This window comes from Phalangium opilio, unplaced genomic scaffold, assembly GCF_054372755.1.
Source record: "Phalangium opilio isolate 3A_F unplaced genomic scaffold, DU_Popi_V2 ptg000204l_1, whole genome shotgun sequence".
In the NCBI taxonomy this organism is placed as follows: Eukaryota; Metazoa; Arthropoda; class Arachnida; order Opiliones; family Phalangiidae; genus Phalangium; species Phalangium opilio.
The window spans coordinates 425,645-545,325 of NW_028324215.1; the positions used below are offsets into that span (position 1 = coordinate 425,645).

The window sequence follows — 119,681 nt, forward strand, 5'->3', positions numbered from 1 at the left end:
CGCTGTCATCGACTACACAACAGGAGTAACTCTTCTGAATAATAGATTCATTGAAAATTGGAATGCGGGTTTCATTTGACTGAACAATTAGAATATGGGAATGCAGCTGCAATTGCATTAAATAAATTTTTACCTGCAAAAACTAGAGAAAGTCTCACTTACTCGTAAGTGTGGTTATATTTTATCTTATCAATTTAAAGGTTTGCGACTTATAACTAGGATGCTCCAAAAATAGTCGTAGGTTCAAAGTACAATTTAAAAGTTTTGATTAGTGTTATACGTATTACCCCTTAAATTTAAATAAAAAACTGAAAGACAACGCTACATTTTCTTTGGGAAAATGGGGGTCATTGGTTAAACTCCCCAATCATAACTTTTAAACACGTGTTAACTTTGTACAAAATGTCATACTATTTAAGTCGAGAAGGTTCTATGACAGTCATTAAACAAAAAGTATGTTTGAGAAAGTGATTTGCATTTTCTTCATGCACAGACACAATTAGTTACCGGATTGAACCAAATTGCATGGTTTATATCTGTAACACTAGAGGAAGTTTTGATTTGGTCAAAACTCTATAGCCATTAACCAATTAATATTGCCCTGTTATCCACCCGTAACATCCTAGTTCTAAAATTAAGCGCTAATTAAGCATCGCCTTAATGAATTTGAATATTTTGAAAAACCTTATTTTATAAGAATAACAAATCATGCAGTTATTTGATACTAGTAGGACAAAGCAATGTAGGTCCTAGTGACTGTCTTCATAGAAAAGAAACAGTACCAGTCCGTCAAACCCAGTGGAATATCATATTACTATTACCTCTTTAAATAAATTTCACTCTTCGTGGTTCCCCCCCCCCCCGACACAAGTGAAGAGGGTAAATTTTGATAGAAAATTTCTGGTCTGTGGGTTCATAGCGCACCCGATCACGCGCTACACAAGGCCAAAAATCCAGTTTTTAACGGGTTGCTCTTTGGGAAACCGATGGAAACTTATATTTTTATTTGAAAATGTGCGACTATTGCATTCGGGAATGCAACAGGTACTTTCTCTAACACGGTTGCACGACTTAAATCCAGGGCCGGAAATAAGACAATGTCCAATAAAATTTTAAAATGTTCCATAATAGTTTTAAAATCTAACGCGGTCACTGACATTTTGACTAAAAAATTTATCCGAAGTTTAGATAGCTTGACTGTGAAGATGCGACATTATTTATGCACACTCCAGTGGACGATGTCCTATAAATTTTCCAGTCAAAGGAGGAGTCACCGGACACATGTCCTATAAGAATGTTTTCTTATCTCCGGCCCTGCTTAAGAACTCTTGTGCTGGAAATATACGTATTTCAAGTTTTTCGTCAATATCTCACTCCAGACTAAGTAGCAGACGACGCGTTTTTCAAAAGTACACCTTGTCTATTTTGTCGCGAAGCTGCATCTTTTGCCCTCGAGTAAGAGCCTTACTCCTACTTATAACTTTGATAGAAAATTTATTGAAGCATCTACGGCCATAAGAAAATAATATATAGCTCCCTATTAGTAGAAAACTCTCCATTTAGGCCATGTAAACAGCATATTCTTCCATTGAAATTTGTAAAAAGCTTTTAGTGCCACCTTTAAGATTTTTTGCCGTTAAAAAAGATAACATATTTGTTTTGAAAATTTTAAAATGTAATATTGTAATTAAATCGTTAAAGATCCAGAAGTTATTATTATGATAATTATAACTGATTATATGCATGTCAAAATTATCATAATAAATTAATAGATGGCACGAGATTTTGGCAACCGAGGCTAGCGCCTACACTGGTACGAGGTAAGGAGTGTCTTGTGTCTCTACGGGCACGGCCATATTTCCTTGGCCCATATTGCTTTTCGCGCACACCTTAGGTGGCGGCGTTGGTATCGCCCTCCTTTTACTTGAAGTTCTCCCACGTAGCGCAAAAGTGTAAATGCGCCAAATTTGGAAGCAAATGCTGTAGTATGAAAATGTACTACGCTTCATACTTATGGGGAACTATACGGTATATTATTTTATTATGCTAGGGCGTAATGAATCTCATCTTTCGATGCTCGTAATTTATTAAGGTAATTTTGTACCAAACCTTCTAATTTGTTACCTGACGCTCTATTTGCACCCTTATAAAACACAATGAATTAGTGTCAAGGATTTAAAAAATACACTTCAAAAACTTTATCACTGACGTTACTCAGGAAGTTTATATATTTTCCATCAGATCTCTTCACCTGGTTGAAAATGGACTTATACAACAAGATATCCACAAAAGTTCCGAGCATTATATTAACTGCCTTCAAAGAATCGAGAAAAATGATATTTCCCAAATTAAAGCCTCGGACGTTACTGGCATTTTCATTATATATTTATGTGGAATATCCGTCGCAATTATTTTACGATTTATGGGGAGATTTTCTTTGCAAACCTTGGATGTTTCGAAAATCTTACCTTTAAATTGAAAAAAGTATAGTCGAAAAATTTCCAAAGCTGTACTAGGATTTTGCTTTTTTTGTTTATGATGTTACTGCTATGGAAATTATGTCGATAGCTTCGGAAATCGATAGGAGTCCGGAAATGGTGAATTGGTTTTCTCGTATTTACAGCTTGCGAACAGGATTTTCCTACACCTATTGTCCCTCTTTCTGTTATTAGTACTTGCTTTTATGTTCATTGCATGTCGAGTGAAATTGGGAAAGCGTCTTATTAAACAATCAGTGAAAAATGTTGCCACATGTTGCGTATTTCATTAAGGTAAAATCTCTCTTTTGGAAAAAAACCTTTTTTGATCAGAGATACTATTAAATTAAAAATAGCAGTGATGGAAATATTGTGTGCGATTTAGAAATTAAAAATCTGAGATCCTTTCTCCCCAGTTTCCGTTAAACTATTTATACCATTACCAAATTTCAATATTCCTTAGCTAATGTAAAACAATACTAAAATAAATGAGTTTTTCATCGGTAATATGCACGGTAAAAACAAAATAACAAATGTGTATGGACAGTTTACGGCTCCAATTCGAGATAAAAGTAATAATTTTTTACTGCGGAGAAATACAGTATAGTATTACGAGGTATAGGAAGTATAATAGTTAATGGATTATATCTTATAAACTTATGGTATACTGTATGTACTGTAAATTATGTATTTCAGTGGTAAACACTTTACGCACTTGTCATTCACAATCGACAGTGTAGTTTAAAGATTTCTATGCTTTATAAAGTTTATATTCTAAACAAGATTTAATCGAAATATCAACTCTTGAAGAATTCTGTATTTGATCCAAAACGGTTAGAGAACTTAAATTGTCGCGTGTAAAAAAGAACCTAAATTTTTTGATATTTATTCTGCCGTAAGATCCCACACATTCATGTTAATTAAAACACATGAATTAGAAAGACAAATTGTTAAACTAAAATTTTACTCCTAGAAATGTTTATATAATACGAAAATATACCTTACATTCATGTATTATATATATATCATAAAAACGAGCAGCTAGAGTGTATTTTGTAAGCACGATGGTAAAAAATTTAGTTTTCTCGATACGCCAATTTTTAAATGTTTAATTTAAAAAATATTTCTGAAATTATATTGGTTTAACTCAATAGAGAAATTACCTTCTTACCGAAACGATCCCGTGTTTTATTCACGGAAATAAAAAAAGCATTATATAGGGCTCACATATTCGTTTGTCATTAACGAGTATATAATTCCTTTTCGCGAAGGCACCAAAAAAAGTGATATCACGGAGATTGTAAGGGCGATAAAATATTACATAATGCGTCAAATTTTATTTCATAGTGGTTTAAAATGAATAAAAAGTAAATTGATATTTGACGGCTTATTTTATGGCAAAAATATTCCCTTGGTTGCGCTTGTTGCAGCCTGAAATTTAAGTGCTGCTTTCTATTGTCGAAAATTAATAGGCTAACGTTACCATTAATACTGGAGCCTAATTTTCGATAATTGAAACACTTTCAAAGTTTAATGTTGATGATTTTACATCAAATTTCTTTCGCAATTTTTTGAGCGTATAGTAGAAAAGGAAATTGCTATACTTATTCCGTTTACAACTACAAACTAAATAGCTATGTACCTATTTATGATCCATCGTGCAAAGTTTCACTACGTACAGTACCACTTCGACGATGAAAACCAACGCAGCCAAAAACAAAGGCCCGAAACACGGAGCAGAGAAAGAACAAGTCCATGGGCTCGTCCAATATCAAACTATCAGACTCGAGCAGGTAATTTTGAGCTTTATATTTAGCATTAAAGAAATGTGTGGAAAGTAGACTGGTTTCAAATATTCTTTCGATACTGTGGACAAAACAAACATCAAATTTGAAAATATCGACTCTTGAATAAGGGAATGGGATAAGCCAAATCACTATACGTAGAATACTGGCTAAGCTCCCTTACAAAAACCATCTTAAGAGTTCTTAAGGAATTTCTTTGAAAGCCTAGGGAGCCATTGAGGACATTTTCTAGGGAAACGATTTCGAAAGACTTCCTTGGAATTTCCTAAAGAATTCTTGAGATAAATTTCCAAAGAATGTCTTGGGATTATTTTCTAAAGAAATTCTTTAAGAATTCTAGAGATCAATTTCCAAAGAAGGTCTAGGGTTTGTTTTCCAAAGAAATTCTTGGGATAAATTTCCAAAGAAAGAATAGGGTTAATTTCCCAAAGAAAATTCGTTAGGAATTAATGAGATGAATTTCAAAAGGCTAGATATATTTGCAATTATGCTTTTCATATAATTATCTCAAAGTATTTTAGAGAAATTGTTTAGCTTAAGTTTTCCTACATAGACATTGATGGTTAAAAAATTTAAAACGTTTCACGAATGCTTATCCTGTAGCTAAGGCTCGGCTAGTGCTGAAATGGTTTATTATAGATGCCTATTTTTTTCCCTTTAATAGTCTGTGAAGCGTTTATGCAAAGAATAAATTAGATTAAAAGTAAAATACGCATAATTAAAATCGTGATGTTTAGATTTACAGGGAGTACAAGCTGGCAGTCGGAACGTTTGCTTATACGAACTTTCACTTTTGAAAAGTAAATTTAAGGTAAAACTAATTCTTTTGTGACATTTTTTATCTTTATTTCTAGCGTTATTCAAAATTATTATTTTTTTTAAATATTGTAGATAAAATTAGGTTAAACGCGTTTCCGGTGCTCGAAAAAATCTCATTAAATGTGACAACAACGTCTGTATCTACTGCTTGGCCATTGAAGCCTCCAAAACCAACTTAGTACCCCATACATTTGCACAAGGTTAAAACTTTCTGCCGTTTTCGGATGATTTTAAGTCGATTAAATGTCTGACTTTATAAGCAGTTTCACACTGCATGCGAGAACTGCGTTCGCTATAAGGGGTACTTCAACGTATAAGAACTGCACTCCCTGTATTGGGATATGGTTCTGCATGTCAGGACTACCTTCGTTTTACAGGGCTAAATTAATTTACCCCATAATTTCCCTATCTATTTCCCATGAAAACTTTAAAGGTATTTCCCAACCCAAGAAAATTACCAAAGATATTTCCCAAGAAAATTCCAAAGATAGTTCCTTAGAAAATTCTAAAGAAAAAGAAGCTAATATTTCCCAGAGAACGCCCTAAGGATTTCCAAAGAAATTTCTCAAGAAATTTTCTAAAGAGTTCTAAAATGATTTTTGTTTAGGGCTTACCGTTGCTCCTTTAATGTGTAACGTTTAATTTTAGGATACTCCAAAATTTAAAAGTATTCACCTCAAACTATTGACTTCTAATAACTAAAATATAAATTTATCGTGCTACTTAGGCTCAACATTGAGTCGTAAAAGTAACATCATAGAGATCCATGATTTAGTAACTATTGTATGGAAAGCTCAAGTTAATAACGAGCAATTAATATTGCAAACTAAGATGATATCCTTTTGTATTTTAACGCGATAATATTACTGTTGCGAATACATTAAACACCGAGCCTCAGTAAGTTAAAACATTGAGACGTTGACTAAGACATGATCGGAGGTTAAGTAATTTTTGGAAGTAGGTTTCATAATGTAAAGCGCTAAAAGGAACTAACTATATGAACTTAAATGCACTACTGTGAAGTATAGTCTCATCGAAATCTCATTATTTCTATAAGGATAGAGATACTAGGGCTGCGCGAGCCTTCATTTTTGGTTTCGAGCCGAGCCTCGAGCCTTGCATTTTTCGGTTATCGACCTTCGGGCCGAGCCCGAATAAGTTTCTTATCGAGCTTCGAGCCTTAAGCTCGTAACCGTGACATACACAAATCCTCTTTGCGTCGTCTGCTTCGAATTAAAAGAATTTATTTTTTTGTTATATCTTTTTCCACAAGTGGCGCCTTAAGCGCCACTGGCTACAATTTCGAAAAAAACTATTTCGGCGGGTTTATAACCCCCGCCTATGTCAGAGAGTAGTCAGTCAGTTTAGTACACGCTAACAAGTACAGACGCGTTTTTGTTTTTCTAAATAAACCAATATTATTGTTCTATCATTTGCTGCGTACTTCTTTCAACAATGGACCATTTGGTAAATATTGCTAGTCATGGACAATAAGTCCTTTAAACGGGAACCTGGGAACTTCTTAATTTGCTAGTTTTAATTAAGTTTCTTTGTGAGCCGTAAAATTAGGCCCCCTTTCCTACATTTAAATTTTACGGTTACATAAAGTGGCGAGCTTGCCAGGAATCGTTAAGACTGACATTACCATTTGTACTTAAACGCGTACTTGTGACATTACTTGTGCCTTTGCTTGAAGAACTGTCGCGTTATGAATCCTGCCGATCCGCATGCTTTGTTCGCGGCGCTCAACGCGCAGTTACCGGGATCCTATACTCCCCCGAGGAGGAACACTCCTCCTCCAAGCCTTGGTACTAGTCCTACGCATGGTCAAGGACAAGCGGCAGGAGGAATCCCACCTCCGCCGCCGCTACCGCAACTATTCAAACTCTAGCTACTACATTAGCGAATGTAGGAACTAGACCAGCCGCAAAAAATAGGCCAAAACCACCCCCTCACTTAATGTTTAGCGGTGTTGAAGGTGAAAGCGCCCCGGAATTCCTTCGGACTTTGACAGAATTCGCTGAATATCACCGCATGACTGGCTATGACATTATCGCGCGTATACCCCAAATATTAAGGGGTCGTGCATTAATCTTGGCCTAATCAAGTACTAACGTGGCGTACCGTGAAAGGCGCGTTTAGAGACTATTTCTTTTCGGTAAGAGCGGAGGAATCCCTTTGCCTAGAAATAGCGCAGTTTGAACAGCCTGCTAGTGTCTCTTTTGACGCGTATATCGCCAGTATTACCGCGATGAATCATAACCTGCGCGTTCCGTACACTGACTCTGAACTTGTTGGTATTTGCAAGAAAAATATCCTCCCCGAGATACGCATCCATGTCTTTAAGAACAACATAAGGACAATGCGCAGTTTTATAGAAAAGGGCCGCTTAAGAGAAGAAATTTTACGAGCGACCCCTTCTAGCTCATTGTATCCTAGAGACAGTGCAAAGTCTGCCTCGCGTGAATCCAGTGGGAGAAGAAATTCTCCCACCGCCGCAGTTTTAAATAAACCACCGGGGGGAAGTGCGAAATCAAAGGTTGCGACATCAAATGCAAGAAAATACCAATAGACCAAAGACTCCTACACTAGTTAAGCCAGAGCAAAACGATTTAAGTCAAATCGAATGCTATAAGTGCGGACTCTTAGGGCATTACGCCACAACCTGTCCGGACAAACAAGAAGTCGCGCAAACACAAGCTTCAGAAAACGTGAAAGCGGGAAGACAAAATTGGGATCGTCTTCCCGCCGCGCGAAGAAAGTAAAGCCCCTTATGGAATTTGGCTCTTTGGATGTGCGTCGCTGTGAGGTTGATCCTCCCGTGGCCATAGAAGCCGTGTATTCGCATGGGACTTTCGCGACTAGACTAGATTCAGGCGCTGATGCATGTTTTATCAGCTTATATCAGTGGCGCAATTTAGTCAGAACTTTAAAACCAGTCTTAGTACTTCCGGAAGAAGAAGAGACTCAATGCATAGTGTTAGGCGATGGACGTTATACCTTCACGAAGGGACGCGCGCGAATAAACTTCCGCTTAGGACAGTTGAAACTAAAGCAAGAATTTCACGTAGTTCCCTCTCTACCAAACGATTTTATTCTGGAAAAAAATTTCCTGTATAAACATCGGGCGATTTTGGATTTTGGTACAAAAACGTGTCAGATTGACGGAATAACGTTTCCATTCGTGTTGAATCTCCCTGGGTTGAAGACTCCAACACCTCAGATTATAGAGGATGTTGAACAAGCTGTAGCGTCTCCTACACTGAGTCCTAAACAGAAGGAAGACTTAAAAACTTTATTATTACGATTTGCAAAACTAATTTCGGAAAAAGCGGGACGTACGAGCTTAGCTTACCACGAGATACACAGAAAATTTGCAAGCCTTAGAATATGTCTTTCACCGATTGTCTGAAGCGGGACTTCAGACGAAGAAATGTCGCTTTGCGCAAAGCGAAACGACCGTGTTAGGGCATATAGTAAATGAACGAGGGATTCATATTGATCCCTCCAAGACTAAGGCTATAGTAGACTTTCCCGTCCCCAAGAACGTGAAAGAAATCCAAAGATTTCTGGGCATGGTGGGATGGCACTCACGATTCATCCCGCAGTATTCCAAAATCGTTGTCCCGTCAAACCACCTCAAGAAAAAGGACGTTCCGTTCCAGTGGAAGAAAGAACAGCAGGAAGCGTTCCAGGCCATCAAGGATGCGATCTGCATGGCGCCTCCTTTAGCGACTTACAACCCTAAGTTGCCGTGTATCCTGACAACGGATGCTAGCGACGCCGGACTTGGAGTTTTCTTGTCGCAAATTCAAGATGACGTCGAGGTACCTATTGCCTATGCCAGTAAACAACTGACCGACGTCCAGAGAAGATATACCACTACGGAAAAGGAATGTCTTGCCATCTATTGGGGAGTTGGAAAGTTCCGGCCATACTTGGAGAACATACCGTTCACTGTGATCACCGATCACAAAGCACTCCAGTGGTTGTTCACTTTGAAAGAACCCAATTCTCGACTTGTTCGTTGGGCAATGTACTTGCAGACGTATGACGTAAAGATCATACACAAGAAGGGAGTTGAGAACAAGGTTGCGGACGCATTATCAAGAGCACTTGTCTCTCTATTAGCCATGTTTTTGGAAGACACGACTTCACCGTCCTCGTCAGAAGATTCCAGTCCAGCGGAATCCTCTTCAATGACGTCGACCTCGTCCTCAACCAGTAGCGGAGTAGCTCCTCACGCCAATCACGCATTGTACCACACTTTCACGCTGGAAGAAGTACGAACTGCCCAACAAGATGAACAAGCCACCATTGACATCATAGTCCAGTTATCAGGAGATAATCCTCAAAGACATCGGTACTACGAACTAAAGAACGATGTCTTGTATCGAAAGGCCTATGGTAGACAACCAGCGAAAATCTATTTGCCACACCGGTCCCGGTGGGACGGCATCCGCGTATTTCACGACCACCCTCTATCTGGACATCGAGGTCGAGATCGTACCTTCGATATGGTTCGGGCCAGATACTGGTGGCCATCATTTCGGCAGGTACCCAGTACGTCCGCGGATGTCCTTTGATTCAGATGCACAAGGCCCGCAATAGAAAATGTCCAGGTCTTATGCAGCCTACGGCCATTACTGAGCCTTTTGATTTGCTGGGAGTGGACATAATGGGACCTTTACCACGAAGCCGACACCATCACAAATACCTCCTGGTTTTCACGGACTATACCACTAAATTTGTCGAACTGTACCCGATGAAGAACATCACAGCAAGAACGTGTGCAAAGAAACTCGTCTCCATGATAGTTCGCTGAGGTTGCCCGAAAGCCATCGTAAGCGACAACGGGACACAATTCGTTTCTCAACTTTGGAAGGACATTCTCAAGATGTTCAAAGTCAAACCACGTAGGGGCCTGCGAATATTCGCAATTCGGTAAATTTACGAATAATATTTCGAATATATATGTTCGATTCGAGGATGATAAGAGATTTACGAATCATTTACCATTCGATTATCGTTTCGAATCTCGGATCAAATCCCCTTGGCAATGAGGTGTCGAATCTATGTTTCAGGGTTTGGAATTTGTAGCATTTCTACGAATCTTCGATTCGATTTGAAATTGCAATGAAAAGGGACCAACACAATCGAATATAATATTAAATTGGCATTTTGGTTTTTACGTGGTACCCCTCAGATACTTTCGATTAAGTAATGGAGGCTTCGGATCTTAAAATAAATTTCATCCGCTTTCCATCAAGTTTACAGTGGGTTTCATAGGACTGGTAATTCTTAAGGAATTCTAGAGATAAATTTCCTAAGAATGTCTTGGGATTATTTTCCAAAGAAATTGTTTTGGAATTCTAGAGATAAATTTCTTAAGAATGTCTTGGGATTATTTTCTAAAGAAATTCTTTAGGAATTCTATAGATAAATTTTCAAAGAATGTCTTGGGATTATTTTCTAAAGAAATTCTTAAGGAATTCTAGAGATAAATGTCCTAAGAAGGTCCAGGGATTATTTTATAAAGAAATTCTTTAGGAATTCTAGAGATAAATTTCTTAAGAATGTCTTGGGATTATTTTCTAAAGAAATTCTTTAGGAATTCTAGAGATAAATTTCCAAAGAAGGTCTAGGGATTATTTTCTAAAGAAATTCTTTAGGAATTCTAGAGCTAAATTTCCAAAGAATGGCTTGGGGTTGTTTTCTAAAGACATTCTTTAGGAATTCTAGAGCTAAATTTCCAAAGAATGGCTTGGGGTTGTTTTCCAAAGAAATTCGTTAGGAATTATTGAGATAAATGTCCAAAGAAGATCTAGGGTTTATTTTCCAAAGAAATTCGTTTGGAATTCAAGAGATATATTTCCAAAGAAGGTCTAGGGTTTGTTTTCCAAAGAAATTCGTTTGGAATTCAAGAGATATATTTCCAAGAAGGTCTAGGGTTTATATTACAACGAAATTAGTTAAGAATTTTAGAGATGAATTTAAAAGGGCCAGATATATTGCAATTATGCTTTACATATAATTATCTCAAAACATTTTTACCCAAATTGTTTAGCTTAAGTTTTCCTACACTGTTAGAAAAGTGAGTCCAATGACTGTCCAAATTTGCACAAAGTAATCCAAATTTGGATGGCAAGTGATGTAAGGGTCCAAAAATGGTAGCTTTAATCCAAAAATGGATGCTTTCGATTCTTGGTGCTAAAACTATCCAAATTTGCACAAATAGTCCAAATTTGGATGGGAAGTGATGTAAGGGTCCAAAAATGGTAGCTTTAATCCAAAAATGCATGCCTCCGATTCTTGGTGCGAAATCCATCCATATCTCAACATAAACACCCTAGACTCGAACAAAGAGGGGTTAAGGTATATAAAACGGGTTAGGTAAAAAGGGGCGAGCGAAATGATATTTGAGGATCACCTTTATAAATATTTACCTATTTCTCATCAATCATTTCTCTTTATTGATAAGCAATTGCAGAAGTTAAAACAAAACACAGACACGTAGATACAAAGGATCTCCCCAGAGATGCAAAAATTCACTCTACCTACAATATTTCAGAGAGTCACGCTTGAAACATCTTTTGATTATTTACCTCAAAACGACTTCTTAATTCCGTTTTTATTAACCAACGATATCAATACTCGTCATACATTAACTTTGGAAAGAGCTTCATGTCTTAATTACTCGCTTTATATAAACTATGAAATGTATCCAGTGACCCAATCTTTCTTATTCGTCCTATATAAACTTTGACTACAGATTTTTTGGTTAAGATAGGTTTTTCTCAAATATTTTATTAAAATTATTTGATATTATTTATTTTTATCGAGAGTTACTTATTATACTTTTAGTTGTATCGTTTTAAGAGAGGTTTTCCCTATTATCATTTGAACCTAGCTATTATTGGCGTTTGACTCCTAGAATATGCCTCTTTGGCGAGTGTCTAAAAGGACCAGAAAATGGTGTAGTTTGATTGGAGATGACAGAAAAGAGAATAGTTGTCAGTGAACCTGCGATTGTACAGTTCTCCAATATTCCAATATTCCACAATTCCGTTAACTGTGAATACAGTCCGGAAATTGAGAACACTTTTGTTCAAATTAGGAAACTGCGAAAGCAATCCCTTGGGGTGTAACAACGGACAGACAGGCACAAACACACACACCCTGACAGATAGATGGGTCGAGAACTGAAACTCTCCATAGCATACATCACTCGGTGAAGTAGAGAATCTAGCATACATATTGGTTACAAATGAGCCCAATATTATTCGACATTTGTCCAATGTAGGTTAGGTGTTACACCAATATGGGATCGATATTAGTCCAATATGGGCTCGATATAAGTCCAATATGAGCTTGATATTAGTCCAATATCGTTAAGAAATGTGTCCAATATTGGCTTGATATTAGTCCAATATTGGCTTGATATTAGTCCAATATTGGCTTGATATTAGTCCAATATTGGCTTGATATTAGTCCAATATTGGCTTGATATTAGTCCAATATCGTTAAGAAATTTGTCCAATATTGGCTTGATATTAGTCCAATATTGGCTTGATATTAGTCCAATATTCGCTTGATATTAGTCCAATATTCGCTTGATATTAGTCCAATATTGGGAGGATACTAGTACATTTTTGCCCACTTGCGTAAAAATTGGATAACATCCTGACCATTTCTGGGTAATAATTGATCCCTTAAGAGATGATTCTGGATCCAATTTTGGATGAGACTCCAAATCTGGCTTATCGTTTGATCGTCCCTTTTTGGACACAAATTACGTTATCCAAAAATATACGAAAAACTGTGCTGTCTCAGAGTCAGCCGTTTGGATCCATTTACATCCAATTTTGGACAAAATTTTTTAACAGTGTAGATAGACATTAACTTGATGGTTAAAAATTTTAAAAACGTTTCACGAAGGCTTGTCCCGTAGCTAAGGCTCAGCAAGCGCTGAAATGGAATGTATATTTACCTATTTTTTTATTTTTTTGCCTTTAATAATCCGTGAGGTGTTTATGTAAAGGATAAAATAGATTAAAAGTAAAATAAGATTAATTAAAATCGTTATGTTTAGATTTACAGGGAATCAAAGCTGTCAGTCGGAATTTTTGCTTAATTCTCTTATGGCATGTTTTATCTTTATTTCGAGCGTAATTAGAGTCCAAAATAAATATTTTTTTTAAAATATTGTAGAGAAAATTGGTTTAAACGCGTCTCTGATACTCGAAAAACTCTCAGTGAATATACATTATTAAATTTAACAACAACGTCTGTATCTACTGCTTGGCCATTAAAGCCTCCAAAACCCACTTAGTACCCCATACAATTGCACAAGGTTAAAACTTTCTGCCGTTTACGGATGTTTTAAAGTCGATTAAATGTCTGACTTTATAAGCAATTTCACACTGCATGCGAGAACTTCCCTCGCTATAAGGGGTGTTGTTCAGCATATAAGAACTGCACTCCCAGTATTGGGATATGGTTCTGCATGTGAGAACTATCCTCGTTTCAAGTGGCCAAATTAATTTACCCAATAACCTTCTCTATATGTTCCCCAAGAAAATTCCATAGATATTTTCCAAGGAAATTGCAAAGATTTTTCCCAAGAAAACTCCAAAGACATTTCCCAAGTAAATTGCAAAGACATTTCCCAAGTAAATTCCAAAGACATTTCCCAAGTAAATTCCAAAGACATTTCCCAAGAAAATTCGAAAGACATTTCCCAAGAAAATTCCAAAGATATATCCCAAGAAAATTCCAAAGATATATCCCAAGAAAATTCCAAAGATATTTCCCAAGAAAATTCCAAAGATATTTCCCACGAAAATTCCAAAGGTTATTCCAGAGAAGATTCCAAAGATATTTCCCAAGAAAATTCCAAAGATATTTCCCAAGAAAATTCCAAAGATATTTCCCAAGAAAATTCCAAAGATATTTCCCAAGAAAATTCCAAAGATATTTCCAAAGTAATTTCCAAAGAAAAAGAGGCCAATATTCCCCAATTTCCTAAAGAACGCCTTAAGGATTTCCAAAGAAATTTCCCAAGGAATTTTCTTAAGAGTTCTTAAGAAGATTTTTGTAAGGGTAGATAGATAAACCCAGATCCAACCATTTCTGTTTCAAATACATTGTACAATAAGACGGCAGATATGATTTCTCAAGCTTACCGGCTCCCAGTGTTACCTCGGTTTCGTTCAGCTTTTGAGGAACTAACAGTATGCGCGCGTACCCCCAGAAAAACTTGGCATCTGTGGTTCTTTCCGTCCCAAGGAATTACCGCCTCCCTATACTTGCCGCGTAACTTCCTGTACATCATTAGGACCTGCCTATTCGATTTACTTGAAATAATTTATCGAATCCCATAGTATTCGACTCACTATCCGATGGAATCGCTTGCGATATGCCGTTTAGAACCAAAATAAAATTTGATTCGACATTTCTTATTGTTTCCATTTATTATTATTCGAATTCGAGATTCGACACACTGTTCACCTTATTATTCGATTTGGTTTTGTTCTCGGAAAATAACCGCTATTCGATTTGAGGTTCGAAGACGTCGAATTTGGTAGCTTCGCAGGGCCCTAAAACCACGATACATCACTCCGTACAATCCACAGAGTAACATCGTGGAACGCACAAACAGAGTTCTGTGCGAAATTATTTCTATGTTCGTTGGTCGAGATCACCGAAGATGGGACGAGAACTTACCATTTTTCCTGTTCGCCATCAACTCGACTACACATACAACAACAGGAAGAACTCCTTTCTACCTGAACATGGGTAGGGAACCGAGATTTCCCTGGGACTTGGACGTGGGTATACAGTAGCAGACTTTGTTGAAAGGTCCGCATCGCTCTCAACTTTAGCGAAACAACTTGCTTTGTCTAAAGAATTCGCCAAGAAAGCGCAAGCACACCAGAAACGCTACTACGATGAAAGGCGGGAAGGGATTGAATTTCCCGTTGGTGTATACTTGTCTGGAAGGAGACGCATCCCTTGTCTCAAGCGGCACGTAATGTCGCCGCTAAATTATGTCCTAAATGGGATGGTCCCTACAAAATCGCAAAGAAACTAGACCGATTGCGATATCAACTAGAAGACCCAGAGACTGGAGAACAGAAAGGAATCGAGAATATCGCTCATTTAAAGATGTATTGGTCCAACAATGATGTCTGCCAACCGGACGGAAGCCAGTCATCCTCAACTTCAAGTAGTTCATCTTCAAGTTCTACCTCGTCACAGTCCATGCCTGTACTTTGGGACGCTGGAGTCAGTACTGGTGACGAACGTCGTGAGACTCGACGAGAACGAAGACAGCGACTGTTGAAAGACCAAGAAGCGCAAACCGAGTCGTCTGGAGAAGAAACGAGGAGCAATCAAACCTCATCTTCATCCTCTAATGGATCCTCTTATTACCCGTCGGAAGAAGTTCCAGAGTCCTTCCCAGAAGTCTCGGATCTACCTGAGGAATCTGAGCCAGACGCATTCGCCTTATTCTCAGATCCTCCAGCGGTTTTCCGAGTGAATCGGATGCCGCCAGACCTTTCTCCTCCTTCCTCTCTTGATAGGAGCTCGAGGGAGAAGTCTCTCCCTCTACCCTCTCCTCTATCTCACCCTGACAATACCAGTTCCTCAACCCTAGTCCCATAAATCCTATGAGATTTGTCAATCCTTTTCGTAAAGGATGGAAACGTGAGATAGTACTGAGCTAAGACCATTAACAACCCCCGGGACTCGCAACGCAAGCTTTCTACTTTTCGTGGTTTTCTGTTACGCGCGATCCTAGCGACCCTCGCGGTATATTGAGGAAACTTTTAGGGGGTACCGAATTTCCGGTTTACAGGTTCCTCTCTTTGCTATTTAAAAATGGCGGATCACGACGATGAAGATGAGAATTAAAATGTTAACGTTTACATATTTTTTTAACTACCATATTGCAGATATTAAGCTAATTTAGCGATATATTATTTTGCTATTTTATCATAATTGTACATTAAACAGTTGCGACCTCGGCCTCCAAATTTAGAAGAAGACGATCTTATTTCTTTTTTTAGGCGATATCCGGAACCGGAAGTTCTGTAGACCCTATAAGTTTCTGTCCGTTGCCGCTTGGTGGCACCCTTGTCGCGAAAACAGCCGTAACTCCTAGAGGCGGAAATTTCAATACGAGGATCTTATTGCGTTGCGAGTCCCGAGGGTTGTTAATGGTCTTAGTACTGAGGAAGAATCCAAAGCCTGGAGTTCCTGAACTGGACATAAATTATCACCTCCAGCGAACTTTCCTCATAAGACTCTTCGGTCTCACGCAGACGTAGAACAATATTTGCACGCGCATGCAATCACAGATGTGACTTCTCGTGATTTTAACTTTTCGCGTCAAGCAATCTCGCGAGAACCATGGGAGACTGTACGGAACGCTCATTGACAAGTATCTATGCAAGGGGATTCAGCATCGGCAACGCCGTTTCACGTGGAACCCTCGGTGAGGCAAGATAATACTCCACCGCACATGGTCCCTGATGAAAGGTACACTGCGAGGCGTACAAGGCCCGCCGAAGACACAGGCCAAATCAAGATGACGCCGAATCGGCGCCGCCTGACACACACGGGTCCAACTCGCCTTGCAGCAGACGACTTTTCTTTGGGGGGGGGAGGATGTAACCGTCTACACCAAGCACTTCCTTCCCGGGGAAAAAACCGCGTGGTCTGCTTTGTTCAATTTTCATTTTTTACATTTATTCTTGTATAATGTAAAATTGTCCCGAAGTGGCGCTTTAAGCGCCACTACTGTCAAACTCACTAAAAAACGTTTTCACGGGAATAAAAACCCCCGCCTCCGTCTGTAAAGTGGGTCAGTTGAAGTTACTTTGTATTCGCGCTCCTGTCTGGACGCGTTTATTTCTGTAAATAAAGACTAGTATTATTTCAATTACAACTGCGTTTTATTCTACGATGGATTACCTGGTAAATATTTTTAGTCATGGTCAATAAGTCCTTTAAACGGGAACCTGGGAACTTCTTAGTTTTCTAGTTTTGTATTTAAATATCTTTGTGAGCCTTGAAATTAGGCCCCCTTCGTACATTTAAATTTTACGGTTACACCAAAATAAAATTATGGATCTGTCTGAAAAGGGATTAAGACTTTGAAGCACCGAATTTTAAAAATATTAGCGCCTATTAACTCGTATCATGTGGACGTATAGTTTATCATTCAGTAATAAAAACAGCCCAGAACAACGTTTGTAACCCCTAATTGAATAAACTTGTTAACCCCACTAAAAAGATGTAAAAAATTATAGACTTTGTGAGAATAACTGAAACAAACATGTACAAAAGGCTTTGAGCATGATTTTTCTACAAAAGTATTCTTAATCTCATCAAAGTTCTGTATGGACTGAAAGAGCTGACAAGAAATAATAGGAAAGTTTTACACCCACCAACTTGTTCGTAATGTTGACCCCCAACTATTTAAGATCGACTTAACAATTAAGAGACGTCATCGAGCGGGAAAATCGCAATATTTTGTATGGTTTGCGATTCATTGAAAGGTTGAAAAATGTGCTAGTTTTTAGCAAATTTATTTTAATCGTAGATTAATACCAGGTTTATTCATTATAACTCATTACATGTTTTACTGTGGGAAAAATTAAAATAATTATTCGGGAACAAATGAAAGTATGCTTTTCATAAAATCATTTTGATAATTTTAGAAAAATTGACCAAACAGAATGTTTAAACTTAACCATTTCGTAATATACTATAGAAAAGTATACATTCTGTAAGAAAACTAGCATTATGACGATAAGACTGAAGCTAGTTTTGAGGTACAGAAAATTAAATTCATTAAGTCTGAAGCACCACCATCGCGTTATATATTGAAATGAATGATTCTGAAACAAATGAAAATATGCTTTTCATCGAATCATTTTGATAAATGTTGCAAAAATTTTACGTAACATTTTTAGTCTTTTGAAATGTTTTTCAAATGCCCCATGTCGTGTCAGTGAAATGTCACGTAAACGACTGATTATGCGCCGATGGTTTATTCAATTTCCCATGTATTCTTATGGGATTTTAGAAATTGTAATTATCGATTCGTTTCGATGAATTGAAACGCAAATGATCAAAAACGTTTTGATGGATTTTTACTTCTAACACGAAATGCGGTGGGAACATTGTTATAGATCATGACATTTTAAGGCATCTAAAGAAAAAGTGAGTTGGATTAACTCAATGCAAGTCAGTACTTTTTCAAATTTGGTATGCATTTCTTTGTGGAATTTAGGAAACCCAACTAACATCTTTACAGAGAAATATGTTACGTATAATGCACCCTTTTATTGGTAGAAATCTATGATTTACGCACCGACATTAGCTAAAAGACACTTTATGGTGCAATTTGAACTTTTCGTTGTTACTATATTCTAATTTACTATATATAATAATGTCTATGTTTTTCTAAAGGTGTGAGTTAAAATATGTGTTGTACCCTAAATAAGTGTAAATAGCAGTGAAATTCTAGTGTGGAATTATGTAAATGACTCGGCATTGTAAACATATACATGGATATTTTAATTTTATTGTTTGCTAATCACATCGAGTATTTTTGATAAATGTTGTGCAAATAGGCCTATATCGCAAAATGGCTCGTTTCGTGTCGGTAAAATGTAATGTAAATGGGTGATTTCGTTTCAATTGATTATACAATTTTCTATGTATTCCTATGGGATTTTAGGATTTGTAAATGATCGATGTCGTTTTTATGGAATGTAACGTAAATGATCAAAAACGTTTTGATTTATTTTTACTTCTAACACAAAATGCGTTGTGAATGATTCTTCATACATTTACGTTTAGCCACAAATTTTTGATTACTAGGCTGATAATTTTGATAAAAATAGCAAGTATTAATGATGGTTAATATTTCTATCTAATGATATATTAACTTATTGATTTCTGCTAACCTTGTGGGTGGTCCAATTAAAGAAAGGACAAAATAAATTCCATTGATAAGAATGCCAGGAATCAAATGACACTGCCCACCCCAACTCATAAAACTTTAGACACGTCTGAACGTGTCTACGTATAGATAAAAACACATTGGGATAAATCCTTTTGTTTTGGACCAAGGTCGACCTCCTCCCCCCTAATGTCATATAACCTACACTTGGTGGGTGGCCAAAAAGGGATCTTGTAAACGATAGAGAGTCATTTCACTTGAACTCTGGAGAGAAAGGTTGTTGACAAGGTTAGTAAGAAATCATGTTTTTCCTCCGATGCACGTTACGGTATATATAATTCTTTTGCGGGTTAAAATGTCCCGTAAAATGAGTGCTAATTAGAAAATATATGAAACAGTCTAGCTATATTCGTGTATCAGGCCTAGATCTAGCCAGTGCGGGGCCTACGGCAGATTGCTAACGCGAGGCCCCTATTTTTTTAGTATAGGTTAAAAATTCCATATAATATCGAAATCATTGACAAATTCCTCGAGGATCGAGGACTTTATATCAGAATGTCGTCAGCTTATATTTTGGTTCCACCCACAATTGTGGCATGGCCTAATAGATCACGCATTCCCGCTTCACAAAACTGCTACCGCATGGTCTGCATGGGTTATGACCATTCATGAACCCTTGTAATTCTCGTTCTTGGGAAAGTTTTATGTGGCCTTTACACCCTCAATTTTTTGCGCAAATTAAATGGGGAACATCTATAAATTAATCATCTTAAAAATTATTCCCAAGACTTTTCACTAATTGTGCAATTCAAAATCCATCAAGATGTTTAAAGCTCATTATTTAAAAAAACCTTATAATTTTATTGGACAAATATATTGGTGGAATTCAACATGATATATTCAATTGCATTGAATATATTTTGATCACAATAAAATTGTTGATGCTGAGTCCGGGTACAATTTTATTGTCCAAACGTTGCATATAAAGCGTCAAATACACAAACTTTAATGTTATTCGAAAACGAAATATTGTTCAATTGTTTGAATAACATTTTGCGCGATAAAAACTCATTAAGATTTTTTTACGCAAATATTGTCCAAAGTTTACCGCAAATGTTCAATTTCCAAAAAAAATATTGTGGCATTATATTTGAACTTTGCACAAATGTTAGTCTGGATAACATTTTATTTATACTTCGTAACTTAAACAACGAGCCCTACGTTTTTTGTGCCAATTATTGAGCGTGTAGGGCCCCCAGTTTTGTTGCAACATGGGCTTTCTATTATGTTCCCAGTGGTATGTTAATGTAAAGCCAACCCGACACGCTCAATAATTTGCGCCAAAAACGTGGGGCCCGTTGTTTTAGTTACAAAGTATAAATAAACGCTATCCAGACTAACTTTTCTGCAAAGTTCAAAGCCACAATATTTTTTAGGAAATGGAACATCATTTGCAATAAATGTTGCACAATGTTTCCATAAAAAACTGAAAATACATATTGTACGAGTTTTTTATTGCTCAATGTTATTTAAACAATTGAACGATATTTCGCATTTGAATAACATTGAATTCTATGTTTTTGACACCTTATATGTAATGTTTGGACAATATATTGTACCCGGTCTATGGACTCAACATTAACGGTTTTTTGAGACAAAAATAAATTCAATATATTTGAAAATATCATGTGGAATTTAATCAATATACTCTTCCAGTAATGTTTTAAGGGTCTTTTCTAAATATTGGCCATTCAACAAAAGGTTGGATTTTAATTTGCACAACAAAGGAAAAAATTTGGAGTAATCTATAAGATGATGAGTTTTATAGATGCCCCCCCCTTTAATTTGTGTAAAATATTGAGCGTGTAAAGGCCGCATAATCTGAATTCTCGAACAGTTCGATTTTATTAAAATAAATTGAAAGGAAATATTTTGCAATTCTGAAACGGCCCGGGGAGGCCTACGATATTTAGCGGGGCCCCTCCCAACAGCGGGGCTCTGGGCAGCCGCCCGGTCTGCCTTATGGGAGATCCGGGCCTGTCGTGTATACTTTACTTGGAAATGTTAGGATCAGAATTTTATTTATGACGTTTTATAGTACTATTTGTTCATTTTGACAAATTACCAGCTAACAAGTTGTGCAAAAACTTCCATAATTTCCCTTTATGATACTAAAATGTACTATTGTTCTAAGCCTGAAACTCTTTTACTAACCAATACAAAACATGAGTACACCCTACTGTAGAACATTTTCGTAGCTTAATTGGTACTTTTTTCAATAAAATACGTAAACCTTATCTCTATTAAATGACCACATTGTCTTCAGTATAAGAATAGCATCAACATACATAGAGACCTCAAATTCATATACAGTATAGCATTACTGGAAGGGTGGGTGTAGAAAGGGCCCACAGAACCTATAGAATTACCCGTAAATTATATCCTCAATGTCCACAATATGCTAAAGATAAACCAAAATAATAACACTTGAGTTAAAGGATACTGAATGCCTTCAACACCAATAAGCTACGTGACGTCATACCTATGCACGAAAATATAAATTCAAATTTCGCGCCAGCACCTTAACAGTCAATAAAATCTTACACCACCACTAGTGGGCTTGATAATAGTTATGCATCCCCTCGCTATGTTTCCCCACCCTCCGGCACGGTTAGAGGGAAGAACGAAAAGGGGGAAGCAATGAAAACCCCCTGCCACACAGACTTCCTTATACGGAAGTATATACTCTCTTTTGTCTTTTCCAAAATTTTTATGCTTTCTTCATTTACAACTCAAATGAAATGAGACTTTTTCTGAAATTTTTCTCAACTAAAATCCACCTTTTTCAAAATTTAGATGCTTACTTCATTTTCAACTCAAATAAAATGAGACCTTTTCCTAATTTTTTCTCAATTAAAATCCACCTTTTCAAATATAATTAGCATAAATGTCATAATATTTGTAAATTTTGCCTTTCTTAGTAAGATCTAGAATAGGCTATAACACTATTTTCGTCGCGAGTCCATTTGGTAAGATCGAACTCGCCTGCAGACGACGGAGGTAGGTTTCTCTCTAATAGTGTGTTACCACGAACTTTGTAGTGACGTCACATGCTCTTATCTCTTACCTTATTTTCAGGCGACCATACTGGCAGTCGCGAGACGTCGTCAGCTTGGGCAATACAAATTCGGGACCCAATATTGACGTCACAGTTTCCTCCCCCCATCTTCGCGGTAGCACACTATTCTCGGGGATTACGGAAAATACATGCAATTTTAAAATATTCCAGATTTTTTTTAAAATACTTACGGCGGGCCAATAATTTTTTAACTATTTTTTTTTTCGAACTCTCCGTGGTCTAATTAGTCAGAAACCGCTGTTAGTTGAGTTACTTTGGAAAAGTGCAATCCTACCACAATGGTAACAATATAATTATCTTGTTATGCTCACACGTGGTTTTGATTATAATCTCACTTATGTGGCGTTTTTTGCGTTCTATACTGGCTAGTCTCGTGGATTTGTAAAATAATCGTGAACATTTACAAGAAAGCATTCAATAGTAATTCTATTTAAAGCAATAGTTCCAAACGTTTCAAAGCAATCTTTAGAAATGGAAATATTTTAAATCAAGGGTCAAGGTTTTTTTCTTTGTTTATAAATTATTTTTTAAACGCTTATGAAGTATTAAAATGACTTCCTTTTAGACATCTTTGCCGTGCCAGGTGGTTTACAATAGGGCATGGCTCATTGAAAGTTAACAGATATTCATTTAAAAAAACATTTTTGGTCACAGCTAACTCGTATTAGAGAAAGATCTGTGTTTTTAAAAGACAAAAATTCACTTTTTAAATTCAATTTAGGGAGGAACCATTCACCAAGATCCTATTAATTCAAAACCAGGTGCACCCAGACAATATATTCTGTCCAAACGACATTAATCGGTTGGACAGATTTGAACTTACTACAGAACATGAAGTATTTACCCTTCTTAGGAAACTTACACAAAATAAGGCTGCTGGAATGGATGATCTATCCCCTACCATATTTCGGTCACTAGCTACAGTAATAGCAAAACAGTTGCATTAATTATAAACCAATCCTTGATTCATAGACTTTTTCCAAATCAGTGGAAAGTTGCAAAGGTCACGCCAGGATATAAAGCAAGTGCCAAATTATTATAGACCAATATCGGTTACACCCACCCTAGCAACCATCTGTGAAAAAGTTGTTTATAAATTCTTAAATGAAAGTAACTCTTTATATGTATTACAATCTGGCTTCCGCAAAGGTTACTCAACCCACACCTTTATTTTTAAAATGTACGAAGGTATCTTAATTTGTCATTGTGACGTTTATAGACCTCTCGAAAGCATTCGATACGGTCCAACACGAGACTCTAATACGCGATCTCGAAATAGCTGGAATAAGCTCTAAAGCACTCGATTGGTTCCGTTCGTATCTAACAAATCGACAACAAAAGGTTTACTGTAAGGGTCAATACTCCTCAACCAAGAATGTTAAAACAGGTGTACCCCAGGGCAGTGTCCTGGGAACTTTTCTTTTTAATGCCTATACGGCTAAAATACATAAATCCCTGAAACACACCACTTCTAACGAATATGCCAATGACTCTGCACTACTAGTATCAAATGGCAATCTATTGGAGGCTATTGACCATATGGAATCTGATATTAAAAACATCAAAACAAACTACTCTCTAAGGGTCTTTTATTAAATGAATCTAAAACCAAGTTTATGATTTTTAGTCCAAACAAAAATGTAAACAACCAAGCCTCGACTATCCAAACTATATGTGAAGGAACAATAGAAAGAGTATCTACATTTAAATATCTAGGGATTTGCTTGGATGAAATGCTAACGTGGAATTACCACATAGATTATGTAATTAAGAAAATTCAAACGCGTATCTGGCTTTTAAAACCACTTCAGACAAACCTTAATTACGATACATTAACATTATTATACAGCGCAATTATTAGACCAATTTTTGAGTATGGCGACACTTTTTATAATACTGCTTCTAATTCTAATTTAAAAAGACTGCAGATAATGCAAAATAATTGTGCTAGATTAATCATGAAACAGCCAAAGGAATCGTGCGCCTCATTAGCGAGGAAAAGTGCTAACATCATTGAGTTGAATTTAATTTATATAAAAAACCTATTAAAACTGATGTTTAAAATTAAAATAAAAATGGTGCCCCAATGTATTGTCGAACGATTCCCTCCACATGAACATTATAAAGATACTAGAGCTAGTGACACCGACTTTGTGGTTGAAAATTTCCCATCAAAATTCAGGAATAAGAGTCTAATGCACAATGGAATTAAACTATGAAACGTATTACCTAGGGCTATCAAAAAATTGGATAATATTACAAGTTTTAAAAATGAACTTAAAATTTATCTCTCCTTATAACGAATAACGCACTACGTTTGTAAAATTTTTAACTTAATTATAGGACACTTTCGTAAATAAGAAATTATCTTAAAAGGATATCCTGAATAAAGCATTTATTTATTTATTTATTCGAAATGAACGGGAATTATTTTCTTTCCCCTACTGCATCGTAATTACGTAAGATTTCACATCTGTCGCAACTGAGATACGGAATGCGTTCAATATTTAACTGAGTTTGTCTTAAAAAACTTATATTATACCAAGCTTCACGCTTTCTTGAAAATATGCACGATTATTTCCCAATATTGTAGATTATATAATCTGGGCTAGGAGTGTGAGAAACATCCAAGAATGGTTTTATGCTTTGCCATCTTGTCCCACCCAAGTACCAAGCTCCATGTGTTACAGTTTACGAAAGGTTTTTTCTATAGTTACTGCATCAAAATATAAATATGGATTTGTCTTCAAATATTATATTCAAAATACGAGAGGAGACTTTATCTTTTCCGAAAGTAGAAAAAATTCTCAGGAAGGAGGAATCAGGACGAAAATTGTCATATGTTTCTAGCGTACCTCCGATCAAACCGAAGGCTGGCGAAATATTTCTATATAAGTGCAAATCGTCGAAAGATAGCACGTTTCTGAATGATAATTATATTGGATTTCATTACACCGGAATAAACATTAAACCGAACAAAAATCCAAATGTGATAAAAAAGTGCTATAGGATGAAAAATTCAACGAAGATACCTAAATACAGTGGCTTTCGAAAAGAAATATTTTTTTCCTTCTGATCCAAAAGAACCTGAAAAATCTGTTGTTTTCATTCATTATCTGGGTGATGAGAATCTAGCATTAAATTTAAAAATTCCAGCGAAAGAGCAGTTTACAACTGAAATTGGGAATCCTAGAAAGGTTAAGGAAATTTCAGATAATTCGATGGCTCAAGATATGATCAAAGACGATATATCAGAAGTAGATCCCTGTTACCGTTCTCAAAATGTAGGAATTTTTGGATTTATTTAAATGGAAAAAGCGAAAGCTTTCGGAGGTTCTATTCTGCATTTTCAAGTTTGTCCAATTGATGTTGCCATAATGAGTGACTCTTCCGCATTTTTACTAGCGAATGATATTTTTAATCATGATTCAAATACCGTGGTTACCAAAGAAGAAGTAAAGTCTAAAAACATATTTGTAAATGTCATAAAACTCAGAAATATATTTTTAAAAAGTGAAGAATTTCTACCTTTGGGGTTCATGATTAGTAGTGATAGTAATGAAAACGTTCAATCTTGATTTTTGGAAACAATGAAAATGAATTTAAAGAAAAAACATCACTTTAGTGATTTAGAACAAATGCCAATTGACACGCTAGTGGTACTCTTGTACAGTATGCAAATAAATTACTTGAAAAACTTCTCGTTTGGAATGATAAATCAAGGACAGCTATCTTTAGAGGAACCTGTGCCTAAACGCTTTTCGAAATATCATCATCTTAGAGAACAATTCTCATGCACAGAAGATGGTCTACTTGAAGTTGTAAAAGGAAAGCCCTTGTCCTCGAAAACATTTGCTAGAAAAGAAATTGCATCAACCAATTCTGAACTCGCTGACTTGGCAATAGAAAGAAATCTTCTTTCTATTGACAGCAATTTTGGTATATTCCTCATAAGACACCCAATGAGAAAAGATGTAAATTCCGTTCAGAAAATGTGTAACATCAGTAAAAGCAACGACTGTTTTCACCGTTTGGCCATTAAAAGGTTTCTTCAAGAAGACCCGGCAGTAGTGAAAAAGCAATACAAATTGAACACACTGAAACATCCAAAAACAAGATCTTCTGGTACAAAACTTTGTCAATCTTTGAATTTCAAGAAAAGCGAGGTTTTAATTTCATCCACTCCTACGATCAATAACATTTGCTAGAAAAGAAATTGCATCAACCAATTCTGAACTCGCTGACTTGGCAATAGAAAGAAATCTTCTTGGGGTAACAAAATTTCGCGAGTGTCTTCTGGGCCGCAAATTTGAACTAATCACGGTCCACCAACCTCTAGTCTCAATCTTCTCTGAGCATAAGACCATTCCACAAATGACTGCTGCGAGACTACAACGATGGGCTCTAACCTTGGCATCCTATTCATGCACCATTCAATTCAAGAAAAGATCGGAAAATGCTAATGCAGATGCTCTTAGTAGGTAACCATTACCGATTCCTGAAGGTACGCCAACACCTCTTCGTTCTGAATATGTGTTTGTGTTAAAGCACATTAACGAAAGTCCTATCCAGACGAATGATATGGAACAAGCTACAAAGGATGATCATACGCAGATCCAAGTTAAACGCTATATGGTCCAGGGTTGGCCAAAGAGAGTCCCTCCTGAGCTAGCGCCCTACCGCAGACATCGTCACGGGCTGTCCAATGTACATGGTATTTTATTGAAGAGCAGTCGTGTCATTGTTCCCGCCGTCTTTCAAGCGAGATTACTGGATGAGCTGCATCAGGAAATTGTCAAAATTAAAGCAACAGCCTAATTTGGATTCCCACATTCAAGAAAAAGTAAGATTATGCAAGGCATGCCAGGAACATGCACAAATGCCTGCTAAACAATTTAGCCCATGGCCGATGGTAGAAAAACCGTGGTATCGTGTACATCCGGACTTTGCGGGTCCCATTGAGAATAAGTACATTTTTCTCCTGGTAGATTTCTATACCAAATGGATTGAACTCGAAATAACAACTTCAACCTTTTCAGACACTGTCATAAAAGTCATGAGGGAGATTATCGCACGTTATGGCATTATGAGAATTTTTATTACTGATAATGGCCCGTGTTTTACAAGTTCACAATTTCAAGAATTTACCAAGTTCAACTTCATCAATCATGTATGCACAGCGCCATATCATCCGGCCAGCAATGGTCAAGCTGAGCGCTTCATTAAGTCAATGAAGAAATTATCTGGAGATTCATCTGAAGCCATCTACGCGATGAAGTACATGTTGAACACCTTTCGCAATGGAACTTAAGTACGTCGTTTCGCGCAAATTTTAATGAATTATCGCCGTACCCCTACTCTTAATGGCAATCACAATCTGATATGATGTGATGACAAGATTAGATCTCTTTTACCCTTCACAAGCATTATTGGCTCCACCACCAATGACCATCGACAATCCACCGCAGTTCCATATCAATGATGATGTCTACGCCAAGAATTTCGGACGAGGATCTCAATGGTTTGAAGGACGCGTCCTTCAGTCCATTGGTAAGATGATGTATTCCATCGAGACACCATAAGGCACTATCAGGCGTCATGTTATTCAGTTTCGAAAACGATATGTTCAGGCACATCGACAAGATGTTGACGAACAGCGATGCAGCAGCCCTCCGGCCGGGGACTCTCCAGTTTTTAATTGGTTCCTGCCAGCCCCAATGATTTCCGCCGTACCACCAGTTCTCCCGCCATCCTGTACTACCACACCAGCACCTGTGCGCAACACACCGCTCATCCTGTTGATGGTCAACCGACGATGGTACTTCGCCGCTCTTCGCGACCGCATCAAACCCCTAATCGTTTCATCACTGAGATCTAAAGAATCCATTTCCTCAACATGAACTGTTTTGTTTTGTATTTTGTATTTTGTATTCATGTTTCATTTTACGTTCGTAAAATGTTTTTGAGGGAAGGTATATTCTTATATCTAATCTATCGCCTATTTGAATATCTAATAGTTCCATACAAAATGTACAAAATAGAAATAATACACAAGCGTTGCATTCTCTCACTCACTAAATATATACTTGTAAAGCCACTATATTAATACTTGTAAATTCTAGAAACCCCCGATAGAAATAGTCTGGGGCGTAGCCCCTCAGTTCGCGCCAAAACAAGCCACAAAGGAGAACGAGTGTAAAATCTTCCCGTCCCATTAAACTATATTTTTACAAGGATAATTTCAATAATTATTATTTCATCGACAAGACATAACATACTGAAATTTCTTTAAATAGTTTTCTAGTTCTCACTTTAAATCTACCTATAACAAGATAACCCAGTCATATTACACTTTTTACCGCCTTCTAGTGGAAATAATCTGGGAGCACGGCAGTGCTCCCAGCCAAGTAGAGCACTGACATCCTTTTCTCGAGGCAACTCGTGGCACTTTTAAGCCCACTGTAACTTCGTGATGGGTAGAGGTTAAAATCTGAAATTTTGCTTGCCGCGAGGACTGTCAATCCTAGCTATAGTTTCCAAATTTCAAGTTCATACCCTATATACTTTTCGAAATATCGCAGGTGAAATTTACCTTATTTTGTCACTCAATCACTCACTCACCGACCATAAAAATTCTAAGGTACTTCTAGGGGAGATTGAAACTTAAAATTCATGATTTAGTTTTCATTTATTTTATAAAGCACAGAAAAATTAAAACATCCCGAAATTTTTTAAAATTGTTCTTTAGTTCTTTATTTTAAAACTAGATGGCGCTGCCATCTTTTCAACAGAAATAGTGTGTGTTCTTGATAAAGGACGTAATGGTCCAAAGTTAACCGATAGTTAAATATATATTAAAGCTAATAGGAGTAGTAGTTTAAAAGAAATGTGTCGTAACTGATGCTACATTCTTATGTTAGGATATCGCGTATAACAATGTCTAATTCTTTACCTTTGTGAAAATCTTTCTTTGTTGGCATTTTTTCTTGATTCATAACTACGAGAAGGTTGTTCTTGATACCTTGATTTTGGTCCCAGTCTTCCCCGATTTCTTCTTGCAAATCTTCAATTGTGAACATTGATGGGTTAAAAATGTCAACATGAACCTCACTGTATTTAGAGTTTGGAAAGGATATTTTGCAATTGGTTTAGGTTAAGGTTGTGTTTAAGTTATTCATATGTTTAAATTATTCACTTGCAACATATAAAAGTAATTATTTTTGTAACCTTTGTGTAGGTTTTCCTCTGCCTTAACTTCTATTATTCATTTTAGAGCCAACACTTTTCTCATCAGTTTTATGAAGTTTGAGTTGCCCATGAGCAAATAATAGGCTAACTTGAAGCTTTTCCAAGATTTCATATCCTAAAACCAGAGGATATTTTGGTGCTAGGGTCACGAACACTTCCTCTCTGACTTCATTACTATGCATATCCAAACTTTTATAAACAGTAGCAGTTCCCAAAACATCATTTACATGATTATTTGTTGATCGCATTACGGGTTTCAAATTGAGATTTTTCCAAAAATCCGTCGACACAAATGAAAATTGGTTTTCTGCTGATTTTACAGCAACAGTTCCTTTGCCAGAATCGCAAGACAATGGACCAAACCAGAATGTTAACCAGAGAGCAGGAGCAGACTTTCCATTTCGGTATTGTACTTTAAGTTCACATTGTACGCCAGTCTTGATCCTTTCATAACAGAGTACCACTTTTTCAGTATATAGATCATGGTAAATGCTGAATAAACTTTTGAAATTTTTTGTCAGTGGCCTAAAATCTTATCGTAGGGTATTTTAAAACTTACAAAGAAAGGGCTTTCAACAATGAATTCAAATTACTCCAGTTTTCAAAATGATTTTCAGTGAAAATCCTGTATTTTAAGGAAAGGGAATGTGGTATATCTGCTGCCGGATACAACAATGTTGCTAGATTGAGTGTTTCCGCCAAAACTAGATAGGATCTCAATCAAAAGAAAGTAGTTAGCGAGCCTAGCATACATAGTTTCAACGGGTAGGACTCGGCGGAGCCTTCTCTTGCTTGCACTTGCTGGGCTTTCGAACTTAAGTTACAAACCGCGTTTTAGTTGGGCTAATAGATACTGTCACTTTTACGTCATATCACATTTCTGGACTACTTATACGTAATAAAACTTTAAACCCACTAATTACAATTTAACCGGGACCTTAATGTAGATATCAAACTTGTCTTCGCACAATGAAACTTAGGAAATCATAAATGGCGTCGTTTCCTACTCGTTCGAACTTCGAGAATTTTCTGGGCGTCGTAAATCTGATCATGGCCAACTTAGATTACCAGTGGCATAACATCAAAGACTTGAGGTCAGCTGTCAAAGCTTTTTATGTTAAAAAAATGGAATTTACACACTGAACTATGACAGGTAGATACTTTTATATATCATATTTAGTTGATAATAATTGAAATCTGTTTGTACTGTATCAGTGTTCAACGCAGTGAATGCTCGGGAAATTACACTCCGATGTATTCCCCTTATAATTCACCGTAAGTTTTTAATAATTTAAACCTATTAAATAAACTACTTGGTACATTATAGTCAAAACTTTTCAAGTCCATGTTTTCAAAGCCCAATTATAAAACCAAAGAAACGCCCCCAGGAGGCCCCAGATGTTGTAAACCTTGAGGATGTAATCGATTCACAGTTGTCACAACTATCAGGCGATTTCAGCTCACAGAAGAATGTGAAAATGGCCAAGTGCGGTGAAAAAGCAGAAACCATAGGAGGAAAAAATCCAAGTACAACTGAGCAGCTGAATTTTTGTGAAAATAGTGAAGCCGAAATGAAAGAAGAAAAAGATGAAACCAAAAATGAGGGTCAAACGAACTAAAAAAAAGACTAGTAAAACGAAAAAATCTTAAAACGCAAAAAAGTGATATAATTGAAGACATAAGTGCAAAAAAAGCTTGACTTTTCTTTTTAATTTTTTATATTTTGAAAAAAAATCTGTATGCTTTGAAAGACCAAAAATTAAAGAAACTTTAACAAGTCTTCCTTCTCAAGAATGTTGAAACAATTTTAGTATCATAGAAGGGTAGATTGAAACAACTCTCATTAGAATTTAGGACAATTCGAACCTGTAAATCCAAAGAATATTTTTGAGTCTTTGCTCTACAATCTCTAAGGCAATTAGTTTTTATTTAAAAAACTATGAATTATATATTTTTACAGTATGAAAGATACCTAACAATACACCTCGGATTAAAATTTCAAGCCATAGGCTTGTTGCAGGGATAGAATAAAAAACTATTTTTAATTAGTTTATAAAAGTATTAACTTCGGCGCCGCTCCGATCACTGCCCCCCTACAGTCGTTTAGCAAAAACACGAGCGAAACACCTACATTACCCCCGCTACCCTCATCTCACACGGAAATATAGTAGATTTACACCTAAAAGTAGTTTTCATACTATTCTTTATTTTCGCCAAATTAATATTTTTCATTTCGATACGGATGCTTTGAAAGTTAAAAAGGAAGGTAAATAGTTTCACTGTCATTTAGTGTTCAAAGTAATAGTTTTTTATTGCAAATAAAAATATGATAAAGCTTAGATTAGGGCCATTAGGCTAAAATAAAGCCATTCCATAATTATACATGGAAGCTAAGCCATTGCCAAAATAGCGTAAAAATGTGATGTTTTGGTCATTACCTGTAACAATTTTGACAAATCGCTATCATCCTTACTCTACAACGTAACCATGACTAAAGGGAACAAAGGATAATAAACATTGACAAATCAGAATTAAGTTTACAAAGGTCTCCTCAAGTATGCGCAGCTTCCCCGGTGAAGGAGAAAAGCTACTATACAGTGGTCTATTCTCCTATTTACAAACAACCAATGAATTAGTGCCATTAGTAACGTCACTATGCGAAAAACAAGTCGGGTGGTATTTCGCGGCTAGTTTGAATTTCAAAATATCTAACGTACTATTCTTAATTTTAAACATTTTAATTCGATTTACTTTTTGGCACACATAATTTTAAGCACATTATTTTACCTAAAACTGCCCTCATCTTGTACTAGTCGGAAAACATTGCAATTGAGTATCACGGGGCGGCTCACCAGAGGGAGCACTGTCTTTTTTTCCTTCTCTTGCTAGAAACATGGCTGCTCAGTTCATTCAAGCATGGCCAACATTGATAACAAATTAATACAAGGCAATGAACAGAAGTTGGCCGTGGCGAATTTCACACACATGGCTGCTAACCGAAAGAGACATTAGTATTCGGCATTTGGCCGCAGAAAGTTCTCAAAACATTTGGAGTTATTATATAAATGTAATTTTTCGGATTCAGAACCTTACCAAACTCTCGCCTGTTTTTGTTAATTAGCCGATTTCATTCAAAGGCCAGGGACCCTATTGTCTAAAAATCTAAATCATTTGGACGATGATCCAAATCTAAATGTTTGGATCGGCTCCATTTGGATAGGGCGCTTAAAACCGTATTCTCTAACCCAAATCCAAATCGACATTTGAATCTCCCGCCAAACCTTTATCCAAACCAAATGTACGTCACTTCCTCTTTCATTACGTAATTTTACTTAATGTTTATTGGTCAATTCTTTTGCGGCGTTTAATATAAAAGTAAATGTTTTTAAGCCTTGAATTTTGCATATTAGATTGTAATAATTTTGTACAATTAAGAAACCTCTTAATTTGATAGTTTAAGCTTATTAGGCCTAATTATTATTAATTGGGAAATTAATTTGATAGTTTAAGCTTATTAGGCCTAATTAATATTAATTGGGAAATTAATTTGAATGAAAAATAGGTGGATATCTTTTATTAATTGGGAAATAATGCACACATTTTACATTTAAATTTTGGATGTAAACATTTATTTTGTGTATATAAAATTCATAATTAATTTCAATAAGGCAATAAATTAATTACCTACGAGGAATTAACTAGTACATATGTTAATATTAGAATTTAACTCGTTTCAAAACTAATTAAGTTTTGAACCGGTTTTTTTAATTTAGTTAGTAAAATTTGTGATTGTCGATTGGTCAATATTGTAAATTAACCAATGGTGGAACCAATTTTTTTAAACTCAATGAAACTGAAATATCAATCAATCTTTCAATCATCTACTGAAAGAGGTATAAACCTATTTTTTTCAAAAGAAGGTAAATAGGGATTAGATGGCTTGCTGCTTCAAACAAGATTTTTAATCATGAAGAGAATATTTTGTTAATTTTAGTCAAATTTAGATATTCGGTAATCGAGTTGATATGAATAAAGCCCTTTTTGCTCATGTCTATTTTAAACTTTAATCACAGATTTCGCTTACCATTTTACAAGCATAATAAACACTACTGAAGGACGCAAATCTATCTGTGATCGGTAACAGTGACCAATATAGTAATTTTCCCAATTAATCGGTTTGAACTTCATTTGCACATTTGTATTCGTTAATTTGAAATGTTGCGAGAAATTTGAATGGAATATAAGTAGATATCTCTTTCAGTAGATAATTTTTGATGTTGATATTAAAGATTCATTGAGTTAAAAAAAATTGGTATTGATATTTAAATTAAGCTTTGATATCAACAGCGGTTAATTTACGATATGGGCTTGTGATGGTGGTATGTTTATAAGATTAAATCGTTACTTTAAGTGTCACTAGACAGTATCTACCTCCAAAATCGAGGGTTAGTAACATTATAACCATTTCCAAGTCACAGGATATCCGAGGGTCAATTTCTTATATCATAGCTATAGCTATAGCTCAGTCACCTTTGGCAAGGCCTAATACCATTTTGCATAACTGGCGCTGTCAAATTCCTTTTAAAGCATAGATCATATAGTATCCATCCTTCATTTTCATTCTGCAACACACATTGGATTCGTAAACCTCGACACGCACCACGATTAGAAGCATTAAAAGGCAAAAACAACACACTGACCGCATACATTTTTAGTAAATAACATGTCTCAAGGTTACTATAGAAAAATGCACTATGTCTCACTAGTCACTACAGCTGTTTTCGGCGCTGAAACGACCAAGGCTTTGCGCAATTTCACGGGTTTCACCGCCTTAAAAAAAGTGGCAAGTTTAGGAATAGATTGTGGGACAATAAAAAGGTGGAAAATTAAGAAATTAGGCTTATATTAAAGCTTGAAACCTACTTTATATTATATTTAAAATCCATCCATCAGCAAATCCTCAAAAAATATGAAAATGACAACGATAAAGGACCCACTCTCAAATTTTTTCCCCTTAAAAAAATGGCGGCCGCCACAAACAGGGTAATTTGTCACGGCGGCAATATTAAAGCAGTTTTATCTCACTACCGATAGGCCATTTCAACCAAAAGGCATTAAGAAAAATCAATCGGATTAATATGACGCAACTAAACCCCAAAAAAGGCCAATTTTCGTCGCGCTGATATTTTCTAGTAAATCAGTCTATCCATGCTTAAATAACGCAGATTGGGGTAATTTTGAAAATTTAAAATTAAACATACTTAAACTTAAAATTAATCAATGAAAGCTGGAAAGCACAAATACTAGATATGAGGCTTTCGTTTAAAACCGTTTTCAAATCAAACAAACGTATAGTTATATCATGACGGCTACAACAAGATGGTTATCTGTAAAATATTTTCCCATGTTATTTCTATGGGAAAATTTCGAGGTTTTCGTCAAAATCTATGATTATTTTTATGGAAATGAAAACCACCCTTAGCAACTTCATTTTTTATAAAATAAACTATTAAATGGATCTCTTTGAAATTTTAACCACATATTTAGGGCCCGAATTGTAGTTCTGTGGAATTTTTTCAAAGCAGTTAATACGATACAAAAAAAGTTATAACCAATCAAAAAACCATCCTTATACATTATAGTCGGTATGAAGTCTTATCTAAGAGAGCTATCGCTCTCCTAGAATATCGTTTTCCGAGTGGATTTATAATCACGAGGAAATTGTAAATAAAAATTTTGGAGACAAATAAAAATGAAATTCAAATTGTAACTTTTAATTAATTTACTTTTATTTTTTCCTACTTGAAAACCTCTAACCCTTCCACGGATTTTCACCAAATCACAATAGAACTTCAAACAGTTAATATGAATTGTAGGATTAAAAACCATACACCTATGAATCACTGGTTTCAATCGGGATTCCCCAAAAAAACCCAAAAAGCGCGAAGAAATCAAGCCCGATTACTGGGTGGTCATCCACTTGTTCAAAATATACTGATAACTTAAGGGACATGGTACATAGAATAAGTACGTATCCGACCCCTCGTTTCGAACCATCTAGAAGACGAAAACACGTGCGTCTTAACCTAACATGTCAACTTGACGTCTCGACCGAGGCGATATCCAGTCTCTTTTCTGGGTGGTCAAACGCTATAACATATATATACATTCGGAAATTGGGTGACAAACCCCTCGTGTACGATTGTACCTGCTACTACAGTTTAAGATACAGTTTGGGTTTTTTATCAGAGGAGTAAAATTCTTAGACTCGAGGGAGTCTTCACATCAAAGTGTCATGTTGACTTTACACTACCTACAATATAAGCCGAATTCGGATGTACAATGAAGTGTCGGTCATCTCGGACCATCTAGAATATTCTTTCCGATTCCAGAACATTCCATTGTTTCCAGAACATTCCATTGTTTCTAGAAGGTTCTTTTTGGGTCTTCCATATTACACCATCTTAAACCAGGTGCAATTGGATTTCGGTACGTTGATGGGGAAACCCCGGAAAAACCAAGTAAAAAGACACTGTTTAAGGCTGACAATATTTTTATCCAATGGGAATCACGGCACTTTAGACTACTTTACCTTACTTTAGTCAGGTCAAAAGCTTTATATGGTTGTCTTGCTTGGAGCGGGTGTAGTACATACCTTAAGAAAAGGATTGAAGGAATACAGAGGAAATTCATTTCTTATGCTCATATGTTTTTCTTACGCCACATTGACTATAAATATGAATTATTGATTGACCACTTAGGTATCAAACCTATACAGCAATTGATGGAAATTATTGACATGAAGTTTTTATATAAAGTACTCCACGGTGGTATTTCCCTTTCCGATTTGTTGAGTAAACTAAACTTTTTAGTTTCTTCTGCTATAAGACGAATGACAACTTTCTATGTACCCATAAAACGTTTTAATCCAAGAAAATTATAACCGGCATTGTACAGAATTTGATATTTTTTGTGTAAATATAAAACAAATTTGTTGAAACTACCAAATACCTAGATCTAAGTAGTAATTTGACAACCTTAATAACAATATAATTTATAACATTTGCTAATTTATTTACCTCAACACTTCCTGTAAAAAAACGCCATTTCCACTGTGTACAATCTAGTGAACCATGTAATTAGTTTTTATTGTGCACATTAAACAAACTTTTCATTCATTCATTCATATATATATATATATATATATATATATATATATATATATATATATATATATATATATGAATGAATGAATGAAAAGTTTGTTTAATGTGCACAATAAAAACAGCGTTATTCATTAATTTAAACAAATCCTTTTCGAAATCATCGGTAGCCATTTTCCTTTTTTCTGTATTGAAATCTATATACTTCTTTAACCAAGGTCCTTGCTCAAACTTTAAAATTCGGTGGAGTTTTGTGATTCGTAGTCCCTTCGCTACGTAATACTTAAGATTACGATAGTGGACGATATACCGTTCCTTCTTCAACAGATTTGGAACTAGTTTCGGCAAAGATTCCTTAATTTTTATGTTTAGCGAGGCCATCTGGTTCTTGGAATATTCCGAGAGCGTCTGTGGTTTAATTGACATCGATTCGGGAGCTAGTGGATAACAGTTATGACTTTCATGGAGGTGACTGGGGTATTCAAGATCCACTTCGACAATAAAACCCTCTGGTGATGCATCTTGACAATGTAAAATAGCGCGTTCGGAATCCTAGGTGGGTTCAACCCATTGAAAGTTTCTCATGGATAGAGCGTCACACATGACGGTTCCATATAGGTTGTTACAATCTGTTGTATCGATGTCAGTTAGTTTCTTCAAGATTAGTTTAATTAAGCAAAACAGAATACCTAAATAACATATGTATCCCTCTGGTTTTGATCGGTCATATCCATCTAAGTATCTATTATTGGCCTCCGCGAAGCGATGGCTTATCATTGAAACCCCACCCCGAATTCCTTTTTCAATGAAGAGGTGCATATTTTCATCCAAAAGTAGATCCAATCGCACCTTTGTCATGCACAGAGCTGCCTGCCATGCGAAACCTGGACCGGTGTATGAATGGGCAGGGTCAAGGCGGTAGTAAGTCATGCACATTTTGCGGAAGTTTTGGAAGACGTCCGCTAAGAGGAGGGTGTCCGATAGGACGGACAAATTGTGATGGGGATGATGGAAGTGTTGATTCCCTCGTCACATTTCCAATTCTCCATCCGGGAGATATGTAAGTGAATTTTTATATTATTGTTGTTTAGTATCAATAATTAAGTCAGCTTCTATATAATTAGCGCCGATCTCGGCGATTTTGAGGGGTTTAATGAAGAAGTTGTACTAAACATAAACTGCGATTTCTACCGGTAAATACATCCATATTTATACACCCCACCATAAGTAGTGTTAATTAATTTCGTTTAGCATCATGGATACGGTCCGAATTTTACTATTACCGAGTATGGCCACCCCCTCTATCCAGGCCTTATTAACAAGCCTGGAAGACCTAATTGCGGGGTACATACGCCCAAGGTGCGTGTTGAAAATATAGCTAGGTTTTAGATTATTTATTTATATATTTTTCTACCCCTCCGCTTAGCCCGACTACGGATATCAATGGGCAGTACCCCACCCCAGATGCTGGGCTCCCAGCACCTAACTGCGATGGATATGGGTATGATATATTAAAATTACTTAATCTTATTTACATTAATTACAATACACATATATCCACTAAAACATTTTTACATCTTATTTATTGTTAACAGTGTCCAAAACGCCATATTTACGCAGATTGTGAGAATGCGGGACAACCGCAACCGATTGGGAGAGCTAACCCCGGAAGAGATAGAAAACTCTAACCAGCTCGACAGGGCTTTAGTTCAACACATCGGTGTTGCGGTTAACCGCAGTGTGTGCGAACACTTTGATTTAGCACATCAAATTTAAAAAAAAAACTATGAAAAAATAAAAGTTACAATTTGAATTTCATTTTTATTCGTCTCCTAAATTTTTATTTACAATTTCTTTGTGGTTATAAATCCACTCGGAAAATAATATACATTTAGATAGTGCACATAAATACTTCTTATTATTACGGACAGTTTTATGATTAAGCATACATGTAATCATCGGACCATCATCGTCGATTTCGTTGGCTTTGGGGCACCCCACTCAATTCAAGTCTATAACTTCCCGATTAATAAGGTTCAACAAAAAGAAACACTTTTCATCTCCTTTGCAGAATACCCGTTCGTAGCTTTGCACGGCGGCTCTCAGGCACTCAGCGAGTTTATTGTAGGGCGTTACGCCGTCGTTCCAGTCAAGACCGTGTAGATTATTCAACATCCACCTGTTTTGGCGTACAGCGTCGTAGCTCAATTCTTTTTCGGCGTATGGGGGCGTGAAAGACCATGATCCGACTCTCGGGGTTTTCTCGACGCTTGTTACGGCTACCTCCTTGGCAATTTTTTCCCGTCCATCACTTGTAGCGCGCCCGTCAAGGAAATCGAAATCGACCACGATAGATTTCTTAAGCCTTGGTGAGGGTAAAAAAAATCACCCATTTAACACTGATATTTACGGTTCAAACTTCAACTTTAAATAAGTACACAAAAACTATACTTACATTGTACTTGGTGGCTTTTCCTTCCTTCCTCGTCGGACTTTAGAGAGATTGTGATGGTGGTTTAACTCAGGGTCCTGGCTATTTATACTATTAATAAAATCATCATCCTAGCTTTGACTGTACATTAATGGTGGGCTTTTTCGGGAAGATTATTCTCGAACAATCTACAACTTTGACTGTACATTTTACGTCATGGCCTTAAACAACGTTAACTTGGGTTTTACGGGGAATTTTAATTTTTCTAGAATGATCTAGAAGAATCGGTAGAGCTGGGTTTTTACGGGTATTCTTTATTTTCCCCCAACGTCATCTGGAGTTTCATACCCCCTTAACCATTTGATTAATACGGGCGAAATTAATGGTGCAAATTTTAATCTAATTAACATATTAAAATACAGTTTATTTCTTAAATCGTAATTCACCTTATCTTCATACTCCAATGTATGTACTTCTACATCCGAGAATCGAACACGCTTCATTGACCTGTCAATCAAAAACACCCCTTGCAGGTGCGATAGAGGGGTGAGTCAATCAAAAAGACTTAACCGCCCACTTTAAAGTTTCTTATACGATTCTCTCCATCTTAACCATTTTCTCATCCACCATCTTGTTTCTCACTCCTCCACCTCAGCGCCTCCTCCTCCTCCTCCTCCTCCTCCTCCTCAACGCCTCCTCCTCCTCCTCAACGCCTCCTCCTCCCCTGCCTTCCACTGTACCTGTGCCAGTATCGGCACGAAGACCCTACTTCTGAGGCCATTGCCCAACGTTCACTGAGCCGCTTCGTCACATTATCTTTTACATTATCACATATAATGATAAGTTTAACCACGGATATCCTGTTGAGATTGTTTTAAAGTTCCTAACTCTCGATTTTGAAGTTTTATACTGGCTAGTGACACTTGAAGTTCCGATTTAATGCTATAAACAGACTAGGATCGTAAGCCGATATCGTAAATTAACAGATGTCAATATCAAAGCTTAACTGATACACGGATACCAATTTTTTTAACTCATTAATCTAAAATAAAAATATAATCTTTCATATTTAAAAATATACAGGTAGTATTTATAAAATATTAATTAAAAGACGTAGTAATTGTCTAGATTAGTAAAATCCATTATCGGTAAGTGTACTCATACAAATGGCCATTTGATTAAAGTTCCTTTATAGAAACTAGTTCAAAAGAAACGAAAATTATATTTATATTTCTCCTTTAATATCACAAAACGTTAATATATCTAATTTGGAATAGAAAAACTTCGGGAATTATGCAAAGAAGCTGTCAATTTTGGTGTTAGAAAATAATAAAATTCATCTTCTTTTGAAACTTCACCTAAGAAATTTAAATTACAGAATAGCTTGATATCTTTTCCAATGGATAATTGTTTGATATTGATATTTTCGTTTCATTGATTTTAAATAAATTGGTATTGACATCGGTTAATTTACGATATTGGCCAATTGATCATCACTAATAGTTTAAATAATTTCAATTAAACGGTTCAAAACCTTCAGGAAAAGCTTAGTTTTATAATGAATAAAATTCTAATTTTAAAGTAATAAATTAATTTATCGTAGGTAATTAATTTACTGCCTTAGTGTAATTTATGCTGAAATAAAAACATGCAATGAAAGAGGAAGTGACGTACATTTGGGTAAGTGTTTCGCGGGAGATTCAAATGTTGATTTGAGTTAAAGAAATAAGAGAATAATTTGAGATGGTGAAATGTTTGGCGGGAGATTCAAATGTTGATTTAGGTTAAAGAAATAAGAGAATAATTTGAGATGGTGAAATATTTGGCAGGAGATTCAAATGTCGATTTAGGTTAAAGAAATAAGAGAATAATTTGAGATGGTGAAATGTTTGGCGGGAGATTCAAATGTCGATTTGGGTTAAAGAAATAAGAGAATAATTTGAGATGGTGAAATGTTTGGCGGGAGATTCAAAGGTCGATTTGGATTTGGGTTAGAGAATAGGGTTTTAAGCTCTCTCTCCTTATGGAACCAACCCTAATGTTTACATTTGGATTTAGTGTCCCTGGATACATTTCAAGTGTTCTGCCAATTTCCGCTCTCGCGAATTTCCATGAGGCTCAAAGTATTTGACTTATTTCTGCCCCCTTTTCAACCTTGTCTTGCTGTGAGCTATCAGGGTTCATACAAACCTGGAAAAATCAGGGAAATAAATAGTTGACGAAAACCTCAGGGAAAACTCAGGGAAATTTAGAATTTTTAGTAAAATTCTGGGAAATCAGGGAACTTTGCGTCAAACAGAGGCCGAGTAATTAAGCAAAATGTTCATGACATGAACATACCCTCCGTAGGATTAACATTACACTAATCTTTGGAGGCTCATAACTCTGGTTCTACTAGAGATACAGGGATGTCCTTCGAGTATGTTATAGTCTTATTTGCCTAACAATAACATCCAACGATACTAAAAACTTGGGATTTTGTCAAACAGGGGTCGAATAATTAAGCAAAATGTCCGTGAACATTCCCTCCATAGGATTATCATAACACTATACTTTGGAGGCTGATTATATTAGAGATATGGGGAATCGGGGATGCCCTTTGATTATGTAATTGTCCTATTTACCCTTCCTTGTTCGTTAACATTTGCTCCATAGGATACTCCATATACTGGAAAAATCTAGGAAACTCAGGGAAGTATATGGGGAAAAACCTGGAAATCTCAGGAAAATTTGTTTTCCAAAGTTGTATGAACCCTGCCTATTGTGCCGGTTTTCTATTTAGCCGGGACGGAAATAAGATAACTTTGAGACACTTATAGGGGTCACTGCCTCACTGGACCAATGTCCTATAAATTGATTGGGTGTGCAAAAATGTTCTGGTTGCTGGACCAGCTTGTTTACTTTTGCACGCCATCAATAGATGGCGTTCAAAAGTTATATTTTTATAATCGGAAGACTTAAAGCCCGTCGAGCACGCTCGGGTGTCAATAGAAATATGCGGGCCCACGAGAGGGAAACGATGAAAAATTCCCCAGTGGAATAACGGCGGTGTTGCGCTGAAGTTTTGGTGTGACCAAGAATCTGATACGCATGCGCGAGCTTTATAAAAAAATATATCTTGAAATTGTATTGAACAACTAGGTTCGTGGTATGGTGGTTAGAGCCGTTGCCTTTCGCGCGGCAGAACCATGGGTCGCAGTTCGAATCCACACGAGGAAATATTTTTTTTTAAGTTTTATTTTAATTAAGGATGTTTTGAGACGAAATTCATCTTAAAATATCGAGGAAAAAGTTTTAAAGTTTCAACAAAAGTAAATTTATTATTAATACAGGCCTAAGCGCGCTATCTCAGGGAAGGGAGTCAAGGTGAATTTGGGAACCACGCATAGATGTCGCTTTTCAAAACCTCAAATCTCAAAAATCCCCGCGGCGTAACGTTTATTGGATATATTAAATATTTTAAGAGGTACTCGAAGAATATATTGAAATTACAAAAACGCGTTATGCGCCGAGAGAAACAAAGAATTATCCAGGTACTTTCACATAGGCTAATTTCTAACGCTTTAATTTTGTTTTGAAATTTATTAAATACTTGGTAGAAATTTTCATTGTTTCGAGTGGTTTTATATTTTATACTATTTGGAAGATATTTTTTATTTAAAGATACTTAGGTCCTGATAAAAGAAAGTTTTTATCGGTAAGATTCGTACCCTTTTTGTAAGGCAATATTTGATTGGCGTCGACCCTGGAGGTGCAATAGAATCGAATATTTGACTCTGAACAGGATATTTAAATCACCTGCCCAGAATGATATATTCGATGTACGACGCGTTTCTTTTATAGCCCTAATTCTCTGTTGTGAAAAAATTATATTTTTTAAACGATCATTCTATTTTCGATTTTTAAGTTATCGCAAAGAGAACTTATATGTTCATTCCATTGTTCATGTCCGCGATCGGTAAACAAACCATACTTTTCCGCGAAACGCAAACGTTGACTGAGCTCTGTGTACGCGACGAAGGGTTCAATAAAGTGGTTTTGATCGACAAAAAGGTTATTATGACATTCTTATCCCTTCAAAATATAGTGTTCATCACAATACCAGAATGTGGTAATTTTTTGACAATGAAAATTACCATAAATTTTTACGGCGCATTTTTTAGCGAATCGTGGAGAAATTTGGCGTAAATACGATTTAATTTTAAAATGAAAATTAACGATATAATCTATTGAAAGATTGCTTTGAAGTTGATTTACAAGCAAAGCACCTCAAGAATATCCTAAAAAAAGAAGCTTATTCATGGTTCATATCCATCAATTTTTGATTCTTTAACTACATCAGAAGTGAATATTGTGAATGAATGTCAAGATCAAGGTGAAAATTTTGAAGAGCCTCAAACAAGCAATGGATCCCTAGTTTTGGCAGCCACCATTGGTACACAGACTGATGTTTTTTTTTGAAACTAAAACTACTAAAGAATTGCATCTAAAGTCATATGTGGACTGTGGTACAGATGCGTTTTCTGACAAAGAAGTTCAAGAAATGGTTAGACCAAGAAATTGAAAAAGTGTCTAAAACAGTACTGGATGACGATACCCATAAAACCTTGCTTTCGAAAGTACCAAAAACTCTGCCATTCCCAGTTTCAACCCCTTAGTGCAAACGTCTCTCTACCCTTTCATTTGCCGATGAATTGTCACCAATATCAGCATTTAATATTTCAAACGCAAGTGAACAAATTTCACCATTCCTTAAAAACGTTTCATATTACGAACCAGGTTTGGAGGAGATGACGAGTCTATCAATGAAAGCTCAGTAATTTGCAAAGATATTTCAGCCAAAAGCCTCGTTAAAGAACGAAAATATATCGTATTTGAAAGTGAACTGGATAATCTCTAACAAAGGCTAATATGTCAAAACGATACTTGTTTGAAAGTTGTCGATTCAAGCATTATACGATAGTCTGAGAACGATGGTAGTCAACTAACGGTCTGGTTTAATTGCCTCGATGGGCATGATAATGTGTGGAAATCCCAACCGATGCTGGAGAAAATGCCCTGTGGTAATCTACTCATTGCATCTTCAATTCTACTTAGCGGAGCCACATACCATCGAGTTAATACAGTTTTTGAGTATATGGGCTTAAAAAATATAAGCAAAACAGCTTATTATTCCATGCAACGCCAACTGGTTGTACCGGAAATTAATTTGGCATGGCAAGAAGAACAGTATTCCATATGTGATGAACTTTTAGAGAGGGAGGTGATTAAAGTTTCTGGTGACGGACGATGTGATTCGCCTGGCCATTCAGCAAAGTATGGAACCTTTACACTCATGGACCAAGAAACAAACCAAGTTATTCATTTTGAGATAGTTGAGTTTAAATCCACTAATATGGAACTCGAAGGTTTAAAAAGATGTTTGGATATTGTAAAGAAATCTGATCTTGCAATAGATCAGCTTACGACGGATCGACATATTCAGATAAGAAAGTATCTCAGAGAAAAGCATCCAAACATTAATCACCAATTTGATGTATGGCATCTTAATAAGAAAATTAGGACAAAATTAAATGTTATCTCCAAAAAAAAGGAGAACTCTGATCTCAAACCTTGGATAAAAACAATTAACCGATGAAATGTCTTTCTTAGCAAGAAACTACATCCACGAATCCGGGTACGAAAAGTGATACTTTATTACAATTTGAACAAATTTATATACAATGGTTGCATCGATAAAAAGATAATAAAAAACATAGTTAGTCTATTATGATAAAAAACCTAATACATTCACATACATCACCTCCCCATTTAACAATATTAGGGAACACTAACAATTTTGTTAAATAATTTTAAACAATCAAAACTTTTAATAAATTAACTTGTGGCTAAGTAGCGAATCTGTCCGGAGGTCTGCGTACACGAGTTGACCTACGAATGGTTTGTTCAATTCCCACCGGACACGGCACAGTGGGCTCTTCGTCAGAAATCGCTGATTGTTCATCGTCTGCATTGGCGATGGGTATGGCGCTGGCTTCGCTAGAAGCCCGTACTGACGTATCGACAGCTGAACTGACATCGAAACAGTAATCCGAATTACCAATCGGCGATGAATGGCGTAGCTGGTTCGCATGTCTCCTCCATACCAATTTTTCGGTCGTTTGGACGTCATAGGTGCGCGTGCCATAAACTTTTATGACCGTGGCTTCGCTCCACCCGTGCTTTCGACGGAAATCTTTGGCCCAAACAAGGTCCCCGACCTGGAAACTCTTCTCCTTCCCCCGATAGTGTTCTTGCTGCCTTTGTTGGTTGAGACGAACAACATCATTCACGCTCGGCGGTTTCAACAAATCGAGTCTTGTACGCAAGTCTCGTTTCAGCATCAGTTTTGCTTGTGTCATGGCCGTAGTTAAGTGAGGTGTAACCCGATACCGGAAGATAAACCGACGTATGGCCTCATTTAAATCCAGCCCCGTGTCCAACGATGCTCCAACGCATTTCTTGAAAGTCCCAACGAAATTTTCCGCCGCACCGTTGGTTGCTGGGTAACCAGGTGGGGAGAACTTCTGGCGGACCCCGTTTCTTGTCATGGCATCACGAAACTCTTGCGAAGTGAGCTGACTGCCATTATCAGTGACCAACACTTCCGGCAAACCATGCTGAGCGAAAACGTCTTTGAAAGCCGAGATGGTTTCCGCCGCCGAGATGTTCTTCATGACTTTGACCTCCGGCCACTTAAAGAAAGCGTCAATGATCAGCAGGAAGGTATGACCACGAAATGGCCCGGCAAAATCCGCATGGATTCGGCTCCATGGCGTGTTTGGATGTTCCCATTCATGCAGCGGAGTCTTCACGTCTGACTTTCGACCCTCCTGACACGCTTGACATCGGCGGGTTAAATCTTCAATGCCACGATCCATTTGTGGCCACCAGCAATACGATCTCGCAAGACTTTTGGTTTTGACAACTCCCATATGTCCACCATGGAGCTCAGCCAAAATCTGCTCACGAAGCTTGCTCGGAACTATGACACGAGATCCCCACATCAAACATCCAAATTCTGCCGAGATCTCGTTGCGCCTGATGAAGAACGGCCGAATATCATCGTTGGGTGACGTCTTCTCCGGCCAACCGTCTTTAACCGAACGTAAAACTTGCGAGAGCAGGACATCTCTTCTTGTTTCCGTTGCAATCTTCTTAGAGTCGACGGGCAAGACGTCCAATTGCTGACGAAAGATACTTCTGATTTCGTCACTCTCGCCCGGTTCTTTGTCCATCTTGGGTAGCGGCAAACGGGACAAAAAATCGGCTATGACGTTATCGGTTGTGCGGACGTATTTAATTTTGAAATCGTAACCCATCAAGATGATGGCCCATCGCTGCATACGAGGATTAACGGTGTCTGGAATTCCCTTCGTCGGATCAAACAACGTTACAAGTGGTTGATGATCAGTCCACAGGGTGAAATGTTTTCCATACAGGTATTGGTGAAAACGTTGAACAGCGTAAACCACTGCAAATGCTTCTTTATGAATTTGCGAGTAGTTCTTCTGGGCTTGATTCAAAGACTTCGAGGCATGAGCTATGGGCTTTCTACTTCCGTCGGGACATCTATGCATCAATACAGCTCCTACGCCGTATCCTGACGCGTAGCAGAATAGCTCAACTGGTAACGTAGCGTCGAAGTGAGTCAGAATCGTTTATCGTGCAAGGCGATCCTTAACATCTTCAAATGCTCGCTGACACGAGCCATTCCAGGTCCACTGTGACTCTCCTCTAAGCAACTTGTGAAGCGGTTCCAGACAAGTCGCCAAATGGGGTATAAACTTGCCATAATAGTTCAGCATTCCCAAAAACGATCTTAGTTGCGTGATGTCCCTGGGTGCGTTTGCTGCCAGAATCTATTGAACCTTTTCGGGTACAGGAGGAATTCCATTCCTGTCAATGACGTGGCCCAGATATTGAACTGATTCCTGCATAAACTTGCACTTGTCTTTCGAGATGCGCAAACCGGACTCTGCCAACCGACCAAGTACCGCATCCAAATTCTGAATATGCTCATGGTCATCCGCTCCGGTAATGATAATGTCGTCAAGGAAGGCTCCGGTTTTCGTCAGTCCTTTGATCACGCCATCAATCGCTCTTTGAAAAATTGATGACGCGGGCGTTATTCCAAATGGTACGCGCGTTACTTCATATAATCCGTTAATGGTGTTGATAGTGGTGTATCGGATGGAATCTTCTTCCAATTCGATTTGCAAGTAGGCCGCAGTCAGATCTATCTTCGTGAACTTGTCACCTCCCGCCAGCCTTGTAAACAAGTCGTCGTTCGTGGGAAGCGGGTACTTGTCCTTGCGCAAATGCGGATTGATTGTGAGTTTGTAATCGTCAGAAACTCGTATGGATCCGTTGCCTTTCACCACAGGAACTATCGGTGTTGCCCATTGAGAGTGCAAAACGGGCCTTTTAATGCCCGCTGTCTCCAACCGTCGTAACTCTGTCTTCACTGCCTCTTGAATTCCAAACGGGACAGGTCGCGGTCGAAAAAACCTTGGTTCCACCGTCTCGTCAATGTACAGCTTGGCCTTATACCCTTTTCGTTTTACATATCCTGGGTCAAAAACGGCTCGATGTTTCAGCAACAATTCCGGTATCGTAGTTCCCGTGGCAGCAGATAAAAAGTTAAACTTGATTTCTCGCCAATTTTCTCGGAAAACAGTCATCCAGTCCCGTCCGACCAGCGCTGGACCATCGCCTGGAACAACGTACACTTCTACACTGCCTCTTGAATTCCAAACGGGACAGGTCGCGGTCGAAAAAACCTTGGTTCCACCGTCTCGTCAATGTACAGCTTGGCCTTATACCCTTTTTGTTTTACATATCCTGGGTCAAAAACGGCTCGATGTTTCAGCAACAATTCCGGTATCGTAGTTCCCGTGGCAGCAGATAAAAAGTTAATCTTGATTTCTCGCCAATTTACTCGGAAAACAGTCATCCAGTCCCGTCCGACCAGCGCTGGACCATCGCCTGGAACAACGTACACTTCGAAATCGTGCGTTTGATCTTCGTACCGCATTGAAGCTCGGAATACCCCCTACGGTTTCATAATAGGACTCATGTACGGCTTTAGTTTGACCGACGTCTCCTTCAGTTGACACTGACTGAAACCTTCAGTGTACATTCGATGGGAAATGACCGTGACTGCAGACCCAGTATCCAATTCCATTACCACCTTCCGGTCCTGTATGTACACGTCTACTAGAATCGGTGGAATATTCTTCCCGGCGAGTGTATAAAACGGTGACGCGTCAGTCTCGTCTTCCTCGACGTAATTTGTAGCCTTGGTGTATTTCTATTTGCGTGCCTACGTCGTCGATGTGATCCATGTTTCTTCCTGCCCGGAAGACTGGCACCGGTATTCCTGTTGCCACAGACATTCGCATAATGGCCCTTCTTCTTACAGCTATTACATGTCTGGTTCATGGCAAAGCAGTCGCTTGGGCTGTGTCCTGACGTTCCGCATCGGTGGCATGGCTGCGAACCGGAAGACTCGCCCTGAGACTTTCCCGATACACGGTTTACGTCAGCGACAGGATCCTTATCTTGTCTCAGCATGACGGCCATCTGATTCCATGGACACCGCAGAACTGAGAGCTGTTGCCAACGTAAGGCTTGACTCACTCAATAAACGCTTCAGGATTCCCGCATTCTTCATTCCTTGTGCGAACTTGTCGCGTAAGTTGTTTTCCAACTGTGCTCCAAAATCACAGTGCATCGCCAAGCGCTTCAGCTCCGTCAAGTATTCGCTGACAGTCTCCGATCCTGTCTGGTTACGTAGACTGAAACGGTAACGCTCCACCGTGGGGTTCGGAGCAGGGTTGAGATGTTCCTTTACCAATTTAACAATGACGGCATACGTCTTCGTGGTGGGCTTGTCCGGTGCTGTTAAGTTTCTTACCAGCCCGTAAGTATCTCTTCCGATCAACGCAAGCAACGTGCGACCCTTCTTCGCTTCCGGAATGTCGTTGATCTCGAAGAACAGCTCCAACCGTTTTACGTATGAGTCCCAAGTCTCCAATTTACCATGAAACGGTCCAACATTTCCAATGGTCGCCGCCATTCCAACTGCCGAACTAGCGTTTATGGCAGAAAAATTCCTTTCCTCTGTCATCACACGGAACTACACCCCGAAACTAACGCGAATACGCGGCAAAAATCTCCGTCGCCACTGTAATGTCTTTATTAGAGAGAAACTACATCCACGAATCCGGGTACGAAAGTGATATTTATTACAATTTGAACACATTTATATGCAATGGTTACATCGATAAAAAGATAATAACAAGTTGGGAAAACCAAAATATTACCTCTCCGTGTCAAGAAGATTATATAAACTTAAGTATCCAATAAAAACGTTATTATGTTTCTGAGTTGGGGTTTCCCATTTTTGTTGTTGTTTTGAAAAATATATCGCAATGCACGGGCCTTGATAGATATAGGAGGCAATGAATGAAATATATCACAATGGACGGACCTTGATAGATATAGGAGGCAATGAATGAAATATATCACAATGCACGGGCCTTGATAGATATAGGAGGCAATGAAGGAAATATATCGCATGCACGGGCCTTGGTAGATATAGGAGGCAATGATAATCTCACTCTTTGCACGAGAGGTTTATCTTTAATATTTATATAAATATAATTATTTTTAAATATTTTAATCTTCAATAATTAACATTAATAATAGTTAAATCGTTTAAAATAAAGTAATACCTATTATCTTCTCAAACTTTGCTAATATTGACGTTTAAAGTGAAGGGTACCCCTCTTGCCCGCTTTTTTCAAATTTGGGGTATATATACGATTCGTTTCCATTATAATAGTAAGGAAAAAGCGCAATTGCGAAAACCTTTGGTGGCGATCCCACCTTAGGGAGGCTAGACGTTTCTCGTAACCCTAGCTGATCGCCGCGTATATCCTAAAACCAAACGATGATAATAGAGTAGAAGCCAATGATACAGATTGGTGTCTATGTGGAATAGACGGAAGACCAGTGGATGGTGGTGTTAGAAGCCAGTGTAAGTGCAGACTGGTGTCAATGTTGGGATTGACAAAGAACAGAAGATGGTGGTGATTAGAAGCCAGTAAGAACAGACTGGTGTCCGTGTGGGATGGACAAAGACCAGAAGATGGTGGTGTGAGAACTCGAGTAGAGGAGCCATTTCCGTGACTGTGAAAGCAGTTCGGAAATGGCGAACACGTTTGCTCCGATACGCACACTGCGAACGCGGTCACGTGGGTGTAACAACAGACAGACAGACAGACACACACACACAGACACACAGACAGACACACACACAGACACGGCCGTTACAGAACCTCTCCTGGACTACGTCACACGGAGAGGTAAAAACATAGTTAGTCTATTATAATAAAAAACCTAAAACATTACAGTATTTTTCACATCATTATAGGTTAGGGTTATTAATTTATTCTGGTCATGTGGCTAAATGGAACCTTAACGACATGAAAGTTCGTGATAAAATAAGCCAAGGTCAAGAAGAGGCCAATTACTTGGGATTCGACGATCTTAAATTTATCTTCTGGAGTGTATTATGCGGATGGGTGCTTGGTATCATTGTGGTCTTGCTGGAAAACCTCTTTCATATATTGGAATTGCGTTATAAGAAGTTTAGGCGTATTTCAAATAGTTAGGGATGAACTGAATTATAAGGATCTTTGGGATCCGCAAAAGTTGACACCTAACTTTTCTTATCTTCACTTTAAGCACGAGTTCGACCAAATATTTGTGGATTCTCAATTAGGCATAATAACACTAATCTTTGAGGCAATTATAAAAGATTGAAAATTACGTCATTTCTGACAACTTTCTCACAGACCTTTTACATAAAACACCTAGTTGCATGTAATAGTGTTACAGTGGTTTTTAGCAGAAGGGAATAAGAGAGAAGGGACACACTTTATATCTCCATAATGCTTTACACTCGTAACAACAGTCTTACTAACCTCAAATCAACTACCCTTCACTGATTGGCTATCCAACTTCTGTCTTAGCTGTGACATCACATAAGAAGGTGACGTCTCGGTTGACGAATAAAAAGTAGTTTTGTTTACAATTTTACATTGAAGGAAATAAAAATGGCCGAATTTCATGTTGATAAACGAAATCAAGCTGTGTAATTAATTTAGATACACGGGAATTGAGAACATACCAAAATCAGAAAATTTGAAGGTAATAAATAGATGAAAACTAATTATTCTGAATTAATATTAAAAAAATTATTTTCAATGAAATACATACTTGAGATTATAATTACACAAGAACGAAACATCGACAGCCCTAAGCCTTTGGAGAATAAAAATCTAGCAGACAAATAGGCCGGAGAACTTAATGAACTATATTTGCAGTAAATTGGTTAAAAGCTGTGTACTTGCGCAAAGTTTTCGCGGTTTTCTTGAGGTTGGTCGGACTCTCGTTACCAAAGCAGGCTCTAATGTCTCCCTTCTCTCTTATTCCCTTCTGTTTTTAGATCATAATATGCAAATAGTATTTTTAGACCCCAATGCATTTTATGAAGTTCAGTCGAACTCCCTCTGCCCCCAAGTCATGTGATAAGAGATAAGGGGATGTTAACGTTTTACGCAAGGGAAAAGATTATCGGACAGTCGAGTCGTTGTATTCACGGGAATAAAGTGTGCATTTGTTCTGTAAAGAGCTGACGATCAATAAATGTGATATTAAAACTAGGAATTATTATTTAAGTCCGCGATTTATGCCCACAACATACTGCAACATTTTGGTGTCAGAAGTTGGATTCTTCACAGATGCTTTTTTACGTCTGTTAAAGCACATAAAGCGCCGAGAAATATTTAACGTGGACCATACCTAACTATTACTTGGAAATTCAAAAGAGCCATACAATAGAAATGGCATGTTAGTCGAAACCTAGTTTGCAGATTGGATATTTCTCAGGAAATTACGGTGAATGGGACGAAGAATGGCTAGTTCAATTCGAGAGGATGGCAGTACAATTGAAATAGTGCCGCACCTGGCTACTTGTTCCCTAATAGCACAGCCTACAATTGGCATAGAGTTATCGGTGAGAGCGCCGCAGATTTGAAGAGGAAAAGGACTTTTCTGCCAGCATTTCTAGATCGTTTTTCGAAGGAACAATGGAAACTTCAAATGAGAACTCGTACTCAACAGCCAAATGAGAGCTTCGAGACATTTTTTCAACAAACTCGATTTGTGCAAAAAAAGTGAGCTTTCGCCAACAGACGCCAGAACACGGACCCATCTACTAACGGGCATGGCCAATAGAAATCATGCGGCCGTAAATAGCTCCATGACTTTATCAACCACGGACGACATACTAACACTAGCGAAAGCCTTGCAAAAATCTGACCATTTCCACCAGGTCGGCTTTCTAGCTCCTCCAACCCCAATCGCGTCCGTGCCGGTTCAGTTCGCGTCGCTACCCGCTCAGGCATCGATCACGTATACGTCCCACGCTTCTACCGCACACGGGTTTCACGCTTATACCGCACACGGGTTTCACGCTTCTACCGCACACGGGTTTCACGCTTCTACCGCATTCGGGTTTCACGCTTCTACCGCATTCGGGTTTCACGCTTCTACCGCATTCGGGTTTCACGCTTCTACCGCATTCGGGTTTCACGCTTCTACCGCATTCGGGTTTCACGCTTCTACCGCATTCGGGTTTCACGCTTCTACCGCACACGGGTTTCACGCTTCTACCGCACACGGGTTTTACGCTTCTACCGCACACGGGTTTTACGCTTCTACCGCACACGGGTTTTACGCTTCTACCGCACACGGGTTTTACGCTTCTACCGCACACGGGTTTTACGCTTCTACCGCACACGGGTTTCACGCTTCTACCGCATTCGGGTTTCACGCTTCTACCGCACACGGGTTTCACGCTTCTACCGCACACGGGTTTCACGCTTCTACCGCACACGGGTTTCACGCTTCTACCGCACACGGGTTTCACGCTTCTACCGCATTCGGGTTTCACGCTTCTACCGCATTCGGGTTTCACGCTTCTACCGCATTCGGGTTTCACGCTTCTACCGCACACGGGTTTCACGCTTCTACCGCACACGGGTTTTACGCTTCTACCGCACACGGGTTTTACGCTTCTACCGCACACGGGTTTTACGCTTCTACCGCACACGGGTTTTACGCTTCTACCGCACACGGGTTTCACGCTTCTACCGCATACGGGTTTCACGCTTCTACCGCATACGGGTTTCACGCTTCTACCGCACACGGGTTTCACGCTTCTACCGCACACGGGTTTCACGCTTCTACCGCATTCGGGTTTCACGCTTCTACCGCATTCGGGTTTCACGCTTCTACCGCATTCGGGTTTCACGCTTCTACCGCATTCGGGTTTCACGCTTCTACCGCATTCGGGTTTCACGCTTCTACCGCATTCGGGTTTCACGCTTCTACCGCATTCGGGTTTCACGCTTCTACCGCATTCGGGTTTCACGCTTCTACCGCATTCGGGTTTCACGCTTCTACCGCACACGGGTTTCACGCTTCTACCGCATTCGGGTTTCACGCTTCTACCGCATTCGGGTTTCACGCTTCTACCGCATTCGGGTTTCACGCTTCTACCGCATTCAGGTTTCACGCTTCTACCGCATTCGGGTTTCACGCTTCTACCGCATTCGGGTTTCACGCTTCTACCGCATTCGGGTTTCACGCTTCTACCGCACACGGGTTTCACGCTTCTACCGCATTCGGGTTTCACGCTTCTACCGCATTCGGGTTTCACGCTTCTACCGCATTCGGGTTTCACGCTTCTACCGCATTCAGGTTTCACGCTTCTACCGCATACGGGATTCACGCTTCTACCGCACACGGGATTCACGCTTCTACCGCACACGGGTTTTGCGCTTCTACCGCATACGGGTTTCGCGCTTCTACCGCATTCGGGTTTCACGCTTCTACCGCATTCGGGTTTCACGCTTCTACCGCATTCGGGTTTCACGCTTCTACCGCATTCAGGTTTCACGCTTCTACCGCATACGGGATTCACGCTTCTACCGCACACGGGATTCACGCTTCTACCGCACACGGGTTTTGCGCTTCTACCGCATACGGGTTTCGCGCTTCTACCGCATTCGGGTTTCACGCTTCTACCGCATTCGGGTTTCACGCTTCTACCGCATTCGGGTTTCACGCTTCTACCGCATTCGGGTTTCACGCTTCTACCGCATTCAGGTTTCACGCTTCTACGGCATACGGGATTCACGCTTCTACCGCACACGGGATTCACGCTTCTACCGCACACGGGATTCACGCTTCTACCGCACACGGGTTTTGCGCTTCTACCGCATACGGGTTTCGCGCTTCTACCGCATTCGGGTTTCACGCTTCTACCGCATTCGGGTTTCACGCTTCTACCGCATTCGGGTTTCACGCTTCTACCGCATTCGGGTTTCACGCTTCTACCGCATTCGGGTTTCACGCTTCTACCGCATTCGGGTTTCACGCTTCTACCGCATTCGGGTTTCACGCTTCTACCGCATTCGGGTTTCACGCTTCTACCGCACACGGGTTTCACGCTTCTACCGCACACGGGTTTCACGCTTCTACCGCATTCGGGTTTCACGCTTCTACCGCATTCGGGTTTCACGCTTCTACCGCATTCGGGTTTCACGCTTCTACCGCACACGGGTTTCACGCTTCTACCGCACACGGGTTTTACGCTTCTACCGCACACGGGTTTTACGCTTCTACCGCACACGGGTTTTACGCTTCTACCACACACGTGTTTTACGCTTCTACCGCACACGGGTTTCACGCTTCTACCGCATACGGGTTTCACGCTTCTACCGCATACGGGTTTCACGCTTCTACCGCACACGGGTTTCACGCTTCTACCGCACACGGGTTTCACGCTTCTACCGCATTCGGGTTTCACGCTTCTACCGCATTCGGGTTTCACGCTTCTACCGCATTCGGGTTTCACGCTTCTACCGCATTCAGGTTTCACGCTTCTACCGCATACGGGATTCACGCTTCTACCGCATTCGGGTTTCACGCTTCTACCGCATTCGGGTTTCACGCTTCTACCGCATTCAGGTTTCACGCTTCTACCGCATACGGGATTCACGCTTCTACCGCACACGGGATTCACGCTTCTACCGCACACGGGTTTTGCGCTTCTACCGCATACGGGTTTCGCGCTTCTACCGCATTCGGGTTTCACGCTTCTACCGCATTCGGGTTTCACGCTTCTACCGCATTCGGGTTTCACGCTTCTACCGCACACGGGTTTTGCGCTTCTACCGCATACGGGTTTCGCGCTTCTACCGCATTCGGGTTTCACGCTTCTACCGCACACGGGTTTCACGCTTCTACCGCACACGGGTTTCACGCTTCTACCGCATTCGGGTTTCACGCTTCTACCGCATTCGGGTTTCACGCTTCTACCGCATTCGGGTTTCACGCTTCTACCGCATTCGGGTTTCACGCTTCTACCGCATACGGGTTTCACGCTTCTACCGCATACGGGTTTCACGCTTCTACCGTATACGGGTTTCACGCTTCAACCGTATACGGGTTTCACGCTTCTACCGCATACGGGTTTCACGCTTCTACCGCATACGAGTTTCACGCTTCTACCGCATACGAGTTTCACGCTTCTACCGCATACGGGTTTCATGCTTCTACCGCATACGGGTTTCACGCTTCTATAACTGTCAGACTATGGTGCAATCTAAATGCCGGACTCGATATTTAATAGATGGCCTTACGGTCTCTAGTTAAGAATATATTTTTTTGTTTTTTTCTCTCTTGTAACTTTTAGTTTTACTTCGAGTTAGCCATTAAAAGTTTCTTTATTACACTACGCTCCCGCTCGCCTTCTTTTTAAGCTAAGCAAAATCTAACAGGTTATGGGTCCAAAACGCGACTTCATACGCATTTAAGAGAAGAAAAATAAAGACGAAGAAGAATAGTACGCTTGACTTATTGAGAAGCATTAAGAAGAAGGAAAATAAAGAATCAAGAAGACGATATCAAGTATTGTGACAAGGCTTAATATTTTTTGACGACGTATATATTATTGCATGGTTATAAACCGCCGGAGACGCAGAGCGAAAAATGGCCACACAAGGCGACGAATTTAAAATTACTAGGCTATCAGCCGAAAAGAGTAACTATCATTCATGGTCCATTAGGACAAAAGCTGCGTTAATTAGCAAGAGCATTTGGGAAGCTATAGACCCTGGTTTCGGCCCTGCAATGACGAATGCAGAAAGGAAGATAAACGAGAAGGCTTTATCATTTCTCTATCTCGTGGTTGAAGACAACTTTCTAGACGATATTGGCAATCACCAAAGAGCTAAAGACGCGTGGCAAACCTTAAGCGACATGCACACCAAATATGGCCTACTTCATATTTTGCAATTATTGCGTGATTTATTTAATGTAAATAAAGGGAAGGACGAGAAAATGCAAACTTATCTAGGAAGAATAATTGAGCTTCACAGGAAACTAGACGCCTGCGGCTATGGGTTTCAAGATAAAGAATTGGCACTGATAATGTTGATGGGTTTACCAAAGAGCTACGAACATATTATTCTCAATCTGGAGCATGACGTTAACGCAATATCCACACAGCTCGTGAAAGCACGACTCGCAGTAGAAGAGAAGCGACAAGACCGAAGAGATGAAGAAGAAGAATCAGAGAGGCAAACATCCAATGAAGATTTGGGATTAGGCAAGGCGTTAGTTATCAGAAGCAAGGGTAGAGATGACGGAAAAGGCTACTATAAAGGAAGAAAACCCAGGATCGAATGGAAGAACGACCAAAGGGGAACAGAAGGCCCAAGGACTACTCCCTTTAACTCTCGCCATGTCACATGTTTTTGCTGTGGAAAATACGAACATATTGCAAATGAATGCCCTGACAAGGACCAAGCTACAGGAGCGAACCCTAAGACGAAGAAGAGCACAGCGAAGAAAGCTCAGTTATGTAATGATGATGTAATCTTACACAAAGCCCTGTATTTAGGTGAAAAGACGGATGAAGAGCCAAACTATAACTCATGGTTTCTGGATAGCGGTGCAACCGATCACATGTCCTCGTGCAAAGCAAGAATGACTGACTACCGTGAAGAAAAGGCGACCGTTGAAGTAGCAAACAAAGACGTAATTTGTGTCGAAGGAAAAGGAAAAATGACATTCCATCCCCTTTCTGAAACAAACAAATACAGCATAGAACTAAGAGATGTTCTGTACGTACCCGACCTAGACGGTAACCTATTGTCAGTTGGTCGCATTGAAGAGATGGGATACTCAGTCGTTTTTAAAGAAGGAACGGCCAAGATCATCGAGCCAGACGGCGAAGTCATACTAACGGCCAAACGTCATGGAAGATTGTACAAAATTCAAGACCAAGTCAGAAATGTAGCAAAAGTAGCTAAATTGGCCAACGAAGAACTCTGGCATCGAAGATTAGGTCATCTGAACAAGGAAGCACTAAATCACTTATTAAAGGAAGAAGCTACAATAGAAACAGAAGGAAGTACAGATGCAAACTGTGAAACCTGCATGTTAGGGAAAATAAGACGTAAACCCTTTCCTAAAGGACAAGCCACAAGAGCCAAAAGGCCATTAGAACTAATTCACTCAGATGTTGTTGGAAAAGTCGCACCAACATCAAAGGGAGGCTCGAATTATATGGTAACATTCATCGACGACTTTACGCGACACACAGCCGTCTTCTTTATGAAAAAGAAAAGCCAAGTTCTGGAAAAATTTCACGAATTCCGTCGAAGAGTAGAAAACTCTTTACAACTAACGATCAAAAAACTTCGCACCGATAATGGTGAATACATTAGCAACAATTTTGACGACTATTTAGCCGAACATGGCATCACTAGGCAACTGACCATCCCTGGTACGCCGCAACAAAACGGTGTAGCAGAGAGAGCTAACCAGACGTTAATGGACGCTGCCAGATGCATGTTGATTGAATCAGGACTCCCAAGACAATTTTGGGCTGACGCTGTAAATACAGCTTGTTACATTCGTAATCGTTGTCCAACGAAATCACTTGGGAATGACATACCAGAAGAACTGTGGACTGGTGAGAAAGTCGATCTCAGTCATTTGATACCATTTGGTTGCCGTGTCTGGTCCGTCAAAAGCAAGTTGATCAAACGTACAAAACTAGACCCAAAAGGTGAAGAAACCGTTTTCATCGGTTATCCAGAAGGAGTAAAGGGATACAAACTTTGGAACTTTCAGACGAATAAAATCTTTGTAAGCAAAGACGTCGTTGTGGAAGAAAATGTTTACCCCCTGCGGAAAAAAGACGATTGGTCGAAGAAGCCACTAGATGAAGTTACTGAAACAACCGCACTAGAACAAGGGGAAGACATCTCGTTTTCGTTTGTACAAGATCCTCATGTAGAAGAAGGCCTGCCCAGTAGGAGCGATGACTCAGAAACCGACGATAAAATCGTAACAAACGTTGAAGGAACAACCAAAACAAGAATGAAACAGTCAATCCCACTTATGGACATTCCAGTGAGAGTAACGACACGTGACACCTCAACGAAAACAAGCAAACTTCAAAAGCAAGAAACCGTACCTACTAGACGCTCAGAACGAATCGCAGAAAGAAGAGCAATAGCAGAAGCGCAATCCATCACTCCGAAAATTATGATCGTCACCGATCGGAAAGAACACTCTAGCAACAGCATTCAGGAACCTGATCCTGCAACTGTGAAAGAAGCCATGACTAGAAATGACGCAAGTGATTGGAAAGAAGCCATGACAGAAGAAATGAAGAATTTGGAAGAAAATGAGACATGGATCCTAGTACCAAGACCAACGAATAGACGAGTCATAACTTCACGATGGATATTCAAGAAGAAATTTAAGAAAACCGGCGAATTAGAAAGGTACAAGGCCCGGTTAGTTGCGAGAGGATATGATCAAATATACGGCATCGACTACAATGACACTTATTCACCAGTACCAAGATTGAAGTCTTTGAGACTAATGTTGGCCCTAGCGGCTGAATGGGATTGGACCGTCAGACAATTGGATATCACAGCAGCATATCTTCATGGAAGCCTAACTGAAGATATTTTCATGGAGCAGCCGCAATTGTTTAAAGCGAAGGGAAAAGAAGATTGGGTATGCCACCTGAAAAGAAGTATCTATGGACTCAAACAATCAGGACGCCAGTGGAATGAATGTTTGGACAGTTTTTTGAAATCCATTGATCTCAAACGCTCTAACGCGGATCCTTGCATCTACTACAATTTGGAGAAAGGCATTATAATTGGAGTATACATTGATGACACCTTGGTGATCGCGCAAAACGCTGACGTAGCCGAAAGTTTTGTTGTAGCAGTGAAGAACAGATTTGCCAGCAGAGAAGTAGACGAAGCAAGTCAAATTCTGTCTATAAGCATTGAGAAGGACGACGACGGTTCGATTGCTTTAAGCCAAACTGCTTACGTTGAAGAGATATTGGCGACATTCGGTATGAGCGATTGCAAGGGCGTAAGAACTCCTTTGGATCCTGGAGTGAAACTACACAAAACGTCAGACGAAGAATGGATAGAAATGGAAGCTGCGAGCAAACATATCCCCTACAGACAAGCGATAGGTAGTTTGCTCTACCTTTCTGGATCCACCAGACCGGATATCGCATACGCTGTCACTTACCTAAGCCAATTTAATGAACGTCCAACTGATGAACATTGGCGAAGCGTTAAACACGTATTACGTTATCTACAGCAAACGAAGGATTACAAGTTAATCTACAGAAAAGGCTCCGGGCGAATTACAGCCTATTCAGACGCAGATTGGGGTAGAGACCACGTGGATCGGAAGTCATACAGTGGCTATGTATTTCAAATGGGAAACGGTGCTGTATCATGGTGTAGCAAGAAGCAAGCGACCACAGCATTATCTACAGTAGAAGCTGAATATCTAGCCATGTGTGCCACAGCCAAAGAAGCAATGTGGTTCAAAAACCTTTTGACAGAGATAGGACTTCACGATCACACCAACGAGCCGTTTCAAATCAATGTAGACAACCAAGGAGCAATATGCTTAGCAAAGAACAAAATGACTTCTGAACGAAGCAAGCATATAGATTTGAGATATTACTTCTTACGCCAACAGGTAGACGAAGGCAAAATTTCATTTCAGTATGTGCCCTCGGACGAAAATCTAGCCGACATGTTAACCAAACCTTTGGGTGCACAACACGTAAAGGAACATTGCCAAAAACTAAGTCTAAAGAGCAAATAACGAGCCCGTCAAGGGGAAGTGTCAGACTATGGTGCAATCTAAATGCCGGACTCGATATTTAATAGATGGCCTTACGGTCTCTAGTTAAGAATATATTTTTTGTTTTTTTCTCTCTTGTAACTTTTAGTTTTACTTCGAGTTAGCCATTAAAAGTTTCTTTATTACACTACGCTCCCGCTCGCCTTCTTTTTAAGCTAAGCAAAATCTAACAATAACGCCTACGGGTTTGACGGTGTCCCGACTCCGTATCCTGGTGCCCACTTTTAGCAGTATCATACGGCGGCACCCATTGATTTTTCCTAAGAATTGCCGAAGACGAACGGTCTGAACAATACCTCACTAAAGCTACCCAGGATGAAGACCCAAAGTTTCGAGCGTTGTCGGAGAAGATAGCAAACCTAGAAACAGCACTTGAGAGGATGGAAGAACGGAAAGATAAACCTGAGCCTAGACATTCGCGCGGCGGTTACCAATACTCCATGAATTATCGGCAAATTTCGTTTCCTCGAGGATCCGGATACTACAATTGTGGTAAATATGGTCATCTAGCACGCGACTGTACGGACCCTCGTAATGATAGCCGCGTCTTTAGAGTGCGGGAAACTCGAGGTCCGCTCAATAGCGGGGGTGTCTGAGCTGTGAAATATTACTCGTGATCCCCTACAAACTGTACAACGTGTTGTGGTACCGGTTGTGAACGCTTTGCTCAGGAAAATCGGTGTAACTCGAGTCTTATTGGACACTGGAACGCAAAAGTCGGTCATAGACGAATCATTAGTGGTCAACCATTACCCGATAGGAGACATAAAGCCGTGAGAAGGACCCCCGGTTATTGGTTTCGATAAACGGATCGCAACGCCAAAAGGAGTTATAAACGTGGCGGTGACAGTTGACGGTTTTGACACAGTTCAGTTAGAATGTTTTGTAGCATTCAATTCCATCCTACCCTTGGTGTTAGGGGTTGATTGGTTTACTGCCCTGGAAGCGGAAATCGTTTTTGACGAAGGATGGTTCCATTTAGTGTCCATGGATCGCAACAAAAAGCTTCGGTACCCTCATCCCGTTACTACTACCGTTGGCATGTCCCAATCGTCGTCAGAGAAACCGAGAATTCAAGACAACGGACAGTCCAGTGATTCTATCCTTCCGGAGCAAACTTTTATTACAGTCGAGGTAAAACAACAAACAATTCATGTAATGACCGTCGAAACAGTGACTATTCCCTCTCGGTCTGGTACTTTTGTAAACGCGTGAATTCAGTGTAATAACTAATTATTTATGTAGAGATATGTTAGTACATGCTCACAATAGTAGCAACCCACGTTAAATGTTGAATGTCCCCGCTAGTATTGTAAAGATGAAACAAGGAATGACTCAAATATTCATTCTAAACCCAAGTAATGAAATGAATTCCTTTAAGAAGGGAGAAAAAAAATTGTAGCGCGAGTGAATTATTGAACACATCTCAGAAAGAGGACGAGCCTTTTCGTTTTTGTTCCGTCCAGTTGGAAGGGAAAGAGAGGGGAGTAGGGAACCAACTTTGATAAATAATGTACAAATTTTCGCGGAGATTAGAGACCTAGAACTAGGCTCAAAATTAACTGAGGAACAGTAAAGCGGTGTTTGTCTTCTTTTGAGTGAATATAGAAAGTCTTTTGCGTTTGACAGTAAAGAGTTAGGAAAAACGACTTGGCAGAACATACGATAGATAATGGGAACCATCGTCCCATCAAACAATACCCCCGTGTAGTTTCACCAGCAGACAATGTAACGACATTTTATTTATCTAACTAGAAATTCATTATCCCTTTATATTTATTTCACTATCCCTTTAAAATACTTATTTCCCCAGATCATCCACAGCTTATTTTAAATAAATTCCCCTTTGACCCCTTTCTATGAAAGCCTTAACGCTGGTCGTGGGTCGTAATAGAAAGGTCATATACCCTTAGCTTGCATTCTTTAGGCCAAGAGAATAGCGATGCTACCTCAAAATTACAATCCGTGAAGTTACACCCCTATTTTTATCTACTGGTATAAAGCGTCTCCATAGAAACCCATGCCTTCTTACAAATATATAAGTCATTGAGAGTTACCAAGTATATTGTTGTAAATAGTTTAAATATTGTATATACTCAAAATACCGAACAAAGTGTACATAGAATTCATTAATAAGCGCGAAGAAGAGTTTCACCCGCGGTACCCGATCTACGAAACAAACGGTCAAGGACCCTAACACCTGCGCGAGTGGGACAAAACGCAGATCCCCAGAAATACCCAAACGGGACGATGAAGGAAGGACTGACGTCAAATAACCATTGACGTCATATGCAAAGACCACAGAAAGCGAGTCGATGATTCGCCAACAAGGTCAAGAGGAAAAGTATAAAAGCTCAGGCCTTCAATAGACCAGTAATAAAATGATATCGGCCAGTTCCAGCCTAAGGCTCTGCCCAAAGATGACCAGACTCCATTCCTCGTGGCTACTATAGTTCGCGCCAAAATAAATGTTAGGACTCTAACCCGCAACCGAACGTAATCGCAAGATCCTAAAAGAACTCGATCTCGAGTCTATCTTAATCGCGGGTATGCCGATTTTACCATAATCGCGAATTCAAAAAGAACTTTGCCGCTGGAGTTAATCTTTGGACTACTACTAATGCCGGACTCCTAAAACAAAGACCGGACAACGACATTTTATTTATCTAACTAGAAATTCATTATCCCTTTATATTTATTTCACTATCCCTTTAAAATACTTATTTCCCCAGATCATCCACAGCTTATTTTAAATAAATTCCCCTTTGACCCCTTTCTATGAAAGCCTTAACGCTGGTCGTGGGTCGTAATAGAAAGGTCATATACCCTTAGCTTGCATTCTTTAGGCCAAGAGAATAGCGATGCTACCTCAAAATTACAATCCGTGAAGTTACACCCCTATTTTTATCTACTGGTATAAAGCGTCTCCATAGAAACCCATGCCTTCTTACAAATATATAAGTCATTGAGAGTTACCAAGTATATTGTTGTAAATAGTTTAAATATTGTATATACTCAAAATACCGAACAAAGTGTACATAGAATTCATTAATAAGCGCGAAGAAGAGTTTCACCCGCGGTACCCGATCTACGAAACAAACGGTCAAGGACCCTAACACCTGCGCGAGTGGGACAAAACGCAGATCCCCAGAAATACCCAAACGGGACGATGAAGGAAGGACTGACGTCAAATAACCATTGACGTCATATGCAAAGACCACAGAAAGCGAGTCGATGATTCGCCAACAAGGTCAAGAGGAAAAGTATAAAAGCTCAGGCCTTCAATAGACCAGTAATAAAATGATATCGGCCAGTTCCAGCCTAAGGCTCTGCCCAAAGATGACCAGACTCCATTCCTCGTGGCTACTATAGTTCGCGCCAAAATAAATGTTAGGACTCTAACCCGCAACCGAACGTAATCGCAAGATCCTAAAAGAACTCGATCTCGAGTCTATCTTAATCGCGGGTATGCCGATTTTACCATAATCGCGAATTCAAAAAGAACTTTGCCGCTGGAGTTAATCTTTGGACTACTACTAATGCCGGACTCCTAAAACAAAGACCGGACCGATATAATCTTGGACGCCGTCAACATCGTCTAAAACCCCTGCCTGATGGAAACCACCCCAGCTTTATCATCTGTTCGTTCGTCCCTTGGGACCGTGCCTCGCGAAATCGCCGTCTAATAAGACTTTCCGCACTTCGCGTTATGGACACCAAAACTCACGTATCGTTATATTTTAATTACTGTTTATCTTACTTTATTTATGCAATGTATAGTTTTAGTTTAATTCTTATGATTAGTGTTTATGATTCATTATTTTAGGTTAGATTAAAAAGCCAAAGGTCATGACCAGTTAGAATTTATTAGCTTAACTTAAGTATTTGTTAAATGATTAAATCATGGTAACTCTCAAGACCGCCTTTTTATTATTTCCCCACAAATCCCCTAGACATAACTGACCATTCTTAAAATTAACGCTATAAGCCTATAGATGAAAATAGGTAACCGAACCGGACCAACCATTTATTTCATTCCCCTTTGTAGCTAGCTATACTTCTTGGTTTAAAGATATGATGAACCGCATTGGTTTTAGTATCTACCCTTTAACTAGAAACTGTTAGCGCTACAACAAAACAGATTATTTCTAATCTAATTAAAGAAATGATCGATGCGGGAGTAATAAGAGAATCGTTTAATCCATGGTCTAGCCGTGTCGTTTTCGTTAAAAAAAGAAAAAGACATGGCATTTTTGTATAGATTATGGACTTGTAAATAATGTAACGAAGAAAGGCGTTTACCCGTTACACCGTATTGATGATACTTCAGACCAATTGATGTAGAATAAGTACTTTAGTTCATTAGATTTACGCAGTGGCTATTGGGAGACGGGTGTGGCGAGGGAGGACATGGAAATGACGGCCATTGCCACCCATTAAGGCTTGTAAGAATTTACAAGACACTTATCCATAGGAGCAAATAGAACCATCAAAACGCCGATGCTCTATCTAGGGCCCCAGTTTGCCCATATGATCCCGGGAGTTTAGCTGACGTAATACCCACATGTGCCGTACATTTTGAACCTATCTCACTTAAAGAGTTAGCACTGGCACAGCAGAGCCTCTCAAAATTGAAGGTCTTAATGGTAATGTTACAAGATTTGGAACAGTCCACGATCGGCGAGGCACGAATAGCTGAATACACATCGAAAAATGGAGTTGTTTTTCGAGACAATCCGCATGCTAGAGGTAGAAAGACGCTATTGGTTGTATACCACCATCATTGCGGTGGACAATTCTAGGATTAGCTCACGATTCCGATACAGGTGGACATATGGGATTTGACAAAACATGAGCAAAAGTACAAAAAAGGTATTGGTGGCCTAAATTAAGGAAGATGGTACGTCGTTATGTAGAGTCATGCGCCCCTTGCCAGTTTCGGAAGATACCAACTGGCAATTCAGATGCTCTACTGCACCCGATCTCACCACCTTCTGAGCCTTTTGAAGTGGTCGGTAATGACCACTGTGGTCCGATCTTGAAGTCCTCTCACGGAAATAAATATATTCTCATCGCTGTAGACTATCTGACCAAGTGGATATAACCCCGAGCAGTTCCAAGTACCGAATCTGTACACGTTACCGACTTGATAAGGAATCAAATTGTATTTCGACACGGGAGCCCCCGACTACTTATAAGCGAACTTGGGAGCGCTTTTCTCTCTGGACAGACTGAGTAAGAACTTCCCAAATGGGGAATAAGGTCGGCCGCGAGGTTAGTTATCGGCCTCAGACGAACAGGTTGGTAGAGCAGGCCAATCAGACCATGGCCAAAATCTTTCATAATTACGTAAATTCTGAATACACGGACTGGGACGAACACCTCAAATCATCAAAAGCGGATAGATATGAAAACAAAAAGTGAACTACTTTAATTCTTGCTCGTTCCCTGTAAAACGAAGAGCCCCATCTTAGTTTTGACCAGGGTTGGCAAAAATCCGGATAATTTGAATAAAATCCAGACCAGTGGTTTTTATTGGATTAAACCGGATTTTATTGGATTTATCCGGATTTTTTAAAAACACGAGTTATTTTAGGTTTTTTCGAAGGCAAAGTACTTCTGTTTAGCTCTTATTTTAGTTTTGGGGCACTCCCCGACCCCTAGCCCCGATTCCAATATAGTCTGCTAGTTTAACTGATAAAATGTTTTCATGAAATGGATCCCTTACAAGGGGACTTTCCTCCTGAACTCCGGGTTTGGCTTGGCAAAGGCTAGTGGGCGGGATTTATACATGCACGTATAAATTCCGCCCACAAATGCCTCTAGCTTTCCCAAGCCAAAACTGGAGTTCGTAAGAAAAGTCCACTTGTCCACTGGAACCAACGCTATGCTTTAAGTTCGAGCAATACTGGAAAAATATTGTAAGCTGTAACTGGACAGTAACCGGTAACATAACTATTAGTTTTATCATTCATAATAAATAATCTTTAGTTGTCGCTACATATATTTTTGCCTTGTTTCTGGTTGTATTTTAATTATTTTTATGGCACAAAATTGATTTTTCCCCATTCATAATTAAGCCGGATATTTTAGGTGGATTTTTTTAAGTGGATTAATCCGGATTAAACCAGGTGGTTTAAACCGGACTGGATAGGTAGTTGCCAACCCTGGTTTTGACTCCCACCCCTCCGACAAAGATTACTTCGCGACTGTGTCTCTGGGAACAAGGCGTGAATAGGTTTATAAAGTAGGTCCGAGAGAATCTGCTCATCTAGTTGAGGATCGTGTCGGTGTAGTAAATATCGTGTACTTGCACAAACGATCCGGAGGAATTTCGGAAGACAAAGTTTAAACAAACTATTTAATTTTTAATTCCACTCCTAAATGCCAAGGAAGAGAAGTCAAGCGGGGTCGGATTCTATGAATTGTAGAAACCAACAAACACAATGTTATTTTTATGCAGTCTTTAAAAAATTGCGTGAGGTGGGTGTACAAACTTTTGAAACAGTAACAAAAAGCCAATGCTTCGCGAAAGTTTGCAGGGAAATCCAAACAGAGTCTGGTTTAAGGTTGAACAACGTAGATACGCAGGCAGAGATTTTTGGCTTTAGAGTCCCAGCTCACAAATGCAAATGGGATGAAATAAATTCGTTTAGAAGTTTAAATGTACTTGAAAATAGCCGTAAACGAATGCTACAGTTTGACCAAGAGACCGACGCAACTGACTTCATTTCGAAAAGACCAGCCATCTCAATTATGTCAAAAGGAATTCCAACGCTTTCTCCAGCCATATCAGCTGTAACCAATTTTATTGAAAGTTTGAATAAAGGTAAGACAGTTCTTTTCACAGTATTATAATAGATAGTTTTCACTTAAGAGACAATAGTCCCCATTAACTTCAGTGCCACTGTTGCAAAACTGGGATAGTCAGAATCACATAATAAATAACCACCTATCTAAACTATTGATAGATGGAATTCATCTTAGAAGTTTAAAAACTCTAAATGGATTTCTGGATTATCTTGAGGTTTACCGAGTAAATGGATTATTATCCGTAACAACCTACCACGATGCACCACGACGCTTATTGTTTTCATGTGAGGGAAAGTTGTCCATTTTGACCCTTTTCAAGAATGTGGAACAGTATGATTTCTTCAACTTGGAAAATCAAACTATATATTTGGAAGTTGTCACTAACGCCATTGCGCCCCTGAGCGATAACTATTTTTTGTGGTGGAATATCGAAAGTATGAAGAATTTTTTAATTTGATTTTCAAATATCGTTTTGCTAAACTAAAGTTTTTCTTAGATAGGACCATGCAGTTGGAATGGAAAACACCAAAAATCTGCATCATTGTCTTTACCCTTTTGAACGGTATCAGTCTAACGATTACTTGTTTGGTTCATTCCGCCATACAATGCTAAAAAGAAGAAAACAAGGACAAGATCTACCAATGTTCTAAATGCCGTAGTCTTAACTGGTATAAATTTTACAGCCACCAAATGTATGTATGTAGTTGATAATTGATGATATTATTTATTAGGTATGTGAATGCAAAGAGTACTATATCGGTCACACACCATCCCCTAAGGAGACCTAACTTAGCCATTTCCCCTAGCTACTATGTGAGACATACGATTGGCTCACTGCGCACCACTCTTAAGCCAATAGTGTTGAGAGAATTTTTGACGGTATAAGCAGACGACAAAACAAATCCGTTTTTGGAATTACGGTCACCTCGTGTAGAACCTAGTTCTCGTGAAGAAGAGACCATTGGAAATTAATAAGGTATTGTGGCGAAAGTCATTATGACAACCAGGGTATAAACAGTGTCTTGTAGCAACCATATTTGCTAAAAATTTTACCTAATTTTTTTATTTTAACACTTGTGCCGAGTGCGTCGCAGTCAATAAATAAAAATACACTTACCAAGGCTTAAGTGAAGAACTCGGTAAAGGCCTATAATAACCCCCTATATATACATAAAATTAACGTAAATTACGAAATCCAATTTAATTATGAGTAAAATGTTAACATTTGTCCCTTTAAAATAGAAAAACACTAGGAAGAGTGTTGGGAACTGGGATTCTAAAGGGATTCAGCGCCTCAAAAGAAACTTTTCGAGCAGACGGATTTATTGGCGAATCAGAGACAAAGTTTGGCTCTGACCAATAACAATTGTCTGGGAAAGTAGCTAGGCGCTTTCAAAGGCTAAGTTAGGTCTCCTTAGGGGACGGGGTGTGGTGTGGGCCCGATATAGTACTCCTTGGTGAATGATTCAAAAAAGAAGAAAGAAAAGGTTACACCTAGATCAATGATGAGAAGACAATTTGCAAATTCAAGGTGCAGAATATCAATTTTGATCCCCAAGTCAAAGCGCAAGAGATTGTTGCAAAACAAACAGCAAAGATCAACACTTAATCGCAAAGTTAAAGATCTAGAAAAAAAACTAATTGAAAATACTTTTGAACCTAGCCAGGATCAAAATGAAAAAATGAGAAAAGTACTTTCGTTAATTCACGTTAAAGCAAAGAAAGATCTGGATGAAATATTTGATGAAGCTTCAAAAAAGAACAAAACTACTGGAATGGCATTGAAAAGAGCCTGGGACCTTAAGTGTGAAGCAATTCCAAAAAATGACTTTCTAATTAACCAAGAAAAATGTACTAAATGTTGCCAGGGCAATAGATGCAGTCCCCTGACGTTCAGAATTGCCGCCGCTTGTTCAAATCTTGTACACAGCTCGTACAAATCATCCAAATCAAGCAATTCGAGCAAATCATCCAAATCACCACGAAATCAAGGAAATCGATTTCAAATCAACCAAATCTACAAAATCATTAGAATGTACCAAATCATTCAAATCATCTAAATCAATGAAATCAATTTCAAATCAACCAAATCATCGAATCTTCAAATCTTTAAATCCCTTTCAAATAATCTAAATCTTCAAATCCGTTTCAAATCATCTAAATCTTCAAACCCGTTTGCAAATCAGCCAAATCTTCAAATCCGTTTCAAATAAACGAAATCTTCAAATCCGTTTCAAATCATCTAAATCTTCAAACCCGTTTGCAAATCAGCCAAATCTTCAAATCCGTTTCAAATCAACCAAATCTTCAAATCCGTTTCAAATAAACGAAATCTTCAAATCCGTTTCAAATAAACGAATCTTGGTTTCAACCAACATGGTCACCCTTTTCCAATTATGATACCCCTTGCCACCCCCGGGGTTAATGGGTTAACGGCACACAAAGATTCAGTGACGTGTCGTAAAAATATATATGGCTCTGTATTTTTAACTTGCATACTTACATTGCCTTAGTCAGTTGAATTCATTTCATATACCAATTTTATGAGGATTCACATGATATATACAGGGTGGCTTCGGTATTTGTGGCCAATAGCTTCTATGGGATAGTATTATTCTACTGAAAATAGTATGTTTCCTACCATATTGTGTTGCAGGATTGATAACGTGAATAATAGATATGTAATGCAATAGACTGCTGTAATCGTAATAATGTTTAACGTATTGCCTACAGTTTAAAGGGAGGGTGAAGTAGAAAATCAACTGATTTTTTTATCGATTTTTCTACTAATTATAAGACCAGTCCGCATAGTCAAACATTCAGGAAATACTTTCGAATGATTTTAAAATTACAATTAGGTTCAGATTTTAAGGATAATTTTAAAGAAGGTCCTCCGACCAATCGCGTAATGCCTTGCCTTTTTATTAACAAATTTCTCGTGGCACGCTCCATGTCTAGCGCCATGATTATCACGTCGCGCGCGAATTTTATCAAATCTCATGATAAATTTCATTCAACACGTAACATGCCACGAGAATTTTGTTAATAAAAAGGCAAGACGTTACGCGATTGGCCGGAGGACCTTCTTTAAAATTATCCTTAAAATCTGAACCTAATTTGAATTTTAAAATCATTCGGAAGTATTTCCTGGATGTTTGACTATGCAGACTGGTCTTACAATTAGTAGAAAAATCGATAAAAAATCACTTGATTTTCTACTTCACCCTCCCTTTAAACTGTAGGCAATACGTTAAACATTATTTCGATTACAGCAGTCTATTGCATTACATATCTAATATTCACGTTATCAATCCTGCAACACAATATGGTAGGAAACATACTATTTTCAGTGGAATAATACTATCCCATAGAAGCTATTGGCCACAAATACCGAAGCCACCCTGTATAACAACTTGCCTCGTACTATATAATAACTTGCCTCGTACTATATAACAACCTAGCAAGTACATAACTTTGGCCGAAACGGCGTTCCATACAATACTACCCAACGTCACTCCGTCCGTGAAAAAATTGCCCTCTCAAAAATATTTTTGGCGCCAAGCCCGGCTTGAAAGGGGGGAAAATATTTCCTCAAAACTATTCGGAAAACGGCGGGGTTGGAACAAAATTTCCACACTGAAGACGGCCAGGGTATAAACCGTTACATCTCAGTACTTCGAGGGGGATTATGGACTTTTGCTTTTAATTAAACGATAACAAGATCAACTAAAACATATTACAACTAATAAATAAATTAAAGGTGAGGGTGAGTAGAGTACAGGAACTGTCATTCATGATAACCAAAACTAGACTGCGCCTTTTCCCAACTCCAAAAAGAAGCTTACCCTGGAATAGGCTTGAGCTATTGGGACGCCACTAGTGGTCAATTTAAATATTAGGTCAAAGTTCATTTTCTCACAGACGCTGACAAACATCCACTGTTTTTAAGACCTATCACTACTTTTACAAACCATAAGTGAACAGTCATCTTCTAATTTAAATTTTTTGCAATTATTGGGAAAATTAAGTTTCAGACAGCTTAATTTGTATTTGCTTCTTTTAAGCGCAAGATGGCGCAAAAAAAGAGACCTTTAAAGGGGGGAAAATTGCTTGCCGACTTTTGCGCTTTGCTTTGAGACTGGATGTTGATAATAAAAACCACTTACTAAAAGACTATCGCTGCAAACATTAATTTTATTTTGAAAGCAAGATGGTGCTAAAGATGGTCTCTAAAGGAAGGAAAACCGCTACTTGGATATGACAGAATTTAAGTAGTGAGGTACAGCACATCATAAGAACGCAGACGATAAAATAAAACTGTCGGTTAATTTTTTCAATCATAATCGCGAAGCCGATGGCTCAAAAGATAAAATTGTTCTGCCGCGTTAATGAATAGCGGCGCCCTCTATAAAGAAACGCTTGACTACTCTGGACCCGTTTCCTTCAGGACCGAGCGACCGCCAATCTCAAACGAAAATCAATATCCCCCCAAAAAAAAATATTTGCAATTTTTTTTTTTTTTTCTTGCGCCTCATAAGGCTATTTTCGGAAGTTCCATCAATCCAAAGCAAATAGAATTAAAAGAAAGCAATTGAGAACTGGATAGTTTAATGAAACATTGGCTTGTGTGTTCTCAGTAAAATAAACACACACCAAACAAATCTTGATATATTTCTTTCTCAGCTTACTCTCAAAATCAATCAATTAGATCTTTACTTCAATATTACTTTTTAATCTCATCCCTAAAAAACAATTGATTCGACTTTCGATATTTTGATTTCTTGGAGTTATCAAAGGTTTCGTAGTGAAAACCTGGTTGGAAATTGTAATTCGGTTTACAGAAGTACTCTCCTTGATATCCAAATGCGAGTTTTCCCTTAGTATGCCGATAGGGAATGGATCAGCAAAGAGTTCTACGTTGTTACTTTGGATCTCCTTACATCCTCACTGTTTATTTGCCTTTGGTAATAGAGACTGCATTTGATAGTTGATTGTGACTTCGGGTGAGTTTTGGTGTTAGTGTCTTATGTATTTCGATGCTTATCGTCGCTTATCTTTAAAGAAGAGTCGGCTGAAGTCATCGCTTTTCTAAGCGTTGGCTCCTCATTATGGGCTTCCCAAAAGAAATAAGCCCTAAGGCAAACTTCCCTCATTCAACCCTTGGCTTCTACCATATTAAGAGCCACTCTATTCTAAAGGATTGAACGCCCGCTAATAACACCACGAGGATCTTAAATAAGGACACTCTTGTATGGCTGTATGTATGCATTTACGTACTACACTCAGAGAAAAAACTGTAGTTTTTGCAGGAAAATTTAGCATGAACCGTGCGTATTTCCTTCTTACGGAATAATTCTGTAAATACTACTGTTCTCCTGTATTATTTGCGGGGAAAAAGTGCGTGCATTGCTTGTATTCTCGGAATACGAGTAGGTCCTGTAATAATTTCAGCATAGTATTGTAAAATTTACAGTTTGTAAAGCTAATTGCACATGAAAGCCCGTTTTAACTCAATATCGGTAGCTTATGTAAAAATTATAGTGATTATCTGAAAAACAATATTACATGATTGAAATTGTAGTTACTGCAGTAGTATTTACAGGTATCATTAATGTAAAATTTACAGTTTGAGAAGTCAAATCTACATTAAAAGCCCGTTTTCCTAAAAATTACTTAATATTCTGTAAACCTTATAGCAAATTTAAAGCAAGTAAAAAAAATAATTATAGGAATTATAGGACAAAAATTCCAAAGTTATAGGATTTTATAGGATCAGTGTATGAAGTAAAGTGACGTTATGTGGTCTCGAGTTTAAGGGGTTACTGAAAATCTAAAGGATGAGTGTTGCTGGAACGATAATTGCGTGGCCGCGTTAAAGTAAAAACTCCAAAACGAATAATTTTAACTATATAAAAAAACCACTAAGTTTATTGTCATAAATAAAAATGGTCAAACTGATAATTCTAAGTGCCAAAGGGGGTTTTGTTTAGCGAGATCGGGGACACGAGGGTCCAAGGTTAACAACCCGTACTTTGGTTGGAAAAGTTCGAGCGACTTCCAATACAAGGCAGGGTATAGCGACGGACTATAGGGGGTCCGTTTAGAGGCGTCGTTCTCGGGGGAGCGAAAGTGAGAGTGAGCCTATACCTGTAGTGTAGAGCTCGGGCTATTTATAGTTTTTGGGATGATTTTTTACCTTGGCTAAAGGGAAGGGTTAGGTCAATCACTCCGATGACGTACGGGGTATTTTTTGACACAAAAAGATTTTACCAAAGAAAATAAATACAAAAAATACAGGAATTGAAGTATGAGTAAGGTGAAAAAGAATATAACAGAAGGTTATAAACTGAAGTATTGGTGGATTTAGCGAGGAATTATTTAAATTTAAGTTAAGTGTTGTTTGTGATTTAACATGTTATGTTAGAAAACGCTAAATTTTGACCTTAATTATTTGTAAAAAGTAATTTAAATTATTTTCAACCCTATTATTTAATGAGACTAGGTCATGATAAACATCAGGTAATGAACCTATATTCTATTTTGAAAGGTAGACTCGTTTTTAGCCACATCGTATGATGAACATCTACGATGAGGGTCTTAGTTTGACCTGGCCTGTTGGTGGTGGTGGCGTAAAAGAGAACTGCCTTAGACAGTATAAAATATTTCGATCGTCATTGAAGGGAGAGTGAATGGGAGAGAATTGTGGTGAGGTGATATTTTTCGTTCGTGTATTTTAAAAGGAAGGAAATGATGATAGTTAGGTTAAGCCATATACTCTCCCTTAAATATTCCTCTCTCACCCGTCGACAATAAGAGTTTCACGCTCCCCTCTTTCAACATTCAAAGAAATCGAGGGAAATTTTGAAAGCAAAAGCAAGTATTTACTGACGTTCTTTTTAGAATGGTCTTAAGGCACCGGGATATTACAATTATTGGGTGTTTTACCGAATTCTTTCTCTTTCAAACTCTTCTGACCATAAGTTCGTGTTAGAAATTTATAAGAAGCGATAAGTGTGCATCGGCATAAGTCTATGTTGTAAACTCATCGAGGGGATAATCACTAAAACTATCTGTTCATCGTTTCGCCGGAATATTACAATTACGGCATAAGTAAATTTATACGGGTAATAATTCTATCACCGTTTAGGGTAGGGCATCGAGGGGCTATTCACTCTTATTTTATGCACGGTAATTTATTTAAGCATTGTAAAAGATATCGCTATTCACTCATTAGGGTAAAGTATAGAGGGGTTATCCACTCATTAGAGTAGGGTATAGAGGGGCTATTCACTCGTACGATGTGGCTACTATTACGAGCCCTTGGGTCGCCTTGTTTACTTGAAAATTCCCCAGTTTCGTTATTTTGGGAGTATATTTATATTTGATTGACTAAGTGCAGCCCTAAACACTGAACTAGCTGAAAATATAGGAATTATAGGATCAATTTCAAAATAATAGGAGTTTATAGGATCATCTCGAAATAATAGTTGTTTGTAGGATCATCTCGAAATTATAGGATATTATAGGAATTATGGGATCACTGGGAGCCATGTTATAAAAATGGTCGGCATTGTTTTGAAAATATCTGCGCCAACTTGAAAAATTTATTAATCAGAGCTACCTTTTAACGTATACCCCATGTAATTGGCTATCGTTTCGGGATTCTTTGCAGATTAAAAACTATTTTCTGTGGGCCGTTTTGTTTTTAATAGACTCTTTTTCTTCCTGAAATTGACATATAAATCTAAAGTGAAACTTAAATCAGTAGCGTCGCTAGGGTTTGAAATTTGGGGGGGGGGGCTAAATCTGGACAAACTAGTTATTATAAGAACTTAATAAAAAAATTGCATAATGGGTTCATTGGAAAATGTGTAGACCTTTAAAACTATCCGTAAATTTGTGTCAACGTGAAATTATTCGTATTTTAAAGATATACAACCTTTTATTGATAAAAACTACGGAACCTATTATGAGAATTTTAGTCCACACTAATGGGACTTCCTTCGAAAGAACATGAAATACTTTACTTGTCACCATCTGTTCTTATCTTCAAAATTGTACTGTTTGATATTGAAATTCATCTCTGCAGAGATGAAACTTAACGAATCTACCATTATAATTTTTTATATATTGCCCCAGAATTTTAGGTTGCTAACAGCAATTTTTTGGTAGGGTTTGCGGATTTTTTTTTTGGGGGGGGGCTAAGTTTGGAATTTGGGGGGGGGGGCTATAGCCCCCAAAAAAAGGCCTAGCGACGCCACTGACTTAAATTGTCGTTTTCCTGATTGCTTTGAAATTCCTGTTTAAATTATTACGTATCGATGATTTTACACAAAACCAGCTAATTTATTTTGTTGGTGTTTCGTTTTTGTTTTTTGTTTGTTCATATTGTTCTTTTTTATGTACTACTACGCTGTTTTTTGTTTTTACCATAGAGGGGGGTTGTACCCAAGCCCTGGCGGCTTCACAACCCTATCCCTTGAGTTGCATTAAATAAATAAATAAACTAGTCAACTACGCACTTGGAGATAAAAATTTGCTCGTATGAAAGGCCCTTAAGGCACCGGTCGACAATCTTTCGCGCCAAAATGTGGACAACAAAAGGTTCCTTTACCCTCTTCTTGCAAATATACTCAAAGGGATGCTTGGCGTCTCTCTTATGAGTCTTATTCCAAAAAGGAGAAACAGAGTAAGCGGCTGCATGCTTACCGTGTTTCCATAACTGTTGAAAAAAAGAGGAAATTTTTTAGGAAAGTCGCGCTTAAGTAATTTTTCGGCCACAGTCAGGCTACAACATTGTAGCTTCAACTTTGCTTCAAATTTCTATTTGTGATAAAGTCCAAAGGTATTTATGTTTAGTTTTTTTTGGAATGCATTTTTTCGTGTCACCTTGAACTAATTTATTCTAACTATATATTATTCATTTAGGTGGTTTCATCTCCTTGGTATTTTTATTTGTACAAAGAGATTTAGATTTCCATTCAAAGGTACGTGATTATTTGCCTGTTTTCTAAATCTATATGCGTATGTCGTGTTAATTATGTAAGATACTATTATTTATGACTATGATACTGTAAATCTTTCACTTTTATTTTCTTCGCGAAATAAGAAAGCGCGACATTAGGTTTTTTCAGGATCGGCCTATAGATAGTTTTCACACATGGAGGATTCATACCATTTACACAAGGAAGCCGGACTATCTGGAGGACAAAAGCAGACGGGTTTTTGTCCGCCAGATAGACCGGCCTCCTGGTGTAAATGGTATGAAACCTCCATGTGTGAAAACTATCTATTTCGTCATTGGAGGTAAAGCTAGAAATGTGGCCAATTTATCAAAATAAATTTATAACTTCCTCTTTCTCGTATGAAGACTCTCAATAGCTGGATCGTGGTTTTAAGGGGAGGGGTCTGAGAAAAGCGTGACGAAGCGTGATCTGGGGGGACGGGGGGGTCAGAAAATACTTTTGTTCGCGTGACGTAGTTTATGGACGGTCCCTCAGCCTGTCCCTTTCAATCAAAAACCCCTCATCCATTTTTATTTCTCGGAAAAACCGCCATCGCTTCGGCAATGTCACTAGTTATGCCACGGGCAGGTTAAATTTTTAACCCAGGGCCCAGCGTCTCTTTCCCCTTTCCCCTTTAACAGGTGATAGGAAGTACAATTTTATATCTTGGCTGATTTAATGCGGGTTAACGTAAAGGTTACTGGTCATGAAAACCATTCCTAAACGCTGGTTGATTTATTAAAAATATTATGCAATTTATTGTGAGATTATAATTGTAATCGTAACTGTTCTTAGTACCTCAACTGAAAATTATATAATACTGGGTAGTTTTTATAATGAACCTTTATATTTCTCCTTATTTTCCGAAATTTCAAATTTCCAGTTTCTTCTTAGTTGACTTGGGATGGAAGTGGTGGTGGGGTGGGGGTGGAGGTGGACGTTGTCCTGGAGGTGAGAGCTTCCGTGAACGTTTTTTTCGAGAATGGGAATGTACGTGGTTAGAGTTAAGCGAAGAAATGTATTGCAGAGTTAAACTAAGAAATAGTTAGTTGCATTGGAATGTAGTCAGAGTTAACCGAAGCGCGTCGAGGGGCTATAGATAGTTTTCACACATGGAGGATTCATACCATTTACACCAGGCCTCCTGGTGTAAATGGTATGAATCCTCCATGTGTGAAAGCTATCTATTCACTAAAATTTTCTCTTCGGGCTATTAGTTTGACTTAAGCTTTTTTAGCTCTGTTAAAGGTAGCGCGTCGAGGGGCTATTCACTAAAATTTTCTCTTCGGGCTATTAGTTTGACTTTAGCTTTTTTAGCTCTGTTAAAGGTAGCGCGTCGAGGGGCTATTCACTAGAATTTTCTCTTCGGGCTATTAGTTTGACTTAAGCTTTTTTAGCTCTGTTAAAGGTAGCGCGTCGAGGGGCTATTCACTAAAATTTTCTCTTCGGGCTATTAGTTTGACTTTAGCTTTTTTAGCTCTGTTAAAGGTAGCGCGTCGAGGGGCTATTCACTAGAATTTTCTCTTCGGGCTATTAGTTTGACTTTAGCTTTTTTAGTTCTGTTAAAGGTAGCGCGTCGAGGGGCTATTCACTAAAATTTTCTCTTCGGGCTATTAGTTTGACTTTAGCTTTTTTAGCTCTGTTAAAGGTAGCGCGTCGAGGGGCTATTCACTAAAATTTTCTCTTCGGGCTATTAGTTTGACTTTAGGTTTTTTAGCTCTGTTAAAGGTAGCGCGTTGAGGGGCTATTCACTAAAATTTTCTCTTCGGGCTATTAGTTTGACTTCGGCTCTGTTAAAGGCAGCTATTCACTCAAATTTTCTCTTCTTCAAACACATACTTTGGGGCGTAAAGGGGTTTTCCCCATGAGTTTTCAAACACTATGCATGACCAGCATCGAGATTGACCTTAGTTGAAGCATTTTGAAGGACAAACAAAAAATACGTCTTAACACTTCAAAATATTAGTAATCTTGGCCTATTAGACTAATGTTGAGGAATGCAGTTAGATGGAATAAAGAGTTTTCTCGCTTTGTTTTTAGGCCATGAATTTAAAGTGTTCGAAAAATGATTGTTCATTTTCTACAAACGTGTTCCGAAGTTATTTCACACACTGTTGTCTGCACAAGAACGTTCCCAACGTAAACTTTACTTGTTGTGGAAAGTATTTTAAACTTTTTAGCTCTTTTAAGAGCCACGCTCATAGAAAACACAAATCTGAACTAAAAATAGGAACTAATAATACCATTAGCCTAAGGCCAGATATAAATGAAAGCGAGGTTTTGCGATGTGTAGTTCCAAATTGTGTCTACGAATGTACTGTTTTAAAAACTTTCTACTCACACTTAAAAGTCCACATAAATGAAGGCTTCACCGTTTCTTGCCAAATGAAAGATTGTAAAACCACTAAATATACAACAACGGCATCGTTAAGTTGCCACTTAAGCCGCAAACACAAAACTAAATTTAAAATGCACTGTGAGCGCTTATGTGACAAACAAGACCTCAACAGTCACGTTCTTGTCCGAAACAAGGAAATTTTTGAAAACATAAGCCACACCATTGAAGAATCTCAGCCAGAGAACAGTCAAGTTAAATCGAATAACTTTGAAGATAATCTAGGCATGTTTTTCCTGAAACTACAAGCAGAAAAGTTCCTGCCCAGCAGTACAATACAATTTATTGCCGAAGAGATGTCCAGTTTGCTGTATGTCGAAAAATCTCAAATGGTGAATAAGCTACAAACGGATCTAGTTGCAGGCGGAGTAAATGAAAACGTCATTAACCGTGTCCTGGATGTATTTTCTCAAACAGATGTTATGGAAGAAGCTGTGGAAAAATTAAAAACAATACATAGTACAGTCATTTTAGCCCAAAAATAGACGGAACCCGCAACAAATTGAAACAAAGCTGAAAATTTCAGATATTATAGACTTTTTGGCGCTCTTTAACCTGGTGTGGTCTCCCACACTCTCCCATTGGAGAAATGTCCGCCATATTGGAAAATGGCGGACAAAATCGAGAAAACGTTTAATAAATCCGGTTCTATTTAACCGATTAACACGTAATTAGGCTTCAATTGTAGATCACCTTCAAACACAAATTCACCTCTTAAGATATTTTGTCCTACAACTAACCGGAAGTTCACAATCTGACTCTGTAGATTATCCTCATATAAAAATGGGAATTTAAAGCATTTTATGGTTTTTATATTCAGAATACATTTCCAAAATCGAGAAAAAGTTTAATAACTCTGGTTCTACTAGCCCGATTAACAAGTTATTAGGCTTCAATTGTAGATTACGTTCAAACACATAATTCATCCTATAAGATATGTTGTCCTACAACTAACCGGAAGTTCACAATCCAGCCCGGAAGGTAAGGCAAATCTAATTTTTGAGTATTTCGAAACGGTTTCAAGCGAAATAAATGCAAAGCGGGTTTTAAACCTAAAATATATTATTCCCATTATATTTTTACCTCTTTAAGTGACAATGACGTCACGGAGAGATATTATACTGGACGTGAATGGAGGAGGGTGTCTGTCTGTGTGTGCTGGTCACCGCGTTCGCAGTTGGCAAATCGGAGCAAACGTGTTCGCAGTATAATTTTTGGCTTCTACTCCCAACGTTAGGATCAAGAAGTGCGTGGCGATAGGGTTACGAAAAACGTCTAGCCTCCCAATTGCAGGGCCTCAACCAAAGGTTCATGCAATTGCGGATTTTTTATCATTTATTGTGAATCAATCCCCTTATATACCCCAAATTTCCAAAAATTGTTATTTTAGGAATAAAGTTTCTTAAAACGACTTCAGTAGAATAATGTTAAACTACTGACGACTAAAGTAAGTAATATCAATTATATTTTCTTAATTATTTAAGAATAACCTCTTAATTGCGTCTCGTATCGGAAAGGTTTATTTTGCTTTACCAACTTGTATATTAGTATATTTATCAATATTGGTTAAGCTTAAGTTTAATCATAGTCCTCTACTTGAGGTTGAGCCTCAAAATCTCAATGTTCATTTGAACAAGATACTCCCTTGCATTGTCTACAAATTGAAGAACAGACTGGACCAGTTTTACCGCATTCACATTTCAAGTCACAGACTTCCTTGCATTTACGAGGGATCATCTGCAGAAGCTCAGCTGGAGCAGGTTGTAGAGTGGTAACGATTGGTTTGAGTTCAGATCCTACCTGTCTCCAACCCCATTCTCTAGCATTTAGGCTGCTTCCAAGCCACGTTTGAACTCGGTGATAAACTCTTATTTGAATGCTGCTTTGCTGCCGCATTTGTTGGTGGAAGAGAAGCTAATTCAAAAGCTCAATTCCATAATCTTCAATTAAAGTATACACTTGGTTATGTCAACTTTGTTTCTCACGCTTTAACTCAACTTTAGTCGTATTGACAAGTGTGGGCGAACAATGGTATATATTAAAACATTAAGTTTTATGATGGTACAAAGGCTGTTTTACCCTATTCCGTACTATACAATATAGCTCTTGCCAGAAAAGAAACAAAATTTGTCAGTAATACGAACTATATGTTTAATTTTGGAAACGTATTCTGAAAATATAGAAACCATAAATGCTTTAAATCCCCATTTTTTACATGAGGCTAATCTTCAGGGTCAGATTGTGAACTTCCGGTTAGTTGTAGGGCAAAATATCTTAAGAGATGAATTATGTGTTTGAAGGTGCTCTACAATTGAAGCCTAATTACGTGTTAATCGAATAAATAGAACTGGAGTTATTAAACGTTTTCACGATTTTGTCCGCCATTTTCCAATATGGCGGACATTCCTCCAATGGGAGAGTGTGGGAGACCACACCACGTTAAAGAGCGCTCAAAAATCTATCAGATCTGAAATTTTTAGCTTTGTTTCAATTTGTTGCGGGTTAAAACCTATTTTTCCTGTACTAACATCTGCGTCACAATTTCATCAAGAAGACTTTAAACTATATCAGCCCCGTCCAAATTTTTCTTAGATATGAAAATGGGCAAAAGACGTTTTATCATTACGTACCCATAAAGGATTCCTTGACAAAATTAATATCAAACGAGGAAGTGGCCAAAATCCTCAATTTTCCCAAACCAACTTTTGTACCTGGCAAAAATCAAATTCTGGAAGACATCAGCGATGGAGAGGTGTTTTGTCGCGACTATATGTACATTGAAGATAGCAAAAACTTTATTCATCTCATAATCTTTCAAGACGCTTTCGAGACTGTCAACCCATTAGGGTCAGCTAGATGTATACACAAGATCGTGGGAGTGTATTACACTTTGATTAATATACCCGTGGAGTATAGATCAACAATTAACCACATACAGTTGATCTTATTGTGTAGAGATTCATATTTCAAAGATGTCAATAATTGTCTTAGAAAGCTAGTCACCGACCTTAAAGTTCTAGAATCTGAGGGGTTGGAAATTGGGGGTAAAAATTACAAGGTTTTTGTAACGAGCCTTATAGGCGATAACCTCGGAAACCATGAAATTGGAGGATTTCAGAAACATTTTACTAACGGACATATCTGTCGCTTCTGCCTCGTTACATCTGACAAGCTTCACGAAGACGGACTATTCCCAGAGAGAACACCTGATAATTATAGAGAAAGTCTAAAAGAATTAGCTGAGCGGCCCGACTTGAAATCAGTGAATGGGATAATGAGACAATCCATCTTAAATGAACTAAAATATTTCCACGTGTGCAATCCTGGATTAGGCCCTTGTGTCGCCCATGATTTATTTGAGGGGGTTGTAGCTTACGATTTGTATCAATTCTTATATCAATTTATTTCTGTAAACAAATGGTTCTCGTGGAATTATTTAAATTGGAAATTATCTAAATTTAAATACGTAGGAAAAGATGCCGCTAATAAGCCCTGCGCTGCAAGACCGAACTGTAAAAAGCTAACTGGAGATGCTTCTCAGATCTGGTGTCTTTTGAGACTTCTATCTTTAATCCTAAAAGACAAGATAAAAGACTATTTAGATCCGGTTTGGGACCTTTACCTACAACTGAAAAAGATAGTTGAAATAATAATGGCACCCAAAATTTCCAAAATCAATATCGCGTTATTAGTAGCTTTGCTCTGGCAATATAAAAAAGACCTGTTGAACATTTTCCCGAATTACAAGTTAAAAGCAAAACATCATTACTTCCTAGAACACTATCCTGAACTTATACTTCATTACGGGCCTCTGATACGAATTTGGACTCTTCGCTTCGAGAGTAAACACACCGTATATAAAAAATTTGCCCAAAACACCAAAAACTTTGTGAATATTACAAAGACCCTGTCAGAAAAACACCAAATGCAACAGGCTTACTTTATGGCTGGAACGCCATTTCCACCCACAATTAACTACTTAAGCTCCAGTATTAACGAAGACTCAATTTCAACTGAGCTGCAGCAAGAATTACAAAGATGTTACCTTCAAAGTGAAAACACCGTTTATTTGAACCGATTGGACTACAAGGGAACGAACTATGAAAAAGGTTTATATGTCGTTACTGAGGCTTCGGAAAACCATTTGATATTTGGACATATAAACACAATGTTGATTTACAAATCTGGAACTGACCAAGTATTATGTTTCCTCACATTATTTGAGTCAAACCGTTCGCTAAATTTAGACGTCTACGAGCTGTGTGAAACCAATCGGGTCAGTCCAGGTGAAATCAGGCAGTGTCACGACGGCAACATCACCGATGTTGAGGAAACTTTAACCAGTTGAAATATAGACTATTTAATCGGGAAATCCAAGTTTTCAAGTTAAAATTCAATCTAGATTTTAAGATATGAATAATTGAAAAACCCTCACATGGGGGAAAGAAAATTTTACCCCCAATTCCAGCGATTTTGACGGCCGATATCTAGGTAATAAAACCAAATATAACCTTACAACCTTTTTTATTCTTCAAATGGGTGGTAGAGCCTAGATTAAGCTAATAATAGTTTACGAAGAACATTTGGTTTTGTTTCTATAAATCATCAAAGTGCTCTTTGAATTCATCCGTACGCGAAAAGTAGCCTATAACTTAATATCTCCCGATTCCAAAAACCAAGATAACATTCATCAAGGATAACGCTTTCTGGTAGTAATAGAACCGGGGAACACGAAAAAATTTCTAAATTTATGGTACGACCAAGGGATGCGGTGCCATTTGACTTCGAACATCGCCAAGATTTGAAAAATATTAAAAACATGGTGGTCTTTGAAGCCGTGCCAAGGTACCACCACAATTGAAATATGTACCAAAGTACAAACCATCTGAAAGCCCTTGTTTAAATCTATAAAATATCAAAAATCCAAGGATGATATAGAATTCCTTCGTATGTAAACGCGGCATCAAACCTGAAAGGAAATCTGAAAAAAGTTAAAATTTAAGTTAGCCAAAACAACTGGAAAATGATTATGAACGCAATATAGATAAGAAATTACTAATTTTATTGTATGAAATGTGCAGGAACAATGTTCTTCTCTTTTAAATACACCTAAATGAAAATTATTGATGGATGGGTCACTGGTTCTGTGTTAGCTAAATTGTTTATTATGGTTATATTGATTCCTCTTTCTGTCTCAACAGTGCAGCCCTACTAGTCTTCAGCCTTAAGCTGTCTGCTAGCTCGCCTTCCAATATTTTAGTCATTTTAGGTTTTTTAACTGGGTTGTACGAGTATTATGTTCCTTTCTTTGCAAGTGTTAAATTAGAAAATGGAGACTGAACTAAATATACCAAATGTTGATGATGGTTGCTGTTCTTTTGGCCTTCATTTAAACGAGAGTTGCTACGCAACAGACTTTACCGGGAATAAAAAATTTGTAGATTTGAGTTCGTTATCCGAAAAAAACAAAGAGCTTCTTCATCTTAGAATTGGACTTGCAATTAACGAAAGTGTGACACTTGGTTTTCATCACGAAAATAAGTTGATATCAAAGTTCGAAAGCCTACAAAGATATTGCTGTGACCCTTTCGGAAAACAAAGAAGTTCATCTCTGCAAATCTTCGAACAATTGTTCCATTTTATGCAATTTCCGTAAATTCATCAAACCAATTTGCACGAAAAAGCTTCTACCAGGAAAAAAATTATGCGTCAACCGCCAAAAACTATGCTCCAAAGAATTGGAAGATCACGAACTTCTATCAAGTTGCGGAAGCGGGGAAATGTTCTTGCCTGAAGAAGAAATTAAAAAAAGTGACTTAAACTTGAGCCTGGCAGCTGTTGGGCAGTCACCCGTAAAGAGAGTTAGTGCTAAGGAAAAACCCGGATATATTAAATCAAAGATTTCAAAACTAAGTACCTCGTATGAAAATGCAATTTGAAAACTGATTAGTGATAGTTCTACTGAAAAACATTTACCTGGTTTTTTTCAAAAATCCTGTAAAAACTGCGAAGGATTACCTAATTTAATGAAAGCCATGAAAATCATAATTAACAATTCTACACGCCATGAGAAAATAAATTTGTTGACCTTAGTTCTAGACAACTTGAGGCTGAAGACTAGTGGGGCTGCACTGTTGAGACAGAAAGAGGAATCAATATGATCATAATAAACAATTTAGCTAACACAGAACCAGTGCCTCAACAATTTTCATTTAGGTGTATTTAAATGAAAACAACATTGTTACTGCACATTTCATACAATAAAAGTAGTAATTTCTTATCTATATTGCGTTCGTAATCATTTTCCGATTGTTTTGGCTAACTTAAAATATTAACTTTTTTCAGATTATCTTTCAGGTTTGATGCCACGTTTACATACGAAGGAATTCTATATCATCCTTGGATTTTTGATATTTTATAGATTAAAACAAGGGCTTTCAGATGGTTTGTACTTTGGTACATATTTCAATTGTGGTGGTACCTTGGCACGGCTTCAAAGACCACCATGTTTTTAATATTTTTCAAATCTTGGCGATGTTCGAAGTCAAATGGCACCGCATCCCTTGGTCGTACCATAAATCTAGAAATGTTTTCGTGTTCCCCGGTTCAATTACTACCAGAAAGCGTTATCTTTGATTAATTTTAGCTTGGTTTTTGGAATCGGGAGATATTAAGTTATAGGCTACTTTTCGCGTTTGGTTGAATTCAAAGAGCACTTTGATGATTTATAGAAATAAAACAAAATGTTCTTCGCAAACTATTGTTAGCTTAATCTAGGCTCTACCACCCATTTGAAGAATAAAAAAGGTTGTAAGGTTATATTTGGTTTTATTACCTAGATATCGGCTGTCAAAATCGCTGGAATTGGGGGTGAAAAGTTTCCTTCCCCCATGTCAGATTTTTCAATTATTGATATCTTAAAATCTAGATTGAATTTTAACTTGAAAACTTGGATTTCCCGATGAAATAGTGTATATTTCAACTGGTTAAAGTTTCCTCAACATCGGTGATGGTGCCGTCGTGACACTGCCTGATTTCACCTGGACTGACCCAAATTTCGTGTTTTGTTAATAAATATCAACAACTTAGCTGATTATTACCCTTTGCCATGCTATAATATATCTGGCAAGAAAATAATCACGCTAAAACACAATGTACAGCACTGTTAAATAATTTTTTAAGGTAGGTTGGTTTGATATATAAAAAAAGGACGGGGTTTTAATAAGAGCTATGCCTATCCTCATATTACCCATATACTTGGTTTTAACATGGAGAAATTAAATAGGGAGAAGAAATAATTTGGGAGATTAGGCACCCATCCAAATATGCCTCTACAAGGATGTTTATCATGCCATTTTTCTTTCAATTCTTTTGCCTCATTGTGGGTGGTAGTGCTCAAAAACCTGATAGGGCTTCCAATGCACATTTCTTCTTCGCTTTTTCTTCAATATTGTCTAAAAATTTATATCTGACAAAAGTTTGCGGTATAGGTAGTGCTGATTTTTGACATCTGTCGGACTTCGCGAAAAATAGTATCAGCACGAAAGAATTGTTTTGGAGTACTTAATAGACAGTTTTTTCTATATAATTGACTGAAATTGACAATTTTAACTCTGCTATTCTCGCACAATAATTTTTCAATTATATTTTCAGATGGCGGACAGTGAAAAAACACAAATTTCAACTGATCCTTTGGGAAACAATTCCGTTTCTCTAGAATTAAACCTTAAAACTGTAATAACCAAGGCCTTAACTACAATCGATTCATCTGTAGTGGATGTAGTGGCTACAAAATTGATAGTAATCGGTGTTGAAAACGTGAACGATCTGCAGCATGTCACAGAATTGGATTTAAAAGAGACTGGATTAAAACCTTTGCAAATTCGAAAACTTTTGCAGTATGCAAAAACTTTAGAAACTCAAGTCGTACCAAGTAAGTTTCCCGGTAACAATTTTGGAAAATTTATCTGCAGTGGGATTATAAAACTTACCTTAACATTTAAAAGCCGAAGAAAACCGAGGTTCACCAAAAGATAAGTTTGTCAGCAACCAAGCTGGGGCAAGTGGTTCAGAGACAAACCAGGAAATAGATGCTACCCAGGTATAATAAGCAACATATATTCAATAATAATGGTACTTGATATTTCTAATACCAATTGTAATGTTTTCAGATTATGGAACAAACTAACGAAAACTGGGCCAATAAGTATAGGATAAAGATTGACATTTTTACAAAGCCACTCCAACGAAGTCTCATGAAAAATGATAATTTGACTTTGAAAGATCGAAATTTAATCGTTAGACAATTAGTTGATGATTCTTTAAAAAAATGTATCCGGCCATCAAGGAGTGACATGCGTAAAATTGCCGAACATTTCACCAAGAGATTTCCGAATGCCATAGTGGACAAGTTTCGGGACAAAGTAATTGGATCTGGCATAAACAGTTTTGTTCATCAACTCTACAACCGCCTCGAGCACCTCTCTCGGAGATCGGAGAATGCCATGCCTCGCGTGAAGGACGTGCATAGGATGAAGAAACCACGGCTGGAGTTACAAAATTCAGAAAAATACAAATTTAACCCTGAAACAAGCGAAGAATGTTTGATCCAATGTGAAAAGCTAAGAAAAGAACTTTTGGAACTTCATTTGGAAATGAATCCTAACCACGAAGAGGTAGAAAGTAAAATGAGACTATCGTACCCTCTTCAAAGGATGGATATAAATAATGGTATGGAAATTAAGGAAATCCAAATTCGGTGGCCCTTTCTATTCTCATCAAGTGGAATGGAAATTCACCTCCAAGAACTTTTAGGGCACAATGTTCTTAAATTGTTTGCGGATTTTTTCAAAGAAAAATGTCCATTGTTTTTAAACTTTTTTGCGAAAAGCAAAAAAAAATATTGCGCGGACGTAATTGCAAAATTAAAAGCTGATCGTACGGACGCTAATATTATAGGATCGGTTATGCTAATGATTATGAATCATTTTAAAGAATATTGCGAAAAAATATTTCCAGTGTTTGACGTAAGGGATCTATTCTAGTTTTTAAAGGCGTGCATTGCCATTTTTCTTAAATCTAAACTGTTTCGTTAAATTTTTGAAGGAAGGTACTCCCACATCGGAGATACTGAAGAAAATAGAGAAGTATTCAACTTTGATTGTCTATGGTAATTAATTTCTTAATTAGTTTAAGGCATAGTCTTAAATTGAATTTTTAGTAAGACAAATAAATTAATTCTTTTTCTTTTACATTTAAGGAGAGAGTTTGCCTACAGCATCCTATTTTATGTTGGCAACGGACAATGCGGTCGTAAATGAACACATCGCAGGTGATAAAATATCTACAGCCATAGGGATGTTTTTTGGTGTTTTTTATATCTTCAATCAACATTATCCTAGCGAGTGCCCTGCTACACTGGAATTTCTTCAGAGGTATCTGCATATTTTACCACTAATTAATATATTTCTGCAATACTTGGAATCTTTAGATTGGCTCCTTCTGGGCTTTTTTTAATTAAGGGGCGGAGTTGTAGAAATCGTCGCCCCTGACGGCATGCATAATGTGTTTTAAAGATAGCAGTTAGCTAGGTCACAGCCTGCACGTTAAAAAAATTACGTGCACTTTCAACTAGCAAATAAAACGCGAGCACATTTTTGCAAAGTTTTAAGTCCGACCCCTTAAATTCAAAAAGATGTTAGTATGGAGTTTATAGCATGTTATAGATTCCAAGTACAAGAAATCTGAGGTTACTTTATGGAGCACTTTATTTTCGCTATTTAAAAATTTGCAGTTAGGCTTAAGTAGCACACGTTTGATAGTTGGTAAATCCCATAAGGGGAAATTTAAATATTTGAAATTTAATATTTCTTTGCAAATTTTAGTTAGCGAATTGGGTTTTTTTTAATAAGGAAATAGAAAAAAATTCCTTTTTCTATCTCCCTTTAATAATTTTTTTTTTTGGGGAAGATTTGTGGCTATTATCAATACAGATGATCCTAAGGAAGTCGTAAACACGAAAGTTATTGGGTTATTCAACAAAGTTTCAGCTCTTGAATGGACTCAATTCAAGCTATAGTAAATTTGTAGCATTGAGTTCGAAAATAAAATGTGGAAACAATGGGCTTCTAGTTAGCTGTTTTTTAAATTCTTAAGGGATAGTGAAGCAGTCAAACAAGTTATTTTTAATCGATTAAGGCTGTTAAATTATCCCCAAAAACGTTAATATTACCTTTGCGTGCGAAACATAATTCTTTAGCGCGTGATTTGAATCTTTTCAAACTTAAAATCGCGCGCGAAGGTAAAAAGATTAATTTTTTTGCCTTTCATATAGAGGGTCGAATCTGTTTTGACGTGCAATCCTTAATCCCTCCGATTTGTCACGGACAAACCAATTCTCCATCCACATGGAAATTTTCTTTCAGAATCGCGTTAGGCTTAAGGGAGCTCAAATCACAACTTTATAAATTTGGTGAGTAATATTAATGTTTTTAGGTATATTTTAAAAGCCTTGATCGATTAAAAATAACTTGTTTCTCTGCTTAAATACAATTTGCATGGATCCTCACCATTGCACTTTTCACTGACTTATTGGTAGAATATACGAAATTAAATGTAAAATTTACGGTCTATTTCCAGTATTATCTGTGTTTATTATTAACCTTTTGGTGGAATATACTGAAATCACTGTCAAATGTGCAGGACTCTCAGATGTATTTTTTAACTGAAATTATTAATAAAATAAATAACTCTTCACTGAAGTTTTTACTGACTTACTAATCGATTATATGAATTAGTTAACGTATAATTTACAGGACTCTTTTAAAAAATTTTGCACTCTTTTAGGCAGAATATACGAAATGCTATGTCAAATTTACAGGATTAGCAACTGTATTTTTTGCTAATTTACAAATAGTTTATATGAAAGTTATTCTAAAATAAACAGGACTCCAATTTGTTTTTTTTTACCGAGTTATTCATAAATTATACGAAATGAAATGCAGTTTATACAGGATTCGATACTGTATTTGTTACTGAATTATTCATAAATTATACGAAATTCAGTTTAAAATATACACGACTCGCAACTGTCATTCTACAGGGCCGGTAGGCCCTTGTAGATATGACTTGATACCGTTTTGTAACGTTAAAGTAATATTCACCCGCTTTTGCTAATTTCCTATGGAGATTAACATGGGTTTTTCGTGATTTTTCCCCACCGATAACTTAAAAACTACAGCGAAGATACTTTTCGGAATTATCTTAAATTAACAATTAAGTATTCAGGGTGTGCTATCAGCCAGTTTGATCAAAACAATTAAGTCTAAGTATGTTAATTTTACTTATTTACAGAAGTACGGCTTTGACCATCGTGATTGGACATAATAATTAGCTAGATCTCTTGGAAAACTCAGTGTTACTACGTATCTGTAGTGTGGTGGTTATCACGTCCGCTTCACACGCGGAAGGTCCCAGGTTCGAGCCCTGGTAGATACATGTATTGTCCATCGTGATTGGACATAAGAATTAGCTAGATCTCTTGGAAAACTCAGTGCTACCACGTATCTATGGTGTAGTGGTTATAATAAATATTTAACAATTATTTCACTTCACTTGGTTTAATAATGTGACATAGGTAGCATACTTTTTCCCTACTTTTAAAACCATTAAACTAAGTAATATTAGAAGTTCAACAGATTGTCTAAAAAAGATGTTAAAAGCCACTGTAAATGGTGCATAAATGCCTAATATTTCCTTAATACTTGCAAATAATCTTAGTAAATGGCGTGAATTGATCATAGAAATGGGGTTAAAGTACACCCTAAATGAGGTCTTTTTTGGCACTGGAAAAAACAGCATATATGGTGTTTGAATGCACCATTATATTTTAGAGTGCAAATGTATGACGGTAAAGCAAACATAATTGTTCAAAATTTAATTACATTAAGACTGAAGTGACAGATATTATATAAAAACGTCTTGGTTTGGACCAAGGCCGAAAAAACAAACGATATGTGTGAGGTTTATCAATTGACTGAAGTTTCAGATATTAAAATGTTTTTCTAGTTATTTTTATCCACTCAATCCTTAATCAATATTTAATTCAATCAACTGATTTTACTGTAAATCGATCTAGTCCCTCTAAATTAATTGAAAAAATTGCATATCTACGCTTTTTCAAGAACAATTACATTTTCCGAAAACATTTTATCGTGAAATTAATTATTTTAAAGGGAGTACTTGTTGAGGCTACAGTATTGAATGTTTGAAATGTTCTACTGGATGTCTAAAAAGAGCAAGCGAACTTTGGCATAACTCGAATGGAATATGTAAATATTTAATCGTGGATATTTATATACATTTAATTTCGTATATCGAAATGTTATATTTCTATTGTCGCCTCTATGATGGTAGAGTTGCACTGGAACTTCTATTTCCGTACTTAAGAATTTCTTGGTCATAACTCAAGTCTATGGTAATATTGGCTGAGTGTGTTGCGACGGCTCAGATGACCCATACACTGAAACCACTGGTTATTATAAAACGCCATATATTGGGAAAATAAAGGAAGGGAGTGCGTGTCGGAGTTAAATGTGACCTTCTTGGTATAACCATATTATTGGTTTAACCATATTATTTCCGCGGGAAATGAATATATCAAGTACTGAGAAGTATTTTTGTTTATGTGATCTTTACCCTTTACCACACAGGATAAACTTTGTTTCTTTGTCTTAAGTAGACGACATTCACTGTAAACGACAGTCTTATAAACAACTTAAAACAGATTTAAACTTCATTTGGTGCAAACTTGAAAATTTGTCAAGCCAGCGACAATTAAAATATGTCGGTCAAGGTGCTCAAAAGTTAGTAACCATCGACACGAAATCCCTTCAAAATAATTAATTTCATGATAAAATGTTTTCGGAAAATGCAATTGTTCTTGAAAAAGCGTAGATATGCAATTTTTTCAATTAATTTAGAGGGACTAGATCGATTTACAGTAAAATCAGTTGATTGAATTAAATATTGATTAAGGATTGAGTGGATAAAAAAAACTAGAAAAACATTTTTTAATATCTGAAACTTCAGTCAATTGATAAACCTCACACATATCGTTTGTTTTTTCGGCCTTGGTCCAAACCAAGACGTTTTTATATAATTTTTACTTAAGTAGTCATAAAATTTACGTACTTTACTGTAAACTCTACAGGACTCAATACTGCAATTTTTACGTGTCTGTTCATGAATTATATGAAAGTTACTGTAATTTTTACATGATTCCCAACTGGTTTTTTTACTGGCTTAATAATAGATTATACAAGGTGCAACGCAATATAAACAGGACTCGCATCTGTAATTTTTACTGAAGTATCCATAAAGTTTACGTACTTTACTGTAAACTCTACAGGACTCAATACTGCAATTTTTACGTATCTGTTCATGAATTTTATGAAAGTTACTGTAATTTTTACATGATTCCCAACTGGTTTTTTACTGACTTAATAATAGATTAAACGAGATACAATGCAATATAAACAGGACTCGCAGCTGTTTTTTTTACTGACTTATTCATGAATTACACGCAACTTACTGCAAAATATACAGGTCTATTTACTGCAATTTTTACCGAATTATTCATGAATTATATCACAGCTACTGTAAACTGTACAGGATTCCTAACTGAATTTTTTACTGGCTTATTAATAGATCATACGAAATTAAACGTAAAATATACAGGACGGGTAACTGTGTTTTTTACTTTTTTTTCTTGTTAAAATTTCATGTTTTTTTCTGTAGGTTGTTTTTGCGAATGTCATGTAAAAGGTACAGAAATGTCCTGGCAACGGGCGCGTCCATAGCTTTCCTGTAATTTCAACAGAACATTTTTCTCTCAGTGTAGCTGTACAGCTCAATCTATAGATGCCCTGACTAACTTAATAATAATCAACGCTCAGTGCTGAAAATTCTCAGTTACGTTACTCTTAAGAAGTGGGCATGCACTTGGAAATATTTTTCTAATTCGAGAAGATGTTTTTAAATAACGATGAACTTTTACATTTAAAAACCAATTTTTATTTGCATCTACCTTTTGAAGTCAAATTCAACATGTGCGTTTTTCAGTTTTCAACCGGAATTTCCAGTGTACTTTTTGTCTTTAAGACAAAAACGATATATATAGGGTGCTATGTTAATGAGCGTGTTTATTGGGCCCAACTGAGTGGAAAGTATAAAATAACATGGATTGTACAGCCCCCAAACATTGGCCCCTAAAACAAGAAAATATCCAACAATGTAGAGTACGACTTTAAACCGAGGGACCAGCTTGTTTTTGAACTATCTAAAACCGTTTTGTACCTTTACTCAGCAGAAGGGTATAACCAAATGTTGTACAACCCATGTTCTTAGATACTTTTCAGTCAGTTGGGCCCAATATACACACTCCTTCACTATTGATGGACTGTATATTCCAGTGTCAATTAATATAAGACATTTAATCTGTATTGGACTGCTAGTTAATTCTAGACTATATTGCAATTATTTTTTTAAACCTTAATGATCTTTTAGTGCGTAATTACCACCTAGTTAAAGGTAAAATTGAAAGTGACGTAGAATGGAGTTGTTACGTTGCTGGTGTTCTATATTGAAGTGGAAAATTATTTTTTGCGTTTCAACAAAATCGAATTCGTCTCGTGACATATTAAATATTTAACGTCTGAGCAAACTGGTTGAAGATAATTTCGGTAATGAGCACGGCTACTGTTCCCGACAACAGCGTGAAAAGTAAGTAGAAGGGAACGCTGACGCTGCTCAGGTCCAAATCAGCCGCGCTTTTCATTGGTCTCTTCCAAGTGACATGCCCATATAAATGACGCATCTCAAGATCCAGATAGTCCAACGCTTGCGTTTCGAATAACGGTTCCACGCTGCAATAAAACATTCCTCAAGCCCCTTAATCATTTTACGATAACACTCATACCGACATCAGTTGGACGAGCTCGTGAATGATGGGGTTGTTTTTCATCCAAGTGGCGTTGAACATGAGGTGCAAGTATTCGAAGGCCAGTTCTTGTCGCGAAAAGTAAAGTCCTCCGTGGCTCAGAAAGAATTCTTTATTCTCGTAATCGAAAGTCAAGAATTGTCCCAAGAACCAAATCAGAAAAGTGTCTCTCGTGATCAGAGCTTTTTCTCCAGAAAGAAGAGGAATGTACGCGTCAAGCGCAAAATATTCCTCAGGCCTGGTGTAAATGCTCTTCTTATCCAGCGCGTCAAGCCATTCTTTAACAACTGGATCCCGCGTTGCCTATAAATATACGCAACAATGACTTCCGAAGAGGAGAATAATTTAACACAGAAACGTCTATTTACCAATACTTTCAGATACTCGAGGGTTCCAGATTCTTCGAACATGACAGGTGGAATTCCCGATTTGATCAAGTCCGAGAGGGTATCGATGCAATTGTAGCTTTCCGTCGTGAACTCCGTGCGCAAGAAACAACTCAAGAAAAACAGAATGAAAGTCACTCCGATCAGCCACGACGAAGCGAGCAGACGACGAGTAACGTGGGGCAAAATGGAGGAAATAGCTGTAGGGAATGTATTTATGTCAGATTAAAGCGCTAGCCATCTTTCGGTGGTATTCTCCGCTAATTGGATTGTGGAAATCTGAAGTAATGGGAAATTTCTTTATCAAATGTAAACAAGCTCTGGATTGCTTACGTTCGGCGCACAAGAGCGAGGCGTTCTCCCAGACATTTTCCAGGGATTCTTGGGCCAGCTTCTTGACAACTTTCTTGGTGGACACCGATTGGTATTTGTTGGTTACGACGGAGTGAATGACGAGCAAAAGTGACAAAAGCATCAAGGTAAACACCATTAAAATCACCACCTAATTAAGGGAATAATGTAGTTCAATGAATTGGGAAGCGACTCGATTGCAAAATTTACTGGAGTGTCCATATTTAAGAAAGATAAGGATGTGGACACGACTCTTTTGGGGGAGGCCGACACGATAATCATCCTAGCCGTTTCGTACACCGGAGACGGACTGAAATACTCCTGTCGACCATCGAAAATCGTCAGTGGCCCGGGAATCATGATAAAATTTGATTTCTTAAACCAGAGTATAGATTAACAGGCAAACTCGTACAGTTCGGAGCAGGACAATTTGGTCTCGCCGAATTGGTCTCGCCATTTTGGTCTCGCCGATTTGGTCGCGGGACTAATTGGTCTCACCGATTTGGTCTCGGTACTATTTGGTCTCGGGACTATTTGGTATCGTGATTATTTGGTCTCGGGACTATTTGGTATCGTGATTATTTGGTCTCGGAACTATTTGGTATCGTGATTATTTGGTCTCGGGACTATTTGGTCTCGTGATTATTTGGTTACCTATTTAACTGCCTCCTTTTCCAAAGCAATGATCCCAATAATTCGTTGCCACCTTTTCCAAAATATTCTCCTATTGATTAGCTGCCACCTTTTCCAAAATATTCTGCTATTTAGCTGCCACCTTTTCCAAAACATTCTCCTACTATTTAGCTAAGACCTTTTCCAAAACATTCTCCTACTAATTAGCTGCCACCTTTTCCAAAACATTCCTACTAATTAGCTGCCACCTTTTCCAAAATATTCTCCTAATAGTTAGCTGCCACCTTTTCCAAAATATTCTCCAATTAATTAGCTGCCACCTTTTCCTAAAAATTATCCTATTAATTAGCTGCCACCTTTTCCAAAATATTCTGCTATTAATTAGCTGCCACCTTTTCCAAAACATTCTCCTACTAATTAGCTGCCACCTTTTCCAAAACATTCTCCTACTAATTAGCTGCCACCTTTTCCAAAACATTCTCCTACTAATTAGCTGCCACCTTTTCCAAAATATTCTCCTAATAGTTAGCTGCCACCTTTTCCAAAATATTCTCCAATTAATTAGCTGCCACCTTTTCCAAAATATTCTCCAATTAATTAGCTGCCACCTTTTCCAAAATATTCTCCAATTAATTAGCTGCCACCTTTTCCTAAATATTCTCCTATTAATTAGCTGCCACCTTTTCCAAAACATTCTCCTACTAATTAGCTACCACCTTTTCCAAAACATTCTCCTACTAATTAGCTACCACCTTTTCCAAAACATTCTCCTACTAATTAGCTCCCACCTTTTCCAAAATATTCTTCTAATAGTTAGCTGCCACCTTTTCCAAAAAATTCTCCAATTAATTAGTTGCCACCTTTTCCAAAAAATTCTCCAATTAATTAGCTGCCACGTTTTCCAAAATATTCTCCTATTAATTATCTGACACCTTTTCCAAAATATTTCCATTATTGCTAATAAATTGTTCGTGGTAAGAGGCGGGCTTTTAATACTCATATAAATAATCTTCTTACCCCCAAACATTGTTGGGTTGGGTTAGGTCCCGAGACCCATTTGTCCCGAGACCCATTTGTCCCGAGACCCATTTTTCCCGAGACCCAATTGTCCCGAGACCCATTTGACCCGAGACCCATTGGTCCCGAGACCAAAACGGCGAGACCAAAACGGTGAGACCAAATCGGCGAGACCATAACGGCGAGACCAAATTGTCGCGTACCGCGTACAGTTTAATTAAATTCGTTCCTATTTATCTTTCAGTTTAACTTACGTTGAAAGCTTTAGGCTCATTGTATAGGTTGGTAACTTCATTAAAGCTAATTTTATGGTCTTCGTAACATAGTCTAAATCATCGACAAAATTATGTTACTATGAGATATAAACGTAAGTTTAAAATTGGCCATAAATTAGCTAAAACTACTTTCAGAGAGATAGTTAACATTTCAAAGAATATAAGAAACCCTTTGTTGCTTGTGAGATTAAGGGTTTCTTGTTTACGATTCGAAATGATTTGAATACCGATTTGATTTCTCAAATTTTTTAACGTATAAACAAATACTTCTCTATTATTGGTTTAAAATTCAAAATTAATCGAGTTGAACAAAGCAAAGAATTTGTCGATTAGCGAGGACTTAGACGCTAGCAACGCAATTCTTTCTCGCTCTAGTCTCGACACAATTTAAATTTCCATGAAATTCCATGTAATATGAAAAATACCGCATGTTGAAGGATCGTTTTAGATATTCCGCTATAAATATGTAAGATGACTTCGGACGCTCCATTTCCCACGATTCCTGACAAGAAATATTTAAACATTTTTTTCCACGAAGAAAAATCATTCTCCAAGACACGCCACCGGATTTCCATAAACTCACAGTAATTGTCGTCACGTTTAGTGGAGTTTCCTCGGCGTACCTAAAAAAATTATTTTCCAATCGACGACCACATTACGATTTTTAATAGGCAAAGAGTTACTTGTATTTAAAATATCGAGTATTTCCAAGAAATTTAAATGGATTCATTGCCATTTTGGGTTCCACTTAAATCCAAGCGTGTGCTATGCGAAACCTCTGAAGGCTGCAAAGTGTAGCTGATTGATATGCGATTGTTTATACTATCATACAGCGACAAAAAGAGTGTGTTAAATCGTAGTAAAATATATTGGAGGAGCTTAGACTCTCTAAACTCAAACAGAAATGTAATAAATGTTATTTTTGCTTTGACTTATAATTAACTTATACCCTGTAAAGTGATTGTTTTTAGTAGCAGCATAAGTTTATGAGGTATGTTCCATAAGTATGACACTACCAATACTTCGTAATTCTAGAGACTTACTGAGAGCTAGTTCGACAACGACAAACGACAATTGCAGACTACACTCTGTGTTGCAGTCCATCTTTCTATTTAGTCTGTCCTATCCTTTGACAGCGCCGCACCATGCGTCGCTTTACGAGAATCTATGACGTTTCACCAACGCCGCCTTATGACAAGCTCTCTCAGTAACCAGTGACAAGCTTATGGAACATATCTTATGAACTCACGGAAAGAGACTATAATTGTTGGTTTTAGTAGAAATAGGATGGGAACTTATTCTTCTTCTGGTTTAAGTTAGCGTCTAAAATGAACTTTCGCGTAAACTTTTAAGTGCGCGGTTTTAATCCAGTATACTGCTGTCGAGGTCAATCAACGCTTTTAATTTGACACAAGCCAATTAAGTGTTCATAAATTAGCTAGAAACTTAAGGGTAAGGTGAAGACAAAATTAACAAACCTAGAATCGATAATATTTTAAGAGAGCTCAGAGAATAAGTACAGTTATGGCATCAAATCATTCTCGACTTGTACCATAGGAGAGTTTTGGTATAACGCGTTATTATACCACTCACTCGCACTTACTAAACTGTTGCTGGGGTTCAAAACGAATCGCGGAAAAATTAGACGAAATCTGGAAGCTTGACTCAACAATGAAATTTATTAATTACTGTTATAGTTATTAAACGACATCTTAGACCCGGAAAATTTGTTTAATAGTTCTAAAAGTTTTATCGAATCAAGATTGGCTAGAGTTGGACATAGAAGAGAATCCGATAGGTACGAAATATTTACCCTTTCAAGACTGAATTCTAGTACAAGCAGGCTCATATTACACGTCATTTAATGATATTACGGCTGGATGATTTTTGAACAAAGTTAGTTAATTATCCTCCTAATGGAGTTAGTTTATGAACATTAAAGCTCGGTTTTAACTTAATGCTTTCAAGCCTCCTTTAAAATTGAACGTTTGAACTTTGGCAAGAAAATTCGATATCAGAAACCAAAACTAACTTGACTCGTGTAAACTAAAGTCTATTTTTAATTTTAAATTTAGCTCGAAATGTCAAATGACTCGTTTTTAAAATCCAAGGTGACATTTTACATCAAAAATAAACTGTTTTTGACCATTTCTAATAAATTTCAATAAAATCCGCGCTATTTCACGTTACAGCCGGTTATTTGTATTTTGCCGTGCAAGTCAAAGCCTTCACGAAAACGACGGTCAAACTAATCAATCAACAAATTTTTGAAACGAAAGTAAGATAATTTAGTTTGGATGTTAGCGAAGCAGAAAATTGTTTTGTATTTAAAATATAACCTTTCAACTTTTAAAGGGATGTACAATCCGTTATGTATTGGCGGGGCCTATATCAAACTTATCTTCCATCAAATATAGCTCTACTGAGCATGCGTGAAGTTCGTAGCATTATCAGTGCATTGGGAATGGGCATCTACCGTAGAAACAGACGTTCAAGCAGACGACAGCCTAATCACTACTCCAGGAAATAGTAACACTACTACTAAAAAATATAGTTCTTGAGTCTTATAGACACGCCCATACATAACGGATTGTACATCCCTTTAAAAGAAAACTCAATATCCCTAACTTACTTTGCTAGTGTGAAATGAAGTGTATTATTAATTCGAGAATTAGCTCGGAATTAAATCACGTATAATTTTGTATTTGAATAGGTAATACTAATTGATCGTTTCCACGAATTTCAAATTCTAAAAGAGGCATTTTCAAGTTTTAACCAGTAAACTACAACTGTACTTTACGCCTAAACCCTTTTAATTTATGTAAGGACAATAGTTTCACAATCGAGTGGAAATTGCTAATTTAAACTTTAATGACAACATACGCCATAAGTACATATTAGGTAAAAATGTTTGTAGGAAGTCATCCTCTCGACTAGGACAGGTATTATTTAGATTTCCCAACTTGTATATTTAGTATCCTGGACAGGGTTGGCAACTACCTACCCAGTCCGGTTTAAACCACCTGGTTTAATCCGAATTTTTCCACTTAAAAAAATCCACCTAAAAATCCGGCTTAATTATGAATGAGGGAAAAACAATTTTGTGCCATAAAAATAATTAAAATACAACCAGAAACAAGGCAAAAATATATGAAGAGATATCTAAACATTATTTATCATAAATGATAAAACTAATAGTTATGTTAGTAGTTACTGTCCAGTTATAGCTTACAATATTATACCAGTATCACTCGAACTTAAGCGACTGTTAGTGTTGGGCTCGTGCACTCAGGAAAGAAATAGATTTCATGAAAACATTTTAGCAGTTAAACTAGAAGACGATTTTATACTGGAACCAGGGCTAGGGGACAGTCTGGGAAATAGCACACTTCCACTGGTCGAAAACCAGTTTATTAATTGCTTTTACTAGTTTTTAAATTCGAGAAGTGGGGTTACTGCTCCTCGGGACCAGTTTATTAATTGCAAATCTATGGGAGAACAAAGGGTGGGACCAGTCCGGAGATTAGTTTATTATTTCCATGCCATCTTTTACAATGTCATTCCAAAATGTAATGACGGAAAACATTGGGTTACTTTGCTGTTAGTAGAATGTAAGTATATAATTAATTTATTATCTCAGAAATATTTTGCTTCTGGACTAACTAGTTCAAAAAACTTTACCTTGGTAACCAACAATAATGTGCACACGATTGCCACAGTGCAATTAAGGTATTTTAAGAATTTTAACAAAGTCAAGGTAGTATATTAATTTTGTGGGTAAAATTTGTTGGGATTAACCTTTCAAGCTTTGCGGGTTTACTATAAATACATTCAAAAGTGAAGAGTTGATCGGTTTGTAAGAAATACGCTCTTAACATTGACAACTAGCTTTTTGCCAAAAATATCAAAAGAAACAGAGAATGCGTAGAAAAGTTGACGAGGAATTATTTTCGGATTTTTTTGTGGCAACCCTGACCAGGGTAACCATATACATATATTTCCGTACGTTTCCATGACGGTGGCTTGATGCTCGTGGATGAGTTGCTTCCGGTGATAGGCTAAGATTAATATGATAGTCTAAATCGGGGCGGACTAAGGCCAAGAGAGATTATGATATTTCCCGTCTGGAGCTTAGATTAAAAATCGATGACCTATTAAGTCGCTTCAGCTACCAGCTGGGAAAGCGCGGCTCTGACTACGCAACGAGATTTCAAGAGAAATGAAACCAATTATCACCTGATATTAGAACATCTGGTTAAAAATGTTGTATAGGCTGGGTGTTCTTACACAAGTTGTTTTTACTTGTATTGCTAACAAAAGATAAAATGCGTTTATACTATTTGGTTCGGTTCAGGTTCGGTTAGATTAAGCCAGGTTGAGGATTAGTTAGGCTTTGGTTATACTGGAACGAAAGATGTATTTTAACTTCAAAATCAAACTTTTGGAAAAAGCCAACCATATCAGTTACAAAACCTTGTTTTGAGCACGAAACCAGAGACGGGATCTTCAATCCTCCAAAGTTTGGGATCATGCGATAGAGTATTATAAAGCTCGTCTCCTTTTTGTATCCTCTAAATTAGCTTTAAAACACTGTATGGGATAATAATTCCCACAAGTTATCTGAGCACGCGCGTTAACCACCGCGCTACTTCTCTTACTGAGTGTTATCAATGCCTTTTAACAACTAATACAAACAGAGTGTTATTAGCTTGTGAGTGTATAATAATCTCCATAAGTGTGAGCAGAAAGTACATTATATAACTCCTGTATGGAACCTCGACAAGGCTGTGATGAGAAGAGTGTGGGTTACTGGCGTGATATCTCTCGATGTTGTTGGGTGTTCTAGTGAGAAGGCGCTCGAAGTCCACTACGCCTACACGTACCTATTAGTCAGATCGATAAAGACATCCCTAAAGCTCGTGTCAACTCTATCGATGGAAGGTTTTGGGTTTTCGGCTGACTGGTTGGTTGGCCATATCTTCAACAGGTTTTGTATAGGTCAACAACCAAAGCAAACCTTCATTTCACAGAGCTAGATGGACTATTTCTTTTTCACTGCAATTCCACTTAACATTCGTCTAATTCGGTGACGCGACATGTATTTTCAACATTAAGCAACAAGGACCAAAGACGCCATATTTCACTCAAACCTTTTTATCCAAAACTGAAAAATATCCGCAATTATACGGCATGGCCCGGGTGTATTAAGGAACTGGCCACAAAATAGTCTTAAAACTACCAACTATGGAGTGCTTGCACGATGATTTTATTTTATTGTTTTTTTAAACTAACTTTTTTACAACTTTGAAATGATGCATAAAAAATGCAACGCGTCGAAAAAAACTACGTTCCTAGAGGCAGAATAGCTCAGAGTTTGCGTAATGTTGAGAAAAATTCAACCAAACCATGTCGAAAACCTTCACTAACCAATTAAGGAATAGTGACTCTGCACAAAGAACACACATATATTCTTTACGATAATATTTATGTCTGATTTAATCTGCTATCAATCTGCCATTATGGAATCGTATTAAAAGAGACAGCTGCAATATAATGCACTTTTAAAAGAGACTCATTTTAACTCCAGTAAAATTACTCCGTATTAATGTCGAGTAGTTCGATCTGAAAGGAAAATCATATTTCCAGTTTGATGGAGTTTTGATTTTAAAAGTTTTGTTAAGAAAAGTATTTCTGGGACATGGGAGAGTTTAGGGGTGGGAACTCGGGTCCACGTTGTGGCTCATTACCTCGATAAATCGAAAACAGTCTACCCTATTTATTTTCGAAACGAGCCGTGGTTTAAGACTCAACATGAAGAATATTTCGACTCAGATCTTTCAATAGACAAATTGTCTAATCGGGACATGTGCTTAGATTTTATCTACTACTTCTGTAAAATGGCTCAAAATTTGATCCTGGCTGTATTTCAAATATTTAGATTAAATTTAGAGCAGATTTTTTAATTGAATGTTTTCAATACACATTTTAATTATATTCAAATCATATTTTGGTGAAATTCAAATCATATTTTGACGAAATTAGACCATATTTGTATTTATGGTACAATTAAAATTTAATGAAATCTCTCTAATAGCTTGATTAAGTTTCGACCAGATATTTTTTTAAATTTTAATTAAATTTGGATCAGATTTTTTCGAAAGTTTTTATTAAATTCAAACAGTTTTTTTTTTAAATTTGAAAGAATTTTTTTAGTAATTGCAAAGAATTTGGGCAAGATCAAGTATTAAATAACATTGAATCAGATCAAGCTTTAAATAAAATTTAATAAATTCCGATCATATCAAGTTTGAAATAAATTTTGCATCGGATTTTTTATCGAATTCAAGTATATAAATATAAGTATATACTTACCAAATTAAGACATTCGCATGATCGCTACGAAGCCAATAATATTAGGCAAATATAAGCAGCCGGCAATTATTATTGTCCCGATTTCGATAGTTACTTACGGTTACTGTGAAAGGGTTCTGTAACATTGCGTCTTACATTGTGTAGTGCTGCCGAGAAACATTGAGAGGAACCACCGTGGTCTTCCGCCATTTTTAGCCACATCGTATGACGTACATCTACGATGAGGCTCTTAGTTTGACCTGCCCTGCTGTCATTCTCGTAGTAGTAGTAGTGTCGATAGTAGAGCCTTTGGCAGTATAAAATTTTTCGATCGTCATTGAAGGGAAAGTGAAAGGGAGAGAATTGTGGTGAAGTTGATATTTTTCGTTCGTCTACTTAAAAGGAAGGGAATTATGATAGTTAGGTTAAGCCATATACTCTCCCTTAAATATTCCTCTCTCACCCGTCGACAATAAGAGTTTCACGCTCCCGTATTTCAACATTCAAAGAAATCGAGGGAAATTTTGAAAGCAAAAGCAAGTATTTACTGACGTTCTTTTTAGAATGGTCTTAAGGCACCGGGATATTACAATTATTGGGTGTTTTACCGAATTGTTTCTCTTTCAAACGCTTCTGGCCATAAGTTCATGTTAGAAACTTATAAGATGCGAAAATTATGCGTCGGCATAAGTCTGTGTCATAAACTAAAAATTTCTGTACGTGTATTAATTGAGCGTTAAGTACTTAATGTTAGAAATTTATAAGAAGCGATAAGTGTGCATCGGCATAAGTCTATGTTGTTAACTCATCGAGGGGATAATCACTAAAACTATCTGTTCTTCGATTCGCCGGAATATTACAATTACGGCATAAGTAAATTTATACGGGTAATAATTTTATCAATGTTTAGGGTAGAGCATCGAGGGGCTATTCACTGGGGTTTTATGCACTGTAAATCGTTTAAGAATTTTAAGAGATAGCGCTATTCACTCATTAGGGTTAGGTATAGAGGTGTTATCCACTCATTAGGGTAAGGTTTAGAGGGGTTATCCACTCATTTGAGTAAGGTATAGAGGGGCTATTCACTCGTACGATGTGGCTACTATTACGAGCCCTTGGGTCGTCTTGTTTTTCGCCCAATCGCGGAAATTGGTTTCAAGAATAGTTTTAGAAATATGCCGCGAGTGCCGGAAATAAAATACTCCCGGGTTCCACAAACCCCGTCCCCCAACCTTCCTCGCTTCCATCGTCTGGACGGGAATAGAAATACGGGCGCGGGGAAATTTTGGAGCGACTGGGACGAAATGTGGACTCGGTAATGGCAGGATTGCCACAAGTCAGAGATAGTCAAGAGAACCTGAAAAACAGGGAATTGAAAATTCGGAAAAATTTATCAGGAAGAAATAGTCGGGGAATTTAAAATAGGCCAAAAATGTCATGGAAAATTCAGGGACTTTTACCTCTCTGAGTGACGATGACGTCACGGAGAGGTATAACACTGGCCGTGTCTGTGTGTGTTTCTGTCACCGCATTGGTAGTTGGCAAATCGGAGTAAACGTATTCACAATATTCGGACCGCGTTCGCAGTTCACAGAAAGCAATTTTTGGCTTCTACTCCTATCGATAGGATTAAGAAGAACGTGGAGATCGGCTAGGATTACGAAAAACGTCTAGCCAGCCAAATGTTCGCGCAATTGTGGGTTTACTTATCATTTATTGTAGATCAATCGCCTTATATACCCTAAATTTCCAAACATTGTTTAAGAGGCAGACGCTCAAATTAAAAAATCAAAAATAGCTATGTTTAAAATGATTTTAGGAGTAAAGTTTCTTAAAACGATTTAACTAGTGCTAAGGTAAATTAATGAAGACTAAAATAATATCAATTATATTTATTTAATTATTTAAGAAAACCCTCTGAATTGGGTCTCGACTAGGAGAGATTTATTTTGGTTTCCAAACTTGTTATGTTTACTCCGTCGTCTGCACATACACATGAAAGCGTGATACACGCGACGCCATGGATATTGCAATCGTAAAGGGGACTGGTATAAGTGACAGCTTTGATAGTTCAAAAATCTTGGCAGGAGGATCGTTTTGACGTTCAGTAAATGGCTAGGGTTCTAGAAAAAGTTGCGCAAGCCGAAATGTATCTTCGAATGTCTGATTTGTCTAAACTCTATGGATATGCTCTTCACTTGTCTCTGCATGTGCCATGTGCTAATTTTGAAACACTTTCTCAACAAACATGTTTAAAATTAAGACTGAAGAGACAGATTTGAATAAAAACTGTCTGTTTGATAAAGCCTAGAATAATAAGGGATAAGTGGACAAAACAGAATTACTGAAGGACCAGATATTAAATATGTTCAGTTTAAAGACATGATGTTAAAACATCAACTATATTAAAAATTACTCTCACCCCAAAATTCCATTTGCACCGTAAAAGGTTGCAAAAATTCAATTCCCCTTAAGCCAAGGGTCGTGTTAAAAGACTCCCAGACCAGTAATGGCTGTAGTAGTTTTCTTCCTTCTTCAATCCCTATCATCACCTCTCAAATCGGAATGACTGTCAGACTCTGCTTCAACAGCTATTCTTGAATCGTTTCTCGTCCGAGAATTAATATCACAGACCACGTCTTAGAGTTTCCTTAGTTCCCAACTGCTGGCCTGGAGATCACTCCTAAACACTCTTAATCTTATACTTTCAAGGATAAAATTCAGTAACTTCTGTCTCCACTGTGTAGAGCCTCGAAAAATAGTCGCTCGAAACTTTAATGATAAGGAATGCTGGCTATTAGTTTTTAAGCGGTTTAGCTCGAGAGACTGCCAGTTGTATCTTTATTGGTCTTTGCCTAGTTTTTCTGGGTTTTCTTTCGTCTTTGATCTTTTTAAGAAATCCACCTTTTTCGCGTCCAGACAAAATATACTGATGGGTGTTATCGAGGATACTGGCGGAACTCGGAAGCGAGGTGATATAAGTTCATAAACTTGAGCTCTGATTGGTCGACCAAGAAACTAGAGAGAAAATGAATTTCGAGTGCGACGTTCACATCATACTGGAAATATACAAATGAAGGTTGGTTTTCATACATACAAGAAGCCATCGTATAATTACTAAGCATTTGACCACGAATCTGATTGAACAGAATATCGTTGAAATGGCGGCACTCCAATAGAAAGTTGAATTAAGCGTTCCTAAAGAAGTGAAGTTTCTTTAGGGGAGATTGTAGAAAGTGGATAAAAGAGAAGCGCAAATTGTATCTTGAATTGAAAAAAGACTGCAATTTAAAACTTTTGTTAGCATAACCGATCCAGCCTCTTGTAAAATATTACACAAGCAAGTGATAATGATTGCCATGACAAAAGTGCACTGGATCAAAATGAGCTTATATATTTTTGAATAGAATAAAGTGGTGGAGAAAGTTTAGCCAAAAATTTTGATTTTTCATGGTAAAATTGGGAAATTTTCTTTAACTTATTTATAGGACTTTAAGTGGCAAAACAATGATGTCATATTGGATAATATGACAGTAAATTTATTTTTCATATATTATTTGACTACTTCTACATAATCAAATATTATAGAACTGAATTAGGTTATGTAACACAATCTGCTAAAACTTGATAAAGGAAACTAGAAAACAATTTAAGTTTAGATGTGGATGGTCAATAAAGAGCAATTTACGCAACCAGGCTTTTTAAATTAAATTAAGTTGTCTCATACACTGATTATTTAGCTATTAAACAAAAACAATTGTATTTTATAGAAACTTACTCAAAAATATAGGATTTAAAGGGTTGTTTTATGAATAAAATATTGGTTCAAATATATAGGATTTTATAGGAAATGTAGAAAAAATGGGCTTCCTAAGATATCTTACACTTCATCCAAATTAAACGTTACCATTTGTTGGCCTTAATGCGGTTCAGTGTTTTGGGCTTTTTACCTTTTTTTCTCTATGTGTTTATGCATAAGTTTATAATGCCTCTAAGTAGAGAAATGGCTGCTACTCCTATGGCAATAGTGTTTGTCTGGCTCCCTTTAATGAAACCCTATACTCTCTCCGTATCATTCATCACCTCAACTTCAATGCAAAATTGTACCGCCTAGCCTAGCGTTTCTTTTATCCCTTTTAGAATAATTCAGGACTGAAACCGCCTCTATAGGCCCGTTCGCAAGCGCGCGAGAAGCTCAAGCTGAAAGCTGAAACCGTACTCTAAATGCGATTCTCGCAATTCTACCAGCTGTTCTCAAGCGCGATGACGGCGCTATTGCGAGAGCGGATCATCACTTCTCGGCATCTCGCAACGATCTATCTCGGATAGATATTTTCTGAAATCAGCGTCAATTTTTCCCCCTTTTCACCCCCATTTAACGCGTAAACCAGAAACAAGCGCCTGCTAGCATTTAAGTCTTTCGATTTGATTAAACAGTCTGTGATGGCGTCTTTAAAACAGAAAAAGAAATGGAAATATTTTGCAACAGCTACCAATATATTTGAATTAAAATATAGGTACTAAATTCAAAACATGCTGCACATTTTTAAAGTTTTTGTTCAAGAATCATTTATCGCGGCTTATAAAATACCTAAGCCTTTGCTATGAAGCTAAAATCTTACCAGAGTACGAAAATATCCTTCTTATCGTTACATCCAAATGGGATGCACCCACCAACGTATTTTTATTTATAATTTTAGTTTTTTTCTTTTATTAATAATGTTTTTTTTCTTTAATAAGAGCAATTTAATGACCCAAGCTCGTACTATTTCCGCATCCTCCTCCATTTTAATTTTCGAACAACTTCAGCTTCTTGCGACTCGCGAGGGACGATCTGCTTTTCTTGTGAACAAAAATATAGCAGCTGATTCCGACGGCAGAGAGCGTATGCGAGATACGGATCTGCGAGCGAGAAGACAGACTCGCTTCCACTCTCAGCTTCTCGCGCGCTTGCGAACGGGCCTTAACTCACGAGAGAGAGAGGGATTTGGGGTTGCTCAAGTAAAATTCGTTCCCCCCCCCAGTGCCTGCCTATACGAAACGTAAAAATCTCCTTTATTCCACTGGATGATTTTTCTTTCGTCTCGGCCGCTTGTGGCTGCACCGCGACAGAAAATTAAAAATTTTCTCTCTTCGGATCTTAGCGCTATACGAGTTCAGACGTCACAGTAGCCTGCAGAAGATGCCCAGTTGTAACCCGTATTTGTGTATTCAGAGGCATTATAAACTTATGGTTTATGTAATAAACCTAACTTTAACATGTTACTTTGTTCGTTAGTCTGTTTGACAGTTTGAATATGTGTATGGTCCACATGAAAATCAAACATACTGATTAAGACAATATCCGCAACCAACTCCTAACTCGTATTGGGAATTAAAGAAATGGGTATAATTGCAGTGTTCAGTTTCCCTCAATTCTGCTTAGTGTTTGCTAAGGGAAGCTTAAATACATTGGATTTATTTTTATTTTACTGTTAAAAATAATTCCTTTTAACTTTAAAAATTCTAGAAAAGTGTTTCGCTGTTACAAAAGTATTTTACCCTTCGGTTCCATGCGCCGTCAGACGAAAGGGCTAATCCAATTCGCAGCTTATTTCTAAGCTTGAGGATGTAGAAGGCATGGTCTGTATTTTAATACATTACGAAAAGAGAATAAAATGGGAACCTGGTTTTAAAACACGCTGAATAGCGATATAAGTCCTTCGCAAAACTTCAATTGATTTACAAACTTTCATGAAATAATTTTTTCTATAGCATGTAGGAACAAGAACATATTTATTGCGCTCAGCATTTGTATGTCTGTTTTAAAATATTGATTGAGTTGTAAATATTATTCTTTGAATAAGCGCTACCTATAAGAACTAAATGTACAGAAACCGTTAGTGCAATAGACGTTTCCGTTGTGAAAAAGGAGGGATGCAACCCTCAGTAAGGAGACATACAAGAGACTTGATACATTTCCGTCTCTGCGCACTCTCATGATACAAAAAGACTATAGCGCAGGCGCAAAAAAGCCCCCCCCGTGTCTTTCCCTCTTAACTGCATCGAAATGGTCTATCTCGTATATTACTTTACTGTGTGCTCTTATATTCGGCAAGTCACCAGCGAATATTTGCCGAGTCTATAGTATAGGGTGTATGCTGCTTACCCTCTGCAGGCAAAAACAAACTAGAAATAAATCATTGGAGAAATCAAGATTTGAAACGACTTAATTTGTACTTACTCCTTTTGAACATGTAAGCGGCCTTTACGCTTTACTTAGAAGCTAGATGGCTATAGTGGGGATATCTTTAGAGCAATGGCGATCCCCATTCATTTTTCCCACGGTAACCTTGAAGGAGAAAAGTTTTTAAAATGTCTAACAATGGTTTTTGTAATTGAGCATTTGCGAGTGCAATCACATCTCATTTGAAAAACTTAAATTTTTAGCCACATCGTAGTATACGATAGGCCTTTGGTTTGACCCGAGCCGTAATAGTAGTAGTAGCAGTAGTTGTGGCCGGAGTTTTCGCTTCGTTATCGTCAGATTTTAGCTTGAAAGGAACTCGATAGTACCTTAACCCACAGATAGGGCTAACTGAGCTCGGTTAGAGATTTTATTTTAATTTTAAAATATTCACAACACACCCGGGAATTGAACCCGGGACGCTGGCGTAGCAGTAAGACACTCTATCACTGCATGGTCTGCACCATAAAGACTAGTTGGGAGAGCCTAGTTTTCATCCTTAACTTATCTCTAAAGTATCGGGGTGCGGGGTGGTTCTTCTTTATCTGTGGGGACGGATATTATTTAATTTCTATCAAAGGGGTCGGATACTTTTGAATTTTTACCTTTGGGGTCTTTTTATTTATTTCCTTTTTATTGAAGTGCTAATTAAATAGATGACGATGTCGCTACTATTATTACCCAGTTCTTGGGTCGATTTGTTTTACGTTGGGAAGTCACGATTAAATCGAATGGCTTGTTGCTATTTTACCTGTTTTCAAATACTTAAAACTATCAAAACTTCATGTAAGTCGAAATTATACACTTCTATACCTTTAGAGATCCGCGAAGAGCCAATTTTCTTCAGAGAACTACAACTGAGAGTTAGAGTCAAGTATTAATCATGTTGGAAAATATTTTAGTCAAATCGGATTTTTTTGAAAAAGAAAGGATGATATGTAGATGTTTATAATCATGTCTTTAAAACTGAAAATTTGAATATCTGTCACATAAGCCAATTCATTTTGTTGAGTTATGTTTTATTTTCAATGCTTTGTTTACTAAGTAAGTTTTCATTAATTAGATCTTAAAGGAGCACTTACGTCTAGAAATCTCAAGTCTTTCGCTGTGATCCTTTTATCGCTTACTTTATAAATCAAAGTGTAAAAGTGCATTTAGGATCAAAAGTAGAGAATTGAAGGAGTTGGTGAAATGGGTAGCGGGTCAAGGAAAATCAATAGGCAAGTTAAGAAAATGCTATTACGCGACTCCAAGTCCCTCGGAAACGAAAAAATAGAGAAAAAAATTGTAATTTCCAAAGTTTTGGAAAAAGACAAAGTTTGCCAGGATGAAGTGAATTTCTCGAAAGTTTTTTAACGTCGCTTTTATACACCTGCAATTTAAAATCAATGATCCTTTTGAGGATTCCGCCTCAAGCCTTCATCCTTTTCTCAATTCAACCAAGACCATCTTATAAAAACTCCATCGAAACTTACTTTAAAAATATTTTCAAGGACCCCAACCATTATCGGTGGACTTTTGACACTCGACTCCCTACATCAAGTCCTCGCAGCCAAATGGCCATGTATAGAAAATTTAAACAGCATCATAACGTAGTAACTGCGTGCCTTTGAATTAATTCTTATCTATAAAATATATGTTATTTAAGGTTGTTGTTGGGGCCATTGACCCAGGGAACCTTTTTTAAAACCAATTTTTTTAAGAAGATACATTTTCCAACATATTTGATGTTTTTTAGTAAAATATATAATGTACTTATCCCTCAGCCTATGAGACTAATTATTTTTTATTTTATTGGGCAACTGGCAAGTTAGCGTCTTTGCTATCTACTGTACTTCCGCTTGTCCATTAACGAATTAAATATTTCCCCAAGTTCCTTAATTTTATTTTCCCAATTCAATAGATTTTTATAAATTTCAACACATTAATAGTCATACCATGAACAATTTTAGTCCTAAAATTATCCTATTTAGTCTTGTTGACCCATGAATTGTACAAGACAGGAAAAAAACCCCATTTTTCCTATATGACAAAACTCCATTTCATAGCTTCTGCAATAATAAAATTTTCCTTTATTTCGACTAGGCCTACCCTACTGGCATTTTTCACTGTTAAATCACTCATGTCGCTGTATAGCCTTGAACAATGAGTTCTCGGATTAAATCTTTTAACTACTAAAGACTAATGAGTAAATTAGGGTCCTAGCGAAACTGGTGTTCAGTTTCTTAGGAAAAGCAGTTTGTCTTCGAGCTTTTCCTTGACTGTCAGTCAGTCAGTAAGAACTTTTACTTAAAATTAAATATATAGATAATTATATTCCAAAATTTCCCTGCAGCCATTTAGGAATGCGTGAAATATTTTAATATTTAATTTTCATCAAATATTTAGTAGGTTGAAGAACAAAGCCTGAAAAATTAAAACAAAAGACATTTCGGCGTATCGGATTCTTAGAAAATATTTCGACTGAAATTTAAAATGGTGTTCCATAAAATAACTAAGACGTTCCGATGGGCTGACGAACCACACCAGGTGTCTTTTCTTGTTGTATCTTAAAAACCGTGAAGGGGAAAGGGAAACTAGACATTTTATGGATACAAAATCCATTTTTTGGAGGAGCGATAGTAATCTAGTATATCAAGGTCACTCAAAACTTAAGTGATCACTGATGATAGTAAAGTGAGGAGAGGAAGTAAATTGTATTAACATATTCCTCTAAGATCATTTGCCCGCCGTGTCTTAATGCATCCTTTTTAGGCTGGTCCATTTAGGACTATGACTACACCTGTGCAGAGGATGCTGGATCCGTTTTATCGTGGAAGCGTCTAACGTTTATCTTTGAAAATAATCTTTTAAAAGATACGTTATTTTTGGGATCCACATACCTTGGGCCATTATCATTCGCACAGTCAATTTTAAATGATAAATACACGGTTATTTGAATGATGTGGCTAGGTAAATGCACTTCCAGTTAAGTTTGTAAAATCGTTTTATAAACCATTCCATTAAATACTGTTGGAGAATAAATTGCTTAAATTGAGTGGATTCCAAATTAATTTTTTGCGTTTTTCAAAATATTTTGGCTTGAAATCAGTCGCTTACCAAATATTTGCACCTAAGTTACTCCAGGCTAGGTTTGTTTCGTTTGGGATAGAAGAATGTAGGTTAGGGTTAGTTAGGTCAAGTTAGTTTAAGCTATGTAACTCAAACTTAAAATAAATACTTTTTAATGAAAAAAATAATGTGCTAGACAAATTTAGAGAATCGCCATAAAAGTAGTATATATTCGGCCAGATCTTTGCTTGATATGGATTCCCTTAAAAGGGATTATAATGAAGATTATGATTAAAATTAAAGATAAGATCAACGGTTTTCTCCATTAAATTTATTAACTGAGAATTACTTTTCTTAATCCGAATATCTAATTAACTGTTTCGAAGTCCGGCTTACTTTAAAAGTAAATAATCCTTCATTTCTTGGCTGAATGATTCTATAATCGCGTTCTCGGGTTAGTTTTCATTTAAATAAATCGGGGGCATCTAAGCTAAGGTTTAGGTTTCGTAAACCCGCGATGATGCTCGGTTTCGGTTGAATGGGAATTTCGAACTTTACGTCCAGCCGAATGGAGTTTCGGTGCGATTGCAAGGAAACTATGTCCAAGCAACGAAGATAGAATATCCCATAAATAGAAAGGATTCGATACTAGTCAAGTATCAAATGTTTTACGTTTCCAAAAAGCCATAATTTGAATATCAAAAACTCAGGCTTCTAATAACCCTGTTGAAAGTTGGGGGTGAATGTCTTTCATTTTTGAATAGAACTTTCCCTTTTCTTGAGACCCTTTTTTATTTTTCTAACTTTTTATCGGTTCGGGTTGCCTTTAATAATAATTTTGAAAACTTTCGGTTTCAAGATTAAGGTATATAAGATCGATGTACTCTTTTTTCCGCTACAAAGAACCGGGCGTCCTGCAACACACCACGTCGCTCCATCCCTACTCGCCTCTACCCTGAAGCTATCCGGGATTTTAATCGAGTTTTCAAGAAAACGACAATTTTATACTATAAAGGTACAGTGAAATGTTTTTCTCATAAGCGGGCGATGACTCGCAATCGTTATTTGGAATCTATCTGGAATGAATTGTTCTTGATTGATTCCTTTTTAGAAACTAGGTTCACAATGTTTACAGAGCAATTGTTTTATTGCGCTATCTTAATAAGCTCTAAATCATATTAGTGCTTTTAATAAAAAGAAGTGTAACTTCTCATTTAAAGGGAATGAGAAGCTTCGTTTGAAAAAACCTCTTATTTATATAACCAGGGATAGATAGACTTTAAATAGGTTACTCATAGTTATTTTTGTCACGGTTATTTAAGATATAAAAGTTTTTAATTCTTTTATATAGATAGACTTTTTTAAGACGGAATGGGTAACAGGGTTATTCGGGTGCGCGTCCAAGTCCACGACCCCCTTACCCGTGACGGAGGGGTATGAAAGAAGAGGCGGGTCTTATTTTTGTTATGGCGTTGTATGTATATCCGGGTCAAATAAACGTCGTCTGCCCTTCGTCTGCCAAGTTGGCATGGGCTCGGATTGTAATTTTTGAAAGAACATTGTTTAAAAATGGAAGTTACACAAGTTGCAACTGAAAAAAATGGGGAAGACCCAAGAAAAATAAAAGTGAGTTAGAATTGAGTAAAAGTCTTCATAGATATTACAGCACGAACAGGTTTTAACCAAACACTAAGCTCACAAAACTCCTGACCATTCACTAAGCCTTGGTTAACTTCATCAAATTCGTTTACAAAATCATGAGGATAGTAGAAATGATTGGCTTAAGAAAGAATTAGCGAACACTTTTCACCCTTACAGGATGTACTCCAAATCCAAAACACCGGCACCAAATTCACTAATTACCTTCTTAATTGCTATTAAAAACAATTCCCGAATAATTACCGGACCCTCGCATTTAGACGGCTCCATTTTGAACCCCTGTGAAGACGCTTATCTGTACAACCATAGCCCACTCGATCCGAGCTCTATAGCTATAGCGCGAGCAGCTTGCGTCGTGACGCGCGTGATCGAGTGGGCTATGGTACAACGCAAGAGGGGTCGTAGTCATGGCGACAGAGGTAAACAGGAATTACGTATGTTTGGCCCTCCTTGTCAGCAACGTCACCAATACGTAGTTTTTGTGAGCCAATAAGATAATTTAATTTTTTGGTTACGTGTTGAAGGAAGGGACTTTAAACTCGTCTATTAGCGATTTCCACTGACTGCTCGCGGAGCGCTCCCATGGAGCCATATAAATGGGAGAAGTAGTTCTCGGCCTCGTTAAAGACTGTTTTTGCTAAATCAGGGTCTCCTATATTTATTGCTCCATGGGAGCGCTCCGAGAGCAGTAAGTGGAATTCGCTATAAGAGTTGGACTGAAGTAAAGGCCAAACATTGTTTATTCCGTCTTAAAAAGTCTATCTATCCCTGATATAACAAAAGATAGAATTAATTTCTGTGAATTCAAAAATATCAAGCTTTTAATTCTCCCATTTCTGGTTATTTGGCAATAAACATTTGAAAATGCTTTATACGAAATTATTTGAAATCCACTTTTTATTAGAGGTGTGCGGTTAACCGTTTCAATCGAATAATTCGATCGAATACCGAACCGAATAATTCGATTCGGTATTCGATAAGCCCATTTTCACTATTCGATTCGAATATCGAATACCGAACTGACTATTCGGTTAAAGTTTGACTACCATAAATTTAGGTTCTTGGCACTAGAGAGACCCAACTTATTTAAAAAATATCATCCCAATTTTATTTGTCTCCCATCAAAAACTACCAGCAAGTGCATAGGAATATTTTAAGAAATACTTGACCACCAATGAGGAGAGGTATTTTGAAATTTAAGAGCTTCTAAATGTTCTTCTCCTTGCTTTTTATTGACTATTGGCGAATATTAGGGTTACTACCCGATTAGCCGCGAATAGTTGGCCTAGTATTCGCGAATACTAGGGTTAAATATTCGCGGTTACTAGGCTGAACTATTCGCGATAAATCGGAAGGAAAAAAAAATACCAAGGCCCAACTATTCGGTATTCGATTTGGAATAAACTATTCGATTCGGTATTTGATAAGGAAAATTTTTTGGTATTCGATAACCGGTTCGATACCCAAAAAGTGGTATTCGCACACCCCTACTTTTTATGAACGCAGAAACGTTTCACGTAGGCTGTCGTTACAGGGCAGCTCGAGACGCGTATAGGATTCCCGCGCTTTTTTCCTCACGTCATAGTGATGTCATAAAACGGGCGAAGCTCGAGAAGACAAAATTATTCATATATATCGAGTTTTCGTGATTTTTCAATGGATTTTAAAAATAGAAACTTTGGTTCAATTATATTAGAAACTTGATATTTTGAAAGTAGAGACTTGAAAGTGTAACATAATACAACTTTCGTGGTAAAATATGATTTGAAATTATAAATTCGCATTCCCTTTAAATCAAAAGTATATACTTTCTATCCTAATTCATATAAGTTACAAGCTGTTATTCCAGCGGCGTCGCTCGCATGTAATAAGAAATTCCATTTAAATGATATAAAGAATGGGTAGATTTTACTGATGACTAATATTTTTGTAGCACCCCAAAATCGAAGGCATGCCTCTGCGTTCCCCGTCAGTCCGTCGGGACATTTTTTATTACTTTTCATGAGGGCATAATTCCATAAAGAACGGTTTTAAACTTCTGGCCGCCATTCAAAAAGATGGCAAGAAATCGAAACCAAAAGATTATTCAGCCCGTCTCTAGGTTAAAGGAAACCAGTGTACTAAATATTTGTGAAATAGGTTGAAACGCGGGGACTTAGTTGCATATAGAATATTTTTTACATTTCTGGGCGCCATTTATTAAGATGGCGGAGTATTGCAAACATTTTTCTCTTTCTACTACTCATGAGTAACGTTCCTGCAAATTTTCAGCCTTCTAGGGCAAGCAGTTTGGGCTGGACGCTGATTATCAGATTTATATATATATAGATTTTTCGGACTCGCTGATTGACTACCTGACTGGTAATCACTGCCCAGTTCAAACTTTTATTCCTAGAAGGCTGACATTTTCCTCGGGGCGTAGTAGTAGGAAAGCACTGAGAAAAACGTGTTCAATCTTCGGCCATCTTGATAAAAAACTTTCTTCTTGGTATAACCTAGACGTTTTTCAATCGATTTCGCTCATAATTAGTACACTAGTTCATATACCCTATAGACGGGTTTTAGGGCTTTTTGTATTAGTTTGTCCGCCATCTTTTATAATGGCAAACAGAAATATGAGAAACCATATTTATGGACTTCACTTAAACTTATTTTACTATTTCACTATGGCCATTGTTGGGCTAAATTTTCCGCCATCTTTTAAAATGGCGGGCTGAAAATCATCCCGATGGTTCTTTTAGTTCTAGTTCATTGTATGTAGAAATCTTAGTCATGGTTTTCGGAAGTGTAAGTACATTTGATCCCTATGAAAGAAGCTGTAGGTGCGCACTGCGCGAGATTGAAAGCTAATTTGAGACGTCGATGCTGAGGGGGGTTGCACAGGGGAACGAAATCCATTTTAATGGCATTCCTGCTTATATTAAACGGCAGGGAACCGTGGTCCAAGCACCGAGATAATATATCCCTTCCCCTCGCTTTTGCAATGAAAATTTTAATACGTTGACTTCCCTTCCATTAAAAATGCCAGCAAAAAACGTTTCCAAAAACTTGTGATAATTTTTCGATCAAATATTATAAAAATATAAAAATCTTTCTAACAAGACGACCCAAGGGCTGGGATCGTAATAGTAGCTACATCGTACCTTACTTAACAGGCGTACAGAAAATTTGAGTGAAACGCCCTTTAACTGTTTGAAAATTATTACTTATTTTACTTATGTTATAATTATAATAGTGTGATAAGAACGGAAAACGTCAGTGAGTACCCCCACGATGCGCATCCTTTAACAGTAAAACGAAATACCCGTAAATACCCACCCATTAAAAGAAGTACTAAAGAACCCCTTGATGCCCTAGCAAAAAACTATAACCCTTAATCCTTACCTTAACATTTTTATTTACGTTATATTGTAATATCTGGGGCCCCAAGCTAGTACTTTTAAAATTCTTCTCGATTTGAGGAGAAATACACGTGGATTCTAATAATAAACACCGTCTTAATACCATTCAAAATATAACGTCGGCAAATACTTGCTTTTGCTTCTTAAAAATTCTGCTCGATTTCTATGAATTTTGAAATGGGGAGCGGGATTGAGAGCGTGAAACCCTTATTGTCGAGGGGTGACAGGAATTTTAAAGGGAGTATTAAACCTCCAATTTAAATTAAGGCAATACCATAATCCTATCTCTCTCGCTTTAAATATATCGAGCAAACGTAAAACACTATTTGCAATTACCTTACTAGTAAAATTAAATGCAAGGCTTAAACTTACTATTATAATCCTCATCCTTTTAAAATACACGAACAAAAAATATCCCCTTACCACAATTCTCTCTCATTCACTCTCCCTTCAATGACGAACGAAAAATTTTATACTTCCTAATGCTGTTCTCTTTCAGGACGCCATCGCCGCCACCACCACCTTCAACAACAGATCAGGTCAAATTAAGACCCACATCGTAGATGTTCATCATTAGATGTGGCTAAAAATCCAGTATAATAATGGATGTACCAAGCCGCTCTGACAAAGGTATACTTAAATTAACGAAATTTTAAATGCAGCCCAGATATCAGGCGTGAGTTACCAATGTGGATCTTATGATAAAACTTTCCCCTGACCCTTGACCCTCCGTCGCGAATTAGTGAAAGAAAAAATAACTATACTATAAGCATAATCTCTGAAGGAATATTCACCCTAAACCAGCGGCTATTTTTCAAATTTTTCCCTCAAGAGGTTTAGGTTTTGGAGTCTAGCCCTGTTCGCCATAGCTAACCGACAGCGCCACATGCTATTACCATGAATCAATTAATAGATTCGTGCTATTACACTTAGTTAACATCAGCAAGACATTAAAGAACATATAGTCTCATTTAAAATTTTAAAACGATAAATAAAATTGCAGTTAAAAAGCGTATAATTGTTTCGCCAAGATTGGATTGTCCTGTAATCGGATACACTTTTAAAAAATAGAAGTTTCCATTTTACGATCTGATTAAGCTAGTTTTCCATTCCTATTGGTCTGTGTTCTCCGCGTTAACACATGTACGTACATATTAATGCTTTGAAATCGCAATATATCTTCTATTTTAAATCTGTACGGGAAACACGGAATCACGATCTTTAAGCCTAAATTAATTATAAATTTAGAAAATCCTATCGGATAATAATAATTTTTCGTTTGGGATGCTACGTCGAATGTAATGGAAAATTAAATGAAGCCAACTCTCCTCGCTTTAATCTAATTGGCCATTCCCCAATCGTTTACGGATAGACATAAGTGGCATTGAAGCAATAAGTAAGAAACGCACCCAACGTTGAAAATTAATGTATGTTAATTTCCGATTAAAATTGATATCCATTAAACTCAATTTGATATTTTTTGTCAATGAAAACCAGCTTAAAACAAAGAAGAAATCAAGCCTTGAGGGTAAAGTGGGCGAGGCAATTATTATATAGCAAAAATTCAATGGGAAGTTCATATCCCACTTAATGCTACTATGTCACTTGGGAAAAGAGGACTAAGCGAGGTCAGGATGGGAAAGTATGAGGAGACCTGAAACGTTTCAATGAAAATCAAATAATTGAATATCAATAATTATTTTCTGGGCCAATCTGCCTCGTCTATTATAATGGCACTTTGTTCGCCCTATACCAATTCGCGCCATAAACGGGGGCAACTTTCGCCCTTAGTTAGTCTTTGTATCTCATTGAACTGATTCAGATATGGATGCTATAAAATAACCAGTGGATCGTGTACACTGCACTGAGACGCCTTTACACTAGAAAATTGTAATTGTAATTGATCAGTCTTTCACTGAATCCATCATTTTAACATTGGAGAAAAAATTTTAGATAATAAAATTATCTATTTAAAAATATTAAACCCCTTTTAGTATATGAAAACACGTCGAAACACATATCTCATTAAAATTTCAGGTAGTTTGGATCAGTAGCACAGAGGATCTGGCCAAAATACCTACCATCTCCCTTAGAACTTAATGTAAATTTTGGTTCCATAGAGGCAATTAAGCTCCTCGCAGCCTAACCAGACTGTTGGGCACAATTGCGATGCATGGTGAGGCTGCGGTCGAGAAAGGCTACTCATCACCGCTTTCTTCGATACAACAGAGTTATTTGATGACCAAAGTTGACGCCTATAACAACGATATACATTGCGGGGTGTGCGAATACCTCTTTTTGGGTACACGATACCGAATAACAAAAATATTTCCTTATCAAATACCGAATCCAATAGTATATTCCAAATCGAATACCGAATAGTTAGGCCTTGGTAAATTTTTAACTAACCGATTAATCGGGAATTGTTAAACCATGTATTCGCAAATAGTTAAACCAAGTATTCGCGAATAGTTAAACCAAGTATTCGCGAATAGTTAAATCAAGTATACGCGAATAGTTAAACCATGTATTCGCGAATAGTTAAACCATGTATTCGCGAATAGTTAAACCAAGTATTCGCGAATAGATAAACCGAGTATTCGCGTATAGTTAAACCGAGTATTCGCGTATAGTTAAACCAAGTATTCGCGAATAGTTAAACAATGTATTCGGAAA

The 119,681-nt window shown here is 37.5% G+C and overlaps 6 protein-coding genes, 3 long non-coding RNA genes and 1 other non-coding gene across 13 annotated transcripts; 3 read left to right on the forward strand and 7 right to left on the reverse strand.

Moving 5' to 3' along the window:
- Nucleotides 1–36,759: 36,759 nt before the first annotated feature.
- LOC149621435 (uncharacterized) lies at nucleotides 36,760–37,602 on the reverse strand. Its single transcript, XM_089853686.1, has 2 exons — nucleotides 37,319–37,602; nucleotides 36,760–37,258 (listed from the first exon to the last, which is right to left on the reverse strand). The coding sequence occupies exons 1-2, from the start codon at nucleotides 37,563–37,565 to the stop codon at nucleotides 37,182–37,184; spliced, it is 324 nt and encodes a 107-aa protein (XP_089709812.1). The 5' UTR covers nucleotides 37,566–37,602; the 3' UTR covers nucleotides 36,760–37,181.
- A 32-nt stretch (nucleotides 37,603–37,634) lies between these two features.
- On the forward strand, nucleotides 37,635–38,573 carry LOC149621436 (uncharacterized). The gene is made up of 5 exons (XM_089853688.1): nucleotides 37,635–37,689; nucleotides 37,754–37,822; nucleotides 37,881–37,988; nucleotides 38,056–38,130; nucleotides 38,225–38,573. Exons 3-5 carry the CDS (start codon nucleotides 37,885–37,887, stop codon nucleotides 38,403–38,405), a joined length of 360 nt encoding a protein of 119 aa, XP_089709814.1. The 5' UTR covers nucleotides 37,635–37,689; nucleotides 37,754–37,822; nucleotides 37,881–37,884; the 3' UTR covers nucleotides 38,406–38,573.
- On the reverse strand, nucleotides 38,432–39,161 carry LOC149621437 (uncharacterized). The gene is made up of 2 exons (XM_089853687.1): nucleotides 39,085–39,161; nucleotides 38,432–38,994 (listed from the first exon to the last, which is right to left on the reverse strand). Coding segments are annotated over exons 1-2 (366 nt in total). The 5' UTR covers nucleotides 39,087–39,161; the 3' UTR covers nucleotides 38,432–38,630.
- A 7,800-nt stretch (nucleotides 39,162–46,961) lies between these two features.
- Nucleotides 46,962–52,398, reverse strand: LOC149621438 (uncharacterized). The gene is made up of 8 exons (XM_089853709.1): nucleotides 52,287–52,398; nucleotides 52,068–52,163; nucleotides 49,019–49,224; nucleotides 48,767–48,949; nucleotides 48,429–48,714; nucleotides 48,197–48,378; nucleotides 47,925–48,154; nucleotides 46,962–47,844 (listed from the first exon to the last, which is right to left on the reverse strand). Exons 1-8 carry the CDS (start codon nucleotides 52,396–52,398, stop codon nucleotides 46,962–46,964), a joined length of 2,178 nt encoding a protein of 725 aa, XP_089709835.1.
- A 23,132-nt stretch (nucleotides 52,399–75,530) lies between these two features.
- On the forward strand, nucleotides 75,531–89,286 carry LOC149621439 (uncharacterized). Of its 2 annotated transcripts, XM_089853731.1 has the most exons (13): nucleotides 75,531–76,102; nucleotides 76,186–76,244; nucleotides 78,303–78,989; nucleotides 79,075–79,638; nucleotides 79,750–80,104; nucleotides 80,246–82,933; nucleotides 86,311–86,590; nucleotides 86,664–86,758; nucleotides 86,829–87,332; nucleotides 87,402–87,683; nucleotides 87,763–87,826; nucleotides 87,917–88,091; nucleotides 88,627–89,286. In XM_089853731.1, the coding sequence occupies exons 6-13, from the start codon at nucleotides 81,428–81,430 to the stop codon at nucleotides 88,733–88,735; spliced, it is 3,015 nt and encodes a 1,004-aa protein (XP_089709857.1). In that variant the 5' UTR covers nucleotides 75,531–76,102; nucleotides 76,186–76,244; nucleotides 78,303–78,989; nucleotides 79,075–79,638; nucleotides 79,750–80,104; nucleotides 80,246–81,427; the 3' UTR covers nucleotides 88,736–89,286. The 2 variants fall into 2 exon arrangements, with proteins under 2 accessions (XP_089709857.1, XP_089709856.1); XM_089853730.1 differs by lacking the exon at nucleotides 79,750–80,104 and having other exon boundaries at nucleotides 79,075–79,116; nucleotides 81,250–82,933; nucleotides 86,829–87,683.
- A 794-nt stretch (nucleotides 89,287–90,080) lies between these two features.
- TRNAV-CAC (transfer RNA valine (anticodon CAC)) lies at nucleotides 90,081–90,153 on the forward strand. Its single transcript has one exon. It is a non-coding gene; the product is annotated as a tRNA-Val (tRNA).
- A 2,554-nt stretch (nucleotides 90,154–92,707) lies between these two features.
- On the reverse strand, nucleotides 92,708–95,454 carry LOC149621441 (uncharacterized). Its single transcript, XM_089853732.1, has 5 exons — nucleotides 94,603–95,454; nucleotides 94,375–94,543; nucleotides 94,024–94,241; nucleotides 93,639–93,958; nucleotides 92,708–93,581 (listed from the first exon to the last, which is right to left on the reverse strand). Exons 1-5 carry the CDS (start codon nucleotides 94,750–94,752, stop codon nucleotides 93,356–93,358), a joined length of 1,083 nt encoding a protein of 360 aa, XP_089709858.1. The 5' UTR covers nucleotides 94,753–95,454; the 3' UTR covers nucleotides 92,708–93,355.
- A 232-nt stretch (nucleotides 95,455–95,686) lies between these two features.
- On the reverse strand, nucleotides 95,687–97,660 carry LOC149621442 (uncharacterized). Its single transcript, XR_016375087.1, has 3 exons — nucleotides 97,001–97,660; nucleotides 96,901–96,940; nucleotides 95,687–96,819 (listed from the first exon to the last, which is right to left on the reverse strand). It is a non-coding gene; the product is annotated as an uncharacterized LOC149621442 (long non-coding RNA).
- A 6,934-nt stretch (nucleotides 97,661–104,594) lies between these two features.
- Nucleotides 104,595–109,038, reverse strand: LOC149621443 (uncharacterized). Of its 3 annotated transcripts, none has more exons than XR_016375064.1 (4): nucleotides 108,892–109,038; nucleotides 105,766–105,866; nucleotides 105,091–105,686; nucleotides 104,595–104,975 (listed from the first exon to the last, which is right to left on the reverse strand). It is a non-coding gene; the product is annotated as an uncharacterized LOC149621443 (long non-coding RNA). The 3 variants fall into 3 exon arrangements; XR_016375062.1 differs by having other exon boundaries at nucleotides 108,210–109,038; XR_016375063.1 differs by having other exon boundaries at nucleotides 104,595–105,686; nucleotides 108,210–109,038.
- A 486-nt stretch (nucleotides 109,039–109,524) lies between these two features.
- Nucleotides 109,525–110,833, reverse strand: LOC149621444 (uncharacterized). Its single transcript, XR_016375089.1, has 3 exons — nucleotides 109,977–110,833; nucleotides 109,708–109,860; nucleotides 109,525–109,645 (listed from the first exon to the last, which is right to left on the reverse strand). It is a non-coding gene; the product is annotated as an uncharacterized LOC149621444 (long non-coding RNA).
- Between the last annotated feature and the right edge of the window lie 8,848 nt (nucleotides 110,834–119,681).

Excerpts from the sequence above, each read along its gene's own strand:
- LOC149621435 (XM_089853686.1), bottom strand. The coding sequence starts at position 37,565 with ATGTGCATGACTTACTACCGCCTTGACCCTGCCCATTCATACACCGGT. Across the intron at positions 37,259-37,318 it reads GGGATACATATGTTATTTAG|ATTGTAACAACCTATATGGA; the intron begins GTATTCTGTTTT and ends TCGATACAACAG.
- LOC149621439 (XM_089853730.1), top strand. The coding sequence starts at position 81,428 with ATGTACATTGAAGATAGCAAAAACTTTATTCATCTCATAATCTTTCAA. Across the intron at positions 87,684-87,762 it reads AAATATTTCCAGTGTTTGAC|GAAGGTACTCCCACATCGGA; the intron begins GTAAGGGATCTA and ends AAATTTTTGAAG. Across the intron at positions 87,827-87,916 it reads TTCAACTTTGATTGTCTATG|GAGAGAGTTTGCCTACAGCA; the intron begins GTAATTAATTTC and ends TTTACATTTAAG.
- LOC149621438 (XM_089853709.1), bottom strand. The coding sequence starts at position 52,398 with ATGCCCGTTAGTAGATGGGTCCGTGTTCTGGCGTCTGTTGGCGAAAGC. Across the intron at positions 48,950-49,018 it reads GAAGAGATACTTACGGGCTG|GAACATCTCAACCCTGCTCC; the intron begins GTAAGAAACTTA and ends AAATTGGTAAAG. Across the intron at positions 48,155-48,196 it reads GTCAACTGAAGGAGACGTCG|GGGGTATTCCGAGCTTCAAT; the intron begins GTCAAACTAAAG and ends ATGAAACCGTAG.
- LOC149621436 (XM_089853688.1), top strand. The coding sequence starts at position 37,885 with ATGGATACGGTCCGAATTTTACTATTACCGAGTATGGCCACCCCCTCT. Across the intron at positions 37,989-38,055 it reads GCGGGGTACATACGCCCAAG|CCCGACTACGGATATCAATG; the intron begins GTGCGTGTTGAA and ends CCCTCCGCTTAG. Across the intron at positions 38,131-38,224 it reads CCTAACTGCGATGGATATGG|TGTCCAAAACGCCATATTTA; the intron begins GTATGATATATT and ends TATTGTTAACAG.
- LOC149621441 (XM_089853732.1), bottom strand. The coding sequence starts at position 94,752 with ATGATTCCCGGGCCACTGACGATTTTCGATGGTCGACAGGAGTATTTC. Across the intron at positions 94,242-94,374 it reads CTCGCTCTTGTGCGCCGAAC|CTATTTCCTCCATTTTGCCC; the intron begins GTAAGCAATCCA and ends CATTCCCTACAG. Across the intron at positions 93,959-94,023 it reads TCGAGTATCTGAAAGTATTG|GCAACGCGGGATCCAGTTGT; the intron begins GTAAATAGACGT and ends GTATATTTATAG.